General features: G+C 44.4%; 1 protein-coding gene across 1 annotated transcript; it reads right to left on the bottom strand.

Moving 5' to 3' along the window:
* Nucleotides 1-35,917: 35,917 nt before the first annotated feature.
* PLPPR4 (phospholipid phosphatase related 4) lies at nucleotides 35,918-118,652 on the bottom strand. Its single transcript, XM_006273570.3, has 7 exons — nucleotides 118,235-118,652; nucleotides 77,714-77,899; nucleotides 64,674-64,803; nucleotides 62,301-62,496; nucleotides 52,103-52,160; nucleotides 48,936-49,109; nucleotides 35,918-40,695 (listed from the first exon to the last, which is right to left on the bottom strand). The coding sequence occupies exons 1-7, from the start codon at nucleotides 118,310-118,312 to the stop codon at nucleotides 39,358-39,360; spliced, it is 2,160 nt and encodes a 719-aa protein (XP_006273632.1). The 5' UTR covers nucleotides 118,313-118,652; the 3' UTR covers nucleotides 35,918-39,357.
* Nucleotides 118,653-144,179: the final 25,527 nt, after the last annotated feature.

Genomic DNA, 144,179 nt, shown 5'->3' with positions numbered 1-144,179 from the left:
TCCAGATAAGCGCGGCCGTGTGGTATGTAGCACCACCGGTACATCTGCAGCACCACATACTGCCCATTCAGGTGTTCTCTGTGCTGCAAGGAAACAGCACAGGGGAGGGAGGGGGTTTGACCGTGGTTGATCCCAGGGTCAAAAAAACCCATACAAAAAAAAGGGGGGGAGGCCGTGGGGCACATGGCGATACTGTGCGCTACCCAAAACTAGCCTGGCTAGCTGGAGCCATGCTCCAGCTGCCCTCCAGGCTCTGAGCAGCAGGATTGCTGCTGCTGCAGCCCCAGGAGGCCCCCAGTACCCCAGGTAAGGCTGCTGGGACCAGCCCAATTCTGTCTGTCACAGAGCTAGTGCTGGGAGATAAGGATTTGCTGCTTTGGCTCTGCTTCCCTCCCCCAACCCCAAAAGACTTACCAGCTGAAGGTAGCTGTGTCAGCTGCCTATTTAGTATATGGCTGAATCACCAAATCTTTTTCCAAATTGATTTGGATACTTTGAAAAAATTAGGAGCTATTAATTGGTCTCCCAATTCAATTTGGATTAGGAGATCCAGTCCCCAAATTGGGCTGAATCTCCTCTGAATTGAACTGGCTACCAAAGTTTTGCACAGCCCTAATAGATATGACACAGTTCTGTAAGTTTGTGTCTTAATACTCTGGAACATCAGTGCTCTAGTGCACCTGTCTAGTCCTGCTGGAACATGATGATATGGACTTTGTGAATTCATTCAGTGTGACTTCCCATTTTTCATATCCTGCCTCTCTAAATGCAAAGTTGTGGCTTGTGGCACCAGTATCTAGAAACTTCAGCCAAGTAATTAATCAACAGCAGCTGTCAATGAGGCAAAAACTAAGTTGGTAAATAATTTGCTCAAGGACATTACTTTTTAGATGTGACAATAAACCAGGTGTATTTTTAAATCTGTTAACTGTTTACTATGCAGTTGACATTAATGGTCAAATCTTGTCCCTTTCTGTAGTAGATCCTTTGCAATGGAACTCCTGGGATGGAGCCAAAAAATAAATAAGGATCATTCGTAATTTTAATTCAGTTACTGGAGAAAAGTCGTCTCTGTAGATTCCCTCCACAGCTGCCTCACAGTCTGAAAGAGACTTACTCTCCTTGTGTTTTGTAAGCATGAGATCATGGTACAATACATCTACTCTTGTTGACCCTGCCTCCTGGGTTGCTCTTCCATTACTCAATTTCCCAATCTCTTTGCTGAACCCCACATGACCTACTGTGGAACCCCAGGGTTTTGCAGAACAGTTTGAAAACCATCGCAGCAGTGAGTCTCAATTGGGTGCTCTGGTACTACAGGGTGCTGCAAGTCACTTTGAAGGATGGTGCAGGGAGTGCGGAGGAAGCACAGGTCCATTTCTGCCTGCTCCTGCTCCCTCTCCTCCCTCACCATCCAGCCCCAAGGAGGGAAGTATAGGTTCATCTGGCTGCTTCTTCTCCCTGCCCCTACACACTCTGACCCCTGTGCAAGGATATAAACACTAGGGCTGTGTGAAATTTCACAGGGTGTTTCATTTCAAAGCTGTTTTGATGCATTTCAAGCTCAAAACAGTGAAATGGAAATGAAACAAAAGGCTTCGAAACAGCTTCAAAACAAAATGAGAGCACTCAAAACATTTTGAAAGTTTCAAAATGTTTTGAGTTTTGAAGCCGGGCTTGCTTGGTTTCAATGCTGGTCCCAGCCAGCAGCGGCAGCCTCCTGTCATCCTGCATGCAGATCTGGGGCCCGCACCCCACCCCAGAGGAGTCTGGCACAGCCCCACTGCCCTCCCTGGGGTGCAGGCCCCTAGATCTGCACACAGGATGATGGGAGGCTGTCACTGCTGCCCAGGGCTAGTGGCAGCACCAGTCTTCCTGGCACTGGGCACAGGCTGTGCCCAATGCCAGTCCCAGGTGGCAGGGGCAGCCTGCTGTCATCCCGCGTGCAGATCCAGGTGCTTGCACTCCCAGGAGGAGTCTGGCACAGCCCTGCAGGACCCCAGATCTGGGGGCAGGATGACAGGAGGCTGCTGTTTCTGGCAAGGGATATGAGTTTTCCTTTCAACTGTTTGAGGTGTGGTTTCCCAGAAATCTCTGCACCTATCTCCTTGAAACCTGGCAGGCTTCATGCCCTTGGAAGGGGCTACCATCCCCACAATTTTCATCCAAATCAGGCAAGCCGTGGTGACGCATAGGGGGTTCATCCCCTGACAGTGCTGGTGCACCCCTGACCAGCTGCACTCGCTGCTTAGGTGATGGGCAGGGGGGGCAGGCGGGAGTGTCGGTGCCCCCCCTGCAAGTGCTGGCCAGGGAGTGGAGTGCCACAGCCACTCCCAGAAGTGGCTGCAGCCACTCCCAGAAGCAGCTGCAGCAATTGGCTGCTGTGATCAGCTGTCTCATGATTGGCCGTGGGGGGACTCCCCTCCCTGGTCGGCAGGATCACTGTGGGGGGCACATGCCCTCCCTGGCTAAGGCGGTACCAGTCGCCCATGCAGGCAAGAAATGACAAAGTGATGAAATGAAACAGAACAGTGCTTCAAAATTAAATGAAATGACAAAACAAAACAAAACGCTGTTCCTTCAAAATGGCAATATGGAAGTTGAAATGAAATGGTGCTGTTTCGCTCAGCCCTAATAAACACACACTGGTCCCTGCTCAGTCATTCCTCCTTTGATCCCCACACCCAAGCTCTGTGCAGGAATGCAATAACAGTTAGTTTTTGAAATGGGGTGTCAGTCAATTCACAAAAGTTATGGAAGGGTGCCTGGAGTCTAAAATGGCATAGTGAGAGGCCAAAATCTGTTCTCATCAGTATGCCTCCATAAGCTATGTAAGCCTATTTCTTATTTCACCAGTGTAAGCCTATAGTAACTCCCTTGACCTGGTGTGTGACAGCTGAATTGGGCACTAAAACAATCCCTTCAGCTTTCTCTGTTTTGTACATTTGAAAGCTCTAAGTTTTATCTTGGAAATGAAAAATATTTTGAGAATTCAGTCCTTTGCCTGCTAGCTTCTCCAAGGTAGCCTGTTTAATGCACAGGTAGTATTGAAGTGATATGTTTTTAACAACCTCTGGTCTCTTATTTGTACCATCCATAAAGCATTTATGTCAATGGCTGTATCTGGAGATTCACTTGCAATGGCAAAATCTTCTTGCTGAAAGCCACAGTAAGGTAAAGATATACCTAAATCCAATAGGTATTGCAGAACACTAAGACATAGGGTTAGATGGGACCTCATGGATCATGAAGTCTAGTTCCCTGATAATTACACACAACCACATCAAATAATCCCATTCAAAAAACAAGAAGGCCCCTCTTAACTAATTATCTCCTCCCCATCACTTGTATTGGGTGGCTCCAGCACAACGTTATTACTGTGATGGTTAGAAACTCCTTTCTAATTTCCACCCTGTATTTACTCCCTGTCAATTTATATTCATTTGTTCTTGTGCCAACATTGTCCTTGAGTTTAATGAGCTCTTTAACCTCCTTGGTGTTTACCCCCACTGCTGTGTCTATGAACAGCAATTAGATCTGTTCTCAGCATTTGTTTTGCTAAAATCAAGCAAGCTCTTTTAGCCTCTTCTCATAAGATAAGATCTCTGATGTCCCAATAGACCTTCTGTGTACCTCTTTGAGTTTAAATTAATCCTTCTTGAAGATGAGGCTTTGCTGGTGCCATATACAATGGTACTCTATACCCACACAAACTCATGCCATATTTACTTGAATATAAGAAAAGGTCCTCCCCCCACCCTCAATTAGCACAGGGAAAAAAAAAACCTCTCGCCTTATAATAAGGGATGCGGGGTTTCCGTTTCCCACAGAAAAAAGGAGTAGGCCCCGGATTTTGCCTTTTACCAGAGGCAAATATGGATTTCTCATTTTACCAGAGAAACACGCAGATTTTCCATTTTGCAATGAGCTCCCTGCAGGCTGGCAGAGTTCCAGCCTGCAGAAAGCTGGGAGGGAGAGGGAGGAAGGTGGAAAAACATAGATAGACATGCACATGGCCCCAGGCAGCCAACAGAGAAGCTCCAGCAGGTGAGGGGGTGGAGGGGAATTATTGAGGCCCCTGTAGGGTGGCAATTAGGCAGGTCTGGGGCTGCTGCCCAGCTGGGTGGGGCTAGGGACTTGCTGCCCAGGGCCGTAATGCATGGCTGCAGGGCCCCAGTGGGGAGCAGGACAGGGCCCTGGTGTGGAGGGGGGTACCAGGAGTACACATACATACTGATCAGTGCTGAGCTGTGGGTTTACCATGGCTTGAAATTAACTGAACTGATCCAGCAGGGCTGCCTCCTGACCCCCATCCATTTCATCTGTGTGATGGGACCACTGGCCCAATGGCTCAGACAACACCCAAGGATCAGTGGGGTGAAGATCCCTCAGGGAAGTGGGGAAGAGATGAGAGTCCTGGACCCCCATGGATAACCTCAAGATCCTGTGCACAGATAAGTGTTTGGTAGACAGAGTGTTGCAACACACTGAAGTGTACAGAGTGGCATCAGGGGCCAAGCCCAATGTGGGCAAGAGCACCTGCCTGGCACTGGGAAAGCTCAGGGACCTGTCTGCCCTAGGGGTCTCCATCTTTTGTGAGGGGGTGTGATAAAAGTAAAGCCCCGGGGGGGAACTCACCTGGGGCTGAAGACTGGAGCCAGCGTGAGACTGTGCTGAGCCAACAGTGGGCGCAGAGCTGTGGCAAGTTAAACTACCACAGCAGAAGAAAAAACTTAAAAAGAACAGCGGAGCTGGGAGGAGCTGGGAGTGGCTCCCACATCGGCGTAGTCCCACTTTATGGCCATGTGCCGGTGCCGATTTGCCAGCTGGCCTGCGGAACCATGGATAAAAGCCTCAACAAGCAGGAAGCCTGGGGGACCAGAAGTGGGTTCCCCTGTGGGCACTCAGCATCCCAGGGCAGAGCAGAGCTCCACAGAGGTCAGATGGTGGCAGCCCCAAAAGGGGGATGAAAGAGAGAGTGAGAGCCCAGGGGGGTACCACTTACCAGAAGCTGATCCTTGGATTCCAGATATCTCCCAGGCAGACTGGGTGGTCCCAGAGCCTGTGGAGAGGAGAGACAGCTGTCCATGCTACAGCAATGATAAGTTAAAAGGATTGAGTCCGACACTGGGAAACCAGGTAACCCAGGGACGGAGAGAAGCTATATTGGTTCCTCTGAGGCCAATGCCGAATGAGGCTGACTGACACCCATACATGGCTTACAACCTTGGATAGTCAAGCCATGTACCCAGACTGTGACCCAAACCCAGAAGACTGGGATACGACATCAGTGGTTGGCGCTAGGTGGGGTGTAGGGGAGGTGGAGCCTCAAAATGGGAAGATTGATGAAAGGATGAAAGGAGGGGACCAGGCGGGATGGAATGTACATCTTCCTCCCTACTAAACATATTTATTTCAGCAAAGTCGTGGCAGGAGAGAACCACTGAGGACCCTCTGGAACCTGTCTTGATTATCAAATATCATTCCCGCTGACAATGGCAACACCCAATAGACCGGCACGTACCAAGTGCTCTGATGAACAGCATGGTTGTTTACAGGGGGTAAAGATCCTTGGGGTGGAGTTTGACCCTAAACTAACAACCAAAAAAGCATGGGAAAAGATTGAAGCCAAAGGCAATTAGAGTCTGGGACTATGGAATATACACTGCCTGTCAATGATGGGGTAGGTGGCACTCATGAGGGTGGTGTTGCTACTGGTGCTTCTGTACACTGCACCGGTCTTCCCTTCCTCAGAGCAAATTATCTGTAAAGTCCAGAGGGCCATGTGCATCTTCTTCTTGGGCTTCAGATGGGGAAAGGTCACCAGGAACACACTGTACAATACAGAACAGACCTGGGGGCCAAGGAATGCCAGACATCCTGCTGTTCCTTTGGGCCAAGTACATGAACCAGGTCTGCAAACTGGCAACCAGAGCAGATTCCAACACAGATTACTTTGTGTAGTTTTTTGCAGGACACCTTCTACAACACTGCATGGTGTAGGGTGTACACATCACCCAACATGCATCTGTAGATCTTGGAACCTCTGTGGTTCTACAAGGTCCTGGAGCAGTTCCAGAACAGATATGAGCTACAAAAAGAAGGTCCAATGATCCTGAAAAACCACAATAAGATTCAGGAGGGACAGACTGTCATTCCTTGGCAACAGCAGCAGGGCCATTTGGGAGCAAGCCTTCCAAAAGAACCTCCAGAAAGAACACAGAGATTTGAACTGGCAAATAGCCTACCACGTACTCCTGTGCACACACTGAGACACAGAGAGGGGCAGAGAGGTTCTCCAACTGGTACCAAGCAAACCCGATGGTGAAAGGAGATGATTGACCACCTCTGGAATGGCCCATATGCCAGGGAGGTGTGAAGGAGAGAAATCTTACTCCTCATGATGGTGACAGGGAGGTAGCACTGTTTGGACATGTAATCAAACAGCAAGGGACATGACAACCCGCTTCAATCAGTTCATGTTCTGCTTCAGAAATGCCTGGAGGAAGACCAGGAAACTGCTCATAGACAAGCACACAAACCTCTCATTCGAGGACTATGTCAAAATGAGACTGAGCGAGCTGCAGAGGTACTAAAGGAAAATGAATCTGATGAGAGGGACCATCAAAAAACTACATCCTATACTCAGAAAGGATCAGACCTTGAGAGAAATATTCCTTACCTCTCATCATGCCTGGCTTTCAGATAACCCCTTAACTTTGCTTAACTTGTGACCAGAAGCAAACTCCCTGCTGATCAACATACACCTAATGGAACACAACACTGCCTTAACAAGAAATGAAAAACCTGACAACTTATCTCTACTGCTACTACAATAAACACTCCCGATACTTAAATAATCAGAATTCACAGATCTTACACATGTCTATCCCAGAATGTGGTATGTCTCACCCAGTGCACAAATGCCTGCATGGAAATCATGTGAGTGAAACTGGTTAAAAACTACATGCAAGAATGAAAGAGCAGAGGAAAAAGATAAAAGGACAGAAACATACAAATGCAGGTAAGAGAACATTTTTCACAGGACTGCTTACTTTCTTACCTCACAATCTTTGTGCTCAAGGAAAATTTACAAAACACTTTCAAAAGATAGGCCCGAGAATAAAAATTAATGGCCCTACTAGACATGAAAAACCAGGGATTAAACATAGACATTGATTTGCTAATTTCTCTGCACTCCAGGACCTTCTTCCCTTGTGGATAGTCTTGCTTTTCCACTTATGTTATCCTTCCTATTGCATTTCTCTTGCCTTTCAACTTATCCTGATAATGCTGTTTTGTTCTTTTTTACAGTTCTTTTCCTTTCCTTTTAGCAGACTGTTTTTTTATTTACAGATGGAGTTTTTCACAGACAATTATTTTATTCCTGACTTAGCTCAGGCTGCATTTGTTTCTTTTTCAGACCTTAGGGGGAGAATCTTGTGCTCAAAAGATTGCCTAAAATCTCTCCCAACCATGAAAATCCTGCAATAAAAGCTGTCCCCCTCCCCAAAATATCTTTAACTCTTGCATATTTTATTTTCATCATGGCCAGAACATCACACCAACAGAAATATCTTCCTATTTTTACTCAAAATATCTTTCTTTATACATCCTTATTTCACACTTCACTTTTTCACAACTTCATCAGTTCAGCTCAGAGTGATCTTGTAACTGACTAACATGCCCATGTCATTCTGCTCTTTATTTCCATCTCATAAAATCACAACTTACAGGGGAATTCTTGTTAGTCTGTAGCAGGACACTAAGGTGCCTGCTACTGAGAGAGCGTGGAAGACTCCTCAGGTGCTGGTTCCCAAGGCAACGGGAGCCAGCAAACGACCCACACCTGCCAGCGGTCAGTTGGCTATAAGAGGCAAGACCTGGCTCGTATGAGGAGGAGGGGAGCTGAGACCAGAGGCAGTTGCTAACTGGCATCTAAGACAGTAAGAGTTCCCTACCAACAGGGAAGGATGAGGAAACTCCTGGCCAGAAGAGAGAGAACCTGAATGCCAAAGCAGCAGGGGTCACCGTGGTAGGAGAGAAAACCCGGTAGGCCTGACCCTAGTTATAGCTGGAGGCTTATGTTTCCGTTGTAGTCCAGGGGCTTGTGTTTATGTTGTTGTTTGTGTTTGCAGTTTGTTTAACACCGGTGGTTTGGGTGAGGCTATAAGGGGATGGAGGAGGCCTCATAGGGCACTCACAATAGAGTGAGGACCCCAGTCCCAGCGAGGGCACGGAGTTCGGTGGTACAGACCGCAGCTCCACAGAAGAGCCCGGTGAGAGGGGCAGCCTCGCAGAGGGAAGAGCCCCAGTGAGGGGGGGGGCAGCCTCGCAGAGGGAAGAGCCCCGGTGAGGGGGGGGCAGCCTCGCAGAGGGAAGAGCCCCGGTGAGGGGGGGGGGCAGCCTCGCAGAGGGAAGAGCCCCGGTGAGGGGGGGGGCAGCCTCGCAGAGGGAAGAGCCCCGGTGAGGGGGGGGGCAGCCTCGCAGAGGGAAGAGCCCCGGTGAGGGGGGGGGCAGCCTCGCAGAGGGAAGAGCCCCGGTGAGGGGGGGGGCAGCCTCGCAGAGGGAAGAGCCCCGGTGAGGGGGGGGGCAGCCTCGCAGAGGGAAGAGCCCCGGTGAGGGGGGGGGCAACCTCGCAGAGGGAAGAGCCCCGGTGAGGGGGGGGGCAGCCTCGCAGAGGGAAGAGCCCCGGTGAGGGGGGGGGCAGCCTCGCAGAGGGAAGAGCCCCGGTGAGGGGGGGCCGTATAGAGAAGGCCCGCAAGGCCTAGACATGCCGGACACCCGGAGCAGGAGAACTGTGGCCAAGTGGAGGAGAGGTAGCCTCCCTACAAAAGAAACATATCATCAAAGTCGTGGCGGGCGAGAATAGGAGGGTGCAAATCTGAAGCTTGGCACAGTAGCGGAGGTGGCGAGGGCTAGCATGGTGACCCTGCCGTCCCTCCTGTTACATAGTCTATTAATGACTTCCATTTGTATTATTGAATTACAGCCCATTTCTATTATTCCAGTCTCGAGGTCATCTAGTTCTTACTATATGACATTCTGATTATCCTCTTTGTTGATAATGCCACTTAACTTTGTTTTATTAGCAAATTTAATTAGCAGATGTGACGGGCTACCTGGTAGTGATTTAGCCCAGGGGTTTTGAACTGGACCTTTAAATACCCTGACTTGCGGACACCAGGTGGGAAGGTCGCCCCTCAAGAAGGAGCGAGACAATGGCTTAAATGGGCTCCCTGTGAAATAAAGCTCCACAGAGCTTTTTGGTCCCCGGTGGGACTCACGGTGTGAAGATGCCTTCCAGGAGGTGATCTGGCAGTTGACTCAGGCACGCGTGCTAGCATATGCTGACTCCAACCACCCTTTTATTTTGCACGTGGATGCTAGCCTGTCACGACTGGGGGCTATACTGTACCAGGAACATGATGGATACCGGCGACCAGTGGCTTTTGCCAGCAGGGGACTGTCACCCAGCGAGATGGGCTACCTGGTACATAAGCTTGAATTCCTGGCCCTCAAGTGGACTGTCACTGAGAAATTCCAGGACTATCTATATGGAACCACCTTCTAGGTGTGGACAGACAATAATCCCCTTATCTATGTGCTCACCAGTGCTAAGTTGGATGCGACTGGCCAATGTTGGATCGCAGCACTAGCCAACTACACCTTCAGCCTGCACTATTGAGCGGGACGAAAGAACGTGGATGCTGATGCCCTGTCTCAACAACTCCCCAGCAACCCTGGGAGTGTTTGGAGCCCCGAGACAGTGAAGACCATTTGCGACCTGCAGCTACAAGACCCTGTGGGGATGAGGGAAAGTACTGTTTGCATGGCTGAGGTGTTGGGGTTGCCCCCTAAGGGGATCCCACAGGTCTGGGTTCAGTACACCACGCTGACTCCCTCCTCATTGCCCCAGGTCACAGCCACGGAATGACGGACAGCACAAGAACAGGACCTGGATGTGCAAGAGATGCTGCATGCCTGGAGATCAGGGAATACCCGCCCCGTGACCCTTAGTAATCCTACTCCAGCAGGCCACCTCCTGTTGAGGGAGTGGGAAAGGCTTTGCTTGTTTGATGGAGTGCTACATCAGGAGGTGCAGGACCCAGAAGGACAGAAATATTGGCAGCTGGTCCTCCCTCAGAAGTATAAGACCCTTTCGTTATGGGACTTGCATAATGACTTTGGGCACATGGGGCTGGAGTGCACCCTGGCACTAGCCCGTGAGCAGTTCTTTTGGCCCAAAATGGCTGAAGACATAAGGACTAAATGCTCAAACTGTGATTGGCATGTGCGGAGGAAGACCCTGCCTGCTCGAACTGCCTATCTACACACCAACCAGAGCTCAAAACCCATGGAGCTCGTGTGCATGGATTTCCTAGCCATAGAAGGGGAGGTGCACTGAAAGGGGAATGTGCTGGTTGTGACAGACTACTTCACCCAATATGCCCAGGCCTTCCCTACGTGAGATCAAACAGCAAGAATGGTTGCCAAAGTACTGTGGGAAAAATACTTCTCCATGTTTGGGCTGCCCGCAAAAATCCACTCCGATCAAGGGTGAGATTTTGAGAGCCAGTTGTCGTGTGAAGCACTGACCGTGACTGGCATAAAGAAATCGAGGACTACACCCTACCAACCCCAAGGGGATCCCCAACCTGAGTGCTTCAATCGCACTCTTTGAACATGCTGGGTACCAGCAGGAATAGAAGGCTGCATGGAGCCAGCATATCGCATACCTGGTGCCTGCCTACAACTCCACTAGGAATGATGCAACAGGGGTCAGTCCGTATTTACTCATGTTTGGGAGGGAGCCCCAGTTACCCATAGATTTGTGCTTTGGGGTAGAACGAGTCTACCAACAACATTTGTCTCATGGTCAATATGCACAACAGCTTTGGGACCGTCTGTGCTGTGCATACTGACTGGCAGCCAAAACTGCTGGAAGAAACCAGCAACACCATAAGTGGCTTTATGATGCTCGAGTTCATGAGCAAGGGTTACAAGAAGGGGACTGGGTGCTGCTGTGAAACCTGGTGCTAACTGGGAGACACAAAATCGCTGATTGGTGATTGTCTGAACCCTATACAGTGGTGTGACAACTGGGAGACCTTCCAGTATACAAGATCTCCCCTGAGTCTGGACTGGGTCGAAGTTGCATGGTCCACCAGAACCTCCTGCTGCCTATTGGTGAATTGGTGGGGCCCCCTCAGCCTGAGATAGAGCTGTAAGAAGAGAGGCCTAGGTCTCCCTGTAGAAGGAGGCCTCATGCCACCCAGCTGTCAGTTGTACCTGCAGTTCCCTCAGAGGAATTGGACTCTGACTCTGACTAGTGGTACCCTAGTGACTTTCACCCGAGCTTAGGACCTGCCACTCCTCAGGGCGAAGGGAAGATGGGGACTGCTGCTCATCGGGCCCCACCTGGTGAGACCAAGGAGAAAACATCCCCATGCCTTTACCTGCCAGTGGGACAGACTCCTCGAGTGAGAGGGAACCCAAGTTGCCGGGGCCGCCGTGGAGTCCTGCCCCAGACCGCACCCCACGGCCAAGGCGGGAGCTTCAGTCAGTTTGCCACTTCACCTATGATGCCCCGAGGGTGCCGGGAAAGGTCCCCATTGCTGCCCCTTGGGTCCAGTAGTCCCCCAGGCTGAGGTCTGTGCTTCACCGGGGATGGTGAAGGGTTCCGCGGGGGAGGATGTGACGGGCTAGCTGGCAGTGATTTAGCCCAGGGGTTTTAAAAGGGTAAAAGATGATTGGAGGGCTTGGAATTTCCTTTCCTCACCAATTAGGCCCAGAGACTCACCCTCCATGTCCCCTGATTGGCCCCCTGGGTCACCTGGAGGGGGATAGAAGGGGCAGTGCAGCTGACTCGGAGACCAGTGAGGGACCGTGAGGAAGGAGTTTCAAAGAGCTGTCAAGAGCCGAGCCAGTGGGGCGGAGCAGTTGCCCCAGATGAACCTGAAGGAGTGGGACCTGCAGGCAGCAGTTAGACCCTCAGCAGCATGGCATGCAGTCGGCAGGAGAGGCTTCCCACTGTGCTCCAGGATCCCCTACAAGAGGCTGTGGCCAGCAGGAGAGGTTCCTCGGCTCCAGCAAGGATCTGAGCAGTGACCTGAGAAGTTCCCAGCTCTGCTTCCAGCTCCTCCAATAAGAAGCTAGGCAGCTCACCATGAGGCTGGGGCTCCTGGAAGGTCAAGACCTCTAGCAGATTAAAACAGCACCAGCATTGGTGGCTGTGGGGTCGAGTTTCTGCCTTTCGTGTGTGAGATCTGGGTTCAAGTCCCAGCTTGGCTGAATTGGGGTAAGTGAAGTGACAGGGGGAAGCTCTTCTTGCAATAGAAAGGGGTCATTATGTACCCCCCAGTACCTAGCCTCTATATTTCTTGTTATTTGACGTTTTGTATTTTGTGCCTTTTATATTTCACCAGCCAGTGTTGTTTGTTCTGCTGTTTGTGTTTTATATTTTGCTAACCCTGTCTTTTGTCAACTGGATGAATGTCTATGATTGTAAGTGTCTAACTGTTATTGAATCCTGCCCCCTCGGGGCATTGTAGTGTCCCCTATACCCCCTGGTTTATACCTGTTATGTTCCCACTAGTGTTCTCTCATTAAAAGGTATATGGTTAAGTCTCCATTGGTGATCTGTCTCTGCTCTATAGGGGGAGGAGGGTCCCTACACCTCCCACAGCACTTGTGCACTTGCCCTGATCCCTTCAATTGGAGAGGGGGTACCTCTTGGAGTACTGCCCGGGTTACACATATTTTTACTTTTTGTGACAAGCCATTAATGAAGACAGGTCCCAGACCAATGATTGAAGAATTCTGCTAGTAACCTCCCTCCTGCCCAAAAGTTCCCTGTTCATCACAACTCATTATCATCTGTCCTTTAGCTAGTTCCTTAGCCTTTTTTCCCCCAGTTTCCTACTAATTCCTGTCTTTTTCAGTATCAGGCATTTTTTGCTGAAGGCTATATCAGATCCAATGCATGCACAATCTCCTGCATAACATGATTCCTCCTTGCCTTCCGGCTATTGCCATTTCTCTTCTACTGGGACTAGCTTCTTATTCTTTCTCTCTCTGTTCCTTGTCTTCTTCCCTCTGTGTTCTTCATTGAAGCAAATCTGTTCTTCATCTCTCTTCTTCATCCTGTCTTGGCCTCAGGATTATGTTTTTCCATGGTTCACCCTCTTCATCTAGATCTTTTTGTTTGACAGGTGTCCTGCATATCTTGAGTTATGTGTGTTATTTCTGGCTCCCATCCTCCATCATGTCTTCAAATCCCTATCTATACTTTACTTTCAGCTTCTGCTGCATCTCTAGTCCTTGTACCTTCTCATCTATGAGCTCTATCAAGGAACACTTCAGGCATAAATGGCTTCCATCAGGTACTTGCTCAAGAGTAATACACAGTGGCTTTTCCATCCAATCAACTTTGTTATCTCTGCTACTCTGCAGGTTTCCTCCAGTGTTGCTTCAATAGCCATAATCAGCATCTTTTGCTTCCTAGTCATAAGGAAGAGGGGATGAAAATTCTCCCATATCCTTCTTACAAACTTTCCTCTTTGCTGCCCTCTCATCACTGTACAATATCTAAAATTACAATAACTAATGCAACCCTTTATTTTGGCTGTTACCAAATCATACATGATTTCAGTCCAAAGCCAGTAGATCATGTATGTGGAATATAGGCCAGTAGAACATGAAAGGAGCCTCTGGAGCATAGGTCACTTGTATACATGATGGGGGTTTAGTCCCCTAAATTGAAATGGTGGATTCTTAATTGCGACGATTAAAAACCCACTGTTTCAATTTAGGGGCTTCCATCACCATTATGGTGAGGGGCCTGATCCTCTTTTCCCCCTGCCTGCCTCTCCCTCAGCCAGGGGGTGAGCTGCTAGCAGGCTGAGCAGCCCCTGAGCTGTGGGTACCCCAGGCTTTCCTTCCACAGCAGTAGCACCCTCTGGAACTGCCTGGATGGGCTGCTTGTGGGCAGGTGCTGTCTGGGGGGTGCAACTGCTGTGGAGGGAAGGTCCAGGGCCCCCCTCAGCTCAGGGCCCACCAGAAGCTTCACCCCTGGCTGTAGGAGAGGTGGGAAGGCTCCACAGGAAAAAAAAAAAAAAGATCAGGCCCCTCACTGCTTTTTTTTTTTCCCCTCAGCAGAACCTGCCTGTGTGAGATGCTGCCAGGCCGTGAAGTCCCTGAGCTGTGGCGGGGTGCAGTCCTTCCCTCTGCGGCAGCAACACCCCCCCCCCCCCCCGGGCTCACCCAGGTGGGATGCTAGCAGGCAGGTGCTGCCCCAGCTTGCAAGCAGCACCTACTGGATCCAACTCTTTCCCGAGGCTATGCACTGGAAGTCTGGTGGCCACTGCTTTGTATGTGGGCTCAGGAAAGAGATGGATCCAGTGGGTGCTGTGTGTGAGCTGGGGCAACACCCACAGACCTAGTACTCCACCTGGGGGGCACTACCATTGCGGGGGAAAGGACTGGTCCCCTCTGCTCAAGGAGTGCATGGCTCAGTGGCAGCTTGTGTGGGCAGGTTCTGCTGAGGGGAAAAAAAACCCAAAAAACTTGAGGGACCTGATCCTTTTTTTCTGTTGTTCCTGCAGAGCCTGCCTGCGTCTCCCATGGCCAGGGGGTGGGCTGCTAATGGGCCATGAGCTGTAAAGGGCCCCAGATCTTGCCTCCACAGTGGCAGAACCCCTGGGGCCACCCAGGTGAGTGGCTAGTGGGTGGGTGCTGCTCCAGCTCTCGGGCAGCACCCAGCCTGGTCCGACTCCTCCCTGAGCCTGAGCTGAGATAGCACCCGCCTGCTAGCTGCCTGCCCAGGTGGCCCTGGGGGGCACCGCCACCATGGTAGGAAGGACTGGGACCCTCTGGGCCTCAGGGACCACTTGACTCCCCTCCCAGCTGTGGGAGACACAGGCAGGCTCCATGGGGGAAAAAAAAGGATCGGGTCTCTCACTGCTTCTGCCTTCAGCTTGCCTCTCTTGTGGTAGTAGGGAGGGCAAACTGTCAAAGGCTGCAACATTACAAATCACTACATGCAGATTTGGTTTTATTTGCAATGTAGCAAGCTCATTTAAATTGTAACCCTACCCCCCCGGAAATGTACAGTGTGACGCATTTAAACTGCAAAAATGGCCAATTTTCATCACATGTACAAGCACCCATAGATGTTTTTTCTTCATTTAGACTTGATCCTTCTCATCCTGCTCCCATGGACTTCAGTGGGTTTTGGAAGAGGTCTTCTGTCCTGTTGCTAGTTTTCTGTGCCATTCAGTTTCCCTAGTAACCCCTGTTTTTGTCAATATCCCTGCCTTCAGAGATCTGGCTTGGAACATTCATTGTGACTATTTTAATGATCATGACTTTATTTTAAAATTTAATTCCCAGGGCAAGGAAGCTAATAGTTACATTGTTCTGTGGGAGTCTGTGAATACCTCCAGAATATGAACATTTGACATGTTTTAAAACCTGCTATTTTTTAAGGATTAAATTTCATAGCCACCTGAAGATTTTCTGAGGGGCAGGTTGTTATGTGCCCATGAAATTTACATGAATATCAAACCCTGTGTTTTTAAACACCTTAACAAATAATTATCCCTCCCCATGTCATCTGTGCCTCAATCTGATTTCTCAGGGCTCTGCTAATGTAACAGTTAATAGCTAGCACACTATGAGTGGTCCACAGCACAGTGATTCTAAAGATAATTGATCTTACAGAAAAAAGAAAAAGGTTTCTCTATTCATCTTCTCCACCAACTCAAACTCACTTCCCCACAAATTTCAGGACAAAAGTAGAACTTCTATGAAAATTACATGTGTTCCCATTTTAGTCTCCACTTAATGACATACTTGTATGGCCATCTGAGTACTCTGCCTTTAAATGTCTGTAGTACCTGTTTCAGGCTAGCTGAAACTCTTTGTTTCATAGTTTCTCCAGAAGTCATTATATGGCAGTATTATAATAAGAGGCTGGGATCTTTTCTAGCTTTGCTCTTAATAGTTATCTACCTGTGTACAAGCCTATTCAAAGACAGCATAGGGGCTACGATGAAAGGACAAGTTGAGCAGAATTTAATTTTTCATCTGTGGAATTACTAATCTTTTCATCCATTTTAATTTTCACTTATAGCTAAGAGAGTGGCCAGGACATGTTTATTAAATATTTCACCCTCAATTGCATGGAATATATGATTTGCCAGATTTTACCTGTGGAGGAATAATAATTTTTGACAGTTTCTATTTACATAGTATTTGTCAATCATAGCTTCTTCCTTGTGCCTTGTCACATAATGTGTGTTTTGTGGTATATTGTAAGTCTCGCCTTATCTGGGATTAGTAATTTCCTTTTATGTGGAATTGTTGTCAAAATTAGGGACAAGCAACTAGAAAATTCTTAGGGCCTAATCTTATGGTCCTGCATTTGCTCAAACAGGTTCCTTGGTTACAAGCAGGTGCTTCTATTTTCAGTGGTGCTTGACCCTTTTTTCCCTTTTGCTATGGAAAGCTGGAAAGGAACTATTTTTTTTTCTCCACTGGGAAAATTATTCACTTATTTAATTATATGCCCTTTTAAAGTATTTCTTTGGCTTTCCAAAAATACTGGTTAAAAAAACTAATCTATGTTGTTCCTCTTAATTTTTATCTAAGAATAAGGATTTTCTAGGCCTAATGTGCTCAATGCTAGAACAAGAGACTGAGGTTAAGAGGAAATTGAGGAAAGGAGGAGATGTAGCCTAGAAGTTAGATCAGGAGTCCATAGGTAAGATTCTTGTATTTCTATCTATAGCGCTAGCACCTGAGAGGCAAACATGAGTTTTAGAGCACGGAAACTCCAAAAAGTTTGTCTCTTTTTTCCTCTTCTATTTCCAGAGAGTATAATTTACTAATGATTATTTTTTATTTCATGTAGAATTTATACAAATAATAGACAATCTTCCTTATCTGTAAATTCTAATAATTGTGGTTCACATAAAATCTTTTAAGGAAGTGATTATCAGGTTGCTTCCCAATTCGCTGTATTAGCTACACATCTATGCCAAATTCTGTCTTTATATTTTAGGGCTATGTGTGCTATCAGTTTTTAAGTAGAAATCCTTATTATGTTCACTGGGGATTCTCCTTAAGGGGAAACTGTCAACTTGAAAATAATATTTCCATCTGATTTTTTTTTGCTATGTTTCTGCAAGTAATCGATAAAGCTCTGGTTTTGCAGTGACTTTCATGTGGCTTAGCATTCATCTGAGTAATCTCAAAGAAAGAATTCACATGCTTTAACAGGGGCATCTTTATAAGATCAGGCACTAGGGCCATTATAACTGAAGCTTAGAAGCCATCCCCCACCTTTTACTTGGGCTAGGGACAGACATTACACATAAACCAGTTTAAGTGATCAGAAACTGGTTTAAACCAGTAACAGAACAGACATTCAGTACACATAAACCAGTTTGAAAAGGGCTGAAACTGGTTTGAGATAAACCTGGTTGAATGTAGTATCAGACTTAACTGATTTGGATCAAACTGATTTATGCAATGTCTGTCCAAGACCCCTTGCTGGTTTAAGTTAAACCAGACTCCCCCAGTATCCTGGCATGTTCTCTGGGCTGCGCAGGGCTCTCTACTCCACAGCAGGGCTGGCCCCTCCCCTCTGCTACCTGGCTGCAGCTCTGGCAGAGACTGCAGGCATTTGCTTAGCTTCTGCTTCCTCCCTTCCCTCTAAGCAGGGATTCCACCATCCCCTCTGCCTTACACAGACACACAGTATTAGCTAGGAGACCACATGCTGGCTACAGTTCATGCTGTGCCAGACTGGACCAAGGCAGAATCAACAGGTAGTTGGTAATGCCCCTTGGTTGTTTTCTTAATGGGGTGATAAACTCTGTGTTATCAATTCCCTGCTGGACTGGTCAGCAGGGGGGAATCCCTCTCTAATCAGAGCATCCTGGCTAAGCCCCCCTCAACTCAGCATTATGGAAGGGAAGGGAGGGCTGCTCTAGTGTCGTCCGCCCCCCGTCACCCCCCCCCCCCCGGCCACCTGGCTTCTAGCCTGAGCCACTACAGGCATGTGCCTGCATTTTTTTTTCAGTCCAGAGGGGATGTCTATACAGTTACAGGCTGGTTTATCCTAGCCAGGTTATACTAAATCAGGCTCAGGCTTTTTGAATGTCTGTCCCTAGCCTTGGTGTTTACTTTGAGCATCTCACAGCATTTTGAGAAGGGCCGGCAGAGCCATAACAAGCAGGTTCTGTGTCCTAGGTGTAGCAGCAGCAAGGGGAGGTGCAGTGGCTGGGCCAGCAGTGGGGTCTGGGTCAGCAGCAGTCATTGTTCTTGTGCTTCTTCTAAGTCAGCACCTGGGGCTGATGCTACAATTGGATACCCTATTTATGCTGCTAGGGACCAGTCCTACTGTTTTATTGATAGTCACTTATACTATCACAGCAGTAGCACTTTAATATGCTCCATTATTGGGAGCTTATATGCACATTTTCTCTAAGGTCCTGCAAGCAACACCAAACCTGTTCTTAGCAGCAACAGCCAAGATGAAGCCATGTGATAGCAAGCTGTTAATTCAAATGCAAAGCTGAGTTAACTCTTTAAAATGTCATTGGTAAATCACAATAAGTGAGTGAATACATGAGGCAAAGACAAGATTTGAGAGTCAAAAAATAGCATAGTATTTGTATGTATGAGAAAGAGATTGTAACAACTCTTTTCTACCTCTTAATTTTCTTTCCAAGTACAGCAAAATGGTGCTTATAAATTCTTTATTAAATAAGACTGCATGTATATTTTAGCAGTGATCAGAGAGAGATGCATTTTCCCACGTTCAGTTTGTGAGCTCACCCTTGTCTTACTTTTATGTTTGTGTCTGCACAAAACATAATTGTATCTTCCTGTATTTATGTACAAATGTACCCAGTTCACAAAATATCTATCTCCTTGAATTCATATCTGACTTTCAGGTATCTCTTCCTTTTTACTGAAGAAAAATGATTAAAACTTGAATTTCCATAAAGGTGCTTTATAAATGGTTATTTATAAGCAGACAACTCATAGAGTTGCTATGGAAACAGAAAATGCAGTGGCAGGAATCAATTAGGAGCCATAGATTTTCGACTCAGTTTCGACAAGAACATAAGAAATCAAAACAACAAACTTTATAACTCATTGAGGTTGAGAGACCCTAGGAATGTAGATTACTATGCACCCTTTCAGTTTTTCAGGGAAGGAACCTATGCTTATACAGACTTGAAGAACCTGGAAGGGATGTGTTCTGTTTTCTCTCCTTCCTGCACAGGGGGTGCACAGGGGTGCATGTGCACCCTCTGAGAGCACCAGTACAGCCTCTGGCCGGCCGTGCTTGCTGCTTAGGCAATGGGCAGGGAGGGCAGGCAGGAGTGCCTGTGCCTCCCCTGCAAGCGATGTTTGATCACTGCAATCGCTGCAGCCACTTCTGGGAGTGGCTGTGGGTGCTTCTGGGAGTGGCTTCAGCAATTGGCTGGTGCTTGCTCCAAGAAGTGGCCACAGCCACACCCAGAAGCAGCTGCAGTGATCGTAGCGATTGGTCACAGTGATCGGCTGTCATGAAATCACCTGGAGAGGGACTCCCCCCAGTCTGCAGGATCAGTCGTGGGTGACCCCCCCGCCCCAGTTGGTGGGACTGGTTGCAGGGGGGCATGTGCCCCCCCAACTAAAGCGGCATCAGTTACCCAAGCTCATGCCCTTCCTTTATCCATGCCACTTGCTCCATGTGAATTATCTGTAAACTTATGGGAGAAACTACAGCTTTCTCTGAGAAGAAACCAAGCCCTATTAACCCTTTTAGAAGGCAAATGAAGGAAATCCTATAAATGCAATTTTCTATATTCCTACCCATCTATGGAGGTCATTGCTAAAGATATTAAGCATTACTGCAACCAGGACAGGCCCCTGAGAAATCGTACTTGGTATATCCTCCAAGTTAGATGTTGAGCCCTTGGTAACTACTCTTCTAGCATAATGGTCCAACCAGTTATGCACCCATCTTAAAGTTGTTTTATCTAGACAGTGTTTCCTGGTTTTATGGTTTGACAGTATTAAATGAATAGTTGAATTTGTTCAGCTGACTGCAGTCAAGGCAAACTCACAATTTGAGATGTTAAAATGGAGTCTACTATGTTTGAGTCTCATTGTTTTCAGTCAGAAATTTGCCATTGTCTTCAACAGTTAAATACAAATTACTCAACTCAGTAGAGGTGTAATTTTGTGACATGAACATTTTCAGGTCATACTGAATGGTTTCCTTCTGCCCTTAACAGGAACAAGATCAGGTCCTCTATTAACGCACAGAAGTTGGGAGGACTACCCACTGTTAATATGAACTGAATATTCTGAAATAATATAGAATCTTTTGTGATTAGATAAAATAAATATGGTGAAACCAGTTAGTCATACAATGTACCAGTAGATTTTATACCTGGAACCAAATAGGCACTATTACACTGCAGTAACCTTCCATACTGTAAAAGGTTGCCTTAACTGGGAAAATTCAGCATGGTAAATTCCTGTTGATATCTTTTTTTATTTACAATAAATATGTAAACAGCAAAGCTGTTAGTCACAGTGCCCTGCATTATTAAAGAGGGAAAAAAAAGTAGAAGTAAGGGTAGAAAAAATACAGGCTGTGTTTTAACCTGGTGCACATTCATTGTATTATATAAGACACCACAAATTACACATAAATTATATTATTTAAAACACCCAAATTATACACAGCTGGCTTCTGGATTTGCAAACTGCACCATGTAGAGAAATCCAGAAGAACCCCATTGCCTTCAGTGGGAAGCCTCCGGGGGGCAACGGCCTATCTGCAAAAATCAGATACCAGGTCGTAGCTTTACTTTTTAACAGTTTCTCATGTGGTAGTAATGTTTTAAATGAAGAAGGTCATAGCAGGGGTGGGGGGGAAGGAGAGGGGAGGTCATCCAAAGCTACTGAATTCAGAGAAGGAGCATTGTTGGTCTGAATGGGCTTTTGATTAAACTGGAGGAACGCAAGTCATTTGTGTGAAACCCTGGTCCTGCTTAGGAGTGCATCTGGTGCATGAGGCACTTCCGCAAGCCATTTCTAGTATAACTGTGTCTGCATTCCCCCATCACAGGAGGCACAGGGACAGTTGGCTGTTGGTGGCAGCATGGGTTGAATCCAATACATTCCTCTTCCCTAGCCATTCTTGTGCTACCAACCACAATAAATACAGAATCTGTTGTAGCTGGGGCAGGAATGGATTCCTCTAATCTATGATGGGGATCAAACCTGCCCTTAGTAGCCATAAGGATCCACATTGTTTCCTGGAGTACAAAGCTCAGACTGGTGCAAGGCTGAATGAAGGTTCATAGATTCATAGATATTAGGGTCGGAAGGGACCTCAATAGATCATCGAGTCTGACCCCCTGCATAGGCAGGAAAGAACGCTGGGTCTAGATGAACCCAGCTAGATGCTTATCTAACCTCCTCTTGAAGACCCCCAGGGTAGGGGAGAGCACCACCTCCCTTGGGAGCCTGTTCCAGACCTTGGCCACTCAAACTGTGAAGAAGTTCTTCCTAATGTCCAGTCTAAATCTGCTCTCTGCTAGCTTGTGGCCATTATTTCTTGTAACCCCTGGGGGCGCCTTGGTGAATAAAAACTCACCAATTCCCTTCTGTGCCCCCGTGATGAACTTATAGGCAGCCACAAGGTCTCCTCTCAACCATCTCTTGTGGAGGCTGAAAAGGTCCAGTTTCTCTAGTCTCTTCTCATAGGGCTTGGTCTGCAGGCCCTTAACCATATGAGTGGCCCTTCTCTGGACCCTCTCCAGGTTATCCGCATCCCTCTTGAAGTGCGGTGCCCAGAATTGCATGCAGTACTCCAACTGTGGTCTGAGCAGCGCCCGATAGAGGGGAAGTATCACCTCCTTGGATCTATCCGTCATGCATCTGCTGACGCACGATAAAGTGCCATTGGCTTTTCTGATGGCTTCGTCACACTGCCGACTCATGTTCATCTTGGAGTCCACTAGGACTCCAAGATCCCTTTCCACTTACGTGCCAGCCAGCAGGTCATTCCCTAGGCTGTAGGTATGCTGGACATTTTTCCTCCCTAGGTGCAGCACTTTGCATTTCTCCTTTTGAACTGCATTCTGTTGTTTTCTGCCTACTTGTCCAACCTGTCCAGGTCTGCTTGCAGCTGTTCCCTGCCCTCCGGCGTGTCCACTTCTCCCCATAGCTTTGTGTCATCCGCAAACTTGGACAGAGTACATTTCACTCCCTCGTCCAAGTCACTGATGAAGACATTAAAGAGTATCGGTCCAAGGACCGAGCCCTGCGGGACCCCACTGCCCACACCCTTCCAGGTCGAAACCGACTCATCCACCATGACTCTCTGGGTGCAACCCTCTAGCCAATTCGCCACAGCCCGCGGTGCGAAAAAGGGCCTGGATCACTCCCGGCCCGCACAGGACCGAGCCCTGCGGGACCCCACTGCCCACACCCTTCCAGGTCGAAACTGACCCATCCACCACGACTCTCTGGGTGCAACCCTCTAGCCAATTCGCCACCCACCGGACTGTGTAGTCATCCAAGTCACAGCCTCTTAACTTGTTCACCAGTATGGGGTGGGATACCGTATCAAAGGCCTTCTTGAAGTCTAAGTATGCGACATCCACCCCTCCTCCTGTGTCCAGGCGTTTCGTAACCTGGTCATAAAAAGAGACTAGATTAGTCAGGCACGATCTGCTTGCTATGAACCCGTGCTGGTTTCCCCTCAGCATAATTTGTCCTGCTGGGCTCTCACAAATGTGAGCCTTGATAATTTTTTCAAAGACTTTGCCAAGGATGGAGGTGAGACTGACTGGCCTATAGTTGCCCGGGTCCTCCTTCCTCCCCTTCTTGAAGATGGGGACCACATTGGCCCTTTTCCAGTCCTCTGGGACTTTGCCCGTGTGCCACAAGCGTTCAAATATTCCCGCCAGTGGCTGTGCAATGACGTCGGCCAGTGCCTTCATCACCCTTGGATGGAGCTCATCCGGGCCTGCCGACTTAAAGGCATCCAGTTCTTCCAAGTGACTCTGCACCATCTCAGGGTCTATGCATGGTAGTCTGGCACCTTGCTGCTGCCTCTCTACAACCCCAGTGAGAGACTTGTCATGCCCCTCTCTTAGGAACACTGAGGCAAAGAACTCGTTGAGGAGTTCAGCCTTGTCCCCCCTGTCCGTCACCAATTGTTTCTACCCATTTATCAGGGGTCCTATTCCTCCCTGGGCCTTCCTTTTACTCCCTCTATATCTAAAAAACAATTTCTTGTTGTCCTTTACTTGGGATGCCATCCTCAGCTCCATGGTAGCTTTGGCCCGTCTAACTGCCTCCGTACAAGCACGAGCAGAGGAGGTATATTCGTCTTTGGTGATCTCTCCCTGTTTCCACTTTTTATGTGCTCCCCTTTTGGCCCTTAGGCTGCCCTGGATTTCTCTGGTTAGCCAAGGAAGCCTCCTGGCCCCTTTCACTCTTTTTCCTCGCATCGGGATCGTCTCGCTTTGTGCCTGAAGTATCGTTTCCTTAAGGCACAGCCACCCTTCTTGGGCTCCCATCACTTCAAAACTCCTACTCTGCAGTACGTCCTTGACTAATTGCCTGAGTTCATTGAAATCAGCTTTCCTAAAGTCTAGCATTTTCACCCTACTAGTTACCTTACCCACTCGACGTCTTATGGTGAATTCTATTATTAGGTGATCACTGTCCCCCAGATGGCTACCGATCTGTAGGTCCCCTACCATGTCATCCCCCGTTGCCAATACCAGATCCAGTATGGCATTCCTCCTAGTGGGACCGTGTACCTCCTGTGTCAGGTGGAGGTCCTGTACACAAGTAGGAAACCTGCGTGAACGGTGGGACTTTGCTGTCTGCATGTCCCAGCAGATGTCTGGGTAGTTTAGGTCCCCCATAACTACCACCTCTTTAGCTTTTATGATCTCCGAGAGCTGCCTCAGGAGCCCCGAATCTATTTCTTCCCCTTGGTGTGGGGGTTTGTAGCAGACCCCTACCACCAAATCCCTTTCTCCTTGCCCCCCATGTAGCCTAACCCACAATCCTTCTACTTCCTCATTCTTTGATTCTGTCTTGATGAGGGTCGATGTATATTGCTCATTGACATAGAGCGCAACCCCTCCCCCTTTTTCCCCCACCCTGTCCTTTCTGTACAATCTATAACCCTCAATATGTGCCGCCCAGTCGTGGGATGAATCCCACCAGGTTTCCGTTAGCCCTACTAAGTCGTAGGTGTTTTGTGCAAGCAGGAGCGCTAGTTCATCCTGCTTGTTCCCCATGCTCCTAGCATTAGTATATAGGCACTTGAGCCCTGCGACTGGTGCCTTTGCTGCTCCCCCGCTCCGAGTCCCAAGGGGCCCTTATTTCTTACCTTCTTGTTGCTTACCTGTGCTGTAGTGCTGGCTTCCCCATGGCTTGCAGGCTCCCAATGTTCTCCTTCTTCAGGCTGGGCTGTCCTTGTGGGTGCCACATGGTTTGGTGGTCCACAGCTTCCCCCGCCCTCATCTTCCCCTCCCCCCGACGAGCCTAGTTTAAAGCCCGCCGGTGGAGATCCGCCAACCTAGAAGAAAACACATGCTTACCTTTGGGGGACAGGTGAAGCCCATCCCAACTGAGCATGTCCCTCATCGTGATGTGCGGGTCGTTGTCCAGGAAGCCGAAGCCTGCCTCGAGACACCACTGCTGAAGCCGCCAGTTGGTCTCTCTAATGCAGTTCTCATGCTGTCTTCCGCGTCCGTTCACTGGTAGGATGGAAGAGAATTCCACCTGTGCACCGAACTCCATCAGCACACCGCCCAGAGCACTGTAGTCCGCTATCAGGTGATCGGGGGTTCTCCTGGCTGCATCATTAGTACCCACACGGACTAGGACCATGATGCTTCCTGCCCAAGGGTGTCCTCCTCCCCTTCCATCTCCTGCAGGGTCGCCAGGGCCTCGTACCTATTCTCCAGTCAGACTGGAGGAACTGGTACCTGTTCGCTGTGAGCAGCTCTGGTCCTGGATGTGACCGTCTGCCACTCTGCTGTGAAGGGCATTTGTAAGGCACTCTAAGGCACTCTAAGGACAGTTGTAGTCCTTAGAGTTCAGATATATAGATTTTACATAACAAAATAGAAACAGAATATTTTCTTACATAAGGAATATTAAATTAGAATCGTATTCTATGGGTCCTGGAGAAGACTTAGGGGCACAGTTGTGTAAGGACTTGAAATTGCAGTTTGTAAATGAGCAAAACCCATAAAATGTAATAGAACTTTGTTTATCTAAAAATGCAGGGTAAGACCCTACAGGCATATTTTTATTTCCTTCAAACCTTAAAGCACTTGGCATGCAAGATTTAATGGTCTTTGACTTATGTTTCAAGATTACTTTGTTGATTTTAATTTCTATCCAATTTTCAATATTTTTTTTAAGGCTTATGAGGAATAATGTCAAGTTTATAAAAGTTAATTGTAACTGTGATGGATTGGATTTATATTTTAAATTTAAAATTCTCATTGGAAAAGGCAAGTTAGATACTGTTCTTTGTATGCTGCTGGGCTGCATTTGTCTTAAATGAAGTAACAGTATCGTATATCTATCAGCCATCTCCATTGTGTTGCATTTGTTTCCATGGCAACAGATCTCTTTTCATGTCACAATAGCAACAGGTTACTATTTGTACCAGCAAACTGTTCTTGTAATCATAGAGTGCTCAGTGGTCGACTGCTATTAATGCCTAACATACCATTCTGGCTAATAAATCCACACTGAAAGCTTAATCCTGAAATAGCATCAGTGAACATAGACTTTGAAGTCAATGGGGTTTTGCAGGCATCTGCATTATTGGATCTCATTGCAGAACCAGGGCCTAACTATTGTAGCAAACAAAATGTGTTTGTATCCATACAGTTAAACACACACAGCCATAGAATAACGCTGATTTAAGCATGCCTTGTGGTGTACCTTGTGGTGTAGAGAAGAAGCAATCTGAGGACAAGGAGATTCCAAAACAGCAGGGAAGCATTTACCTGCAGCACTGCATGATCTGAAATATTGCACTGTAATTAGAGAATGGGAAATTGTATATAACAAAATAAAACTTACAATTTTAATCAATCTTTTTTTAATCAGTCTTTTTTTTTCAAGAAACAGTAAGATCCAATCTTTCTTTAACGTTAGTTTTAAAAATATTCTTTTAATTTTCCCGAGCAGCCTTGCCTGTTGCCTCAGTCAATACATAATGTTTTGCTGCATCTACTTTTCTATGCTCTTAATAGAAATTCAGTATGGTCACTCAGATTAATTCTTTTTTTGTCGTGTGCTGCAAAATTTTTTGAACCAGCTGTATTTGAGAACAGGACCATTTCAATTTCTGAAGGACAAGGTATATTTGATATATCCCCAGGATAAGCAGGGAAGAAACCACTTTTAGGTGTCAAGCTGTCCCCAGTGGAGCCCAGCTCCCACAAGGAGCTTCTTACAGGATAGGGGCCTTGTCCATCTTTTTGTATGTGCTTACCACAAGGGGGTTTGATCTTCCTTGTGGTCTCCAGGAACTGTTGCAGTGCAAATGTTTACTATGAAATAAGATTTCAGAGGGAATTTAGAAAAGCAGGATGAAGTTACTTCACATGCCTTGTGGCCAAGCTGCCAGAATTAAGAAAATGGTCTTGAAATTCCTAAAAGTAATCAGTATAAGCATCTTTTTTCTCCCTCTGTACTTCACTTGCTGGCAGTACCACAATACATTTTCCATGTGGTGAAGCACTCCCTGCCACTCTATATGTACCAAATGCTGGAATATGAGGCATTATAACTGCTTTAGAGCAGTCTTGAGAGTGTGACCTGGGCTACCCTAAGGCTCTGTGTCTTGGGTGTGCCTAGTGGTGCCCATTTTGAGGTGGCTACTTTGCTTCATTTGGGGGATTTGGCATGGGGGGAGTGGTAGCAGGAGGGCGGAATGTGTTTCATGGTAATTTCCCTGGGCATGACACAGACACCCTACAGCCGTAGGCTCAGTCAAGCTCCTTTGACTCAAGGGCACATCTGCATGAGATTTTTACTGCACAGTTGATCAATTAACTGCACCATAAATGGTATCTACATTTGTAGCTCTATCAAGGAGCACAAAATTAATAAACTCTGCCGTAGGGTAGTCTTATACAATACAAGTACTACCCTGCTGCAGATTTTTTTGTGCTCAGCAGCACATGTGTAGATGCTGCCCTGGCTGGGTGGGCCACAGAGTGCATCAGTGCAGGGCTAGCCAGCAGCAGGCAGGTGTACCCCAAGCTGAGGCACCCTGGGCCCCAGCCAGCCACTCCGCAGCATGTGGAGATGGGGGAGCAGTCAGCTCTGGGGTGGTTGTTTCCCTGTCTCCATGTGGCTCAGTGGGTGCTCTGCACATGCTGCAAAGCCCCCATGCTGAGGCACCCTGTGCCCTAGCCAGCCCCCTGCAGCACATGGAGTCTGGTCAAAGCCCTGGGCTAGTAGGCTGACACCCTGGATTGCCTGCCGGCCTGGACGGCTGGGACTAGGGTCCATGTGGTACACATGTTCAAACGGTGCACCTGGGAATAAAATCTTTGGAGCAATAAATTCTGGAGTTTATTGATCCACATTAATTGCATGTATAGACATGCCCAGTACTGGGAACATAATCATAGCCTTATGGGAAAGGTGCCGCCATCATAGTGATATGCTATCCGAAGTCTAAATAAATTGCTTTGCTTAGCTTGTAAAATGGGACGATCCCAGAGCCCAAGATGGAATGGCCGCTTTAACTAGGCACAATATTTGTTTCATTGCCATTTAAAAATAAAATATAACTCAGGTTGTGTGCAATTAAGGAGGAGAGAACACTAAATGCAGATACAAGCTACAGTAGACTTTCACTATAGGTATCCATCACATTGTTCCTCCTTGAAAAGGAATAAATGAGTATGCTCCCATAATTGATACTTACATAATTTAAATCTTGAACCTACGTATGTGTTCATGTTGTTTCTATTTCATTTCATAGACAAAAAGCAAATTCTCATTTGCAAAGCCAAGCCCCCTATGGTAAGAAATCTCAGGGTTATATACACTACACATATTGTTTATCTTAATTTGGGATTGATGTGATTAATTTTTCTCCTTTGCTTAAACTTCAGTCAAGTTGTGATCATTATCAGAGGAATTAAAAAAAAAAATCAGCACACACTAATTATCTGCCCACTAGGCCTGATAAATCTCATGTATACATTTGCTAAATTATTTTGTTTTTTGATACTGATGCTTAATGTTTTAACTCACTTAATTTTGGCTTCTCTGAAAATGCCAGTTCCAGGTATTGCTTTTGCCATAATTTGCCTGCTTAGTATATCTTTTACCAGTTATGTATCATAAGTAACAGTGGCAACAATAAGAATGTTAATTTCCTATACTCAGCAATTAGAGTTTTGCTTTTGATACTTAATTCCTAAAAATGCCCACTTCTTTTGTATCTCTGCATGTTAGCCCTTTCTGCCAGGTACCATATCTTAGTCATAGCAGGCTCGAGTTATCCTTTGTGTCACTAGAATATGGCACTTTCCCCCATTGGTTGTTAGAGTATTGTAAGTGTGTTACATAGCCCACCAGCTTCTGGAGGCAGGTTTTGCTCTTTTGCTTTTTAGCCAGTCCTCCTAATGAGAAGTATTCAAGCTTCCCTCAATTTTCTGAGAGCTTTTTAAAACTTCTAGGGTATAAACAGATGTCAGACAATGGCCCCAGGTGCTGTGCCTGGGGCACATGCCTATAAGCAGGGGAATGGCCATGGAAATTACCCTGCTTGCAGGCATGCAGCCTGAGTTAGGGTATGGCATCATGTCTGCCATGGGAATCCTCTACATGGGGATTTCTACGGTATACATTTGCAAGCACAGAGGAGGGATCCCCCATGGAGGTATGACAAAGGACATGGATGTTGGTTTGCTTGGGTTTTGTCCCAACATAAAAAATGTCATGGTGGCACAAGGGTGATGTCTGTTTGCAGAAGGACACTTGCTGATCCATAATGCTGCAACTGAGTTTTTTCAACAGGACTGACTGTTCTCTCTTAAAGGAGCACACTACACTGTTACAAATATCCAGCCACCTAGTGTGGAATTATCTGCTTTTCTTTCATTTATAGATTGATAAATGCTAGGGTCGGAAGGGACCTCAACAGATCATTGAGTCCTACCCCCTGCCTAGGCAGGAAAGTGTACTGGGGTCAGATGACCCCATAGATTCATAGATGTAGGGTTGGAAGGGACCTAAGTAGATCTTCAAGTCCAAACCCCTGCCCTGGGCAGGAGAGAATACTGGGCTCATATGACCCCAGATAGGTAACTATCCAGCTTCCTCTTAAAGACCTCCAAGATAGGAGCCAGCACCACTTCTCTTGGAAGTTGGTTCCAGATCCTAGTCACCCTGACTGGGAAGTAATGCCTTCTAATGTCCAGCCTGAACCTACTCTCAAACAGCTTATGGCCGTTATTCTTTGTTACTCCAGGAGGTGCTTGGGGGAACAGGGTCTCTCCCATTCCCTGCTGGTTCCCCTGGTAAGTTTATAGAATGCCACCAGGTTCCCTCTCAGCTTTCTCTTGTGAAGGCTGAACAGGTTAAGGTCCCGTAGCCTCTCCTCATAGGGTCTGCCCTGCTGTCCCCAGATCAGGCGAGTGGTGATCCCAGCCAGATGTCTATCCAGCCTTCTCTTAAAGACCCCCAAAGTAGGGGAGAGCACCACCTCCCTTGGAATCCCATTCCAAATTTTGGCCACCCTTACTGTGAAGAAGCTTTCCTGATGTCCAGCCTAAATCTGCTCTCTGTCAGTTTGTGACCATTGTTCCTTGTTACCCCAAGAGGTGCCCTGGGGAACAGAGCAGCTCTGATCCCTTGCTGTGCCTGCCTAATTAATTTGTAGGTGGCCACAAGATCACCTCTCAGCCTTCTCTTGCAGAGGCTGAAGAGGTCCAGGTCCCTCAGTCTCTCCTCATAGGGCTTGGCCTGTAAACCCTTAACCATATGAGTGGCTAAATTCTATTATAATCATAATAAATTCTAAATTATAAGTTTGTAGCCCCATCGGTCATTACTGATACCTAGGGACCTACTTAGTGCCAGAAATGCAGGCTGTTTATAGATGTGTTTGTTTGCATTCTAATTTGAATGTGATTAATTGTTCTAATTAGAACGCTCCGGTGTTGCCTCATCGTCATGTGTATTAAGTACCCCCCCACACATTTCAAAATGTCTGTGGGCATGCTTTAACTACACCTCAACAAATGAACTTTAATTAAAGTGCCCTGCAGCCATTTTGAAATGGGCAGGGAGTGGGGGTGGGTCATGACACAACACATTTTAATTTCAGCAGCTGTCCAGAAACCACTCTAATTAAAATGCCCTCCCCAACCTCTGAGCATGTGTATAGGCACCTGTAAATGGCAACAGTGGCAATGAATGGAAGAAATGGGGTGTTCCTAGCAGAAGAGGAAGACTGCTAGCATGGTCCAGTTATATGAAAACTCTCCTCTCTCAGATCCAAGTTGAAGATTTATTAGATATCACAGAAAAATAAAGAAAAATATACAAGACTGAGGATAGCAATTGATGCCTCTCAGAGGTCCAAGATACTATAATTTTTGTTCCAGGGAATAGACCTGTCAGGAACTAATAATGCTATCTATATTTAAAGCATAGCTGACATATTGCAGAGCAAAGTTGAGAGTGATATCACAGTCTAGGTTGGAAATATACATGAGATGAGATCTACAAACTATTGAGTTCTGGGCCCAATTTCCCAAATGTGATTTTGGGCAAGTCACACAGTACAAGCTGATAGAATACCAGAAAACTATGCATGGAATAGTAATTTGACAAATATAGGTGATTTTATTGAAAGATATCATGGATCAACAATATTCCCTTCATATAGAACTGAATGGATATCCATAAACTTCCTTAACTGACTAAAGACTAGATGACACAGGTGTTATTCTCCCTGCTGAATAACATATTAGTCTATTGGGATGTCTCCACTGCAGACAGCTGTGTAGTGTTTTGGCTTGTTATATCTAGACCCATGCTGCCTCACTTAAAGCTAGCTCAAGTATCTGAGCTGTACTCTACGCTGCAGCTTACAGTGTAAATGTGCCCTATCATCAATGAGCAGGGCTCCTCACAGTTCCAAAAATTTGGTGGTGGGGGATCAATGGCAATTAACACTGCTACCACTCCCCTGCTGCCAAATTTTAAAGCCAGATTACATGGTCCTACACATGAAGCCAAGGCTGCAGACTATATCTGGTGTGGGGCCCAATCTGGTGCATGAGACTGGGCCCAGGGCCTTATCTGGCATGTGGGGCTGGGGCCACGAACTGAACTGACCCCATGCACTGGATTGGGCCTTAGGCCAGCCCTGCTTGCCAGGTCAGGCTTATGGACTGGATCTGGGCCATGGATCAACACCACACTACTCATCCACCCCACAGGGCTGAAAGTTTGGGCAATAGAGCACTGAGTGATCATTGACAAAACTCATTTTAAGAGTCGATGGTGTCTTTGGTCTGTTTCTAATTCTTATGATGATATACAGAAACATCTGGATCACAGTGGGTTTCCTGCCTGCTGTGGCTTTTACCTCAAAGGGCACAACTGTTCCATACGCCTGGAGGTCATCAGTGGTCCAGTGCAGCTGATCAGAGAAACATTGCCCTTAGAATTAGTCACAGGAAATAGCTTAGTCCTGTGCAGTTGTTTGCTGCATTCTGTATACTTCCAGATACTTTGCAAACCCTCATCTTAGCAACCTAACTCTGGGTTCTAATACAATCCAGAGCATGTTTTAGAGTGAACTTAAGGTATTGCAGTGGTAGTGTTGGAGTGATGTATTATAATCAAATTACTATTTTTAATGTCCAAAAGGCTACATTTTGTGGTTAAGCAAAAAGCCTAGAGGACTAAATATTACTTTAAATTTTCTGACTCAAATAAGGCAGAGAAATAATAAAATAAAATCATTGAACTATACAAAAAAAATATTTTCAGCATGTATTATACTGTCTTGTTTTCTCCCCTAGAGAAATAGAAAATTGAATTATTTCTTTAAAAATGTACCTTATTCTCTTAGCAGAAATCATTAACCTGGAGTTACAAACACCTACAGACAGTTATTGTAATTATCGAATGATGTGCTCTTCAGCAATTACAAGAACAGGGGAAAAAATAATCTTCTACTGGGCACTCACTCCTCCCACACATGCGCCTATCAGTCACACTGCTGAGCATTTTGGTAAAAATGAAAACTGAGCTTTCAATTATGCAGCAGTTAGAAAGTGCAGCCATGTGACAGGTTTCAGATTCTCCAGATTTTTCCTGAAGTCTTTTTTCTCTGAGTACATGACAACCACATGAAGACTGGTAAAGTGTGAAAGAGGCCAGATGCCAATTATCCTTTCTAGATAATATCTATCCTTTCCCAGATTTTTTTAAAAGTAAAAGTTTATAGTTGATAATCCTTGCTTTTATTATATATATGAAATACAGCTCAATCCTGAGCTGGCTTTAAGTCATCTTTATGCTCACATCTACTTGACTATCTAACATGGCCCTGGAGGTAATTTAGAGAAGCCTAGTAGCTACTCTGAGTTGTTGCAGCCAGTTCTCTTTGATCATTTTGCAAGACCGTACTGAGTGCACTATATTCTTGGCCCACCTCCCCGCTCCATTTCTTTGATTTCTCAGCCTTCTTTATCTCCAACAGGTCCCCTTTGCTGAGATGAAGCATGATAAATTTTTGAACAGAGCAATACAACATAGTTGCCTGTACTAGCAGGAAACTGGACTCATTGACTCAGGAATTCAAGCTCCTTCAAGTCCTATTATCATATATGGAATGGGTGGTATAAAGTTATTTCTAACCATCCTACAGTGGTGGATTAGGTCCCTGATTGTTTAAAGCACAAAGGGCTCTTATGTAAGGGCATAGGCTCTGTCTCTATTGGTTAGGCAGATTTTCTGGAACCCTACAATAACTGTAAGAAACATCATTGGGCTAGGGTGAAAATGAAGGTACTGTAGTTGAGTAGATGCATGAAACAGGCCCTAGAGTAACGCTGTGATATTCTGAAATAAATGAACACTCCAACGTTGTGCTATTGTAATGTAAGAGCTCCTTTCACTTATCCCTTTTATTAACACAAACATGAGAGACAGCTTTACTAAACATCAGTTGATTTTCCTGTTTAGGTTTTAAATAACATTGCAACTGTGTTTTGCCAGTCCTGTAGAGAATAATTTATTTTTCTGCTCAATTGCACATAGCACCAGATTGTAGCTAGGCTATTGTAACTGTTAAGTGAATGCTCTAATTTTGCTTCTTTTTCTGATCCCAGTTTACAAATCTTGTTAAGACGCTACTTTTTTCTCCATTCTGTACACCGATTTGGAACAAATGACTGTAAGTACCTGATTGTCTAAGTCTGTGCTTTTTTAGTTAGTTCTGATTGGTTACGTAACTAGCATGGACTCTTGGCGGTTCTATATATAGCTGAATAAGTTGAATTCTGGGGAGGGTTTGAAGAAGAAAAGTAATTCTGAATCTGCAAGGCAGAGGTAGCAATTTAGGGGGAGAGAGCAGATTATTTGGAACTTTTCTCCTTGTGAGCCACAGACTTTGTTTAAAGCGAAATACTTCTAATAGTTACTCTAGGATTAATTGGCTGAGTGGAGATTTTATAACATTTTTCTTGTCAGAGGCTCACTAAAGAGTTACATGTGCTCACACAGTCCTTCTTCCAAAAGTAATTTATTGTTAAGACACGCTCTGGTTTGTTTAATTGCCTCTGTGCCACTCTGTGATGTATTTCAGATATCTTGTCCAAACTGTCCTATGTCAGTCATGTTTCATCCCATATAAAGGGCACAATTTCTGGAGTTACTCCTCAACCATGTGAGTTTAACTATCGCTTTCTACAGTATTCAAGTGCATGAGCTTGTAATAGATCTTACAAAATGAACAACTAGGAACATGAATATGGCTGAAGTGAATTAAAGTCAAGTAAATAACTGCAGGAAGCTGTTGTACTTCTTTTTTTTTAGCTCTAACCATGAAAGGCAAACCAGGTTGGGTAAATCCTTTCCCTCAAAACATTCTCAAGGTTTGTATCAACTTATTAAGCTTCCTTTATCACTGTTACTTCTACTCTTTTGGCCAGTAGTGTAACAATGGGCGGGCAACCAGGGCACCAGCCCTGGGGGCCCACTTACAGGGGCACAGGAATGGCAGCTATCACTGCTGCTGGCCCAGCTGCAACCACTGCCACTGCCAGCCTAACCCCTGCCACCACTGCCCAGGGCGCGAGCCTAGTAGCTATGCCTCTGCTTTTCATCTAATTTTCTCTTCCATGATGGCTCCTTCTTACTATCAGGCCAGACATTTGAGTCTCGTTTCTACTATAGGCTTCACCATTGATTCAAAATCCACTGAAGCCAATGAGAGTTTTCCATTGGCTCTCAGGGGCTTTAAACCAGGTTCTCAAACTTTTACCTTCTTGTTTCTCCCTATATTCATTACTATGTATGACTGATCTCTTAGTGCAATCTTTTGTTTTTTTTAAACTCCTGCTTTTATTTGGGGTCAAGCATATCTGGCTGAGTTCTGAAGTACTTCTCCCTTCCAGTTTCCCTATATTTTAGGGTTTTTTCCACTTCTAGATTAGAGTTAATGGCAAAGTCAATTATACTGTTATAGAATAAATTTGCTCCTCCAACTTGGTTGAGTATCACTGCTCTATAGTATGACTTGGAGGAGGCAATAGGTAAAAGGGGTGTGTGTGCATATGTAGTCAGGATGAAGAACTGTCTTATTTTCCTTTTCTATGTACAAACTAAAGCCACTTGCTAAAAAATCATCGTGATGCCTAATTCTTGGTTTTCTATAGAACTTCTCATTTTATTTACAGTTTCCATACTTATATATGTTTATTACTTCAAGCTACTTATGAACAATGTCTTGGAAATGCATTTAAAGTGTTCCTACCAAATCAGATGTGCACTGATCTGTTTATAAAAAAAGGTCTCAATAGATTTGTACTTATGTGACAACTGTACAACCACCTCATCTGGTGTCACATCCAGCATCTCTGCAGGGCCCTTTTCAAAGCCAGAACTGTGTATTTGTTTATCTATAAAAGCATTGAATATACCCCCTTGCATAATTAGAGACAATCAACATTTGCTATATAAGAAACACAGACATTTTATGGGAGATCAACTCCTGAGCTAAGGACAAATTCAAATAAAACTGGAAATACAGAGAAAGACGTTGGATCAACTGGTTCATTGCCTTGTACATCCTGTAGATATTTACCTCAGTACAAAATGGAGTAAACACACACACACAATAGATGGAAATGGAGACTGGTCTGCTCTATTTGACCAGAAATCAACCAGCCCATTATTGTAGTCATGTCATGTTGAAAGAAGCAGAGCAAAGCCATCTGCCTTTTGCTGTTAAGAACATACAAAAAACTGCACCGTCAGTTTTTCTGGACATGATATAATGTGTAGTCGTCAACTTGTTAATATCAATGGAAGTTTTCTTTTATCTGAATCTTAATAGCCTTTAGAGCAGGCTTTCAGTGTTCAGGTTTGCCATTATCCTCTTCACATGATTTTCTTACCATAGATCTAGGCTCTTCTGTACTTGGACATTTCCCTCTGAGTTTTTGTAATATAGTTTACCTGGCATGGATAATAATACCTGAAGTTTTCAATATTGGCAGATTTTGACTTTATTAAAAATATACACATTCATTGTAAAGGAGGAAGTGTTGGTTTCTGCTATACCACAGATGAAACAACTGAATGTCAATGAGGAATTTTATCTTTATTTTTATGATGTTAGCACAATAAACTCACACAGTAGCATTGATCTGTACTTATTTAACAAAATACATTTATAGCAATTTACAAATTTTTGTCCATTTGAAAACATTGCATAACATTTTATTAAACACAATACTTTATATATAGAATTCTCATTTAAAAACATATTGGTTTTTATCCAGTATTTTTTTCTCAGTAAAGCACAGCCTAACAAAGAAATTGGTGCTCCTGCTAGCAAGTAAGAAAAAGTAGAACACTAAGAAGATGTCACCTGTCAATTTATCTGATTATTTTAAATTAAGGTATCAGTGGAATGTAAACAAAGATTAATTTTACAAAAGGCTCCTTATCAAATATACATGCAGAGGTCTGAGTTCCAATGTATATATTATTACATTTCTGTTCTCTAATATAATTTGATATGCCATTATTAAAAAGAGTAGCCTTTGGCACTTTGAGTAAAAAACAATATATCAATATTTATGTAAAGAACACAATTTAAATGATTTCACAAGTGCTTTAAAATTTTTTTGTTAAGAAATAGGAAAGCTTAGATAGGAAAAATATCACACTGCACTTTAAATAATGCAGCAAATTTCAGAGTAACAAAAGCAACATACGATATAGGCCAATATACATCTGCCTAAAACAAAGGAATAAAGAGCAAACACTCCTGCCAGAATCCCTGCCGTTTCCAAAACAGACAAATTACCAGAGGGAACATTTTTTAATCCTTGTTTTATTGCCATTATTTGCCATTCCAGTTTTCCATTTTGTTCAGGTTCATCTACTTACGTTTCCTCCTCCTGCATTTACAGGCTAATGATTGTGTCTGACCTCCCTGCATTGATAGGCCAACAATGATTGCATTTCATCCATTCCTTTAAAGCTAATACCTGCTTTATTGTGTGCCTACACTAAACTAAAACCAACTACTTTTGTCCAAGACAATCCATGTGTTTGCCATCCCTAGGAAATATGTAAAAAAGATTTGATATTAAATACCAAGGAGCAAAGACTCATCTGTTTAAAAAACAAACCCTCAAACCTAACTTGTAAATACTATAATCTCTGAACATATTTTCTTTAAAAATTACTCCTTTTCTCACTGTTCCCAAGTTTCTGTGATTAAGTTCCCCAGCTTTTGTGCCTTATAGACCATTGGCAGCAGGTTGCAATAGCATTGGATAGTACATTAAATATAACCTGTACAGCATATTCCTTGCAACCTCAAAGGCATTGTGAAATCTTTGTCTAGAGCAGAAGGAAAAAGGGTAATGGTTTCTTTAAGGGATACTTGCAGAGTTGGGGAAGCACTGGAATTCAGGTAAGTTATTGGGCCCCAGGAACCTGGGGAAGGTATATAAATCCTGCTGCTCTGGCCAGCATCTTTTCTCATTCTCGTATTAACTGCTCCCATCGTCCCACCACAGGGATTAACATAGGACTGGGTTTTTTGGTCTGCTGTAGACATTGTGCTACTTGCCCCTCTTGGGACTGGGAAAGAGTTTTTGTTTCATTGCTAGATCGGCTGTGGCAGGATTGCGCCCCCCCCGCCCCTTTCTTCATAGCAGCTTAGGGACTCATTGTGGTAGTGTGGTAGGTCAGGGAACTAGCTCCCAGCTGTAGCGATTTTGTACATATTTCTTGTCCAGGCCATATTCTTCCTTAGGGGTCCCATTCCCTCATACCTAAAATTGGCATGGGACTTTGTGGAAGGCATTCTTTGAAGAAGCTGAGGAAAGTTGTTTGGGACTACAAATGTCTATCCAAACAACATCTTTCCTCAGCCCTCTAATCCTCATGTAGGAGAGGGAGAGGAATACACTGGGACTAAATGTTGAGGAATGGGAGCATGATGACAGCACTCCACCATGTAGAAACAATGAAAAAAGAATGATGACCTGCCCTGGACAAGTTATTGCCAGATAATTCCCAGATGAGTTAAGTTAATAAAGCTGGAGGTCTAACTAAACCACATCCCTTCCATGTTTTTATTTCCTGTGTATCTAGGAAAATGCAATGTTTGTTCCTTTTTGAGTTCACTCATTCAGAAACTCCTTCTAACACAGGCAATTTCATTTCTTGATAAGAACAATGCTCCTAAGAGTTAATTTATGTTCTCTCAGATACAAGGACTCCACCCCTTTAACTAAAAAGAAGTCATGCTTAAAGAAGGCTCCTACTGAGTTTGACTCAGGGAACTCAGTTATAGCTGTGGCACAATGTAACACTCTCTAATACTGTTAATACCAAGGCATTTCAAATTTAAAGCAAAGCATCATAAATAAGGACTCACATGACTGTGACTGGAGTGAAATGTATGGGCCACGTGTGCCAAACTAAGCAAGTGAAGTGACCGACTACTTCTAAGTGTAAGCTAGACCACTAATTACTCAGTAGCTGGCAGCTGATCAGGCAGTGGCAATTTCGAATTGTGTGGGTCACAATTTTTCATTGTTCAATTATCAGTGCCAAGCATTATCCAATAAAAAATTAACAGAAACATGTAAGATCTGAAGAGAGACAAAATGTGAGGTTGTAAGAATGTAGAATCAGAATTACTGTAAGTACTTTTAAAAGACCCCTTTAAAAACAATATTTAAAACAGTTCTACAAGTTAGCCCACTAAGAAGCAGCCTCTTCATTAGTAGCACCTGTACTTAAACAAATGTTGAGCAATAACAGCAGCAAAACTATTCAAAACAGATAGATATTCCATTCTAATGGAGCGTCACCCACATATTTTTTGTTGCAGTAGACATTTTAAAGAACTACACAAAACCTTTGCAATCTTTTAATGTGACAGATCCACTATAACAAAGCTGTGAATATTTCCTACTCTAAATGAATGCAGCCAGCATCATCATAGTATTATTGACATTACTTTTAAAGTAACTGCACACCAACACATCATGGGTCTGTAGAATTAAACAGGTATGTAAATTTTTCAAAATATGTAAAATTGTAATCAGCACCATCCTGTATTAAAGTTTTGGTGCAAACTCTGCAAAGGTGATTATACAACACTGATACAGCCTTTGCTGTGAAAAATTGATTTGTCCTCGGACGTAAATATAAATAAAATAAAAAAGTTGGCACATTCAGGAAATAAAGTGTCTGTTCAAGACTCTTATTTTTGATTGACATCATCACCCTCAGATAAATATTTTGAGTCTGAAGTTCTAAGAAAGCTCTTCACATTAGTTAGGTTCTTGCATTGTGCTTTTCCCCCCACTATATGATATGCACAGACTCATGCACACCACACATCAGCAACATTAAAAAAGAGTCAGGCTGATGATCAGTAATTTGGCACATCAAGGATATTTCTAACATCAGCTCAAAAACAAATAGAGCAGGAGCTTTATCAAAATGTATTTAATTCTTGATGGTACGGATCAGCCGATACTTCTGATTTCATTCTTTGTATGCTCTTGTGGGGGATGTTCCTTTATAGAAGATGTTTCTGGTGTTCTCTGGACTGCACCCTCTTTCAGGGATTAAAATGATGTTACCTTTTCTTCGAAGTGTAGAGTCCCGACTAGAGGAAATGGACAGTGTCTCAGAGCCAATTTCACTTCCTTCAACTGGTGTGACTCTAATAGTGGTAATTCCATGATGGTGATGCTCAGGGTTATCTATGTTACTTCTTTTCCTGTCACCTGACCCATAACTGTCTTTCAAGGAGTCACTGCTCTCAGAGTCCCTATTGAGATCATTGAGTTCATATGCTTGCCGAAGGCTGCCTTTCTCAGGACCTTTCCATTTCCATGATCCACTCCCTTCACCTTCTGATGGCATCTGAATCAGCGGTCTGTTATTTTCTGGATGGGCCTCAACTCTGACAATACCGGTTGGTTCATGATCTGTCAAGGTTTTATACCGGATGGCTCCAGTACAGGTAACTGTGCTACCCTCTGAATTCTTAGTACTGCTCTGAAGCACACCTTGCTGCTTTGACATGGCTATCACTTGCATGATTCTTGGCTGACTATTGCTTCTACATGCAACACTCTTCTCTGCAGCTTTCAGCCATTTTGCTCTAGCTGAACTACTTTTTGGAGATGTATTTATATTTTCGTGTGTCTCTTCAGGAATATGTACTAGCTGTGAAGACCCTGGGCGTGACTGAATAGAGACTCTGGGCCCACCTGAAAGACCAGTATTGTTACAGCCTGGTACACTACCAGGCTGAATTTTTAGGTACTGATTGGTGGGGCCATGATGATCCCCATTAACGCCCACTCTAGATGGCTCAGAGCTGGATCTTATTTCAATAGTTCTTGGTGGTGACTGTCCAGAGTCAGTCTCTATTACCTGTAAAGACAACTTTCGACTTTCATTCTTGTTCTTCCATTGAGAAAGAAGTTGCTTGGAACGGGCAGAGTCCATTGATGCATGAATTGTTGCATTTCGTCGAGCTGGATCTTCTAGTGATGGTGTATTAACTCTTGGCAAAGTGTTGCTAAAGGTAACCATATTTTCCTTTCCCATGGGGCTCCGTGGAGTTATGATCTCTACATCAGCATTTGCTCTCTTGATGTTAGTTAGGGATCCAGAATCTCTATGGTTTCTATTCAAGATACTCTCAGAATGGTGAGAAGAAATTCCATCACTGCTGCCACCATTTTTACCCGGTAAAATTCTGTTGGCATCTTGACTAAGGTCTGTTAAAGATCTTAACGGTTCTCTGTGCAGGTTCTGATGAAACACATTCTCTTCACTTGGTAGGAAATTCCCAACAGCATACAGGCCCTGATATTTTGGATAAAAGCAGTCAATTATGGATAAAGAAATATTTTTAGACACTTCAATTAAACTCTTATGGCTCAATGTAAAAAGGAAAATTGTAGAATTAATTCAGATTTGACAGGACTCATTCAGTTTCTGTTTGCCTGGTTTCTTCTCCATGAGTTAGCATCTTCACCAATAGAACTTTTATCTTGTAGCAATTCTGCTCACAGTTCTGTATGTCCAATTATGTACACAGTTATACCAGTAGGCTACCTAGTTACACCACTATTGCCCGAGTTAATATTTAGGGGAACTGGGGTACTTGGCTTCCTTCTGTTGTTCTCTCTCCTATAAAGCAGTGGTGCTCAACATTTCAGGCCAGAGCTATCACAGGGTCTGTGCCCTGGGTTGGGTACCATGTGCCTCTATCAGGCCCCATGTCCTTACAGACCCTCGTGTCCAATTTAGCCCTCAGGGCCATACTATCTAGCCCACCAGGCTTTGCACAGGTTCAGAAATTTGGCAGGGGACAGGCAATGCTGCCATCACTCCCCGTTACCAGATTTCTAGATGCATGGAGCCCAGTTCATCAAATGACACAGCACCACAGGCCAGACCTAGCCCATGAGCTGGGGGTTGAACTGGGGGTTGTGCTGAATATAAAACAATATTATAATAAAGCACAAGAGAGAACACGTGGCTTTCAAAATAATAAATTATTTTGCAATTCCTGGTCCTAACTGATGAGATTTTACAGTCATACAACTGTCTGCTCTGATTTATTGAAACTTGTTCAAGCCTGATTAGTTCTCTGTTCAGTAGTTCTGCCCTTTCGTGTTCATAATAACCATGTAATATAAGATCTACATGAAAGAACAATTCATCACCTGTGAATCAGTGGTTTCCAAGGCGGGCAGAACTTTAGCAAGGTTTAGTTTTACTACATTTTTCTATTCAGTGGATCAGTGGTAAAACAATGTCATTTCCAGAAACTCTGCTAAGAGAGAATATGCAAGAGGCAACAATTTCTTTGGGTGACATCTTTTATTGGACCAACTACATAGTTGGGATAAAATTAGATGAGCTTTTAAATGCTAGACATTCTTCATCAGGTTATGTCTAACTTTATTACAGCTGTATAGTTGGTCCAATAAAACAGTGGTTCCCCACCTGCGGGCTGGCACAGGAGCAGGATGGGGTGCAGCTGCCTCCTTCCCAGGGCTGCCCCGCCTCCCCAGCTTTAACCCTGCATGTCATTGCTGGCAGTGGAAGCTGCTCTGCTGGGTGGAAGGAAGGGAGTCCGAGCGGGGGGATTATGCTGTGACCCGGCAGCCAACCCTTCACAGCCCGGTGGTTGGGAACCTCTACAATAAAATATATTACCCTAAAAATTCTTGTGCCTAAAATAATTCTGGGTCATCATGGCTACAACATTACTTTTACTCCACCAAGAGCAAATATGTCATAAATAGTTAAACTATTTGAATTAATCACTCAGCTTAATTGTTCCTTGCACTCTGTCCAGAGCTACTTGTACTTGCACAGTATTATTTTCCCTTTCTCTTTCCCCATCAATTTTTAGCTTTCAGGACAGATTCATATGGTGCATAGTATGCAGAACAATGAACCTTCCAGTATGCAACTGTGCAACAGCATGTGGGCACCTGAGCCAAGAACATGGTTAAAAAATAAAATAAAACATATGCACAGCTCCTTTTTGTGACTTTAAAAAAATCACAGATTAGTCATTTTATGTGAAATTTGTTAATAAAGAATCAACTACTTTCAATATATAATATGATTTTCATGGTCTAGTTATGCTGATGGTCATTCTTCTGCTCTAAAAGCAGATGCCCTCAAAATCACCCACTATTGTAAACTCATTGTACCTTAGGTTGTCATGTGATGATCAAAAAGTGATGGACAGTCATATGTTTCAATGTTATACTGACAGACATGGGACTCATTTTGGTGTGTAAATAGCTGAACTGGATTCAGGGAAGTTTCTTCATTCACCTACCCACAGAAGACCCAGGTAAAATTTTGTCACCAGATCTTCCTGAGCACTAGGGCAGGGTGCCTGGGGCAGACACACCAGGCACCAAATTGGAGGGGTGGCCAGAGAAAAATAGCTGTTGCTGCAGCCGTGTGATGTGGCAGCAACTGGAATTTGCTGCTCCCCTGTGTGTGCCAGGTGTCCTGGGCAACTGGCTGCATCATTACATCTCTGCTTGTGTGCTGGTAGGTGATTAACCTGGCCATGCTGTGAAGATGTAAGAAGACACTGGAAGAATGGTTTCTTATCTTTTCACCAACTGGTGTAAGAAGTTATCCTGAGTATTCCTCAAAGCAGACCCTGAATTATTATACCTGCTTCTAACTGATACAGGTGGAATGCCTTGGAGCTTCCTGGCATAGAATCACAGAAAGGGTTGGAAGGGACCTCAGAAAGTCATCTAGTTCAACCCCTTGCTCAAAGCAGGACCATCCCCAACTAGATCATCCCAGCCAAAGCTTTGTCTAGCCAGGTTTTGAAAACCTCCAGTGATGGAGCTTCTACCACCTCTCTGCATAACCTGTTCCAGTATTTTACTACCCTTCTAGTGAGAAAATTCTTTCTAATATATAACCTAAACTTCCCTTGCTGCAACTTGAGACCACTGCTCCTTGTTTATGATCAGAACAACTTTGTGCAACCTCTATACCATTCTCCAAAGATCAATAAGGGCATCAGTTAGTTTCTTCCTGGCTTGGTAATTTACTGCATCTTGTAATATGTTAATTTTGGTATTAGTTTTTATTTGTGATAAAACTAACCCAGGTAGTATAAACTTAACGTGGCAGCAATTTTTTTCCTTTGTTTCCTTCCAAGTTGTGGCAGAGCACTAAGGTGCCCTGCTCCTAAAGAGGGGAAAACTGCTAGGGAAAGAGCCCTAGCAGTTAATAAGGAGCCCAGCTGTTGGTTGCCAGGGCAACTGGAGTCAGCAAGCAACCCACACCTGCCAACGGTCAGCTGACTGTAAGGGGCAGGGCCTGGCCCTTATAAGCCCCAGGGGCTGAGGCCAGAGGAGTTTTTCCCTATCAGCAGCCCAGGAGGAGAGAGCTCTCAGCCATGTTACAAAGGAGAGGCCTGAGGAAGGAACTGCATCTGATACTGAGGAGAGAGAAAGGATCCCTGGTAGGATTGAACATTGTTATGGCCGGGCAGCTTTTGTTTACGTTGTAGCCAAGAGGCTTGCATTTGTGTTTGCTATTTGTTACACCGGTGGTTTGGGTAAAGTTGTTAGGGGTTGGAGGAGGCCTCATAGGGGACTCACACTAGTGTGGGGACCTGAGCGCCAGTGAGGGTGCAGCATTTGGGGTACATAGACCCCAGCCCCAGAGAGAGGGGCAGTTGAGAAGCCCCAGAGAGGGGGGCATTGCTGAGAAGCCCCAGTGTGGGCGTGGTCAGTCCCGGAGAAGGGGGCAGCAGTGCGGTCAGTCCCGGAAAAGGGGGCAGCATTACTGAGGAGGCCCTGGAGAGAGGGCAGCACTGTAGAGGAGGCCCTGGAGAGAGGTCGGCATTACGGAGAAGGCCCTGAGAGAATGGCGTGGAAAGAGAGAGAGAGGGACAGGGCTGCCGAGAGCCCGAGTGCCAGAGAGGGAGTGGGGACAGAGAGAGACCAAACAATGTCTATTCCAGCTGCGAGGCTTGGGGCATGGTAAAAGGGGTGGTTGGAGCCACGCATAGTCCATAAGGCTAGGATGCCCCAAAGCACCCGTTTGCAGGACAAGACCCACGAGGGGTCCAGGAGTCCACGGGGCCAGAGGTTACAGCGGACCATGTCCAAGAAGACATAAGGCAGCCTCCCTAATATATTGGAACATCAAAGACGTGGCGGGCGAGAATCTGAGGGTGCCCTTGGGCCAACTTGTCACAGGAAGGGGGCCTTGAGGAGATCATGGCCCTCCTGCAGGACCCTGCCGTGACAAAGTGGTGCATTGACCGGGAAAGTAAGGCCGTGCATGGGGAAGGAACCCGTGTCTCCTAGGAAAGGAGAACAAACCTTAGGGCTAGAACAAATATAAAGAAAGGCGAGACAGTGAGATTGGGGCTTGAGAAGATAAGCCCAGATCAGAGACAAGACTGCCATTCGAAATCACAGAAGAGAAGACCTTGGGTCAGGTCTAGAAAAAAAAAAAAAAAAGAATCATGGCAGAAATTGCTCTAGGAAGCAGGTGGCAAGAAGCCTTCACCTGGCAGTTGCGGGTGGACAAGGTGGAGGAAAAAGCTGCCCATCTAGAGCTGGAGTTAGACATGATGAGGTCACAGAAGAAGCAAGCCGAGGCAAAAGTGGCCGCTTTAGAGCTGCGAGCACAACCTGGGAAGAAAGAAGGTGGGCCTAAGGAGATAAAGTGCCTGATTGCAGCAGAGGCAGAAAAGACCCGAGTGCTGGAACAGCTCATGGCAAAGGAAGCCAAAAAGAGTAGACAGCGAGAAGAGAAGTTGCAAGAGACGCAGAAGGAGATGGCTGAATGGAGGAGGAAGTCTCCTGAGCCCAGTATGGACCAAACGGGAGAACAAAAGGAGGTAATGCAAAAGCTAGAGATATTAAGGAGCCTCATAGGAGCCCTCCAGAAAGAAATCCATAGCTAAGTGGAACAGATAGAAAGCCTGCACAAGGACCTGGAGCACTGGCAAGAGCGGTGTGGCCGGGCTGAACACCTGGTTGGAGAGCTGAGGGAAAAGCTTAAGGAGAGCCATACCCAGGCAGAAGAGACCAGGAAAGTGATAACAAAAGAAATGGAGAAAGTGAAAGAATATATGGCAAATCACGAAGCGTTACAGGAGCAGAAGCAGTCCCTAGAGACAGAGGTAAGAGAGAACGAAGGAGTGCGTAGAGTTGCGGGCTCAGTGGCAAAAGGTGGAAAAAGAAAAGGACCAGCTGGGGGAAGAGGTGCAGTCCCTGAAGACCCTTTTAGAAGAGAGCACAGCCAGGGAGACTGCATTGCAAGTAGAGCTGGAGCAGCAGACGGTACAGGCTGCCAAAATCCAGAGAGAGAGCCTGACCACAATAGGCCTGCAATTGGAGGAACATGCAGCCAGGGCTAACACGGAGTACCAGAAGCAGCTGCGAGAGCTGGAAGCCTTGAAAGGATTTTTGATAGAGACCAAGAGATGGGTAGAGACAGCATGGATCATACACCTAAAGGCCCAGGAAGACCAGGAAACCCACCAGGATACTAAGCTAGGAAGCTCCAGGAAGGAGAAGGGAGTAGAGAAACAAGAAAAGAGTACAATGATGGAGGGACCTCCTGAGACAGATGCAGCAACAATGGGGGGAAGAGAGTATCCCCACAGTTACAAAGTACCTTGAGCAAAAATGGGGTCAGTGGATAAGCTAGTATGCAGAAGGACTGAACTGCTTGGGAGAGAAATTAGAAAAACTGGTCAGCAGGTATGATACTGGAGTATTGACAATACCAAAACAGGTACAACAGGTGGAGGTAGATAAAGGGGATATGGCAGCTGTGCAAGAGAGCGAGCAGGTCAGTGGGAGAAACAAGAATGGTGACCTAAGCTACCCTGGTCACACTCAAAAGGGGGGACAGCCAAAGCAAAAAGGCCAGATACCAAAGATGGCCCAGGAACTGGCACATGGTAGAGCAGATACAGCTTCCGGAGGAGAGAGAGTGGCAGAAGCCCTGAGAGAGAAGGGCACAAGGGCCTGAGATGGAAAGAAGGGGCCAAAACCCCAGTGGAGCTAGGGGCGAAATGCGAGGATGCCACAAGCTCCACCCTAAAGACGAGATACCCAGCCCTGCACAGAAGCAGAGACTGGACCGAACCCAGAGTGCAGGCCAAGCTAAGGAGGCAGAAGGACCCTCAACACCAAAGGTAATCCAGTCGGAGAAGGAACAAAGGGGAGGAAGGAGGCCATGTGTTTATGTTAGTAACCTCCCAGGGCAAGTCAAATGGTGGACCCTGAGAAAAGTGGTTGAAGCCAGAGTCGGGGGAGTAGCCTTTGTGAAGGTGTATACAGGGCCTGGCAGAAGATCCACGGGCCAAGGAAAGATAGAATTTTGGAGGGAGGAAAATGCCCAGCGAGCACTGAGGGTGCAGTGGGAGTTTTGAGGAAGCCTTATGGACTGGCAAGAAACCTCAGGGAGAAGGGACTCTTTGCAAGGGGCCCAAAGGAGAGGAGGCTCAGGGCACATGAAGAGTAAAAGGGAAAAGATGTCCCAAATAGTAGAAGGTAGTTCTCTCGGGAAGAGAGAGGAGGTTGTCTTGTCATGTTGATGGGGCTGTGGAAGAAGAGAGAAGATAGGCCTGAGTTGCACCCTACCAGGGATGGCTAATGTGGGGGGACTACCTGTGGCAGGGTAACTCCCGACAAATCCCACATGGTGCACCCTTGGGTAAAAGGCAAGGAGGAGGTGCCTGAAAACCTCCGCCTCCAGCATTTTGAGTTGCCGGGTGCCAGAAGAAAGGCTGAGAAAAGCCTCAGAGGGACGCAACACCTGACGAGGAGGAAGATCAGACTCACCGAGGCGGATCTTAAGGGGGGAGGTGTGTTGCAGAGCACTGAGAGGCTACGGGACCTGAACCTGTTCAGCCTTCACAAGAGAAGGCTGAGGGGGGACCTTGTGACAGTCTATAAACTCAGTAGGGGGGACCAGAAGGGTCTGGGGGAGACCTTGTTTCCCCTAGTGCCCCCCGGGATAACAAGAAATAACGGCCACAAGTTGTTGGAGAGTAGGTTTAGATTAGACATCTGTAAGAACTACTTCACAGTTAGGGCGGCCAGGATCTGGAACCACCTTCCAAGGGAAGTGGTGCTGGCTCCTACCCTGGGGGTCTTTAAGAAGCGGCTCGATGCCTACATGGCTGGGGTCACTTGAGCCCAGTTTCTCTCCTGCTCAGGCAGGGGGTTGGACTTGAAGATCTACAAGGTCCCTTCCAACCCTACTTCTATGATTCTATGAGGTGCCCTGCTCCTAAAGAGGGGAAAACTGCTAGGGAAAAAGCCCTAGCAATCAATAAGGAGCTCAGCTGTTGCTTGCCAGGGCAACTAGAGTCAGCAAGCGACCCACACCTGCCAGCGGTCAGCTGACTGTAAGGGGCAGGGCCTGGCCCTTATAAGCCCCAGGGGCTGAGGCCAGAGGAGTTTTTCCCTATCAGCAGCCTAGGAGGAGAGAGCTCTCGGCCATGTTACAAAGGAGAGGCCTGAGGAAGGAGCTGCATCTAATACTGAGGAGAGAGAAAGGATCCCTGGTAGGATTGAACGTTGTTATGGCCAGGCGGCTTCTGTTTACGTTGTAGCCAAGAGGCTTGCATTTGTGTTTGCTATTTGTTACGCCGGTGGTTTAGGTGAGGCTGTTAGGGGTTGGAGGAGGCCTCATAGGAGACTCACACTAGTGTGGGGACCCGAGTGCCAGTGAGGGCACAGCGTTCAGGGTGTGCAGCCCCCAGCCCCGGAGAGAGGGGCAGTTGAGAAACCCCAGAGGAGGGGACATTGCTGAGAAGCCCCAGTGTGGGTGCGGTGAGCCCCCAGAGGAGAGGGCGGCATTACGGAGAAGGCCCTGAGAGAAGGGCGTGGAAAGAGAGAGAGAGAAAGACAGGGCTGCCGAGAGTCCGAGCGCCAGAGATGGAGTGGAGACAGAGAGGCCGAACGTCTATTCCAGCTGCGAGGCTTGGGGTATGGTAAAAGGGGTGGTTGGAGCCATGCATAGTCCATAAGGCTAGGGTGCCCCGATGCACCCGTTTGCAGGAGAAGACCCACGAGGGGTCCAGGAGTCCACGGGGCCAGAGGCTACAGCAGACTGGGTCCAAGAAGACATAAGGTAGCCTCCCTAATATATTGAAACATCAAAGATGTGACGGGCAAGAATCTGAGGGTGCCCTTGGGCCAACTTGGCATGGGAAGGGGAGGAGGAGATCACGGCCCTCCTGCAGGACCCTGCCGTGACACAAGTGTTGAATAGAAAGGCCACAAGTGCCTCTCAAATAGTGTAACAATGCACATTTTTAGAGCGGTTTCCATGTTCAATGTTAGATCCCATTTCCCTTTAAAATCAATGTTGTACATTACTATACGCATTTTAGATGGCAACATCATTCCCCTTTAGAATGCTTATAGTTAATAAAAGTCTTCAAACCATTGCTGAATATATATGTTATCAATGGGGCAGAATATCTGTACATAATAACCATAAAGAATTTTTTCTACATATAAATATTCTTATGTACATTGCTTACTAAAACTTTCATATATATTTACCAAATAGAGAGCAATTCCTCCTCCTATTAGAAATCCACAATAAACATCAACTGGGTGATTCTTGTACTGTGTGATACGAGTCAGGCCGCATATAATTCCACAGATAATAAAAGCAAAGACCAGTAGAGGTTTTAGAAGTTTAGAGGAGTCCGTTAACGTGGAATTGAAGTACATCTTGGGGAAAAAAAAAGTGATTTAAAGAAGTTGCATTTAACTACAAGACGATACTTTCTTGTGTTCATTATTTCTTCAGTACAAAGTAAGCCTGTATATAATATTGTCACTTTGTATGAATTTTGCTGATTCTGTTTTTCAGACCTAGTAAAGTCTACTCATATGCTTTAGAAAAATATGCCCTCACACGGGACCCATTTCTGGAGAAATGTTCTAAGAAATGTCTTTGCTGTCATCAAAAACGAGAGAGCGAGCTTTGGTTGGGGACTTATTAGACCCTAACTAGTTGTGAGGGCCGAGGCACGTATAAACACAATTAGCTAAGGAGCTAGCACTTCCAGGAAGTAGGAATTGACATACCAGATAAGATCCAATACCTGTTTCCCAGTGGCCAGTCTTAGATGTGTGAACTTCCCACTTTTCTCAACTAGGGGGAAGAATGCCACCCCTCTGGCCCAGGGAGTCAGAAAAGGCAGTGGCGGGGGGTCATGACCTATTAAAAACTGCATTACAACCTAAGGGAAAGAAAATCTCATCTTCAGCGTAACCATACCCCTCAAGATCAAGTAGTCACTGTCAAATTCTCACCATATACATATTGATATTTTTATCATTGTTTTCATACATATGTTTTGCTCTTACTTCTATAGTAAGCATAAAGCAGTTAGTAATTTGAAAGGGTTGTGAAACACCGCTTCAAAGGAAAGTGAAGAGACCTCAAAAGAATCAGATGTAGAGTAATTCCTCCCCAGTGAAGGGTTTCTTTTAATCCCTAATAAAGCAATCATGGAAGACCAACAAGGCTGTGTGAAACAGCATCATTTTGCTTCCACATCTGTTTTGACAGAACAGCGTTTCATTTCAAGTTTAGTTTCCTTTTGAAAGCACTGTTCCATTTTGTTTCATCAAAACAGTTTCACCGTTTCAACACTGTTCTGAGTTTTGCCCACACCCCTGGAGGAGTCCGGCAGGGCTCTCCTGGGGGTGCGGGCGGGAGGTTGCCTCTGCCACTGGGAGCTGAGCCCAGTGGAAGGAGGCAGAGCGCAGGCCTAGCACTGCACTCCATTTCCCCCCACCAGGCTCAGTTCCACAGGGCTGGGAGTTGCTGTGCGCTGAGCCCAGTGGAGGGAGGTGGAGTGCAGCCCCAGTGCTGCATGCCACCTCCCTCCACCAGGCAGCAAGTCGCTAGGTGCTGAGGGCTGGCCAGCCCCCTCCACCGGGCTCGGCCCCTAGCAGCTTGCTGCTTGGTAGAGGGAGGCAGTGTGCACCACCACTGCTGTGTACCAGCCCACTCCACTGGGCTCAGCGCATAGCGGCTTACTGCCTGGTGGAGGGAGGCGGTATGCACTGCTGGCACTGCACACCACCCCCTCCACCAGGCTCAGTGCCTAGCAGCTTGCTGCCTGGTGGAGGAAGGTGGCATGCAGCCCCAGCATTGTGCTCCACCTCCCTCCACCAGGCTCAACTCCCAGTGGCTCCAGCCCTGTGGAACTCAGCCCAGTGGCAGGAAGCAGAGTGGAGTACTGGCTTTGCCTGCCTCCCACCACCAGGCTGGACTCCATGGGGCTGGTGGAGCTGATGGGCGTGCAGCCCGGTGTCAGGAGGTGGGCAGAGCCAGCGCTGTGCTCCCATTGGCTCCACCAGCCCCATGGAGTGCAGCCTGGCGGTGGGAGGCAGGGAGAGCCAGGACTGTGCTCCCCACCTGGCTGAGCCACATGGGGCTGCGGAGCCACTGGCAGCGCAGCCCTGGGTCTCCCCTGCCTCCCACTGCCTGGCTGCTGCTCTGAAACTTGAAACTATTTCAAACTTTTGAAATGTTTCAACTAGCCTCATTTCATTTCAAGGCTGTTTTGAAGCCCTACGTTTCATTTTGATTTAGTTGTTTCAAGCTCGAAATGAGTCAAAACAGCGTTGAAACAAAACAGCCAGCGAGATTTCACACAGCCGCAGAAGACGATCATCCTTGACTGCAAGGGATTGGCAATATATTGTGTGTATGGGTGTATATATGTATGTATGCATACATACAGGCTGCAGAACCTAGAGTCCAACTAATTTCAATATATGGTGTGATTTTCATAGTCTACTCATGATAATGGTCCTTCTGTTGTAAAAGCAGATGCCCTCAAAATCATGTATATGTATATAATATAATAGTTACATATATATAATAATTGTTGCTGTTATTTATTATTCATTTGTACTGCATTTTGCTGGCATTCCAGTCACAGATGAGGGACCCATTGTCAAAAACCCTATACAAACACACAACAACATGCCAGATCCTATAGAAACTGGTTTAAGCCCTGAAATCTGGGGTTTAATCTTCCTTCTCTTACTGTGTTTGCATTAACTATTGTAACTCCAGATATTCCTGTTCACATAAACAGTCTGACCTCCTTTGGACATTGCCAATTCTTGGCCTCTGACTTGTGCTCCTCCTAGATTGGAAAAATTTAAATTCAGTGCAGTTTACTATAAGTAGTACAATCCAACTGCTGTTTACAAGTAGAGCTATTCACACTGACCAAATTTACCCCTAGGGTAATTCTGCTGAAGCAATGAAGCTGCACCATGGATGGACTTGTCCTTTAATGTCTAGAGTTTGGGTGCTATATGTTGAGGAAAAACAGGAGGAGAGGAAAAGGGTGAACATGTTAAGATTTATTTTAATAGTAAACTTAAAAATCTATGCTTAAGGCAAGCAAACATCATATCTTATGTATACAAAATATGCAAACACTAAATAAGCTTTAATGCTACACTTCACTATGAAGGAAATGTTATTAGAGAACACAATAGATGGAACAACTTTAGCTCTTCCTTGATAGTACCAAGTTTATTTTAATTCTTTGTAATTTCCTCTTGCAGTCAGGTGCATTTATATCACTACTACATTAAGCAACAATTTAAACCTCGTCACTTTATGATGGGCAGCAAATGACATTCTGATTTTTCTCTACAAAATAAAATGAACAGTGTTGATTACTTACTGAAACGTACACAGCTGCGAAGGCTGCCAGGGTGGCATGTTGAGAAGGGAATGACTTTCTGCCAAGAAAGGACACCCAAATTATGCTTCTCAGTTGAAATACATTTTGATAATGTTCGTTTAAAAAAAACACCAGGTGGTACAAGCATTTTTATCTTACAAGCCACAAGCAAATGCCTAATTATTAACTTTTTTTTTTTTTTTACTCTTAAATTCCCTTTCTGTACTTTATTAACTTGTCCTTTCTCCATAATAATCACATTTTGGGTTAAATATTCAACATCTATTAAAATTAATTAGTGCAGTGAACACTAGATAATTTTAAAAGGGAGAAATGTATAATTACATTTCTAGGTATTTTCATTAAGGGCCCAGTCCTTGCAAACCTCTATCCATGGAAGAACCTGAAACATAAGATTACTCATGTTGTCTTCATGGGGGCTTGTCTGGGGGGAGTAAAAACTAATCATATAAATTTCCAGCTTTTTCTTTAAGTGACTGGTGAATGAAATGCATATTGAAGGAGAACTGCTATACATCTTCGCATTATTCTTTTCTATCTTTGCAGTTCTGATTCATGTCCAAAAATGGTGAATAATTCATTTGAAGAAAATAATTCAGCTCTCCACAGCACAAGTAAAATAGTAGCGTTTTTTATTTGTGGATAATGTATTTATCTTTTGATGAATAAACTTAATGTAACTATTCACATGAAAAATGTAATGAGTAATTAGAGCTGATCAAATAATATTTATCTGAAATGTGAACTCAATGAAGGTTAGCCTTCAGATGCCTGGCTGTGGCCTAGGAGCGCTTCTTGGTGCTCAGGAGGCTTCATACTCTTCCAAATCTTGGGCCACGTGTCAGTTCTGCAGGCAGCTATACTTTATGCCTGTTTCTAGCAAGCTGCTATAACAGACAGAGATCCCTGGGGCACAAGGGAGCACCAGCAATCTCCTACCCATGTCCCACATATCTCACATATGGAGAGCAGAGAGATACTTAACATCCAAAAACTCTACATAAAATTGTAGGTAAAGTTGGGACCATACAGTTCAGGCTTAATTGCTTCAGGTTGTTGGCACCCTCCAACCACACAGAAATACTGAAGCCCCCCATGTCTTCTGTTTCTTCCTTCTAATTATTGTGATGATGGGGAGATGAGATTGGAACCTTCTTGCCCTCAGGAGGCAGGCATATGCAAAGCTTTATTTGCTATCACCCAATTTTTTAAATTCAGCTTCCAGCACTTTCTAACATGGCAGGCTCACAGATGGCAGAAGAATGTGGAAAGGGTATTTTAGGAAAAAGTCATGTCTGCCGGAGGTCCCTGTCAGCCCTGTTTTTCTATGATTCTGTGCCTTTTCACACAGCAGCTTCAGGCAGAAACTGGCAGCCTGATCTTACAAAATGCCTTTTACTTTTACTAAAATCAATAGATGCTGAAAGCTCTTGGCACACTACAGGGTTGGACCCCAAATCAGGTGCTGCAATGAATGTGACAGTTACAATTGGTAGCTTAGCTTCAGAACATTCACAGCATGTAGCTTTCTGGAAATGCCACATCAGATACACTAATTTTCTTTCTATTCTCCCCCTTACTGTTACATTTTAGGACCTTCTTATCGCTTACCTTCTTTCCAGAGAAAAGGGAATTATGAAAAGTTTTATACATAAAGAAAAAAATTCAACTTAAACCACCTGGGTGTGATTTAGTGGGTGTGTACAGAAGTTGCTTTTTGTTGTTGTTGCCATTTTAATAAAACGCTTTATTGCCATGACTTAACAAAAGTGCATGGGTTTACAGCACTTTTTGAAATGGATACAGCACTTTAAATTTACCCTTAAATGAGGTATTAAACTTGAAGTGCTGTATTTTACAATGCTTTAGCAACTTACCGCTCTTTAAGTAACTTCTGTATCCTGGTCAAATTTCTGGCAATTCTGCCGGGGGGAGGGGGGAAGGGGTTAAAGGGACATGCTGCAGATGGGCTGCATGCATGCACACACACATGCATACATACATACCCTGAGACCCTGCATGTATGACTGGGGGGAACAGATGTTTGGACATGCTGTGGGTGGGACGCACACACATGTGCCCACAGACACATGCACGCACACCCACCCACAGAAATACACATATGCGCCCCTCATACTCTTACCTTCCCTTGCACCCTTCCTCCCCCCCCCCCCCCCCCGAGACCCATGGCTGGGGACCAAAGGCTTGGAGCAGGGCTGAGCAAGAGCTGCTGCCCAGTTTTGTGGCAGACACTGTGCAAACTCCCAGAGACAGGGGGACACTCTGCGGGTGTAGCGCACACACACACACACCTTGAAACCCTGTGTGGCTGGGGACTGGGCCGGGCTGTCAACCTGGGTAAGAGCTGTTGCCTGGCCCATGACAGAAGCAGTACTGGCTCCCAGTGCTGGTGGGAGGGGGGCAGGACAGAATGCAGGAGTAAGATGACATGCTAAGTGACAGCTGCTCATCCCAGCTCCACCTCTCTGCTGCTGTCTGCAGTCTCCTGCAGCTCCAGGAGGCTGTGGAGTGACCCTTGACTCCTAGCCTGGAAAATGCAGGGAGGTTCAGAGGTGTGCCCTGCTAAACACTGCACTTCTCTCATGTTTAAGAGCACTGTAATGTAAAATGTGCATGCAACACTTTTGTGTACACTCTGTTTACTGGAGAGCTAGAATCTTTGTTCAGGTCTTATGAATGATAAACAGAATTTGCACTCAGTATTCTCTTGAAAAGAAAGCACTGTAGATTAAAAATATGTGCTAATCTATTGTTGATATTATCTCCCCCCCTTATAGAATATAATTAATTGGAATAACATGTCTGAATGAATCAGTATATGTACATTGCAGTTACTGTAGCTAGCTCAAGTACTGCAGTTGTATGGAGCCCAACATGGTTGAACTCCAAACATTTAGGCAATATGAAGGTGGGGCACTTCTTAGCCCTGCCTGAACTTTGTGTTGCCTTAGCTGCAAGCTAGCTCTTCTGGAACTAACTTTGAATAAAGCTACTTTGGGTATGTCTACATGAGGGGCAGTTACAGCAGTGACTGAGGCATTTACAAACACTTAGGGCATATATACATATACATTTTCATGCCAGGCATGTTGGAGCAGACTTGATTAATTGAGTCTGCTCTGCATGTGAGTTGATACGCAGCTGCACACAATGCAGCACAGTGCGCAAACAGTGAAATGCGCATCAGCATGCAGAAAATGGCAGCAGTATGCTTTTGAACTAAAACATCTCTGATATGTTTTACTTCAAAAGCGTGCTGTTGCCATTTTCTCAGCGCTGATGCTCATTTTGATACTTATAGAATTGCATGTGTTGCAAGCACGTGTACAAATGCCTCTAGTTAAAGAAGGCGTCTTTCTACTAAGCAATATATCACATTTTTCTATTTATGCATTTTGCTTTCTTTGCTAAATAATTCTGCATAAGTGAGCTCTTTACCTAAATTTAGAACTAGTGTAAATCCAGTTACATTGATCTGAACTTGGATCTAAGAATTTCTCAGTTTTAACTGTGGCCAAATTGAAATCAGCATGATTTTTTACAGGGAAAGGGGGCTAGGGGAGAGGGAAGTGATCTAAATCTGACTCCTTTGAAACTGAAACTGTGAGCAAGATTTCCAAAAAGATATTGGTGAGGAGGGAAAATCTTCCCTCCTCTGGGCATGAGTTCTCCATAAATGACAATAGCATCTGTATACTGCCTCTACCCTCATCAGTGTTAGGGGCAAAGCATTAAAGTAATCTTCACATGGCTGTCAGGAAGACTCAACTGTGATGACATTGAAGGGTACTTGCTAGACAAAGGCCTGAGCACATCTCTCTTTATTTTAGCAACATTCATATCTGGACCTTAATTTGATTACTCTGATGTGGTGCAAGCTGCTGTTTTACTGTATGCTGGTTGATTTCCTCTAACTGCACTTAGAATCTTTGCATCCGTGCAAATGCAGCCTGTTACCGAGGAGACACACATGTTGAGCTCTCTAATGGAGACTTGACTTTTGTTCTTTTGACTTTGCTATCTCTTAATCTAAAATGAGCATACTGAAAGCCTGTGATCTTTGTGGATGGAAATCATGGCATCTAGTATGAATAAGGTAGAACAGGGCTGCCCAACTTCTAAGCAGATGAAGGCTACACTAGCAGGGGCCATGCCATTGAGAGCCATGGGCTTTTGGGTCCTCATATTACATGTCGTCTTTCTGCACTGCATGCCTGGACACCCTCCTCCCCCACCATTGTATTGTGTACCACCTGGCTGCACTGCATGGCTAGGAGCGGCTCTCCACCCTGTCTCCTCCCATGCCCAGGTGCACTGCTTCACTCTGAGCTCCCTGGCTGCAATCTCACCTTCTGAATTATGCCTCTCAGGTGCCCCAGGCTGCAGGTTTTCCCAGCACTGCTGCTGTGCTCTGCTGCACTGACCAACCCCGTACTCTGGGCCAGTGATGGAGAAGCTGGAAAGAGAAAGCACCTGGAGACTCTGGCTGCTTCTGCAGCTGGAACAATGTGGGGAGTGGTGGTTACTAGGGCTGTGCGAAACAGCACCCTTTCATTTCAACTTCCGTTTCACCATTTTGAAGGGACAGTGTTTCATTTCACTGTTTCAAAACACTGTCCCATTTTGTTTCGTCGAAACTGTTTCACTGTTTCGATGAGTTTTGATGTTTCACCCATAGGCTATAATGGGGAATCATGAAAATACCTATAACTCTGTCATTTATTGCCTGATTCAGATTACAAATGGAGGGATGCTAGCCCCTTCTGAGGGCATTAAGCCTGCCATGTTTCAAGGAGATAGGTGCAGGGGTTTCTGGGAAACTTCATCTCAAATTTTTAAAGCAAAACTTGTATCACTTGCCGGCAGCAGCAGCCTGCTGTCATCCTGTGTGCTATGAGGCTGTGCCGGAGTCCTCCTGGGGGGTGTGGGCCCCGAGATCTGTGCACAGGATGGCAGCAGACTGCCGCTGCCACCTGGGACCGGTGCTCAGCACAGCCCATGTTGAGCACTGGGACTACTGGTGCTGCTGCTGGCCCCAGCCAGCAGTGGCAGCCTGCTGTCATCCTGCATGCAGATCTGGGGGCTGTACTCCCTGGGAGGGCTGCAGTGCTACGCCAGACTCCTCCCCGGGGGCACGGGCTCCTGGATCTGTGTCCAGGATGACAGCAGGCTGCTGCTGCCAGCTGGGGTCAACGCCAGCATCCGAGTCTGCCCAGTGCAGCCTGCACCGAGCACCAGGAAGAACCCAGTGCTGGTGCTGACCCACCAGCAGCAGCAGCCTGCTGTCATCCTGTGTGCAGATCTGGGGGCCCACACCCCCTGGGAGGGCTGTGTGCCAGACTCTTCCCATGCACAGATTAGGGGCCTGTGCCCCCTGGGAAGAGCTGGGGAATTAATCAGACAGCTGGGGAATCGAACAGGGAGCTAGATGTCAATATCAGAGTGTCCTTCTCCCCTCTTCCCTCTTCCTCTCAGTTTCTGTTTAGCTGCAACAAGCCTGGCTTCAAAATCCAAAACTTTTAGAAACTTTCAAAATGTTTTGAGTGCCCTCATTTCATTTCAAAGCTGTTTTGAAGCCTTTTGTTTCCTTTTTGATTTCACTGTTTCGAGCTCGAAGCATGTCGAAACAGCTTAAAAATGAAACAACTGCTGAAATTTCACACAGCTGTAGCAGCCACATGGAAACCTTAGGGCTCCAATTGAACTCATACAGTCTGTGAGCTGCCAGTTGGACAGCCCTGAGGTAGAGAAATTGAGAGTTCTGAAATAAGGAATACTCTGATCTGAGGAAGTAGGACTATCACTCAGATCTATTAAGTGAGAGATAAGATTAAGGAAGCTAGTGGGGAAAAATACAGTAAAGTCTCTGTTATCCAGTACTTCACCAACTGGAATACTATATTAATTGGAGTTTCCAGCTGGCCAGCCAGATGTGGCGGGGGATGGGGAAAGCTTGCAGGTGACGGCAGCAACTGCTGCCACCTACCACCTCGTGCTGCCACCAGCCAGATGTGGGGGTGAGGGAAAGCTTGCACATAGTGGGCAATCACCCTGTGTTGCTGCTCCTCTGCGTGCAGCCGTCACCACCCTTCTGGCTCTGGATTGCCTGAAAACCCTGCTGGGTTATTTCAGATAACCAGAGTTTTACATAACCGGCAATCCCCTTAATTCACAAGACCTGGAAAACACACTGTATAAACTGGATACAGAAGATTATGAAGGAAGACTGAGAAATTATAAAACGGATTAAGAAAACCAAAACTGAAGAAAGGAGAGCTCATGAATGATATGAATACATGCAGTGGAAACCCTTTTTGAATATAAACAGGGAAAGAAATTGATGAGCGAAGCCACTGAACTGCTATGAGATGGTGGCAAAAATTAATTCACATCTCCATTTGAATAATTACACTACTTCTTCTCTTTACTGCTCACAGGAGAATCTGGAAGAAACTTGCCAGAATGAAAATAGTTTCTTGAGTATTATAAATTAAAAATGAAGGCCATTAGCAATCATATAAGAAAAAACCCATATACACTAAAATCATTATAGTCAGATTACGTTCCATGGTTGGCTATATTATATCATAAAACACTAATGGCTGAAGATGCCATTAGACCAGTAACAGGCATCTGATCACTATGACAAGTGAAGAAGAATTTGAGGGAAGCAAAAATAAACCATTCATCACCAGGGAGCCTAGGGAAGAGACAAAAAGTTAGAAATCATTGAATGTTATCTCTATGGGAGGAATAACTTAGAGATGTTATTTTGAGGTCATATTCCAGCTTTTCTGAAGAAATATGAGCTGATAAAAACTAGCCACTGGGTCTTCATAAAATTTTAACCTGATGTGACAAATTTGATTAATTTTTTAGAAGAGAGGACCTACAAAGCAAGAAGGAAAATATTTTTCTGAAATTTCTAAAAAACAGAGAGTGTAGAAACCCACCTAGAAAGGCTAAATAAATTACTTGGGTTCTTATACTGCAGTGCTCTGGGAGCACAGATCCCTGCACCCATGTAAAGGAAGCCCCATTGAATTCATGCAGATATGAGGGTGTGGCAGGGCACCTTTGGTGCCTGCTACTTTAAGAGGCTTGAGCAGGCTGTGGAGCAGCTGGCAGGTATGGTGTGGCCTAATGAGAAGTCCACATGAATGCAAGAGGGCTCCTGGATTAGAGAATTGGGCTGGGCAGCCTCAGTATAAACACAGGTCCCTTGAGGTGAGCTGGCAGTTGCTGCAGAGATGCTGCCAGAATACAATTACCCAGCTGGAACTGCTGCTCCCAGAACACCTGGTGGTTCAGGGTAAGAACTATGAGGATGGAGGAGTCCTGGGGAATGACCTAAAAGTGTACCCTGCTAGCGTTGGATGATGTGGTGGGGCTGTCTCTAGTGGGGTGGTCCCCAGGATATACCACACCAGTGCCTCCCTAATGAAGACGAGTATGGAGTGCCATATAGCCTCAGCCTCCATGACCTGGTGGGTTACCCCACAGAGGGATAGGCGAGGGGTCCAGGCATGTCATCAGGCTTGAGACCCAAGAGGCATAAGGCCTGAGAGCCCCAGTTAGGGGGGCGGCGTAGGGTCCCCAGTGAGGGGGAGTGTGAGAAGTGAGTAGGCCGTGTGGAATAGAGTAGGGTATGCATGAGTGGGCCTGAAGGACTGCGCATGTGCTGCATAAAGTAGGGTCTGTGTGGGCTGGCCTGAAGGACTGCACATAGGCTGGCCTTAGTGATGAGTGAACTGTGTTTGGAGGGGCCCAAGAAGGCAGACTGGTAGGGGAGAGTGATTGTGAGTGGTTCAATAACATAACTGGAGTAACCTCGACTGGTCAATGCTGGGGCCAGGATCAGAACGGTTGAAGTGCCTGAGCACCCCCCATGAGGGACAGCCAGAGCCAGGGGCCTGGAGTTCTGACTGGCCTAGAAGTGAGGCCTGGGCACATGTGGCCAAAGGTACTGAAGGGGGCCACTGCCAAATGGGAAAAGGGCTTAGGGAGCTTTGCAGCCCAGAATGAGGGTGGGGAGTTGCAAGCCTGAGGAAGAAGGATTCAGGTGGGGTCTGAACATCAGGCAGGCATAGATTGAGGTCCATTGTGGGGCCAGAGCCACATAGTGATGCCATCTATGAGGCATGGAACATGGTGTAGGGGCGGTACAGAGCTGTGTATTATGTCCTAGGCATCGGGCAGTACATGGGCAGCTTCCCACCTATAAACAACTTCTCTGAGTTACATCAAAGGTGTGGCAGAAGAGCTGTTAGACCAGCCACAAGACGGCCCCCTGTCACAAGGGGATACTTTGTCCACTTATTGACTCCGGGTCTTCTTAATATAATAAAAACTGATGGGAAAGAATAGAGCTCCAGTGGAGCTCCCAAATGAAACTATAGTGATTTACACCAGCTCATTATCTATCCCTTTATATGCAACATGAAACATAGCGGTATATTACTAGTGGTACTGTTGTACTAATGACATCAACTGTCAATGGTTACTTAGTAACTGTGCTCACTGGAAATGTCAGGCATATGTACCTAAACAACCAGAGATCTAGATTGAGAAAGTAAACTGGTCAGGTGATTCACCTGTGGTTCTTTAATGTTTGAATGGCTCTGTGATTAAAAAAACATTAGGGGGAAAAAAACAACAGGGAAGAAAAGAATCTAATCAAATAAACAGAAAAAGGATCAACACATTCTATGTGACACAGTGTCATGAAATTTGGAGCTAGATACAGAAGAATACATTACATGAAAACATCTCCCTGCTGCAAGGTACAGAAAAAGAAAAAAAGGGGAGTATTGGTGAAATGGACCACGTGAAGCAATCTCCCTCTGTATGTCCCTGGATTGGGACATTCCAGCTACTCCTCTGTTTTTCATTCTGGCTGCTTGGTTCAACCTGGTCACCTAGGTGACTGGACAGGATACATTCCTAAGTGAGGGGGAGCTTGCTCTCTTTCTCCGGTGGGCATTTTGGAAATGACATACAAGAAGAGTACCTCCAGGCTGCTGTCTGGATGAATCAGTGAGTAAACCTGTAAATTAGGTAGTAAATTAGAACTAAGTATTTCAGTCACATATTAAAAAGGGTCACCGAGGCCATATTTGTAAGACTCAATTTATTAGAACTTGCTCAAGGTGTTTTTATCTCAAATTCCTTTGTGTACCTGCCCCCCCCTCTCCCCCCCGCTTCCCCCTTCCTCTTCTCCCTGAACAATAAAAGTATCAGTAATAGCATGACTGGCTGTTTTCTCTGTGAATGCCTGAGGGGAGAGAGGACAGATACTTTTTCACTCCTAGCAAAGCTTGGCTGCTTATTGCCAAACTCAGTCATACCTGAGATTACCCTGGGAGGTTTTGTGTTAAAAGAATCACCCAGAAACTTCACCAGTGGGCAAAGCGCCCCCAAGGCTTTCAGGTTCTGTGTTCCCTGTACATAACCCTAACAGATACCAGTGCCCAGGTGATGGCAGAGATACCCCAGGCCTGTGGGTGTTCTCCAAAAAGGGGGACAGCCATATGTAGACTCCCCAGGGGAGACTCCTGAAGCGTGGTTTTGGGCCTGGCACAGTGATGTGGGTGGCTCTACATAGTCTGCCACAAACCACAACATGTCGTAATCTTTTCTGTAATAAAAGGACATCTGTCTCAACACATATTACTACTACAAGTTTACTACTTTTTTGTGACTGTTGTGCTTGATTACACTTATACAGTTACAAAACAGAAAATATAAGGGGACCTTAGGTAATATGTATATGTAGGCAAGATTTTCCAATGCAGAGCAGATAGTACTTCTGGTAGTGTGTCAAAAGTAGCAGCAGAAGCAAGTCCCGTTTGTAACTGAAGTAGACACTATACCTACTTCAAAGAAAGAAACACTGCTACTCCCAATGTTGGACCCCTAAGTCTTAGGAATGATCTCCGAAGCTTGCATTAGGCTAAAAAGGTTATTGCACATACTGAACATATGCAAAGAGCAGCTTATGCCCTGAACTTTGTTATAAACCTGGCAACAGTCACTCAAGAGTAGATGTAGTAATAGATTAAGTGCTGCAGGTGAGGTAGAAAATTAAAAATGTTTATCTTAAAAAAAAAAGTTGATTGTAAGGGAACATTAATGCACAATGAAGAATAAAACTAACCTTCCATCGTTGATGATTGTAGTATCAGATCCTGAGCAAATATCTTCCACAATGTATGAGTTTTCTGAGCAAGATACATTTAGGGATGTGTAGTTTGGCTTGCATACGGTCAGGAAATATGGTGCCTGATACCCTGTTGATAGCTGTATTATGTCAGTAATGAGAGCAGTAGAACAAAGGCCAAACACATGAACACCTGCAAGATAAAGCAAAATAACTTCTTGAGCCTTGTTACGATGTTTAAAAATACATGAGCTCCTTGTCCTCTTAATAAACTTCAATTATGATTAACTGTAATAAACAATATCATACCCATATGCTGATAAAGAAATTGAGATAATTTACTCCAGAAAATATATTCTACATTGATGTTTTTCCTTTTCAATGGACTGTCTTTAACTTTGATAACCTCATAGTCTAGTATATCTCTTCATACATTTATACTACAAAGTAGCCACAAATAGATATTCTTATCCAGCTGAAAATTAATGGTAACTGAAGTGCCCAACCATTTGAGCCTGAGGTGACCCCAGGGTGGATTACCTACTGCAGGATGAGAATATTCAAGCCCTTGATCTTTTTACTGGGCTGGCCAACTGCAGTGCCAAATAATGCAAGTTGGGGTGGGTTTTTTGTTATATGGACACCTTTCCATTAATACCTGTTATAAGAGCACTAGCTCATGTTGTATATATCAGCAAACACTAGTCATTGGGTAAAGACTTTTGGTCATTGTGGTTATTGGCTATCTTCCAACCAGTGATTTATCTCTAGAGTCACTGGGATCTTGTCCCTCCTTGTCAGTTCACTAGAAAATTAAATTTGATTAAACTGCCCCTCTTGTTCAGCCTTTACCCATTAAAAATTGAGTCATTTTGTCCATTTTCCCTTTATCTTTTGTCAATAACATTAGGGGCCTTAGGATACCAAATGTGGCTCAGAATACACATTACTTATGTTGTTGTAGGGTTGGAGTATTGTTGTAGTCATGATAGTCCAAAAATGTACAAGAGGCAAGGGTTTTTTGTGACATCTTTTATTGGATCAACTGCATGAGAGAGCTGTTGGACAAGCTTTTGAACATCAAATACCCTTCCTCCAGCCTAACCCCTTATACAGCTGGTCCAATAAAAGAGATCACAAAACCAACTCACCTTTTGCTATCTTTCTAAGCATTTTTTCCAAAACCTGGTTTGTGTAGAGGTGGAATGGGACATTATTCTGTAGAGTCCTGCAGTGCATCAGGCAGCTTAACTACCTTGCTTGGCTGTTGTTAAGTCTTTGCCATAGCCTCTGTTCCCCCAGGTCATTGATAGGAGGCATTTCTGGCTACTGTATCTGTGTGTGGGTCCAAAACCTCCCCTTTACTGACCCCAGCATTCTCCTGAACACCAGCCAACGTGAAGCTTTCCTCTCTGGCTCATAAACTGCTGCCTGTGCATCTCTTTTGCCAATGTCATATTCTCTCACTCACGGTTTCTGGAACATGGAATACTTTGCCTCAAGCCCCTTATAGACAATGGGACCTCATTCAAAGCCTAAATTGACAGGTCAAATCCAGTGAAGGTCAGTAATACTTTTTAAAGAAAAGATCCTTGTACCTTGTTATCGATGGCTTTCATGATATAATTTTAGCAAAGGGAGGGTAGCTTTGCAGCTTTATAGATTAACTAAATCAGAAATGTATAAGGTAAAATTTCATAAGCAGAGGGCTTGCTTCATCAGACAGCATTTGATGCAGAAAGCCCTTTGTGAAAGCTTATGCTATACATCTCTGATTTAGTTAGTTTATAAAGGTACAAATCTACTCTGCCTCTGCCTGACTTCAGACTAACATGGCTATTTACCTCTCTGCTAATAAATTTAGCGGCCTCTATTTATTTTGCTTGGGGCCACATCTCAGACATGGAATGTCAAATCCACTGATATTTTTAACAAGTTGTTAAAAGTTAACAACTTTTATCCACTGATAATTTTAACAAGTTGTGTTGCTTATAAACACTACACTGATTGCTTTGATTTTTTTCCAAGGGAAAAGATAGCACATTTTAATGAAACACCATACTGCTAACCATATGAATGGACTTTGATATCAGATTTTAGTGTGTTGAGGGAAAATAAACAAAATTATTGACTTAGCAGCACTGATAATCATGCAGTAGATGAAAGAGAATCCTTGAAAGTAAAAGTGTTGCATTATTGAATGGACATGTTTAATTTTCAATCCCACTTGACAGCTGCTTTTTGCCCTTCTTGGCATGAAACAATGTGCCCTCCACTGTTCTAGAGACCATTAAAAAAATGAAAAACTGCATGATTAAAATCATAAGTGTTTCACAGAAGTGCCTTAAGTTATTAAGATCTGAAACCCACCAACGAATCTGACAGCTCTTCTAAGGAAAGAGTTGAAGTTGCAGCCTCCTGCATTAATATTGGCCTCCGTTCCAATCCCATTTCTTCTTTTTGACAGGCAACAGTAGAGAATTCCTTCTCCTACCATTATCTGCAATGACAAAGGAAAAGCTCAGGGTAAATGTAGCAATTATGCAGCAGTTAGCAATTGAATTCAAAGGGAGGCAATAAAATAATAGGAAGAATGTCATACACTGACTTGTATTTGCCTTTAAAGGATTTATATCAATATGTAAACATTCACTAATATACTTTTCCCTGCCTTGAGGAAAAACAAGAAGGGCACTGAAATTAAACATAAGCAACAGAGGCTCAAAGAGAAAGAGATCATCTTTTTATTAGGTGTGTAAAAAGTGGCTAATGCGATGCTTGAGACCTCTAGGTGCTACTGGGTGTGTCTACATATGCGCCTGACTGTGCAGTTGTTACTGTGCAATCATTTAGTACTTGCTAAAGCAAGTGCTAAATGACTGCATAATAACCACTGGTACTGTGCAGCCTCAGCACTGCACGGGTCATTACTGACCCTATTGCACAGTAGCAATGAGCTACGTGCAGTAGCGGCATTGTCATGGTTCGTGCCTGCCGATGCTATGTCACTGTAGTGATAAGCTATGTTGCTGTAGCTCATCACTGTGGCAATGTAGCATCTCCTGTAGACACACCCACTGTAATATAAAACTGAGCAATTAGAGTATGTTGCATCATAAATGGTTAAAAGCCATATAATAACTTAGCAATTATGAGGTGGTTGTCATGTTCAGCCTTTGGCCTCATGCCTAGTAATTGCTAGCAGACTAAAATTACATGGCAACCTGCTTTTTTCTAATTGTGTAATTGGCTTGGTTTTTACCAGATTTACTGCAGCAACTGGGGTTTTGTCCTTATGGCCATGTAAACCAACAGTGTGCAAGAGGCATTAAATTAGATGAAGTAAGCAGAAGACGGGGTATTACTGAATGGAAATCTTGGCTATGGCCCTACATTCACAGTCTCAGATTTGTTTGATGTTTCTGCTAGAATTATCAGCAGTGAAAGAGTTAAGTCTTTCCTGGGCAAGAAAGAGCGCTGGGGTCAGGTGACCCTGATTCTGGTAACCCTTATTGTAAACCAGTTCTTCCCAATGTTTAATCCAAATCTGCTCTCTGTCAGTTTGTGGCTGTTGTTTCTAGTTACTCCAAAAGGTGCCCTGGTAAACAGAGCATCTCCTATTCCTTGCTGTCTCCCCTTGATGAATTTGTAGCTGGCCACTAGATCCCCTCTCAGCCTTCTGTTGTAGATGCTGAAGAGATCCAGGTCCCTCAGTCTCTCCTCATGGTGCCTTACCTGCAGGCTCCTAACCGTCTGAGTAGCCCTCCTCTGGACCCTCTCAAGGTTATCCACATCTGTCTTGAAGTGCAGCACCCAAAACTAAATGCAGTACTCCATCTGCAGCCTTACCAATGCCACATAGAGGGGAAGTATTACCTCCCTAGACCTGTTCATGATGCACCTGCTACTGCATGATAGAGTGCAGTTAGCTTTACTGATCACTTTGTCACAGCGATGTTTCATGTTCACCTTGGAGTCAACTATGACTCCAAGATCCCTTTCTGCTGCTATGCTGTTTAGGAAGTCATCTCCCAGTTTGTATGGGTGCTGGCAATTCTTTCTTCCTAGGTGCAGTACTTTGTACTTATCTTTGTTAAGCGGCATCCTAATCTGTTCTGCCCACTTTTCCAACCTGTCCAAATCTGCCTGAATCCATTCCCTGCCCACTAGTGTGTTTACTTTGCCCCATAATTTGGTGTTGTTCATGAATTTGGACAGACTGCTCTCCAAGCCCTCATCCAGGTCACTGATGAAGATAATGAACAGCACTCATCCAAGGACTGAACCTTGGGGGACCCTACTGCCCACATCTTTCCAGGTTGATACCCACATGTCCACCACCACTCTGGTTGCATCCCTTAAGCCAATTTGACACCCACATGACTGTGTAATCATCTATGTCAGAGCCGTTTACTTTATTTATGAGAATGGGATGAGACACTGTATCAAAGGCCTTTTTAAAATGACATCAACCTTGACTCCTGCACCTAGCATTTTGTGACCTGGCTGTAAAAGGAAGCAAGATTAGTTAGGCAGAATATACTTGCTATGAACCTGTGTTGGTTGCCCTTCAGCATTATTTTTCTTGCTGTACTCCCACAAATATAATCCTTAATAATTTTTCAAGGGTTTTCCTAAGGTTAGAGAAGAGAGTAACTGGCCTATAGTTACCTGGATTCTCCTTCCTTCCCTTCTTGAAAATAGGGACTACACTGGCCCTTTTCCAGTCTTCTGGGACCTGTCCTGAATGCCACAAGTGCTCTCACAGTCATTCCAGTGGTTCTGCTATGACATTGGCCAATTCTCTCAGCACCCTTGGATGAAGATCATCTGGGCCAGCTGCCTTAAACACATCCAGCTCCTCCAAGTATCCTTTCACTAGGTCAGCGCTAACTGTTGGTGGGTTGGCGGCCCTCCAGTGCCTGCCTTTAGTCCAAAGATGAATTCAGGTTCAAAGATGAATGAGGCCATTTGCACCTTTAAGAGCAGATTTGGTTTGCCTTTCCCCAGATTCAGAAAAATGGTACTGATCAGGTATAATTCTAAAGGCTTGCTAAAACCTCTCTTTTTATATGAAGCCTAAATTATGCAGAATTGGATGGAACACAGGGAAATGTTGATACAAGGCATTATCTCAGAAATACCTCTGTTCCTGGGAGAAGAGAAATAAAAAGGGCCATTTTAGCTGCTTGACCACTGACCCTCCTCCTAGGAATGTACTTTCTTTTTCTTCAGCAAAAGAAATCCATTGAAAGATACAGAAAAGCCAGTGATACAAAAGATTTAGAAAGTTTCATTAGCTAAGAACTCCTGTTACAAAGAAGCTACAACACTATTGTCTGTTTCTGTATAGACATCATGGTTCTGAGACTTTGTTCAAGGGAAACCAGGGAGACTAAATTAAACATTTTCAAAATCTTAAATTGCTTTTTGGTAGGCACCATAGGTGGGTTGGCATGAGGAGCAAGCCTGGAGAGATAGACCACCTTGTGTGATAGCAGAGCAAACAGGGAAACAAAATGAACTGCAGAGGTGGTAAATCCAGTGTATAATGCAAAAAGAACAAGGCCTTTCCTCTTTTTGTTTACTAGTGTCGAACAAACTTTCAAGTGAGCAAACATTTCATTAGCAATACTATGTGATCTAACATTTGGTTAACCTCTGTGATAAAAAAAGATTGTTGTTTTCAGGTAGCATGCTTATCACTGGCTAATGAAGGTTTTAACATGCTGATAAGGCTAAATGAACAGGCTACATGACATCTGAATAATTAATAATGCTTCAGTTGGGAACAATCTGGAGAAGCTTTTGGGTACAAGGCACCTTTCTTCAAGTCTGAGCTCAGACTGACCATGGAGTCTGTCCAATAAAACATAACACCCACAAAAATCCTTGCTTCTTGCATATTTCCTTGACCATCACAGCTATAATATCACTCTAACACTACCATAATAATGCTCGTATTTTCCTTAGAAAAGAAAAACATTATTAAGAGTTTGATTCAAAATGCATTGATATGAATAAGAGTCAGGCTATAAGTCAGACTATGCTAGTAATGCAATACCATTCTGAGACTTTAGTAATGCTGTGTTGAACTGTCATTGACAGATACTGAAAAAGAAGCCTCTTGGTGTAAATTATATATATTTATCTTTACACCACAAGTAGTCTTTTTAGGAGGCACATCAAAACTGCAAATAATTTGAGTTAAAAAACTACTGTTTAATAGGGCTGTGTGAAAGCTTTGGGTGGTGATTCGACTCAGAGGAGATTCAGCCCAATTCTGTGGCCGAATCTCTGAATCCAAATCAAATCAGAGGACCAATAAAAAGGTCCAAATTGATTTAAAACTCTCTGAATCTTCAGAAAAGATTCAGAGAGCTTCAATGCAGTCAGATTCAGACAGGCAGCTGTAGTCGGACTTGGAGCTGGTAAGTAGGAGTGGGGGTGGGGGCAGGGGACCATGGTGGGGGAGCCTGCCAGGCCCCATCCCTTGCCTGCTCCCCCAGTCCTTCCTGCCCCCTGACCCGGCTCTCTGCCCATGGCTGCCCCACCAGCCCCAGCTCCTGGTGCTTTAAAAAAAGCCCCACTCACTGGATGCTGCCGGGTGGGGGGGGGGGGTGACCCCTGCTGCCCCCCACTACCCCATGCTACATGGGGGGCTCTGCATGAGCCCCCAACCCCCCCTCAGTACCTCAGTTCTCCCATGGCTGCCCTGCCCACCCCAGCTCTAGCCCTTTAAGAAAAAAAAACCTGAGAAAAACCCCAGGCCTCACGGGCTCCTGCAGTGGCCTTGGTGCTTTGGGGGGCCAGTGCAGAGCCCCTCACATGGCATGGGGCAGTGGGGGGCAGCAGGGATGGCTCCCTGCTTGAAGGAACTGGTGAGTTTGGGGGTTTTCTTGTTTTTTTTTTCCCTTAAAGGGCCAGAGCCATGGTGGGTGGGGCAACCATGAGGGGGGCTGGAACAGTAGGGGGGTGGGGGGCTTGTTCAGAGCCCCCCATGCAGCGTGGGCCAGTGCAGGGCAGCAGGGATCGTGCCCCCACCTGGCAACCCGGTGAGCTGGGGCTTTTTTTTTCCCCAAGTGCCAGGAGATGGTGCAGGCAGGGCAGCCATTGCTGGGCTGGAAGAGTGGGCAGGGGATGGGCCTGGGTGATTCAGAGATTCAGCTGAATCAATTTGGGACAGTGATTTGAATCACCGAATCAAATCACTGTCCCCCAAATTGGCCAAATCTGAATCAAATACTAGCTGCTTTGCACCTACTGTTTAATGGAATGGATTTAAAAAAACCCACATAAAACAAAAACCCAATTCTGTTGACATTGGACAACACAGATTCGCTTACAGTAAAGCTTTGGAAAAGTAATTTACTGGATACAACAACTGTTGTAAAATCTATTTCCTGTAAGGGACACAGACCTCAGGAGTACTTCAAGCATAGGAAAAAGCTAGTGATTGCTGTACCAAATAACAAAGACAAAACTAAGTTCTGTTTTAATAGCTTTTTCTGAGACCTATAAGTGTGGTCTGAGGTTGGTTTCTTTTCCCTGTTTTCCTTGTTATTTGCATTCTTTGATTATCCTTGGGGTTTGTGCCTTACTCATGCTTTTTTATATGCAACCATTTTATTTGATCTTCATGTCCCATTGTTTCCATAATGTAATAAGTTCCATTTGGATGTCTTCAGGTCAGCGTATATCACATTATCAGAGCTCCTTGCAAGCTTTTCTTTGCTTTGTTTTATATATTGCATCTTTTATATGAATTACAATTGTGTCATTTCTTGAAATTAATAATTAAATTATAAAATGTGCAACTTGAAGTTTGCATAAATGCACCTATAGCACATTTAGTTTAGAGCATTTTTTAAAGGAAAGAGAAGGGAAAAAATGTTAAATAATTAACTGGTTACATTTTCATAAGTCACAGCCACCAACTGGTAACTATCACTGTCTATTATCAGTATTTATTAGTAACACAGGTTAAGTATGCATTACACAGGTTAAGTATGCTATTGTTATGCCAGGGCATGTATTGACTTATACTCTTATCAATATGTATGAACTAAGGCATTTTTGGAGCTTGCTGATTTTAACTAGTTATAAATTGAAGCTGCAGGATTTATTTTATTCAAACTTGGCTCTGTACTTAAGTCTCAGATGACTAAATGGTGACAGATGATTATAGAAACCAAATTTAGAGAAAGTAACAGTAATTTCAATGATTCTAAAGTTAATAAGACAGTTTTAGAAAGTTCATACTTAAGTAACTGTGATGTGGACACAATGTATTTCTTTGTAGGGTCTCAATCCTGTTTTAACTTGTTTTAAACACACCTACTTCATAGTTTCATAGCTGGTAGGGTCAGAAGGGACCTGAGCAGATCATTAAGTCCGATCCCCTGACATGGCAGGTAAGAGTACTGGGGTCAAACGACCCCAGCAAGGTGTTCATCCAGCCTCCTTTTAAAGACCCCCAGGGTAGGAGTGAGCACCACTTCTCTTGGAAGTTGGTTCCAGATCCTAGCCACCTGACTGTGAAGTAGCGCCTCCTGATGTCTAGTCTGAATCTACCCCCTGCCAGCTTGTGACCATTATTTCTTGTCACTCCTGGTAGTGCTTGGGGGAACAGGGACTCTCCCAATGCCTGCTGGTCCCCTCTGACTAGTTTTTAAATGGCTACTAGATCCCCCCTCAGCCTTCTCTTGTGGAGGCTGAACAGGTTCAGGTCCCTTAGCCTCTCCTTGTAGGGCCTGCCCTGCTGCCCCCTGATCATGTGGGTGGGCCTCCTCTGGACCCTCTCAATGCTGTCCACATCTCTCTTGAAGTGCGGTGCCCAGAACTGGACACAGTACTCCAACTGCGGCCTGACCAGTATCGCGCAGAGGGGGAAGATCACCTCCTTGGACCTACTTGAGATGCATCTGTGGATGCATGACAAGGTACGGTTGGTTTTCCTGACTGTGTCCCCACACTGTTGGTCCATGTTCATTTTGGCATCAATAATGACTCCAAGATCCTTTTCTGCCTCTGCACTGATGAGAAGGGAGTTCCCCAGCCTGTAGGTGTGCTGCTGGTTCTTCCTCCCCAGGTGCAGTACCCTGCACTTGTCAGTGTTGAAACCCATCCTGTTTTCATCCACCCACCCTTGTAACCTATCCAGGTCCAATTGTAGCCTATTCCTCCCTTCAGGCATGCCCACTTCTCCCCACATTTTAGTGTCATCTGCGAATTTGAACAGGGTGCTTTTTACCCCCTCGTCCAAGTCACCGATGAAGATGTTGAATAGTGCGGGCCTGAGGACCGAGCCCTGCAGAACCCCACTGCCCACATCCCTCCCTCCAATAAGACCCTTCCACCACCACCCTCTGGGTGCAGCCTTCCAGCCAATTAGTGACCCATCTGACTGTGTGGTTCACGACTTAACTCTAGGCAAGTGAGCAGTCTCACTGAGTGCAGTGGGGCCAGTCATGCTTAAGACTTGGCTTAAGACTTAAGTGCTTGGGTAGACCTTGGAAAGATCAGGGCTCAAGTATGTACTGACTGATAGCAACAATTTCTTCTGGCTAAGTTTGTGGAATATTAAAGTAGCCATAACTCTGGCAAATCAAAAACATTTTTTTTTTCTAAGCAAAAAGTATACTCCTTATCAGTAAGAATTATTTTCTGCATAGCTTTCAATTTCCAGTCTTTATTTTTACATTTAGTCTTATCTAAAATCATTGTGATTACAACAGTTTTTAAACATAAGGAAGTTTATTTTTGCTTCCTCCTAAACTGAAACTAAGTTCAAGCATTTTGCTTAGATTTAGAAAAGAAAATATTCTTTAGGCATATACAAAGTGTGGAACAGTTCCTTTCAAAAGATGACTGTTTGTTTCAGTAAATTAAGAACATGTGAAATCAAGAAGTTAAAACAGAAATTGTTTTGCAGTCCTAGAGTATTCCAGTTGGCTGGCACTATAGATCCTATCTCAGTGAAGACATGAAAAATTCCTAATACGACATGGCTTTTCAAGGCTAGATATGCTTCTAGGGTAGAGATTCTCCACTGCAATTAACTTTAACATTCAACCTTACTATATATCCACTGAAGTCAATGAATTTCAGAGCTCTTACACCCAGATTCAGTCTGGCACATGGTCCCTGAGTCCATTTAATTTGCATTCAACTAATGCATTCATCACTGTAGATGTCAGTGTACATTTCCACTTGGATAGATTTAGTAAAACAGTTGCCCAGCCAGTCTGTTCTCAAGGGTCAAAACTTTGGATCCAGTTTATGCAATAATATGCAGCGTGTCAGCCAGAGAGTGCCACATAAATTGTAGCATTGCCAACTCTTTGTTTTTATAATAAATATTGTAATATTTGATGATTTCCTAAAAGTCCCTGCTGCCAGAACCATGGTGTTACTTACGGATATTCGTTTTCATTTTTAAAAAGTAACCTTTAACACAGATGCTTATGATAGAACATGTCATCTCTAAAGCCTCTTGCACCAAAGACAAAAAATGAACCGAATTTAGGGAAAAAAATCTCACAATTCTTAAGTAAATTTATATTTTTGGAGCCTTGTTCATGGCTTGTGAGTTGTAAATGCTTGGGGTAGGCAATACTGAAGTTGGTGGCTTGTAAAGCACAATGATCCAGAAAAATTTGCTTAGTGAGTAAGAGGACCAGGAAACGGTCTCACCCATTTAAACAGGGATAAAGCCCATAAGTGAGCTTTCTACCGAAAATAATTTCAGTGAATGGACAGGGTTTTACCTAAAAGGTTCTTCCAGTTTAGGTAGAATTCAAGGGTCATTTGCAATGAAACATTTTTTACTGTGTGGTGTTTAAGAAAACAATTTTTAAAACAGAAATGCTAACACAGATTTAACCCAGGCCCTATTGACTGCCTATTGGTGAAATCCTAGCCCCCTTAAATTTTATGGGAGGTCTTCTGTTTAGGGGAGGATTTCAGCTTTGTGCCTTCATATGTGTTTTTATATGTGCTTTGCATTTTAGAGACTTCAATTTTCCAAATGAACTTGAAATTAAGTACATTCTGCAGAGTTAGTACCAAGAATAAAACATGTCAGTTGATCTGTCTGTTCTTCTACATGATGCACTGAAAAGTGTCCACCAACATGCTATCTAAGTGAACAGTCAAATATGAAAATAGTTAGCAAAATGAATGTAATGTAGAAAGAGATATAAGGCTAGGGACAGAAGTTACACAAAAAACGGTTTAAGTAATCAGAGACTGCTTTAAACCTGTAAAAGAACAGAAGTTCATTGCGTGTAAACCAGATTCAAAATGGCTGAAACTGGTTTACAATAAGCCTGGTTGAATGTAGCTTCAGACTTAACTGATTTGGGTGAAACCAGTTTATGAAACTGCTGTCCCAGATCCCTTTCTGGTTCAAATTAAATCACAGTCCCCCAGCATCCTAGCATGCTTTCCATCCCTAGGCTGGGGGGAGGCAGGGACTTCCCCCCTCCCTCCCCTCACCCCGGGCAAACCCTGGCTGAGGTTTGGGGGCAAGGAGAGGGGTTAAACTTCCTTTCCCCTGAGTAAAGAGCTTCCCAGGCATTTTCTTTCACCTACTCCACATGGGTGCTTGGACATGTGACAAAATTGGCCTTTGAAGTGGTTTAATTGCCCTTTTGTACCACTTTAATGAACTCACTGTTTACACATGTGGAGGTGTATTTTAATTTCATCATGTTGTACACGTGTGGTGGCGTATTTCACTTTAAATTACCTTGTTATGCAGCAAAGTAAAACACATTCGATATATTTTAGTTTGCTATGTAACAAATTGCAATGGTGCACAGGGTGCTGGAAGCCCAGGTATGCTTGGGAAACCTTGGGCTTGGCAGGCTTCTAGTGCCCCATGCATTGTCCCTGCTCCCTTCTCTGGCCATCAGCACACCCAACTGCCCTCCTGCCACCTTGTTGCAATGCTCCAGGGTCAAGCCAGCCCATTCCCAGGCAGTCCCAGGTGGTGGGAAGGCAGCAGGGATGGTGCACAGTGTGCTGGAAACCCACCAAGCCCAAGCTTCCCAAAGCACGCCTGGGCTTTCAGTACTCCGTGCACTGTTGGATTGGGTCATGTTCTGCCTGTGACTTGGGGCAGCACCTGCCTGCTAGCACCCTGCCTGGGCAGCCCAGGGGGGTGTCACCACCATGGATGAAAGCACCAGACCCCTGCAGCTCAGGGGCTGCATGGCCCAGCTGCAGCTCATGTGGGTAGGCTCTGCTGAGAAAAAAAATAAATGGTGAGGGGAAGCCTTTTTTTTTCTGGAGCCTATGTGCCTCTCCCATGGTCAGGGGGTGAGTTGCTGGTGTGCTGAGCAGCCCCTGAACTCCAGGGGATCCCAGACCTTCCCTCCACAATGGTAGCACCCCTCAGGCAACACCCACCTGCCAGCACACCGCCCAGGGAGTCCCAGGGAGTGCCACCACTGCAGAGGGAAGCACTGGGCCCTGTGCAGCTCAGGGGCTGCATGACCTGCTGGCAGCTCATGTAGGCAGACTCCAAAAAAAAAAAAAAAAAAAAAGTGTGGAAAGGACTGATTTTTTTTTTTTTTTTTCCCACCTGGAGCCTGCCCACTTTTCCTATGGCCAAGGGGTGAGCTTCCAGCAGGCCCTAAACTGTGTGTGTGTCTGTGTGTGTGTGGAGGGGGGGCAGGGGACAGTCCTTCCCTCCACTATGGCGGAGTCCCCTGGTAGGCCCTGCCTGCTTCCAGGGCATGCTACCACCACAGAGGGAAGAACCAGGGCACACCTGCAGCTCAGGGGCCACTTGCCCCACTGGCAGCCATGGGAGGCTAAAGCAGGCTGTGGGAAAGAGAAAAAGGAACCAGCCTCTCACCACTTTTTTTATGGCATAGCTTGCTCACAGCAGCAGGGGTGGGGTGGGAAGAGCAGGGTGAGCTGATAGGGGGCCTTCACTGTTCTGTCACAGTGATGGAAGCCCCTAAATTGAAACAATGGGTTTTTAATTGACACAATTAAAAACCCACCAAATAAAAACCCACCGTGTCAATTCAGGGAGAACGAAACCCCCATCACATATACAAGCAGTCCATGATAATAAAAGACCTGCTCAGGCATGGAAAGAAAGTTTCTATTTGTTAAAAATGTAGTTTTGGATGTTCTGTCATACCACCTGCTGTTTCCCTGTTCATTGGCAAACTTAAGGATTTTTTGGGGTGATATCTTTATTGGACCAAATATACACTTAGGATAAAGTCAGACAAGCTTCTGAATGCAACATAAAGACTGTCTTGCAATCAAAAGCTTGTCTAGCTTTATCCAAACTATGCAGTTGGTTCAATAAAACATATTACTCCAAAGCATCCTTGCCTCTTGTGTAATCCCTGGACCATCACAGCTACAAAATCAAGCCAACACTACCAAAACTTAAATTAGATATTTTAGGACAGGTTGGCAAAGTGTAACAGATAACCCCATTATCAAGACCAGTATTTCTTCACTGAAGTAAACTGATTCTAATACAAAAAGTGGCATGTAAGCTACAGCTGAGTGTAAACTGGAGGTTCAGTTGATAATAAAATCCCGCGCTTGGGGTTATGTCATTATTTGGAAATACCCTGACACTGAAAAGTGCTTATTCTTTCAACACTTTAATGCCACGATTGACAAAGGGTGAAGTTCACCTAGAGCCCTCTGTAGTACTAATGCCCATATTAAGGAGAGTATGAGTTGAAGGCACATGCTAACTATTTTGCAGTAGGAAAGTCTATGATGGCTGTGATTAGGCCATCATTAAAGAGGCATTTGATTTGTCAGGAATGGTAAATAGGATCTGAATTTAAGTCATTTGCCTGGCCAAAAAACACTCTAGAGGAGACTAAGGGTGCAGACAGAAGTTACATTTTTTTGTGTGATTGGCCCCCTGAAAGCACTCTACAGCCATGTGGTGACACACATGCATGGCTTGAGAGAGCTTTACAAGTGGCCAATTGTGCAACAAATTAACTCTTATCAAGTGAGGGACCAGATGAAAGTGCTCCATTTAGGGAACTTCTCTTCCCTAGTGTCAATCTGTTGTAAAATCAGGGCTAGGCTGCATCAGCTCAGCCCCACACCCCAGTGCTGTCTGCAAGAAGAGAGGGGGAGTGAGCAGTGGACTGGGGTTGCCCAGCCTGAGCTGGAGGGTGGGTCAGTGAATTGGAGTCTCCTTACCCTGTAGTCCCCCTCTAACCCTCCCCTCCAGCTCAGGCCAGGCAAACCCCAGTCCACACCCTGCTCTTCCTCCCTTCTCATCCCTTCCTTCTTGTAGACAGCACCAGAGCTAGGGGCGGAGGGGGGAGACGCTGGGGGCAGGGGAGAGAGGCTTCAGGCTCCTCTTCTTAATTGGCTCCAAAGTGGAGCTGATTCCCCCCCTCCTCCACCCCTTAACCCAGTAGATGAATCTCTTTTGGGTTACAGGGGCTGCTGTAACTCATGGTGCTTTATGTAAAGTGCCATGAGTTAGAGCAGTGGCTTGCACTTCTGTCAGCACCCTAATTGAGAGAATACATAGAACCTGATTTTCTTTCCATTCCTCTGGTATATATTTCATTCCACACTTCTTTGTTCTCTACACAAAGCCCAGTCATTCCAGGAGGGGTGACTCTCAACCATAACTAAACAGTTTGTTGTCAGTAGTCAATAAGACTGTTTTTTGCTGCTTTCACATTAAATGGAAATTTCCTGCTGTTTCTTGCTGTCAGAAAAAATGTAGTATTCTATGGACTTATATCCATGAAACGTCAGTGACCTCACTGATACATCAGAATGGGGGAATGTAACTGGGAACAGAATTTCTCATTCTCTATAACCCTAGGAACATTTTCTTGAGGAAAAAACAAACAAACAAAATATGGTACATGTGAAAGAATATTTGAATGTATTGAGTGTAAAAGACTAAATAAAGTGACTCTTCATTTAAAGGTGTCTCCCAAAATTACTTTGTTCTGGCTTTCCAATTCCCAATGTAATTTCAGTATAAATTATTACCAGGGAAACTTTCCTATGATTTCAATATACATTCCATATTAAGATATATGTGCACATATCTATGTGAAATTTTGTTACAAAACCCACTTCATTGGAATTACCATTGTACTGTTTAGAGTTAATAAGTATTTTCTAATGAGATCTACAAGGCCAAATTCCATTGAAAACCAATATACACTTAAAATATCTTCCTACTTTTAGCTATAAAGTTTGGACTTATCATCACCTTTTGTTATAGAAAAGTAAAAATTACATGTTAAAACCTACAATCAGGATATCAGTGAGCATGATTCAGAGAAGCTTCAGTAAGGTCAATGTGGCTAAAGTGTTTTACACCGACTGGATATCTGTGCCAAAATCTTGGATTAGAAATGAAAGCATCTATTACTCACTGTAATTGAAGGCCCAGCAAAAACCAAACTAAGCAGCATCAGGAAAGGAACAGCCTCTTGTGTAGGTTCAATATATGGCATGCTCAGACTTTTGTCATAGCAGTTGAATCCAGAGTGAACTGGCTTGAAAACATCAGTGAGTTCAAGAAAATAGAGGCTAACAACTGAAGATGCCAATATGGGCAACTGGGAAGGAAGAAAATGCAATGAATTATTATTTTGTAATATATATTTATGCATTATTACATGCGTTTTTGCAAAAACAAGAAAGTCTGTTAGCAAATCATTTCAATATTGCACAAATTTCAGCCAGCAAGCTAGAAAGTAAATTAGTAAACTATTTTAATTAACCAATTATTGCACAATTTGTGTCAAATACAATTGTATACAGGCAACTTCATTACTCGCATTGAAATGTTTCTCAGTTAAATGAATCATTAAATTACAACATGTGATAGATGAATCCCCAGTATTTTGGAGCTTCAGTTTGTGCAGCCATTTTTCAGATTCATCTAATCAGACCGTGACCCTGCTGTAAGAGAGGCACTGTAGGAACCCCTTTTCTTCTACCCATCAGGTGTAGACAGGCTACTAGGTTGATCAAGTGAATGGAGAGCCTATCTTATGAAAGGAGACTTAGCTTGACTTTGTTCATCTCAGGAAAACAAAGAATGAGCAGGATATGATTCTCCCCCCCCCCCCCCCACTCCCCCTCCAAAAAAAAAAAAAAAAAGAAAAAGAAAAGAGAAGTCAGGGGCATATGTGAATGTAGGCACCAGAACAAATGACTGTAAACTGATTTTGAATAAATTTGAGCACAAAATTAGACCAAAAAAGCCCCCCTCTCTCTTGAATTATACTAGTAGGTCAAAGGGGCCACATACTTCCACAGCAAACTTTCCTGTGACAAACACATTGCAGGTCCTTATTTACTGCTCATAGCTATTTGACAATAAGTTTGAAAACCAGTTTACAAAAATATTTGCCAACACGTATTATTCTCATATTTTCTTGATTCTAAGACAAGGTTGTTTTCCCTGCACAACATGGGGATCTTGCTTATAAGGCTATATTTTATAAGATTTTTAATCAGTCAGGACTTACTATCTACCCCAGAGGCACACCAAAAGCCATTTCTCATTGCTGTCCTGTTTATCATTGCCCTTTGTTAAGGATCTTTCAACCTGCTTTTGATCAACGTGACAGTGTCTATGCCCAAGCCAATTTGAATTCAATCTCAAAAGAGGCCTTAATGAAAAACTATATGAAAAGCTTTCCTGGAATCCAAATAATCCAAATACATGATATATATATATAGTGCATTTCCTTCAACCATTCAATTTGTAATTCTATCAAAGAAAGCAATTAATTTTGGTTGGCAAGATTCATTCTGCATAAGCTCCTGAGGATTATAGTCTGTGGTTGCTTTATCCTCTAGCTATGTTGTGATTGTTATCCTTCACAAATTATTTCCATTAATTTATTGGGGATAGTGGGTAGACTTCTGTAGGTAAATTCACCCAGTTTCTCCATCAGCTTCTAGAATAAAAAATGAGTCTAATAGAAGTTGTTCTCCAGCAGAAAGCCTTTCATGGGAGACTGTCACAATGATGACCAGTTGCAAGCACCCAAATGGTAGGAAGCATACACTGGTCAGCATAGTCTCCAACTAGTAGGGAATGTAGAGACTTCTGCCTAGGTAAAAAAAAATCAGACTTGGAAAAGAAATTTGCTTAAATCTACAACCATGCAGTCAAGACATTTCATAGCATCAAGCAGATGAATCATTCCATTTCTCTTGAGAAAAAATCTATTCAGTGTGCAAAAATGTATAAATGTTCTGCCACAATTTAAAGCAGGGGCGGGCAATTATTGCAGCTGGAAGGCCGCTTACCAAGTTTTGGCAAGCTGTCAAGGGCCGCATGGGTAGCCCCTCCCCTTGACATGTGCCCTGCCCCCGGTCACCATCTTATGACCCGAAGTCCTGCTCCCTAACCCCTGATCTTTGCAACCAGGAGTCCCTCCCCTTGCCCCCAGAATTACTCCTTTCAGCAAGAGGTTCTGCCATCTCAGAACCAGAAAAATACCAAATTGTACTCTAAAAAGCAAACATCTACAGCATTCATTAATTGATTTAAAAAATATTTTTGATCTGGTTTACATATATTTGTGTAATGTGCATAGAGGTGATTGTATATAATAGCTTATAATGAAGTCTCACTCTTGTATATTTGTGGGGAGGGGTGGGGGCATAGGAGGTATGTATAAGGTTGTGGGGGGCTGTGGGGTGTGGGGGAAGGTGTGAATGTGTCTGAGGGGAGTGGATAGGTGTGGAGGGTGGGTGTGGGTTGAGGGAGTATGTGGGTCTGTGTGTGGATGAGTATGGGGTTTGTGGGGGAGAGGGTGGCTGGGATGTGTAAGGGGGTGGGGGATGGGGGTGTATGGCAGTGCAAGGGGGTGTGGGTACATGTGTATGGTGGGGTGTGCATGTGGGACACCCTACAAACACATGTGCACATGCACGTGCGCACGCACGCACGCGCACACACACACACACACACACACACACACACACACACACACACACACACACACACCCTGGGGTACCGACATGGCCCTGTGCTGCTGCAGTCCCAAAATGCAGCCAGGAGCCACCTAGTGCTGGAGCAGCATGGGGGCAGGAAGGCAGGGAAGTGGCTGGGGGTATGATGGGGTGGAGCTAGGTTGCTTGGTCCTACTGCCCCTGGATCCTATCATCTTTGAGAGGCAGCCAGGAACAAATAAATATTAACTTACTAAACTTTTTAGGGGCCCCATGAGCCAGATAGAATGGCTTGGCAGGCTGCATTCGGCCTGCAGGCTGTATTTTGCCCATCCCTGACTTAAAGGTTTACATGACTTTTAAAATCTTAATAAAATAGAAAATCAAGTTTAAACATCCTAATGATTTCTGTTCCATTGTAAAACAAGAGGACAATCTTGAAGCTAGGTACACTATATATGTCAGATGAAGATGACAGTGTGTGATTGAGGTTCTGTATGACAAGAGAAAACTGACGGTATCTAGTAACTGGTCATTTTCAAACTTGTAAACACATACTTGTTAAGTGCAAGTTTTGGGGAAAGAAAATGTAATTTTGGGTTGGGGGGAAGGAGTATTAGCTGGGCTCCACTGCAAAATGCTTTTTAATGGGGAGGGGGGTGTTTTGCTTGAAAATAACAGCCTTGCTTTGAGGTGACACAGGACAGGAGTTTACCTTGTATTTTGAAAAGTGTTGCTTAGTGTCGGGGCCGAGGGGCTGTGGCCAGCAGCCTGGGCACGTGGGCCAGGGAAAAGGTCGGCATGGCGAACTAGAATTAGGTACCGATGCGTAGAGGTTGATTAAAGATTGTTTTACTTACACCGTAGGTGGTTGCGGTGCAGGCAGGAAAAACTTTCTTGAGTTGCAGTTACAGACAAACACAAGCGGAGTTTGCTAGGCTCCACCGAAGACACACGAGCGGAGTTTGCTAGGCTCCACTAAACGAACACGAACAGAGCTCTGGATACCACTCATGGAGTTTGCTAGGCTCCGTGGAACGACCGAAATGAGAGTCGGAAAGGTGTCTCTCCACGAGCGCGCAGGGTAGGGTACGTCGAGGGATCGTGCGGTGACAGGGAGAGGCTAGAGGTTGATCAGGCCCCTGTATCCTCCTCTAAGGCACACGCGAAGTTTGTTAGGCTCCACAGCGCGCTTAGAGTTCTTCACGAGATGGATGTGAAGTCCTCCAACTTGGGCAGAAACTGCTCAAGCCTCTTATACGGCTAGCAAGCCAATCGCTAGCCGCCACGTGGGAATAATTTAGAAACAGCCAATAGTGGGAAACAAATTTACATACGGGTGGCGGGAACTCCTTTGCACCGGGGTTTTCTCTATGCAACTGAGAATTGCACCGTGCAAAGAAAGCTCCTTGTGGTGGGAAATAATTCTGCAGTGCCGAAGCACACACAAAATCATACCCTTTGGGTCATGACATCCCCCCTTGCTGAAGGCACAGCTGAATTATACCACATGCTCGTCACTCGGGTTGCCAGTAGCTCTTATAACGGGTCATTGAACTAAACGGGTAAACACAAAATCAGCTAACATAAGAAGTTCGTCCTCCAGGGATAGAATTAAATAATAGCCGGCACAAATACATACACATATAACCAGATTCATAACAAAAAATTGCACGATCAGGGCTTCAGTGGGCGTCATGGCGAAGTCGCACGTCAAGCCCTCACTTCTGCCGATGATGTTATCCTTTTGTTTCTCAGGGCTTCTCTCTGCCATGCACTCTGAATTCTGAACCTGTGAAAAGAATTCTCTTAAAACAGTTATTTCACTAATATTTACAAAATTCACATAGAACCGCACTATCATTTCTAAAACATATAATACAGGTGTTTGAACACAACTCTACTCTGGACAACCGTCTCTTGCACACTCAACTAGATGAAATCATCGAGGATTTGTCATCCAGTTCTTCCAGATAATGAAAACCTAACTCATAGGCCAGTTGCCATTGGCCTGCGTCCCCTAAAATCCGAAGTTGCCGCTTATTGAGTCCAGAACGCTGTAGGAGAAATCCAAACATGTATCGCTCCTCTGGTGTTCTCTGTGGCAACGATGGAAGATTAGATTCGTGATGTCTTGCGCCTTGAGCCTCGGTCGGGTGTTGACGTTCCCGATCGCTGGATATTCTTGGCTCCATCAGGATACGCAGTCGTGACAATTGACGAAGAAGATTACTCACAGGTTGGTTAACCATTGGGTTAAGCAGAATCCGGAGGACAACGATGTTCTTTCGCCCATAAACCTCAAGACAACTATCTATGCTGTGAATGGTCACTGGAACGGTTCCAGGATTTCGTAGATGACGGTGAGGCCATGGTCTTATTCGCTGGAGTGATGTCAGTCCTAGTGCACATGCTCTGGGGTTCCAGGCACAGTACGAGACTACGATAATCACTAGCATGAGTTGCTCTGCGCCGGTATGTTCTGGCCGTCCATCATTCCATGCGTGGGCATTTTGACCGATCAGTCCTGCAACAAGCGCTGGCAGTGGAATAGGCCAGTGAATGTTAAATGCCACAATGTTGATGTGAGTGACATGTCCTCTACTCCACGAAGCTTGTCTGACCAAGAAGCTTGCTTCTTCTTGGTTCAGCAGGTCGGACCCAAGTTCCACGACCAAACATCCCAACCATACAGCTAAAGTTTCTTCAGGTTGGATTCTTGATTCTCTGCACAAATCCTGCAGTTCAGTTCTGGTGTGAGCGTAATAGGTAGTAGCAACTCGACTGGTTGTTGCTACAGGTTGAACTGCTGCTGTGGGAGTCATCGCTGCTGTTATTGTTTCAGGCAGGAGGTGCGGATGCACTCCTCCGCTCGATTCTCCCTTCCGTCAGCAAGAAGGCGTGGTCGCCGGAAGCGCCGCTGCATCTGTGGGCGGGGTCGCCGGCCGAACTCTCGCGAGTTCCTCTGAAGCTCCACCCTTCTCTTCCGGTTCTTCCACGCGGTCTCCCATTTGCTCAGCGCCATCTTGGCATGGCGTCTCAAGATTTTCTTTCGCAGCCGCCTCTTTGACTGCTTGAACGGCCATACGCAGCTGGGTTTTCAAACTTAAATTTTTCTGCATTAGATCAGTTACTATACAGAAAGTGGCAGTTAACATTCCCCCCTTGTCATATCTTGGGGCTACCCTCTCATCTGCGGCGTGTTCCTCCGTCTCCAGATCTTCGCGGAGCTCGGATGGAAGCTTGCGACCCCTCAATCTAGATGCCATCATAAAGGGGGCGAACCGGTCGATCGGCACCGGTTCTTCTCTCTCCCGAGCACATCTTAGGCAACGGGCACACTCCCGGGTGAGGGTCGGGTTTACTGCGCCTGCCGGGCTGACTCTGGTGAGGGACACAGTGTCGAGGGGCCTAAACAGGATCCGCTCATCATTCATTATTCACCCGAATGCTGCGGGGTGAAGATACACTTCCCTCTCTCTGGGGGCTCTGTCTTCGGAAGTTCCCTCTTCTCCCTTCAGCGAAAGGCATCCACTGATAAACCTTTCACCCATTCTAGTTCTCAACTAATTCTAGTTCTATCGTGCTTTCCCTGTATCCCATCCTCGTCGCCATGTTGGGGCTGAGGGGCTGTGGCCAGCAGCCCGGGCACATGGGCCGGGGAAAAGGTCGGCATGGTGAACTAGAATTAGGCACTGACACGTAGAGGTTGATTAAAGATTGTTTTACTTACACCGTAGGTGGTCGCGGTGCAGGCAGGAAAAACTTTCTTGAGTTGCAGTTACAGACAAACACAAGCGGAGTTTGCTAGGCTCCACCGAAGACACACGAGCGGAGTTTGCTAGGCTCTGCTAAACGAACACGAACAGAGCTTTGGATACCACTCACGGAGTTTGCTAGGCTCCATGGAACAACCGAAATGAGAGTCCGAAAGGTGACTCTCCACGAGCGTGCAGGGTAGGGTACGTTGAGGGATCGTGCGGCGACAGGGAGAGGCTAGAGGTTGATCAGGCCCCTGTATCCTCCTCTAAGGCACATGCAAAGTTTGTTAGGCTCCACAGCGCGCTTAGAGTTCTTCACGAGATGGATGTGAAGTCCTCCAACTTGGGCGGAAGCTGCACAAGCCTCTTATATGGCTAGCAAGCCAATCGCTAGCCGCCACGTGGGAATAATTTAGAAACAGCCAATAGTGGGAAACAAATTTACATACGGGTGGCGGGAACTCCTTTGCACCGGGGTTTTCTCTATGCAACTGAGAATTGCACCGTGCAAAGAAAGCTCCTTGTGGCGGGAAATAATTCTGCAGTGCCGAAGCACACACAAAATCATACCCTTTGGGTCATGACACTTAGAACAACAATACTGAAGGTAGTTAAAAGAATGATTGTGTCTGCCTCACTCCCAGTATTCAGGGTGATTGCACTGCACCATACCTCTGTTTACTAGGCTGATTGTGATTGTATAAGAAAGGAATATGAAATGTCATTCTGAATGAAGCAAAGTGCTGTAATTCTCAGGAGTGTCATGAGAATAAGACTAGGCCTCTAGCAAATTTTCTTTAATAAACAGTAAATAATGTATTTGATTTGAATTTCTGATTTGTACTAGAAATACCAGAAAAAATAAGGTTCTTTAGCTGGATGTATTATTTAATACTATTTCTCATCTTCCATGAGCAACACCACATAGAAATCACCATTGATGACTTTTTTGCATGCCTAGTAAACTACTATGAACCTTTGTATAGATGTACAGAGAATGGGGAATATTCATTTTTTATTCTTCTCCATCAAGATGAAGGGACAAACAAAATCCCTGAGCTCAGGGAATCTTCATGACTACTTCCTCCTTGGGGGTACAAATAACTCCAAAGGGGATACAATGTAGGTAAAGAAATAGTCCTGTTAATAGTGTTGCCTGTCTTCCTTTGGGGCGCTGAACCAGAGAGCTGCTCAGGTTTCATAGATTCATAGATGTTAGGGTTGGAAGGGACCTCAATAGATCATTGAGTCCGACCCCCTGCATAGGCAGGAAAGAGTGCTGGGTTTAGATGATCCCAGCTAGATGCCTATCTAACCTCCTCTTGAAGACCCCAGGGTAGGGGAGAGCACCACTTCCCTTGGGAGCCCATTCCAGACCTTGGCCGCTCTAACTGAGGTATTAGGGCTGTGAGAAGCTTTGCCAGCTGTTTCATTTCAACACTGGCTCAACTCATTTTGAGCTCAAAGTAGTGAAATCGAAATGAAATGGAGGGCTTTGAAACCAGCCTCAAAATGAAACAAGACCAGTTTTGAAGCAGCAGCCAGGGCTGCATGCTGCTTCCCTCCACAGGGATCAGCACCCAGAGGCTTGCAGCCCGGTGGAGGGAGGCGGCATGCAGTGCCGGGGCTGCATTCCACCTCCCTCCACTTGGCTCAGCACTCAGCGTCTCCCAGCCCCATGGAACTGAGCCCGGTGGGGGGAAGTGGAGCACAGTACTGGGGCTGCACTCCACCTCCCTCCACCGGGCTCAGCTCCCAGTGCCAGGCCCAGGCGGCAGTGGCAGCCTCCCGCCCACACCCCTGGGAGGGCTGCGGTGCTCTGCCAGACTTCTCTGGGGGTGAGGCCCCTGATCTGCCTGCGATCACAGGAGGCTGTTCTTCCAGTTTTGTGCTTCCGCATTATAGCCTATGGGTGAAACATTGTAACAATTTTGAAATGAAACAGAACAGTGCTTTTGAAAGCAAACTAAACTTGAAATGAAACACTGTTCCATCGAAACATCAAAACAGATGACAAAGCAGAACGGTGCTGTTTCGCACAGCCCTATCAGGTATGCTGCAGGTTGCAGAAACCCAATGCAAAGAGATGCAATGGGCACTCTATACCAAAGAATTAAGGGAGAATTTGTGGTACAATCTTATGCAGGGTGTATAGGGGGGAGTGAAGCGCCATACTAGCTAAACATGCTAGTTATCATCATCTGGGTCTATGTACTGTGTGATTTCACTGGGATGCCACTTATCATTGTTTAGGCATTCATGAGACCTGATATCACCATTATTATTTATGCTGGAACAGTGCCTAGATCATTCAACAAAGACATGGACCCCATTGGGTTAGGAAATGCAGAAACATATAATGAAAGACATTCCATGCCCCAAGCTGCTAAAACACACAAGACAAACAAAAGGAACTATAATTCTCCATTTTTCAGATGTGCCCGATGCCACAGGAATGGAGCTCATATCTCCTGAGTTTCAGGCAAATACTTTATCACAAACTTACTCTTTTAAGAGTTTCCCGGTTTGTAAAATTGTTTTAAATAATGAACTAATGAACTATTATTCACTGTGTAATATCAACATTAATATTTGTTGATCGGGCCACAGGCCATAGACTGCTGACCTCAGTATTATTCCTAAGAAACCGCTGAAAAGATTGTCTCCACTGTGCTATGAACTTCTAGGATCCCTATATTATTTCTACCTATTCTTAAGAAAGAAAAAAATTTTATTCTAAAGGTCTAAGTAGCCCGCCATAAGTCCATAGCATCCCCAATGAAAAGGTCTATAAATAACTTGCAATCTATATACCAAGTGTTAAATCTTATAAAAAATAAAAATATTGAATGTATCTGCAAAAATATTGAAGAAAAATAAGTGTTTATTCAGTATTCTAAAAATTCTAAGTAGTTATTTAAAATATGAATATTTATTAAGTATTCTTACAGTAGCATCAGCACTGTAATTAGAAGCGGTAACTTCCAACACCTCGAATGTGTCAAACTTAATTAGATGGTATTATGTGCATTGTTTCAATTACAAAATAGAAATTTCCTTTTTTGTTCCTAATTGGAATAAAGAAAGAATAAACCCATCAACTTAAGCGAACAGGTCTTTATATTTTTGCTTACTCAGTTGATGGAAAAATATTTGACTTCTAATTCTTTTCTTTGTATTTTATATCTGGAAATATACAATCTGATCTAAGTTCAGCAAAATCAGTGGAAAGATTCCTATTGGCTCCAAAGGACTTTGCATCAGGAACATAATAAGCAAAGTGAAGAAAAGAGTTGGTTAAAATTTGAATAGTGACTTAAAAAAAATTAGCACATTTTCATTAAGAAATAATTCCCATTTTGACCTCTAAAGAGGAGTCTTTATTATTTATATTCCAGGGGACCCACTGTATCAGGTTAGGCATGCAAGAAAATAAAGAAATAGTTCTTACACAAAGATGTTAACAATGTGTGAGCTTAGCTAAAAGCTTAGTCAGGAACAGAGTAAAAGGGACAGTGCAGTGCAATATGAAGGAGCCTTAATTAGTCAATAGGGTCTGAACATTGAGGAATGTACCCCTAGACCAGTGGTGGCACTCCCATGAGATGTCTGTTTTCAGTGCCTTTGAATATGAGAGGTGAATGAGTTGGACAGCAGCTTTTCTACTCATCATAGTTTTGTCTTAAATCAAAAGACAGGCAAATGATTACCCTGATAGCCTAAGCCTTCCTAGAAACAGCATTAGTTACCGTTTGCTGCAAGTATTATACAGCTATTGGTAGTAATACTCCTGGGAACTGAGTAATGGTGAAGAATCCCTATTGTCAAAAAGGAAGGGACCTTAGAGAGGAAAAGGACTATGTCCCCCCTCTGGTAGCAGAATTGGAGGGACTGACCTCTTTGCCATACTCCTTGGCCTCAAATCCCTTCTTTTTGACTAGAGTGCTATACACATGCTCTTGAGTTATAACTTTTGACCTTCAGCTTTAACTTGCCCAAGATCCTCTGCAATAGTCATTATATTTGTATCTATTCTTACTTGTAAACCATGACCTTCATTTCATGATGGTAACATATGAATTGTTATTTTCTTGAGGAGTGTTGGTGGCTGCCATCTGGCATATCTTTGATATATAGGCTATGAAGAATAATAGGCATTCTAGCTATCTTTCATTTGGTCTACATGAGAAAGCAATTCAGTGTCCCTTTGAATGTGTTAATGATACCTTAATTACTAGAAGCCACTACCCAAGGCCTGAGCCAGCATGTCAAGGTCTGAGTAGAAGCTGACTCATATAGCTTGAGGAATTTTACTGGAAATTTGTTGCAAATGCAAGGACTATGACATTGATTTCAATGCAACTGTGTGTCTGAGCATAGGAGCAAGAAATCAGCAGACAGTGAGAATCAGTACGAGTGTGGTATTTGGAGGAAAACAAGGGACTGTTTATAGAGTAAGCAGGTGTGATGAGGTGAAAAGGCCCTGTGCTCATTAGGATGGGATTAATGAGAGGCTTTAAACCAAATCACCTCTGCCCTAAGCTGGGGATATCCAGAAATCAGGCAGTTTGCCAGCTAGGTGATTCTCCCGGTAGATACAGCTGGGCCCTGAGAAACTCAAACTCAAACTGTCTGTTTGTTTGAAGACTGTACCTGAGCAGAAGATTTGGTCCTGTTGAAAATTGCTGGATGGATCTATGGAGTTCTTTATTTTCAGACTTGGGTGGAGTGCTAAGGCACTGGACCTTATGAGAGGTAGTGGACACCACAGTGTTGAACGAGCAGTGCCATTTAGGTCACTGGGGATTTATACAGATGTGAAACAGATTTTCAGGAGACCTGAAAATCATCAGAAAGTAAACTTCCTCTGGTCAGTTGTTCCTCCTGTGGTCAGGGGAATGGGACTTTGTGTGCATTCTTTGTAAGTAAACAAGACTGTGCCCAAGAAATATCTGCCTGAATATCATTCCTTTCTCCAAACATAAACAATTTGAGAAGGTCCCAGAGAGGACTTATATAACATTATATTTAATATTTATAGTGTGGTAGCAGATGAAGACTACAATACTGTGTAAGGGTCTGCAAAGATATCTGATAAAAGTCAGTCTTTAGCCAATGGATCTCTCAATTTAAAAAGCTCAGCTGATAAATGAAACAAACAAGAGGGCCATGTAGATTTGGGAAAGACAGGATAACAAATATACTAGAATGGATACTGTTCTCCGTGAGTCACAACTAGTGAGCATAGCTTTCCACCTGCCTAGTATAATCAGGTCTCAATTTATTATAGGATTTTTGGGGAGAAAGGAATGGAGACTTGAGGACTGTTCTTCCTTTTAGTCTACCAGGCTTTAATACTGTGGACATTGCTATGCCATCTGAATGCCTAGGCACTGATTTTATAAAGCAAAGATCTTTCATGTGTGATTCCATTCCTCTCTTGGGGGCAGAAGTGGGAGGTGGAGTACAGATGTTTTTCTTATACATAAACATTGCCGTACATATTTTCTCTTGCTATGACCAGGGGTGCTCAATACCCAGCTCACAGGCCAAATTCAGCCCATGGAGTTATGTCATCTAGTGCATTGGGCTCCCTATGGATCTGAAAAATTGATAGCGAGGGAGAGGTAACAGTGTTCATTGCCACTCTCCTACTGCCAAATTTCCAGATTCAAGAAGAGCCTGGCAGGATGGATAGTGTGGTCCTGAACACTAGATTGGGTGCACAGGGACAGGTCAAGACAATTTGGGACATGATCTGGGCACATGGGGCCAGGGCAGACTAGGGCCTAATCTGAGCACATGGGGCCCAACCCTGTATGTCAGTTCTGCAAAGGATCCAGCTCATGTGTCATACTCACTCATCTTGCCCATGGGGCTGAGAGGTTGAGCACCACTGGTTAAGACTAAAGATGTTCCACTGAACTCAAAAGCAAAAGTCACATGGACTTTAACGGGGCTATGATTTCATCTTAAGTCCTTTCAGTAATACTAAATACTCCTGAGGGTATGTGATCAAAAGACACTGAAAAATCAAATATGGCCAGAAGTTTAGACTGTAGATTCTCCTTACTCTTCTTGGTATCTCAACAACAGAGTCAAAACAAATCTGTTGATTACTTTAAAAATACATTTAATACAGTGTAACACATTTCTTTCATGCTTTATTTTTGTCAGATATAGGGCCTGATTCTGAACTCTCACATAGGGGAATGGAATCAGTTCTCTGGAATAGTTTCATAGTTGGTAGGGTTCGAAGGGACCTGAGCAGATCATCAAGTCCGACCCCCTGCCATGGCAAGAAAGAATGCTGGGGTCAAACGACCTCAGCTAGGTGATTATCTAGCCTCCTTTTGAAGAACCCCAGGGTAGGAGTGAGCACCACTTCCCTTGGAAGTTGGTTCCAGCTCCTAGCCACCCTGACTGTGAAGTAGTGCTTCCTGATGTCCAGCCTGAATCTACTCTCACTTATGGCCATTATTCCTAGTTACTCCTGGTAGTGTTTGGGGGAACAGGGTCTCTTGCATTCCCCACTGGTCCCCCCTGGTAAGTTTATAGACAGCCACCAGATCCCCTCTCAGCCTTCTCTTGTGGAGGCTGAACAGGTTCAGGTCCCATAGACTCTCCTCGTAGGGCCTTCCCTGCTGCCCCCTGACCATGAGAGTGGCCCTCCTTTGGACCCTCTCAATGCTGTCCACATCCCTCCTGAAGTGTGGCACCCAGAACTGGACACAGTACTCCAACTGCAGCCTGACCAATGTTGCATAGAGGGGGAGGTCCACCTCCTTGGACCTGCTCGTGATGCATCTGTGGATGCTTGACAAGGTGTGGTTAGCTTTACTGACCACGTTCTCACATTGGCGGCTCATGTTCATCTTGGAATCAATAATGACTCCAAGATCCTTTTCTGCCTCTGTGCTGGTGAGATAGGTATGCTGCTGGTTCTTTCTCCCTAGGTGCAGTGCCTTGCACTTGCCAGTATTGAATCCCATCCTATTCTCATCCACCTAGCACTGTAACCTGTCCAGATCTAGTCGTAGCCTGTCCTTCCTTTCTAGCATGCCCACCTCTCCCCACATCTTAGTGTCATCTGCAAATTTGAACAAGGTGTTTTTCACCCCCTCGTCCAAGTCGCTGATGAAGATATTAAACAGTGTGGGCCCGAGGACCGAGTCCTGAGGGACCCCATGGCCCACATCCCTCCAGGTCAAAAATGACCCATCCACCACCACTCTCTGGGTGTGGCCCTCCAGCCAATTTGCGACCCATCTGACTGTGTAGGCACCAACGCCACATTTAAAATAACTTCAAAATGATGGGTTTGATTATTATAATCACACACAAGGAGCTTTCCTCCAAGATTGGCAACCCTCTGCACAAAAAAGCAGCAACGTGCTGCTTATTGACTGATTCAAGAACTGCAGCTGCTGCAAATTAAGACTTGATCCCACGGTCTTTTTACAATCAATGGGAATTTTGGTACTGAGTTAGGCCCTGATCCTGCAAACTGTTCCATGTGGGTGCACATGAATGCTATTGAAGACTGGTCTTATAGGATCATAGGAGAGTAGGGCTGGAAGGTACCTCACAAGGTCATCTAGTCCAGCCCCCTGCTCGAGGCAGGAGCGTCCCTGACTAAACCATCCCAGCCAAGTGTCTGTCTAACCTGCTTTTGAAAGTTTCCAAACATGGAGATTCCACAACTTCTCTAGGTAGCCTATTCCAATGCCTGACCATTTTCAGTCAGAAAATTCCTCCTCAATTTCCAGTCTCAGTTTGCCCTGTAGCATCTTGAAGCCATTGCTTCTAGTCCTGTCCTTTAGAGCCAGAGAGAAAAAAAGCCGATCTCTCTATAATCCCTCTTCAGGTATTTGATGACTGTTATCAAGTCCCCACTCAGTCTTCTCTTCTTCAAGTTAAATAACCCCTAAACTCTTTCAGGCTTCCCTGATATGTCTTGCCTCTAAGGCCCTGATTATTTTTGTTGCCCGGTGCTAGAATCTTTACAAACTGCCCATCTCTCTCCTAAAGTATGGGGCCCAAAACTAGATCCAGTACTTCAGGTAAGGCCTTAGCAGTGCTGAATAGAGAAAGATTTACTTTCTTTGATTTGCAAGGATCACTTCCTTTGATGTTATCTGCCAATTTGCTAAGTGTGCACACAATCTCATCATGGAACTCATTGAAGATGTTGAACTGGATCCAGGACAGACCCATGGGGAACCCCACTTGACACCTCGATCATACTAAACATTAAACCATTGAGTACTATTCTCTGGGTGTGCCTATACCACATAACGCTACATCACTGTAGCAATGTGCTATGGCAATGTAGCATCTGCGGGTGTCTACACATGACCAGCAACTACTTTGCCATAGTGATGCACTCCCCCAGTATAGCAAGCTGCTACATGAAGTAGATGCTAAAAATAACAATGCACCATGTGTATGGTTCAATAGGGACTGTTACTGCACCGTGATTTAGTACCTCCAAAAGGAAGTACTAAATCATGGCACAGTAACAATGTCACCAAAGCAACACATGTAGATGAGCCCTCTGAGTACAATGATCCAACCACTTACATATCCACCTTACACTACATTCATTTAGTTTGTATTTTCTTGGTTTGTTAATGATGATATCATGACAGACAGTATCAAAAGCCTTGCTAAAGTCAAAGTAGATTATGTCCGCTCTTCTCCCCTCATCCACAGAGCTTGTCATTTTATCATAGAAGGAAATCAGATTGGTCAGGCATGGCTTGGTCTCGATGAATCCATGCCGATTGTTCTGAATCACCTTGTTGTCTTCTAGGTGCTTAATGGTTTTATACTAGACCCTCCAAATCTGATCATAGAATCATAGAAAATTAGGGTTGGAAGGGACCTCAGGAGGTCATCTAGTCCAGTCCCTGCTCAAAGCAGGACCATCCCAAACTAGATCATCCTAGCCAAAGCTTTGTTTAGCCAGGCCTTAAAAAAGCTTAAAAAGCTCCAAGAATGAAGATTCCATGACCTATCTGGGTAACCTGTTCCAGCAATTTACTACCCTCCTAGTAAGAAAATCCTCTCTACTTTCTAATCTAAACTTCCCTTGCTGCAACTTGAGACTGTTGCTTCTCGTTCTGCCATCTGCTACCACTGAGAACAGTTTAGCTCCATCCTCTTTGGAACCACTCTTCAGGTAGTTAAAGGCTGCTATTAAATCCCCTCTCAGTCTTCTCAACTCTAAACTAAATAAGCCCAGTTCCCTCATCCTCTCCTCAGAAGTCATGTCCTTGAGCCCCTGAATGATTTTTGTTGCATTCTGCTGGACTCTTTCCCACTTGTCCACATCCTTTCTGTAGTGGGGGGCCCAAACCTGAACACAGTACTCCAGATGTGGCCTCACCAGTGCTCAAAAGAGGGGAATAATCAGTTCCCTGGAACTACTGGCAACACACCTACCAATGCAGCCCAGTATGCTGTTAGCCCTCTTGGCAACAAGGGCACACTGCTGTCTCATATTCAGCTTATTGTCCACGGTAACCCCAGGTCCTTTTCTGCAGAGCTGTTACCCAGCCAGTCAGTCCCCAGCCTGTAGTGGTGTATGGGATTGTTCTGTCCTAAATGCAGGACTTTGCACTTGTCCTTGTTGAACCTCATGATATTTTTTTGGCCCAATCCTCCAGTTTGTCTAGGTCACTCTGAATCCTAGCCCTACCCTCCAGCATATCTACTAATCCCTACAGTTTCGTGTTATCTGCACATTTTCTGAGCATTCACTGTATGCCATCTTCCAGGTCACTGATGAAGACACTGAAGAAAATTGGCCCCAGGACTGACCCCTGGGGCATGGAAATGGCAGGACAAAATATTATTTGGGCGGCTGAGGGCCATTGCGGGGCCAGTGTGCACTGGCGGTGGAGGAGTGTGCAGCGGGGGCGCACTGGGCATGGTGCTGCAGTGGCGGGGTGTGGCAGTGGCCCTGAGCAGCACTGGGCTCTGCAGGATGATGGTGCCATGGTGCTGCTGCTGTCACTGGTCACCACAAAATTAGTTTGGGGTCTAAGCCCCATTAGCCCCAGCCTTCTGCCACCTATGCTGGGGCACTGCACTTGATACCAGCTGCTAACTATTCATCAAGTCATTGATTACTACTCTCTGAGCCTGATCCTCCAGCCAGTTTTCTATCCACCTTACAGTCCATTCATCCAGCCCATACTTCCTTAGCTTTCCTGCAAGAGTGTTGTGGGAGACTGTATCAAAAGCCTTGCTAAAATTGAGGTATACCACATACACTGGACTCCCCGCATCCACAGAACCAGTCATTTCATCATAGAAAGCAATCAGGATGGTCAGGCATGATTTGCCCCTGGTGAATCCATGCTGACTGTTCCTAATTACCTTCTTCTCCTCCTCCTCAACAAATATTTCTGTATCATTACTAAGGTCACAGGAGCTTACTTTCGTAGCTACACAAAGCACATGGAAGGAAGCAGAAAGGACAGGCATATTAGTTCTGAATCTTTTCACCTGTGCCTTAGCTTTTTTCTGTGGTGGTAGGGTTGGTTTAACTGCTCTGTTTGCCTCTGTGTTCATTGCATACAGCTCCTTTAATAGCCTTCCCTTGGTGCAAGTCTCTTAGAATCTCCATTTCATGCTTCAGTTTCTGTTTCTTTTATGATCGTTGGCCTCTCTGCTAAACAAAAATTGGACAGTGCAGCAAGATAAAGGGGCACCTTCTGCATTCCCATGCAAATTTATGAAACTTCTAGAGTTGAGATGTTTTGATTCCTATTAACCTGTTAGCATGCCAAAATTGACTCCCCTCCCTCCCTGACAACCTAAAAGAGTATCCTGCAAACTCTAGTTAACTGGGTTCCTTCTTGCACCCTTGCAGTGTTGTGTGGGTTTTTTTTCCTTCCCAGAAGTCAGGTTCACTTAGCCCATGTTTTTAATAAGCTTGTCTTTTCACCATGGCTAGGTACAGACATTCAAAAAGCTGAGCCTGAATTGATTAAATCTTTGCAGGCTAGTCTAAACTATGAAGATTGAACTGATTTGCAAGTGAATAGATATTCACTTTTGATTCCAGAAATGCAGCCACATGTTTGCAGTGGCTCAGGCTAGAAGCCAGGGGGTGCTGGAGCAAGCCCTACCTTCCCTTCAGGCTGGAGGGAAACTGAGCTGAGATGGGGGGTGGGTGGGGCTGTTTCCAGGCCCTGGTAGGCTGAGTATGACTGGGGAGGGGTTTGACCTGCAGGGTCTGCCCAACTGTACCTCCCTGCTTGTGGCTCAGCACTGTAGTCAAAAATAGGTTAGACTCCATGATTTTGTAATAATGCTTAAGCAGCAGCTATATAATAGAAGTGTCTGATGACCGTCTTATGACCCCTTGAGTAAGATCATGAGGCCTACAACTGAGTTATGGTCTGCTTTTCTTTCTGCTTGCCTGGCATCCTGAAGTCATCTGTGTCTAGTGTTCTAAAATTACACCCAGACACCTGGAGTTACTAAAAGATTACTAAACTTTGCCGTAGTTCCTCTTTTCCTCTGTGCATGCGACAGAAGGTTTCTGCTGCAGTTCTGCTTTTTGAATGCGCATGCACCAACCCTGATAAGTCACACTAACCAATAACAAGTTAAGTTCAGCCTACAAGATAAGACGTAACAACTAGAAAATTATAATGCTGCCAATGAGTGCCTAATACGTTAAGACTATGTTTATGTAAGCTATAAATACGTAATTCCGGGCCGGACTCGCGTTCGGCTCTGCTTTGGCATTAGCCTCTTAGCCGAACCTGTTTACGTAAACAATAAACATGTGATGGACCTAGCCTGTATGTGTGTGTGACTCTCTCCTTGAGGACAATTGGACAAGCCTCCAGGGGAATGAAACTAGCTATTTGGGCAACAATTTGGCGAGCCAGGCAGGAGACCCTCTGGACCACCCTGGGGCCACGATGAGATCGGCGAAGGGGGCTTGTGAAGTGGCACCACCAGACCGCTCTTGGAGTCTGTCACGGCCCCCGGATACGTGAGTCGGGGCACCCAGAAGGTTAAAGGCTCTCCTTTGAATGAGTCACCCAGGCTGAGTGGGTCCGAAGAGACGGCGCCAGGGGCTCAGCAGAGTGAGTATTCGCTTTCCTTGTGTCATTTGAATGGTCCCTAAGGGAATTTGGAGAACCCTGAGGATTGTTGGTTTTGGTGTCCAGCATATTGGTTCTGGATTTTGGATCCGGGGATTCCCTTTAGAAAAATGAGCCGCTGACCAGGTCTGAGACTAAAAGCTGAGCCTAGCCGCCCTGATTCTGCCTAACAAGGTAGTGTTGAACGCAAGGGGGCTCAGCTGGAACCTCATGACCCAGCGGACAGGGGCCTGAGTGCATTGGTATATTGGTTGACACAATGGGTTCAGGTAGCTCCCGGGAAGAAGACTCTGCTTCCCCATTAGGATGCATGCTTAGGAATTTTGGCAAATTTCAGGGAGATTACGGAATGGAAATGACAAAGGATGACTTGATTATATTCTGTCAGAGGGAATGGCCCACTTTCGGGGTTGGGTGGCTGGAAGTTGGTTCTTTCAATGTAAAATTAGCTAATGCAGTGTCGAATGTGGTGACTAGGGACAGTCACTGGGATCAATATCCGTATATAGATTGTTGGATAAGTGCTATAATGAATCCTGTTTCCCCATGGGTCCGGAAGTGTAAGGGAAAAATGTGTAAGATGCTATTGGCAAAAGACACTGGGAGAACAGCCCAAGTCCTTCCTGATTCTGGTAGTGAGGGAGATCTGACTCAGGGACTGAGGCGCAGGGTTAGAGCACGGCCGCCTGCCAGCCCCAGCTCCAGGAGCCAGGAGTCATCATCATCATCCCAGACGGACTCTGGCCCCAGCACCAGGAGCCAGGGATCATTGTCATCATCCCGAGAGGATCCTGACTCTTCGGGAAGGGAGAGGTCAGAAAGTACCTCAGTAACACCCATGACTGGCCCCAGTGTTTCAGGAAGGAAGAGAGAAGAAGGCCCAGAGAATCCCCCGGTGACAGCCCCCCTCTACGAGTATGAAGAGAGAGGTAGCTTCCCGGAGGGACTGGCTCAGCTCCTCTCAGCAATAGAACTCGCGGGATATTGGCACAATAAAACCCCCCGGGGGACCCGTCACCCGAACTCCAATTACAATTGTCCCATGAGACAAGTAGCGACCCCAGGAGAAGGGGAGGGGGGGACAACCTTCGTTTACGTGCCCTTCCACACATCAGATTTGTTTAATTGGAAGAATCAAAATCCTTCTTTTAGAGAAGACCCAGAGAAGATTCAAAATTTGTTTTGGTCAGTAGGGCAAACCCACCGCCCTACCTGGGCTGATGTTCAGATGATGCTGCATACTCTCCTAACCTCTGAGGAAAGACGGTCGCTACAGGGAGTAGCGGATAAGATAGCTGAGGAGCAGGTAGTAGCCCCTGGAGGGGATCTGCGTGCTGTATGTCCGGTTGAGAGTCCAAACTGGGACAATAACTCAGAGGAAGGAAGAGAGCTGAATTGTCAATATCTGGGGATTATAGTAGAAGCTCTGGGTAAGGCAGTACCACGAGTGTCAAACCTCTCCAAAATATGTGAGATCCGTCAAGGAAAGGATGAGTCTCCCTCAGCCTTCCTCGAGCGACTGTATAATGCCTTTAAGAAATTTAGTGACATAAACCCTGAGGCTCCAGAAAATCACCTCATGGTGAATATGCTGTTTATTGGACAGGCAGCTCCAGACATCAGGAAGAAGTTGCAAAAGATTGAAGGAGGGCCGGGGAAACCCCTTTCAGAATTAGTGGAGATTGCGTACAAACTCTATGGGAACCGGGATCAAATAGCAGAAAAGGAGGAGGAGAAGCGTGGACAGAAGCAAATGGCCATGCTAGCGGCTGCCTTGGGCAAGAGTGCTAATGGCAGTGAAGGATGGAAAGGGCAACCAGAGGGGGGGCAGAAGAAAGGAAGAGGTCGGTTGCAGCCAGATGAATGTGCATATTGTTGGGAGAAAGGACATTGGAAAAGGGATTGTCCTAAGCTAAAGGACAGAAAGAGGGAAACCCAATGAGGGGACCGCCAGATGCAAGCGGAATCCTCAGGAGAGGACTCTAGCTGAAGAGACCAGGGATTTAAGGCCACCGCCCTGTGGGCGAGTGCCCGGAAGGATCCCATGGTACAGATAAGGGTAGGTGGCAGAGATTATGAGGTCCTGGTGGATACTGGGGCCACCTTTTTGATGATTCCTGTGAAACCCCCTTTGGCTACAGAAAGCGGAAAGCATATGACTGTAGAAGGGATAGAGGGAAGACGGATCAGATTGCCTGTATGTAAGCCCCTCCTCACGAAGATTGAGAATAATAGGTTGGAACATGCATTTGTAGTATCCTCTGCCTGCCCAGTAGCACTCTTGGGGCGGGATTTGCTAACAAAACTTCTTCCATGAGGATCAGATTGTAGTGTGATTGCCGGTAAAGCAAGGCTCGAACTACCAGATGGCCCTATGGACAGCTGAGACAAGATCAGAACCCGAAGGAATTGAGGTTTTAGAAAATGTGGATCCATGTGTATGGACAGACGGAACTCCTGCCCGAGCAAGATACGTAAATCCTGTAAAAATTCCCCTGAGGGAAGGAGAGGGTCCTGTGTGTGTAAAGCAATATCCTCTGAAGAAAGCCACTTGAATAGGCCTGAAGCCACTGATTGAAAAATTTAAGAAATATGGGTGGCTAATAGAGGGAATCATCCCCCTTTAACACCCTAATCTTGGGTGTGCCTAAAGCAGATGGAACTTCTCTTAGGTTGGTACAAGACTTGAGGGCCGTGAACAAAAAGATTTTAGTGGACCACCACACAGTTCCAAATCCCCATACCATCTTAACCCAGGTTCCAGCAGATGCTAAGGTATTCTCTGTGCTAGATTTAAAAGATGCTTTCTTCTCTATCCCGCTACATGAAGATAGTCAGAAATTGTTTGCCTTTGAATGGGAAGATCCAGACACATACTATAAGATCCAATTGTTGTGGATGGTATTACCTCAGGGATTTGTCTCATCTCCTCATTTTCAGAACTGCTTTGCAAAAAGATTTGGAGCACTGGAAAGAGAGACACCACGAGGTGGCGCTGTTGCAATATGTTGATGATTTATTGATAGCAAGTCCTGACCTACAGACAGGGAAAAGAGTGACAGAATCCTTGCTGAATACCCTGGGAAAGAAAGGGTATAAGGTGTCATGGGAAAAGGCTCAAATTTGCCAACCAAAGGTTACCTTTTTAGGATATGAGATTAAAAAGGGGATTCGGGCTCTGAGCAGGGATCGAATTCAAGCAATACAGGATATGCCTGCCCCCAAAAATCCTAAAGAGCTTCGAGCGATTCCTGATTATGGGGGAAAAGCCAAACCCCTATATGAGTCCCTCATGAAAGAGGGCCTCACAAATTGGAAATGGACTAAGGAGAAACAACATGCATTTGAATTACTGAAAGCTGCCCTCTTGCAACCCCCAGCATTGATGATTCCAAACGGGCGCAAGCCCTATAGACTATATGTGCATGAGAATAAAGGGGTAGCTTCAGGGGTTTTAACTCAACCAGTTGGTCCAACTTGGAAACCTGTGGGATACTACTCCAAGGTCTTAGACCTGGTGGCAAAGGGGTGGCCTGCGTGTTTGAGGGCTGTCGCTGCCACAGCTACCCTTGTGGAGGAGGCCCAAAAGATTGTTATGGGAGCTGATATGGAGATACACATACCACATGGGGTTCCCCAGATTCTCGGAGGAGGAGGAGGGAAATTTCTGAACCCCTCCAGACAATCAAGATATGAAATCTTTCTTTTATCTAATTCAGGTCTTACCTTCAAGCACACCACTGCCTTAAATCCAGCGACTCTACTGCCAGAGCCGGGCCCTCCGGGTCATGACTGTTTAGAAGTATTGACACAGACAGTAATAATTCGTCCTGATTTGACCGATGACCCAATTGAGGACCCAGAGGAGAAGTTCTTTGTGGCTGGTTCGAGCAGTGTGATACATGGCGTGCGATATACGGGGTGTGCTGTGGTAACATTGACAGAAACGGTGTGGAAAGAAAAACTCCCTGCAACATGGTCAGCGCAGGCAGCGGAGCTTGTTGCCCTGACCCGTGCACTAGAATTGGGAAAAGACAAAAGGGTGAACATTTTTACAGACTCACGTTATGCCTTTGCCACTGTTCATGCCCATGAGTTGTTATGGAAAGAGAGGGGATTCATCACAGCTTCTGGACAAAAGATTGTCAATGGTCCACAGATAGTAACGTTATTAGAAGCCCTCCGGCTACCAAAGGAGGTGGCCGTGGTACATGTAAAAGCCCATGGCAAAGCTGCAAATGAACGCCCGAAAAGGGGAAATGCAAAGGCTGACGTGGCAGCCAAAGAGGCAGCACAAACAGGAGGAGAGGCAGTGTTTCAGGGCACGGCCCATGAAGTGTCTTCCTATTTAGAAGATTGTAAAGTAAAGTATGGTCCAGGGTCAGATAAGCTAGCCGCTGAGCTCAAGGCTAGTAAGAACTCACAGGGATGGTGGATCGTACCAGGAGGGAAAGTGTTAATACCTCGAGCCCTGCTGGGAGAGAGACTCCAACGGTTGCATTCTTCCACTCACATGGGGAGCACAGCGATGGGAGACTTGTTGACTCGTCAGATGGTAGCCTCAGGACTTTATTTGGATGCCCAGAGAGTAGTCTGTCAGTGCCCGACCTGCTAGAAGGTGAATCCAAAATCTGCCAGACCACCAGCCCCCATGGGAGGGAGACCGTGGGCCCAGTACCCTGGACAAGCTTGGCAGATTGACTTTGCTGAACTTCGTAGATCCGGTCGATACCATTACCTGCTGGTAGTAGTTGACCAGTTAACTGGATGGGTGGAAGCATACCCCACAAGAACGGCTACCACATCCACAGTGGCACGGGTGCTACTCCACGAGATAATACCCAGATTTCTGTTGCCTGAGTCTATTGAGTCAGATCAAGGTAGTCACTTCGTGGGGAAAATAGTGCAGGAAGTGTCCCAAGCTTTAGATATCAAGTGGAAACTCCATGCTCCATGGAGACCCCAGAGTTCAGGCCAGGTGGAGCGCATGAATAGAACACTGAAGGCTATGTTGACAAAAATCTGTATTGAGACTCATTTGAAATGGCCGCAGGCACTCCCACTGGCTTTAACTCGTATTCGTAGCACTCCACGTAGAGGGATTAAATTGTCACCTTTTGAATTGATGTTTGGTATGCCTCCCAGGGTCTTGCCAGCAGGATGGAGGGAACAAGTTACTGTAGAACTGGGTAAATCTGAAATTTCGAAACATGTTACTGCCTTGCAGTCTGTTTTGTCTTCTCTACACAGGTTTGCTGCATCCTTCCAGAGATTCCCGCTCGACGCACCGATCCACAACTTCAAACCGGGTGACCAAGTCCTGGTACAGAAGTGGAAGAAAGATCCTCTTGCGGAGAAGTGGGAAGGACCCTACCAGGTGCTGCTGACTACACACACAGCTGTCCGCCTATCAAACAGCGATAAGTGGACCCACTGTTCGAGGGTAAAGCCTTATCATCTGGAGGACACCAACTCCCAGGGTGTAATCACTCCGGAAGCTGATAACACCCGGGAACAAGAAGCTGACCAGTGGACAAGTAAACCAATAGGAGATCTGAAGCTGTGCTTGCAACGATGTGGGCTTTAATCTATTTGCTGGGACTCTTATCCCTTTTCGGGGTATCAACTCCAGATTGTTGTAAATGTACTTTAGACATGCGTGAAAACCTCACAATGACCGTTTATGAAAAGGTTAAGTATGCAATGTCTGATGCCTATCTATTTCCCATTTCCGCATGCTGTTCACGCCAAGAAATTATAGTGGGGTTTGTATTCAAGGGCGCCAAAGGTAAATTGATAAGGTGCATAGAGCCGAAACCACAACTCTGGTCAGCTATACTTAAGGCTTGGCCTTCCAGCCTTCAACCTCTGGAGTTCCGAACCGAGCCCAACACTGTTGGTATTATTAGTAACCCCTCACCCATTGATATCTGGGGACCTAGGGGCCCATTTGCGAATCCATGGGTAGGAAATTCCTGGGTGGCCCTTCTCAAAGACTCTGCCCGGGCATTGACTAATCACAGTTGCCTTTTGTGTGTGCTCACCCCAGTCTCTAGCGATGAGGGGGTCCCTTTCCTGCCTATTCCCCTCAATAGGACAGGTATAATTTCGGATTTGGGTTTTAATCGTGATTTTAATTTCTCTTCACGATACACTGGTTCTGGGAGACTCATGGTGGCAAAAATTAGGGGCTCTATTTGCATTTCCCAACAGGGAGGTGGGTTTAAGGTAGGACAGTCAAGATGCCAGGAGACATGGATTTCTAAGGAAGTCGCCCCTCAGGAAGGTGCATGGACATGCTCAAATGTCTTATACGACAATTTTGATAATTGTAGCTGTCTATTAGGTAACTCACTGACCCTAGATTTAATGAGATCCCGCACCACCATTACAACGGAAGCCTGTGGGCTATGGTGGATTTGTGGATGATGGGCATATAGGCAGCTTCCCTTGAATTGGACTGGGACTTGTTACCTAGGAGCTTTGATTCCTGGTGTTTGGATAACTCAGCCAATGCCCCCTGAAATTCAAACAATCCAACCCGGGCTTTATCGTGCTAAACGTAGTACTGATAACTTCCTTGAAAAGATAGCCGCGGGAGGGAGTCAACGGTGGGGTAATGATGAATGGCCGGCAGAAAGAATCATTCAATATTATGACCCAGCGACTTGGGAACCAAACGTGGTTGGAAGAGAGCCCACCTATCTAACTAACCGTATTATTAGACTCCAGGCCGTAGTAGAGATAGTCACTAACAAGACTGCCGCAGCCCTGTGTCTAATTGGAAATCAGCTTACCCAGCTACGCACTACGGTACTACAGAATCGCTTAGCTCTTGTCTACTTACTTGCCAGTGAAGGAGGGGTGTGTAAGAAGTTAAATCTGTCCAATTGTTGTGTTGAGATTGATGATAATGGTGAATTGACAAAGACCCTAGCAGATGATATGGAAAAGATAGCACATGTCCCAGTCCAGACATGGAACGGGTGGAACTTTGATTGGCTTACATCCTGGCTTCCTTAGCCAGGATGGTTAAAGGGTGTGTTGATGGCCTTATGCTTGTTAGTGTCAACCCTTTGCTTGCTTCCTTGTATGCTACCGTGCATCATGACCCTTCTGAGATGGACTGTTCGCTCAGTTGTTAACCGTGAAATGCTTGTACACTATCAGAAATTGGCTATTGCTGACACTTATTAAAATTTTTAGAGTAGGAAAGCATCTGAGGGGGGAGGTTTTGTAGTCAAAAATAGGTTAGACTCCATGATTTTGTAATAATGCTTAAGCAGCAACTATATAATAGAAGTGTCTGATGACCGTCTTATGACCCCTTGAGTAAGATCATGAGGCCTACGACTGAGTTATGGTCTGCTTTTCTTTCTGCTTGCCTGGCATCCTGAAGTCATCTGTGTCTAGTGTTCTAAAATTACACCCAGACACCCGGAGTTACTAACTAAACTTTGCCGTAGTTCCTCTTTTCCTCTGCACATGCGACAGAAGATTTCTGCCGCAGTTCTGCTTTTTGAATGCGCATGCACCAACCCTGATAAGTCACACTAACCAATAACAAGTTAAGTTCAGCCTACAAGATAAGATGTAACAACTAGGAAATTATAATGCTGCCAATGAGTGCCTAATACGTTAAGACTATGTTTATGTAAGCTATAAATACGTAATTCCGGGCCGGACTCGCGTTCGGCTCTGCTTTGGCATTAGCCTCTTAGCCGAACCTGTTTACGTAAACAATAAACATGTGATGGACCTAGCCTGTATGTGTGTGTGACTCTCTCCTTGAGGACAATTGGACAAGCCTCCAGGGGAACGAAACTAGCCATTTGGGCAACAGCACGGCCCGGGGCCCTCTGAGCTCCCTTCCCAGCCAGGTGGTGATCCTGCCATGCCTTCCCAGCCAATGGGGCTGGGGTTTTGCTTGGCGCAGCCCAGGAGCAAAGGCCAGATGTGGGGGGCAAGGAGGGGAGTGAAACGGCCCCAAACCCAGGTGGGAACATGCACAGAGGGATCACAGTGGCAACGGTTTCATCCTGGACATAAGCCCTGCTGAGCAGAGTGATGCACTCCTGCCCTGCCATGTGTGTCCACAGAGTGCACAGGGGCAACATGTGGGGACTCCTGGAGCACAGCACAAGGTACCACAAGTCCTGCTCAGAGCCCCACGCTGCCCCTGGGGCAGGGGCTGAGGCTGGTCCTGGGACACCACCAGTGCAAGGTGCTTCACTTGCATAGGCTCCACTGCCGCTGCTGGTCCTTAGGGCTGAGTGCATGTGGCGGCACTGCAGGAAAGTAGAAGCAGAGTGGGCTAGGGTGCTTGGAGGCTCAGGCAGAGCCAGGCCCATGGGGAAGAACTTCAACAGGCAGCAGGGGCCAGCTATTCTGGCTCTGAGCCAGCTCTTGCCCTGACAGAGCTGCAGCTGCCCAAGTTCACCAGCACCATTGGGCCTCTCCCACAAGGCTGTGGCTCCAGTATCCTCCCCTCGACCCTCCTGTGCTGCCCTGCAGGACCCAAGCCTTCCTCACAGCCATGAGCTCCATCTCTGGCCTGAGCAGTGGCTGGAGCAGCACACGCTGCCCTCCAGGCTCAGGGCAGGAGCTGTGGCTGCCCCCACTTGCAGGTCCATGTTGGATAGTGGCTGGGCGGGGACCTGGCTGCACTGGGGATGCCCCACTTCTGGCAGGTCCTGGCCACACACTGCAAACAATTCCACTCCCTACCACTGTCAGCTCCGGCAGCTCCCAGGACTTCAGCACGGTTCTGCCCCACACTCCACCCAGTACATGGGAGACACATCCTGCCATCTTGCATGCCTGGCCTGGCCCAGCCTGGCTGCCAGTTTTCTCCCCACCTAGCTGTCCTCTTATCCCCACCCCCGGGGTTGGGGTTTTGCTGGGGCAGCCCAGGAGGAAAGGCCAGATGCGAGGAGCAAGGAGGGGAGTGAAACACAGATGGGTTATATTTTATTTTTACACACACACACACACACACACACACACACACACACACACACACACTCTCTCTCTCTCTCTCTTTCTCTCTCTCTCTCTCTCTATATATATATATATATATATAATATCATGTCAGAACAGCCAGCAGGAAGGGGGAGGCAGCAGGGAGGGAGGGGAATGGGGAGGGGAGGCAGGCGGATGCAGGCTAGGCAGAGCAAGCCGGGCAGATGCAGTGCAGGGCAGGGTGGTGTGCAGGGCTGAATGCAGAGTGGTGTGGGGGGTGCATAGCTAGATGCAGAATGGCTTCAGCGCAGGGTGGTGGGTGGTGAAACTCCGTACCTGCCCCCCCATTTTTGACGTGCAATTTGCTTGTGTGTGTGTGTGTGTGTGTGTGTAAGCAAACTTCATGTTAAGAGTGGTGGGGGGGGGCAAGTACGGAGCTTTGCCACTCATCACACCGCATGGCCGCCGCCACCCACCACCCTGTGCTGAAGCTATTCAGCATCTGGCTGCGCCTCCCATACCCTGTACCCTCCTTCTGCTCTGTGTCTGGCCCCATACACATATATATAAAAGAAAGAACTAAGTTTTTTTCACATTCCCAAAGTGTAGACTTTAAGAAGAATGCCAAAAATCATGACAGTTGGCAATACTGGATACGACATTCAACCAGGTTTATCTTAAACCAGTTTCAGCCATTTTGAAACTGTTTTATGTGCACTGAACTTCTGTTCTGTTACAGGTTTAAATCAATTTCTGATCACTTAAAGTAGTTTATATGTAACTTCTGTTCCTAGCCCATGTGTCCCTTTGCAGGAACTAGTTATACAGACTGGATGTGAAGGGAATAAATTTTTCTTTCTACTTGAGTCAGTACTAACCCACAATTCACAAGATCAGGTGCCACAGAAACATATTCCCATCACCATTTTACAGACCAAGCTATCCCCATATCTAGGTTTGATTGTAGACAGGTAATTGACCTACTCTGCTAGTCCAATTAGTATTACTTTAGAAGCAAATATTTTTCAGTACTGACATAACTTTTTGTATTATTTATGAAGACTCTAGCTTTGTCTAAAATATTAATTCTAAAGCCTCTCCTATGAGCAAGACAGAGAAACAATTCGATACACAAATAATGAAATTCTTATTTACTTAAAAAATCTCAGAGGAATTTCAGTTGCTCAGTAATTTTATGAGAGCATGAATAAAAATATTTAATTCTGGCATCATTATAAGAGGCATCTAGCACATAAAGAAGACACAGAAAGTGAAAATTATTTAAGCTAATAGTTTGAGGTGGAATAGTCAAAATACTTTGAAAGCTGACTTAAAAAGAGGTTCTGGAGTTAGAAACAGATCAAATCTCTAACTGAAAAATCTATAATATGCTAAACAATATTAGAAGAAAATGAATTCTGTGTATGGCTTCAAATATAACACTTGTTTTAAAACAACTCCTCACATCCACCAAAGAATGGGGCTTAGTAATTTTCTTTTCCATTGCTCGTATGGCTTCCTTTATATCAAGTGCTGAAAGGTTACAGTTAATCAAGCATACCGACATTTGAAAAGGCTGGTTGGTTTGGGGTCAGCGTGTTGCCAAATTTCAGTGAGACTTCCTCAAAATAAATCATGTTTCAGTTAGTGTTGCAAGTGTCATTCTTTGAATAAAATATTCTTCTGATTAGTTAACCATTCAAAATCGCATAGATTCCCTAAACCTCTTCAAACAGTTCTTAGTTCCCTGCTTTCTCTTCAGTCCATAATCCCCACCCTAATACTTGCACTCCTCCCCACCATCCTGCCCACTCCCGCATAAGCCAAATTCTGGAGTGTTCAGCCCCTTCAATTGTTAGAGGAGCTCAGTGCAACTCCCATAAGAGACCTATATAAGGTCCAGTTTATAAAGTGGCCGTGAATTCATTTAGGCTGGAAAGTAAAAGGCTTTTATCAATCAGAGGCATGATGTTCTGCAGTGGGAGTGAGTCCCTTCTGGTACTAAGCTGGGAAATAGATCCATTTCCTTTCTTTTGATACTAAGGCCAGACTTCCTCTGACTACTTATATACATGCTTGATTATCACACAGATTCCCTTGTGATAGATGGAAGGGAGTAGGACACCTTGTATTACCAGCTATTCAGGCTCTGGAATGAGCAGGGGTGAAAATTGCAGATTGGGCATTTTGCAGTTATCTCAGTACCCTCGTTTACTCTCATGGGCTGCTAGAGAGGCTGGCAGGATGAAGGCTCTATATCAGAGTTGGGCAAAATGGTGGATCTGGCTGGCAGCTGGACTTCATTTCCCAGTAGCCCCTGCCCACGTTGCTGCAGCCAGTTTCTATGGAGACCCCAGCAACCTGGCATTGTGACAGCGTGAGCCCAGGTTTCCATGGAGACTAGCCCTAGCAGGACTGGCAGGGTGCACAGCTGGATGGGGAGCTGCTCTGGGACCGGGGCTGGGGGCAGGGTGGTGACCATCTTCTAGTGGTGACAGTGTAGTCTGGAGAAGGGGTATAGCTGCTGCAATCTGCTGCCTGCATACCCCTGCCCAGGGTGTGCAGGCAGCAGATCATAGGTTTACTCTTGCGCCAGACCATGCTGTCATCGTCACAAGTTCCTAAGCTCCCTGCTCAGCCATGCACCCTGCCAGAGCTCTGGGGCCTGTCTCTGTGGAAACCTGGGCCCATGCTGTAAGGGTGCTGCTGCTGCTGAGGTCTCCATGGAAACCGGCTGCAGCAACGCAGACAGGAAATGGAGTCCACTGCAGGCCTGATCCAGCCTGTGGGTAGGACTTTGTCCACCACTGCTCTACATGGTGCATCCATCATGCACTCCTTTAGTGCTGGTGAGATGCAAGAAGGCCTGGTTGCTTGTTGTGACAAGTTCAACCCTTGGTAGTTGCTTCCTGAATGAACAGCAGCTGCCTCTCTCTGTCTCAATAGTTTCTTACATGGAGAGTAGCTGCCTTGGTCTCCATCTGAGAAGGGTCTGAAAGTATTAAGAAGCTGACTTCTCTGCATCTTCTCTCTTCTTTGTAGAGGGAGAAAAATACAAGATGGCAGGCCATCATTTGTAAAGGAAGAGAAATGTAAGGTGGGCTGGTCATTAACATAATTTCAGAAACAAAACTAACTCCTGCCTAGCAAGACCACACCGGAGAGTCAGCCACAGAATTTTGGTGGCGCTTAGCGGGCTGGTTCACTTGGATACATCTCTAACTTAACTGGCACTTTTCACATAAAAAGATGTGTGTGAGGAGTGAGTCTCCAGTATCTTCTACCTCCTCATCCTCTTGTTGAAGATGCTTGTTCATTTCATTTCTCAGAGTTGGTCTCCATACCTAGCCTGGAAAGTGTCAATTGGCACCACAGTTTCCACTACTAGGAAAAACAAGATTCTCTCCCTTAGGACCAAATTAACAAAATGATTGTGTGAGCCTCTGCAGCTCACCAGTGTTTCAGAATTTCTTGGTAGTGAGACTGAATTTACGCTACGAAGAAGAAACTATACTGAATGAAAGGAATCCCCTCCATTGTGTCTCCCAAAGACATTAATCTTTGATTCTTAAAATAGTATATAGCAAATGTCCTGTCCCTAAGACTAAAGATTCAAACCTATAATCGTCACACAAATTAACCACCAGACTCCAACAGAAAATACATATACCTCCAAGTCAAGCCAACATAAGGCTTGCAGGGTTCCCTGCATATAATTTTAATGTAGGTGTAACATGCATGGCTGAATATTTTTTTTAAATCCATATCTGACTGAAAGATAGTGCTATACACACATCTGACATTTCAAACAGTTCTGTCAGTATACATTAGAAGTGAGTGAAATTAAGGTGTCTGGTCCTAAAATAGTCTGAAAATCCCCAATATATTAATTTAAATGGGACCTGATGATACTCAGCACTTTACAGAACTGAGATCTAATAGTTTATGTGTCTTCTACAAGACCAACTACAACAGACACTCTGATAAGGAACAGAAGTGGATCAATACTCAAATAAATGATCTAAAATATAATTCTGACTGTGTCATATACTGTTTGTATTTTAGGAATGACTACCAAAAGAAGCCCCCTAGATACATATGGAGGTTCCCACTTGCACACTACAAAAGATAAGAAACAAATATTATGTTGTAATTATGTTCCCTGAGATGGTTTCCTTTCTCAGCCCACCCACAGTTAAGCAACTGATATATGAAATATTCTGCCACTAGATCTAAAGCAACACAAAATGGAGAGGCTAGATTTTCAGATGCTGCTTAAACCTATGGAACTATTTGGATTTATGGCAACTCCGGATCTAGTCTAACAGTGGGTGAAATCTTGCCCCTTGGAATTCAATCTCAAAACTTCTATGAATTCTTTGTAATAGGAATTTACCTTCTGGGCTTGATACTCCTTTCCCTTATACCACTTTTCACTGGTGTAACTCACTGGCTTCAGTGGTGCTACATTTTATATGTGTAAATGAGTGGAAAACTGAACTCACAGTATTTGATCTTGTACATGCTAATCTAACAAACAAAAGTCTAAGACTGAATGCCTTCGTTTAAGTCAACAGCAAAATTCGCATGGCTCCATGGAGTGAGGATCACTCAACTTTTTGATGTTGGAGTGTATGGGTGAAGAAAAATCATCTAGAATCATTGCAAAATAGGTCTGGAAGGGCCCTCAGGGTATCAACTCTTCCATCCCCTGCTTAAGATTTGATCACACCTACCTAAACATTTCCAGATAAGTGTTTGTCTAACCCAGAGATTCTCAATCTTTTTAGACTCAAGGCAGTCTTCCCTAAATTACATGAATTCCATTTCAAAAAACAAAGTTATTCATTACAGTGCTTACCACCTTGCAGAGGGGCTGGGTAGTGGGGTCGAGGGGCCAGTGAGGGATGAGCCTGCACTTCTGCTTATTTCCTCATACATTCCTTATTCACACACAACTCAGAGAATCCTTCAGAGGATTTTACAGCTACAGCACCCTGGTTGAGAGTTGTTGGTTTAACATATTAAAGTCTTCCAAGTGTAGAGATTCTACAACCTCTCTAAGTAATCTGTTGAAGTGCTCTGTTGGATAGACTAGAAGCCCTCTGTTAACCTGGCACCCTTTAATTAGATCCTTAAGCATTTTGCTTCTGGCAGTGCCATTCGTAATTGTTATTTTAATAGGAATGTGCATACAACACCATAAAAACCAAATTCAAAGATTCATCAGAAGGGAATTGACTTTTGCCATGATAAACCCAAGAGCAATGAATATTGTAGTCTTGCATTTCACAACTTCATTCTTTATATTTATAGTCTTTATAACCTAACATTTTATATTTTATATGTTAAAATTGGCTTATAATATTAACTATTTTTATAAATGCATATATTCCCTATATATTCATATAAGTATATTTATATTTAATGTTAGTCCACACAAACAACATTATCACAGAAAGAAGAAAATTGGTAGGATGTTGAATAGGTTAGAGGACGTGTGCCCCCAACATTGTCTTGCTAAAGCTTCAACAAAACTTTGGTTTAACGAGACCTCAGCTTCTAGCAGGCATCCTTCCCCCTTTACTCACCCTTCTTAGTTTAACAAGGTGTCTGCTTCTAATCAAGCTCTCCCCTTCCTTTTCAGGCTTAGTTTGGTTGCCGAATATATAATGAACAAGGAGTTTCAAAGCTCTTACAAATAGTACCTGGAAGATGGTAAGTTAAGTGACATATCTTCCAGGAAGATAGAGAAGTTTGAAGGAAAGTTTAACAACAAATTTGTGTACTTACCAAAGTAGTGAAATAGCATACACTTGCATGGGTATCTGTGTGGTAACTGGCAACTGGTTTTCTTATGCAGTCATTAGAATCTGATTGTTTTCTATAGTTATTTAATGTATAACAATGGTATAAAAGATGTAATTGTTCTACCACACTTCAGATGTGTAACCCCTGTGTACTTCCCCTCTGCTAGCTGGTCTAATTAGCCAGCCAACAGCAATTAAAGGCTTCTAGTTATAGTCACTCTGTTGTTTCTTTAAGTTTAAAAAGTACTATGTGGAATAAACCAGGGACAAAAATGAACCATGCAGGGCTAGGGCACAGCCAATTCATCTACTTGCAATATGTTTATCACCCTCATGGTGAGAAAGTGCTTCCTAACATGCAACCTAAAGCTCCTCTGTCACAATTTAAGCCTGTTGCCTCTTGTCCTGTTGACTGATATAATTGATAACAGTCAGTTGCTATCCTTTTTATAACCACCCTTTATGCATTTGAAGACTATTATCAAATTCTGTCTTCAGTCTTCTCTTCTCCAGACTAAGTAATCCTAGTTCTTCCAAATAAATCATGTTTCCTAGACCTCTAAAAATTGTATTGCTCTCCACTGGAATCTTCCCAATGTCTCTATATCTTTCTTGAAGTGCAGTGAATAAAACTAGACATAGTACTGCATGTAAGTCTTCACCAGTGGAAGAATTTCTTCCCTTGACTTACAGGTGATATTCTTATTAATAAAACCCAGTATGCTATTGGCTGTTTTTTTCTTTTTTGCAAACAGAACACTGATAATTCATATTCAACTTTAGACCCTAGGTTCTTTTCCTGAAGTGCTGCAACCTAGCCAGTTGTTCCCCAGTTTGTATTTGTGAATTTGATAGTTTGGTGCTAAATGCATGACTCTGAATTTGTCCTTATTGAATTTCATTCAATTAATTTTGGACCGTTTTTTCATTGTGTGAAGGTCATTCTGAATTCCAGACCTATCCTCCAAAGTGTTTGCATATCCATCCAGTTTGATGCCATCTGAGCATTTGCTAATTGTCCCATCCTCCAGGTCATTTATGACCAACCTCTGGGCAACCCTACTCAATATCTCCTCTAAATTAGACATCGAGTCATTGGTAACTACTCTTTGGGTATGTACATGTCGCTGTATGGTGATGTTGCTATGGTATCATGCTTTAGTACTTCCTTTTGGAAGTTAAATTTTACCACTATGTCACCATAGCGGCATGTTATACCTGGGGAGTGTGCCATTATGTTGATGTGTAGCTGGTGATCATGTGTAGACACACGTGATTGCTACGTTGTCATAGTACATCATACAATGACATAGTGTGCCACTACATCACTGTAAGGTGATGTGTAGATGCACCCTTTGAGTACAATGGTCCAACCAGTTATGTATCCACTTTAGTTTAGTAATGAGAATGTCATGGGAGGAAGTGTTGAAAACTTGCTAAGGCTGAGGTATATATTTTCTTGAAACAATTCTAATAATTTCATCATGAGTAAATACATTTGTCAATGCAGTTTCCACAGATATCAGCACTACCAGACAACCCACTCTGCCTTGTATCTTAATTATGCCAACACTCTGAGGAACAGGGAGTCTATAACCCTGGAAGTTTTCCAGATTCGTCCTAAAAATGTGAGATGCCAAACAGGATCCCCCTAACTGTTTCATTGTTATTGAATATATTCATAATGCTAAAGAGATACCATCAGCTAAGTAGAGAGCGGAACTTATCCCAGGAATCATCACAAACAGTTTCAATGGCTAATCTTCCTGAAGCTGATAGAGCCTTCATTATAGAAATAACCTTCCACTAAAGCAGATACAAGCTTAATTTTTCCCAGTTGTCTTGTTTCCATCAGAAATGAAAAGGAGATTCTAATTATCCACTCTATAGAACTGTGAAATGCCATAAGCAGAATTAAGAAATAAGGCAGACCAGATTGCCTGGTAGTGCTGATTACTACAGACTTCCGGTTAGTACTGATGCATAAGGCAAAACTAAATTTATCCAACTCGTGTGCTTTGATCAGTGTTTCTTCAAAGTGTAAATCTTAATGCCACAAAATACTTATTTTAGAAAGTTTTAAAATATGCTTGAAAACATTCGTATGACCTGGGCAACAATCCATCAAAGACTTATTTATGAATAATGAAAATTGTAAGCATTCGTTAATGCTGTAGTTAATGGTAATTCATGAATGATAGAATTTTGTATTGATATTGTAGTTTTACACTGTATTTAACACATGCCCTGTGTTTGCTCTCCTGGTATTTTCTCTCTGTGGCCTATACACCATTGCTGATACTCTTACTCTTTCCCCTATTTTTAGATTTCCTTCTCTTCTACCACTTCTAACCCATGGGCTTGATTTTCCCTTTGGTTACACCTGTGTACATTTGGAATAGCTCCAGTGAAGGGAATGGACTTGCACTGGTGTAAAATGGATGCAAGAGGAGAAGCTGGATCTCTACCACTAGCAAATGAAGCTAAATATAATTTGAGCTCATGGCTAGGGACAGAAGTTACACATAAACCAGTTTAAGTGATCAGAAAGGCTAGGGACAGACATTCAAAAACCCTGAGCCTGAATTGATTCAATCTTTGCAGGTTAGTCTAACCTGACTAGGCTGAACCAATTTGTCACTAGACAGACATTCTCTATGGACTGAAGAAGTTCAGGCATATGCCTGCAGTGCCTCAGGCTAGAAGCTGGGGTGTGTGTGTGTGTGTGTGTGTGTGTGTGTGTGTGTGTGTGTGTGTGTGCTAGTGCAGCCCTCCCTTCCCTTCCAGAGTGCTGAGTTGCAGGGGGGGGGGCAGGGTGGAGCTTGGCTAGCAGGACCTTTAATTAGGGAGGTCTGGCTGCACCATCCCAGGCTTTTCCCCACTGGCTGCTCAAGGGGCAGGAGTGTTGCCAGCTCCCTGCTAGCACTCTGAGGCAAGGGGTGGTGGGGGAAAGCATGAATCAGTTGATGATACAGAGTTTTTCAGTGTCCCTCTCCCTGCTTCTTTATACTGCCTGCAGCAAACTGAAAGGCAAGCAATCCAGCAGGGAGCTGATAACAGCTTTTATCATCCCATCAGCAAAACAATAGCCTCTCTCCATTAGTTGAAACTTTTCTTAAACAGCTTACCAGCTGACCTGTTGATTAGCTCCAAAATGCCCTAAGCAGCCACTGTTCTGTCTGCCTGTCCTAGCAAAATTGGAGACATGCACACAGACACCTCTTGGCTTAGCTAGCATGCCACATGCCCAGGGTCCGTGGGGCTGGGGTCCATGCTGTGGGAGATAGGAGGGAGGGAGGAGGAGATCCCTACTTCAGTAGCAAGTAGAGAGCCCCACACAGCCCAGAGAGCATGCTGGGATGCTGGAGGAGTCTGGTTTGTCTTAAACCAGCAAGGGGTCTGGGACAGACATTGCATAAACCGGTAGGGCTGTGTGAAATTTTGCCAGGTGTTTCATTTTGAAGCTGTTTTGACATGTTTTGAGCTCAAAAGAGCCAAATCAAAATGAAACAACAGGCTTTGAAACACCTTTGAAACAAAGTGAGTGCACTTGAAATGTTTTGAAAGTTTTGAAACATTTTGAGTTTTGGAGCCGGGCTTACTTGGCTTCACTGCCGGTCCCAGGCAACAGTGGCAGCCTCCTGTCATCCGACGTGCAGATCTGGAGGCCTGGCCCCCTGGGACAAATCTGGCACAGCCCCACAGCTCTCCTGGAGGTGCAGGCCTCCATATCTGCATGCTGGATGACAGGAGGCTGCCGCTGCTGGCAAGTGTCACGAGTTTTGCTTTCACCAGTTTGAGGTGCCATTTCCCAGAAGCCTGCACACCTATCTCCTTGAAAATTGGCAGGCTTCATGCCCTCAGAAGGGGCTATCATTCCTACAATTTTTATCCAAATCAGGCAAGCAGTGACAAAGTTTTAGGTATTCTCATGATTCCCCATTATGGCCTACGGGTGAAATGTCGAAATGTCAAAACAGTGAAACAGGTTTGGTTAAATGAAATGGAACAGTGCTTCAAAACAAAATGAAAAAACAAAACAACACTATCCCTTCAAAATGGTGAAATGGACATTGAAATGAAACAGTGCTGTTTTGCACAGCCTTCTAAACCAGTTTGGGCCAAATCAGTTAATTCTGATACTACATTCAACCACCTTTATCTCAAACTGATTTCAGCCATTTTTTAAACTGGTTTATGTTCACTGAGCATCTGTTCTGTTACAGGTTTAAACAAGTTTTTGATCACTTAAATTGGTTTAGGTGTAATGTCTGTCCCTAGCCAAATTGGTTTAAACCTGTAACAGACCGGAAGTTCAGTGCACATAAACCAGTTTCAAAATGGCTGAAACTGGTTTAAGATAAACCTGATTGAATGTAGTACCAGACTTACCTGAGTTGGATCAAACTGGTTTGTGAAAGTTCTGTCCCAGACCCCTTCCTGGTTCAAGTTAAATCAGAGTTCTCCAATATCCCAGCATTCTTTGCAGCCCAGGGCTGGGCTGAACTGTCTGCTCCAGAGAGCAGGGCTGGCCCTGCCCCTCTTTTCCCTAGCTGGAGCAGTGAGCATTGGCTGAAAAGAGGGTGGGGGAGGGCAAGCCCAGCTGGGGATGCAGCCCAGTCTGCAGGGGCAGAGGGAGGGTGGAGACTGCAGGCAAATCCTGGCTGGGGTCTGGGGGGGTTAAACACCCCTTCCTCTGCTCATGCTTACTGCCAGCTGTGACTGTAGACTACAAATCCCAGAGGCACTCTGAGCAACCCCGCAGAGTCCTGCTGTTGTAATTCTGGGCTGCAAATCCCAGAGACCTTGGGGGTAGCAGGAAAAGGAAGCAAACATACAGCCCATGCTGGATACGTGCCAGAGAGTTGTTCTCTAGCACCCCTGGCTTCTGGTCTGAGCTACTATAGGCAATGTGACTTCATTTCCTGAATCAAAGGTAAATGTCGGTTCACTTCCGTTTCAATTTATTCTCTGTATTTTAGACAAACCTGCAAAGACTGGATCAATTCAGCCTCAGGCTTTTTGGCTGTCTGTATTTGGCCATAATGGGTTTATGTGGTGTGTAACATCACACATTGCCTTGATTAACACTGATTATCTGAGATCAAAATCAGGCCCATAATTATTTCCTTCAAATGAACCATAAATAAACATGCACCCTAGCTTCCCAAATTCTTGTGTAAATCCTGCTGGGTAAAATTCTAGAGGTAAAGACTCTATTTTTAGTTGTTCTGTGGCCTATCAATGAACATAAGTTATCTTGTTCTTCTTTGTCTCTATGGATTACTCTTTAGGTTTTTGGATTTCTATTTCCTTCCTTTTCCTAGACACTTTTCTGGACCCCTCCCCCCTCCTTTTTCCTAGTTTCTCTGATAAGAACCTTTCTCGGTGATCAGATTAGAGGCGCTGAATGCATGATGCACTATAGCACAATCTAGGTTTTCCTCCACCTATCTCACCTGTAGAACATACTTGCTGGCTTGGGGCTATCCAAAACATAGAAGGAAGTACCATCCTGTATCCATTAGCTGAACTTAAGCCCCCTTTATAGAATGAACTCTGACTGACTTGCTTAGGGTTTCATACAGAGTCTGCACTAGTGTTAGAAATGTACTTTTTCCTGTGGGAACTGTATGATGTCCTCTGTCTTAGGCTAATGCCTTAATCACAAGCAATCCTTGTGAAGCATTGAAGTAATTATGTGGAGAGTGGGCCCAGCAGAAGCCTTTTCTCAGTGGGTGAATTTCACAAAGTAGGCCTAACTCACAAGAAGACATGTCTAACTTATTTTTATATAATGTTCCCATCTAATATTTTTTTTTCTATTCAACTAGCATGGTATTGTTTTGTTTCCCTGACCCAGGCAACTACTGGGAGTTTTTATGGAAAGTGACTTTACCACAATGTACAAGTGTCTCTCTTCCTATGCTTTCCTGTCTTCCCAAAAAAACCTTAGCAGCTCTCTAAATCCTTCTGAACAAAATAAGATATTTGCTTTAATATATTTTGGCAAGATTTTTAATAGTGCTATTCAGGCTAACAGTTATAATTAACTCTTACACCCCCCTGCCATATTTTAGCTTCTACACATACAGTATCTTCACAACACCTCTGTTGGACAAGTGCCCTCCTCCTTTTACAGATAGGGAAACTAAGGCACAGAGGCTGAGTGACTCAATTACTGCCCTGCTGTGAATGGCACCATCAAAAGCATGTTGTGTTAGCATCTGTGTGCAACACGCATGAGTGAGAGATGTCACTGCTCTTTTATCAAATACATAAAAAAATACTAATTTCTTGAAGCTGAAACCCTGTTTGCTCTTGCTCAGCTACAGACACTTACAAGTGAATGTCACCACTGTCAAAAGCAATATGCCAGTTCTGAAGCAGTCAGTGCCTGTGAAATTGTAACTTCACCTGACATCAACAGAGCAGCCATAACATGTTTCAGTCTTTAAATATAAAACCTAATGGGAACCATTTGCTTTTTCAAAATATAAGCATGCATTTCTAGGTAAACATCTGTTAATGCAAAATGATTATCCAGGCAGGTTCCTGGAAACTGATGAAGGCAAAGGACTGTTTTTAAAATTTAAAATCATTTTAATTTTTCAGAGTAATTCTTTAGCAACATAATTTCTGTGTCATCAAGATAATACTCGCAATGTGCTTACACATACACTCCTTTCTGAAACATGTCTTCCTGTGTCTTCCTGTTGAGATCATGCTGTGTATATGATATGATTTCTATTAGTTGCTGCTCTATTTGCAAAAAAACATTATTCTGGAAGGAAGAGGTTAATTTCACATCAGTTATTATCCTGTCCTAATATGGATTTTATTTAGGCAAAGCATCACCTACACATTTTATATTAAACAATTTTGAAAGGCTTCCACATAGAATGAACTCTAGCTTTAGAGATGAAAAGAACATATTTTCCCATGAATTCTCAGATGATGCAGAGCTGGTTTCAAGAGCAGCCATAAACTGCACATATATTTATTACAAGCAAAGCTTAATTTTAACCCTTTGGAATCTACAGGCTCCTAGATATCAGAGACATACACTGATCTTCACAGAGGTATGAAACATAGTAACATAAACACATACATAATACACACAGATTCAATATTTCCTCAGTTAGGCTCAGTATACAATGACAATGTACTATTCATTCTCTGCCTATTAACCTGGGCAGTGATTAATACAGGAATAGGGAAGCGAACAAACAGGCTGGCTAAGAACATGAGTTGTTCTAAAATGCATCTGCATTATGCTAAAACGGAAGGGAGACAAGCTCAGGCTCTTCACTCACCTCCACAAAATAGAAGCAAGGCAATAGGGTGACGCTGTCCTTGGTTACTTTGCTTTTTTGCCTCTCTTTTGCAGACATGCTTGCTCAGGAGGCGAGCTGGGCTCTTCTTTCAGGATACGCGAGTGTTTTTTCCTCTCCCGCAGCCCTGGCTCCTGGTGCTGATGTCACATTCCCCAGAGGCACCTCTGGCATGTGCAGCAGGAAGCTTCCCCCTTCGCAGCAATTCCCCTTGTGCCAGGCGCAGGCAGCCCAAAGCCTCTTCTCTGCGAGAGATTTTCTTTCCTCTCCCAACGCTGCTACAATGGCTTCCCTGCTTAGCACACAGTCCTGCTTTCTATGCATTAGCAGACCCACTGCACTTACAATCCTGAAGCTTCTTACAATATTCATAGGCTTGACGTCAAGAAACCTACTCCATGGAAAGAGGGAAGGGGCCCTGTTTTCCCACAGGAGGAGGGGAGAGTGCTCCTGCCACCTTAACCCCTTCATTCCTGAATTCATTATTTTGGAGCTTTCAGGAAGGAAGGGGGAGGTCAGCTGGGTAACAGGACAAAGGACTATATGTTGGTGTTGGCAGAGTTTAGTGAAGAGGGGCAGGAGCAGGGTGTGAAGCAAGAAGAGCAGGGTGCAGTAGCTAAGGGCCAATGAGATTTCTGGGAAGCCAGTAGTGGAAGGTCTGTAGGAGGTACTGAAAGGGAATAGACAGGTGTGATGGAGATAGTGGCTTTTCCCCTCTCTCAGGTAGGCACAGCAGTGGTTCTCCAGCCCTCCCTGCTGTAGAGCTGAAAGTAGATACAGCAGTTCCCTCCTCTCCTGTGGCCCATGGGGACAAAGGCACTTCATGTATGGGTGAACCATGAGGCTGCATTATTCCTCCCTTCCTCCTGGAAGCAGGAGCCTGAAAGGGTCCATGTGTCAAAAACTCACTCAAAGCCAAGGAGTCTGAGAGCAGTGCATTTCATTCAGGGCAGGAGTGCTACATGACCAGCAGTGTGTAACTTGAGCCACTGCACAGCACAACAGTCAGGTGCAGCTGGCTTTTGAGTGCACCCCACACTGATAATTCAGCTGGTGACAGATCTGAACATCATTGCCTGGGAGGAGTTGAGTGTGCAGTGCAGATAATGAATGGGACGGAGCTGCAGAAATAGTTATTTTTCCAAGAGGAAGCTTGTATACACAAAGTAATAGCCTGAAATAAGTATTCTCATACTCCCAGGTGGACACTTCTATTCCACAGAGTGCATTGTGGCAGGTTAGCTAAGGGCCTTGTTATACCTTATAGTGTGAGCTGCATGAATGTTGATTGGTGTTAGTGCTAACTCGAGTTTGAAGCAGTCCCACTACAGGCCACCAGGGGCCTGGAGGACTGAAAGGTAAGAATCCCCCCCTCCCATTCTGAGCTTCCCTCCTGCCCCCTAGGGTCCTCTAGTTCCTTCCTGCCACTGTGATTCCCCCCCTCTATCCCTTGGGGTTTCCGCCTGCCCACCCTGTCCCCAGGGCTCTCCCCTCCTGTTACTTGTGACAGCCCATGCTGTCTGTTCCATGGTAGGAGGCAGGGAAGGGTTAAGGCTGCCAAACTACTGCTCTTCTCCATGGTAAGCCTGTCCAGACAGCAGTAGCAGTGGCTGGGCAAGCAAGGTAACCTTTCCCTGCCTGCTCCCCTGGGACAGACAGTGCAGGCAGCCACAAGTCGGGAAGTGGGGGTGAGGTCAGAGGGGCAGTGAGCTGGGATCTGGGGTGCTGGGGAGGGCAGGGGGGACAATGGACCCAATCTGGGTAAGTGCAAGACAGGGGGTGGAGGGATCGGGTATTTACATGGCTACAACTTAGTGTTATGTGAGCTGGGTAACACGGATCAAAGATAATCCTGTCCTGGAGTGGCATAACTTTGAGCCGCCTAAAGAGTGCTTAAAACTAGTTTTAGGTGTTAACGTGCTAACAGTCCAGGTGTTAAGAGCCCCAGAAGCTGCCCAAAATTATTGTGTTAGTTAGTCTCTTAGTTTGCTTTGTAAGTTAATTAAGCACTAACGTAAAATAGCGAATAGCAAGTGCACATTCCACAGGGACCTTGCAAAGAATGGCGATTGTGCTTTACATTCACACCCTACCTTATTTTAACAAAGCATCCCTTGTGGCAACAAGCTGTTAGAAAAAGGGGTAGCAGTCCTCTAGAAGCACTACGCATCTTTGGGTGTCTGGCCCTGATGGGTTTGAATTTACTTTGTGTTAGATGGAACAGCACAAATCAGTCTTTGCCTACAAGGGGCTTCACAAGAGTATTAAGAAATTCCAAGAGGCCGAGACTAGGGCCGGCCCTAATTAATTCCATAGCCCCAGTTTCACGATTTGCAGTAGTTTTCCAGTTTACTCAAGAAAGCCAACTATGGGATCTTTAGCTGCAGTGGTTTTGACATATATTACTGGATTGTGTGAATCTCTGTGGCTCTTGGCACCACATTGACCCTCAATAAATCTTTTTTCAAGGGATTAAATATTAACTTGTTCTTAGTACAGGGAGTCAGTCATTTGTATGCCTGTTACCTTTCTGGTGGTTATTTCTAAGGCTTCCTTTCTAGAACAGAACTATAGTTCTTGGTTACTTCTAATAGGAACAAAAAGTATCATTAAAAGTGGATAGAGCAGACAGTTGAATCAGTTGTTGCCAAGGGGACATATGTTAGTTTTTGAGTGATAAATGCATGTGTTCCCTAAGCTAATGCTTATTGGAATATGTATTCCCTATAAAATGGCCAGTTAGCCAGGTCATGGCTGGATTGTCCAAATAAATCATAACTGATTTATTTAATAAACCTTACTCTGTACCAGATATATGTATTTACTGAGGTTTTAAGCAGAACAGACTTTTAGATTGTCTGATGATAGTGGCCTATAAGGACCGAGAAAGAAACACTTATATTAGATAATACTGGGAGGATCACTCAGGCATTAACTGTTTTAAAATGGAACATGAGTCATGCTGAGCTTCCCCAACTGATAGAAGAAAGAACACCCCACACTTGTATTTGGATCTCACCTTGCAAATGGGAACAGTGTCTCAAGGTGATGTAGTACCCTGGGACAAAAGACCTAGAATTTATGACTATATTAGGAGGTAGAAATGGTGCTGGTGGTTAGAAATATCTCTTAGGTCATCCCATATATGCTTTAGTCTTCTAGAGAAGAGAATAAGCACTCTGGTCACGTAAATACGTGAGTAATCTCAGTAGAAGTTGGGAAGTGGTGGAAGTGCCTAGGAATTTTTTTTGCAGGCAGCGGTGACTATATTCATGGGATGGGGGGGATTAATTTTAACTATCAAAACAAACTAGCTCCCATTCCCAAAGGGTTCCTAGTGAAACAAGTTGTGCCATCTAGAAGGGAAAAAGATGGCATGGCCATGGCAAGGATCCAACAGGATACACAATCAGTCTAGTTATGTTTACCAATGAGGGAGGATCATACATCAAAAATACTTCCCACTTTCTAAAGTGGGAACGTTGAAAAAAATGATGGGGTTGCTGCACAAGGGATCACACCAACAGCTGACAGTAGCTATTTTTACCATAAGGATCAAGAATTCATGATTCCTGTCTTTTCTTTAATCAATTGTCTCAATTTTTTACTACAAAACATTGGGCTCCAGCTAGTCTCTATCAAATATGCAGATACATGTCCCAAAAAATCTGAAGGATATGCCTGCAGATGTGGTAAGAAAGACAATGGAGAGAATTGGTATAAGTTTTTTTTCTCCCCAGGTTTGAGGAATTGTTTGTATAATATATAATAGTATCCTGGCACTGAGTGTGGTATTCTCAAATTTAGCATGTTGTCCAAAGAACCTATTCTTTCTCAGATTGACTTGCTAGTGAAGACTCCATACTGCTCTCCGCTACAGCTGGTGGGAGTTGCATCACTGTAACTGAACACAGTATTGAGCTCTTATTTGCCATATGCAAGAATGATGTACATGAGTTTCACACTCACTAAAGGATGCTGCGCAATTTCTGCCAATATCTTGAAAGGAGCTGAGTTACCATGAGCAATTGTTCCCATAGTGAAACGTGTTGTTTTGAGATGCTATTTATGGATCAAATCCTACAGTCTTTTCTCTGGAAAACTCCCATTGATGCCAATGAGGATTTTACTTATGGACAGTGGAAGATATATAATGCATATACTTTGGCATATGATATTATTTTATAATGCATGTAAAATGTCTACAGCTGCCTGAAAACTCAGTTTTGTGTAAGGGTGGCTGCAGCATTCTTGGAGAGGCAGTCAAAGTTCATCTCTTGTTCTTCCTTTTTTCTAGGGAGAAATACTGGCAGTATGCTATTAGTTTGAGGAGTGATTCTCAACCTTAAAATCCTTTCAAGGCTGCTTCATGGTACCACACAATATTAGCACTGTTAGGTGTGCAATATGATTTACAAAATAAACCCAGAGATTTCAAAGAGGAATCCATAGTGTTAAAAGCATTCTGACCTGTTGAGGTCTTTCTGAGTTCTTTGCAGTAGACAAAATTATTCAGTATTTTTCCATAGTAAAAAACAGTGAAAACTAAGATGTAGTTGATAGATTTTTGATAGGTTGATAGTTCCCCACCCCCATGCCCCAGCCCCGATAGCAATACTGAACCTTTTGGAAAAGGGTAAAATGAGTTCTGTTGGTTTCCTTAGGCAGGTGTCTCATCACACATGTATACATTGGAGACAAGAATGGATCTCTGGGATGTGGTCTTAGTGGTCTTCAAGGACAAGCAGTGTGTAATACCAGTGCTTGGAAAAGAAGGTTTGAGCTGATCTTTGCTATCTTACTGTTAATAAGATGTTGGGGGGGGGGGGGGGGGATACTGAATGCGCCTTGCACAAAACACAAGCAGGTTGTTTATACAGTAGGTCAGGAGTGATACTTGCCTACAAGACAGCTGGCATTTTAATACACATATTTTAACTTGGCTACTAAATTCATGAAAACTCCAGCTTAATCTAGACACCAATAATCAGCAAATAGTTAAGAGACAGAACGGCTAAGAGAAAAATAGCCACATTAGCCTAAAGACAAGTAGAAGACAAGGGTGGCTTACAGCCTAACCAAAGTGTGCGTGTGTGGCTTTTGTGAGCGGTAGCTTGCTCCATCGGATGCTGTGAAAAGACGCGCGTGAAGCAAGGTATAAGGAGAGAGAAATTTGAAAACAAAAGGCAGAATGGAGGGAGAGAGAGGGAGGGAAGGGGGACCATGCTGGGAGAGGCAAACAATCAAGCAGTAAACCTATAGAAACCAAGAAGTCACCAAAGCTAATGGTGACAAAAGTGTGTGTGTGTGTGTGTGTGTGTGTGTGTGTGTGTGGCACAAGCTTTTGTGAGATGGGCTATGGATTCTTATTCCATCCATTACTTGCATTAGCTTTGGTGACTTCTTGGTTTCTATAGGTTTACTGCTTGATTGTTTGCCTCTCCCAGCATGGTCCCCCTTCCCTCCCTCTCTCTCCCTCCATTCTGCCTTTTGTTTTCAAATTTCTCTCTCCTTATACCTTGCTTCATGTGTGTCTTTTCACAGCATCCGATGGAGCAAGCTACCGCTCGCAAAAGCCACGCACGCACGCACGCATGCACGCACGTTAGTCTACAGGGTGGAAATCTGCCCTGCCTTCTGCTAAGTGAATGCCAGTTAGAGCCAAACCTCCTGGACCAGTAGCGCCAGCTGCAAGTGCTCATAAACCATGATAAACCATGAGACTGGTTTACAGATCCTGAGATTTCTAACAGTGATGAATGTCACATACATTTTCCTTCTGATTTCTGAGCTATTATAGGTCACACAGGTCACTTTTTCATGCTTTTCTCTGGTATCATGTTAGAAGCTTCATTTTCATAACACATTAAGATTCTAACAATGATATAATTCAAGGAATTGGGACTTTAGGAAAAATACAAAATTCTGGGAAACTTGTAATATAATCATGCAATTTTGCCAACTCATGATATTTATTATTCATCCTTCTTATTAAGATTCTGCCTAAAGGCCAGTTAACAATGGGGGCCCTATGTCACTGGCACTGTACAGACACAGAACAGGACACAGTTTCTGTTCCAAACAGCTCATAATCTAACTAGAAACTTTTGATGCAGGGTAGGGGAAAAATGGTACACAAACAAGCTGACTGAACAGTGTGACATCAGGAACCAGCATGTTAGTTCCCCAATTTATGCATGTGGTGGGGTATATTATAGGTGGGGAATAAGCAAAATGGAAAGGGTCGAGAGGACAGGACAGGACAGGAGTAGGGCCAGGTATAGAATGAGCATGAGGTGAAGAGGCTCTGAAGGGGTGGAGTGAATGGCCAGTCAGTTCAGGTGAAAGAAATGCAGCTGAAGTAGCTGAATGTCCCTCTTTGGTAGATTCTGAAGCTTTTCCTTTGGACTAGCTGGTTATCCTCTGAAGATTTTTGCAAAGAGAGGCAGGGGCAGGAAGCACAACCTGGTATCTAGCACTCTTAGGGCATATTAAAAGTACCATGAACATGTAGGAAAGCAGAAAATTAGCTTCCTTATCTGGAGAAAACACATTTCCCTGACAGGTGTGGAACAAGCTATACAGAAGGGTGACATTTGGGTCTGCATAGTTTGGGTCCTGAAGATTACTAAGGGAAGCCACAGCTCTCACTGGACTGAATCCTTTTTCTGCTCCCTATCAGTGCAGCTCCTGTCTCGGGTGCTTTTTCACTGGTACCCAGATGTAACAACCGCTCCCCCAAGAACAGCCTGTCACTGTTGCCAAGATGTTATGGCACCACTTCCTGGCACTTGGCAGTCAGGTTATGGGACACTTTGAGTTCCTTGAACCCTGTCCCTACCCTAGACCATGTATGCAGGACATCAATCATTTGTCCCTACTAAACCAAAATAAAGGAATAGCAGTCCCTCTTTCCTTTCCCCACAAGATCCAATATGAGGATTCTGAGTTTTCTATCTTAAGCACCAACAAAACAAATGGAAATTGTTTCTGAGAGTGTAGTGACAATATATGTAAGCAGTGCAGTCTTCTGGAAATATGTCAGACCTCTGAATTCTGTACATATCCTGTTATAGTCAAGATAAAAGATAAGACATCTCTCATCCAGCCCTCTGACAAATGTCAGTTTTGAGATCTGTAGAGCCTGATTCCCACATAGACTGCTCTATAAAAATAAAACAGTCTTTAAGTGGGCATAAGTTACATTTATCCTCACATTAAGGCCAATTCAACTGCTGGAACTATGTAAAATGGAATTAATGTAAATGAGCATCAGATGTTTATATTTTCTTTAAGGAAAATAAGTTGGCTGCTACAAAGAGTCAGAAGATCTGTGCTTTCCGTTCTTCTGATAGTGTCTGGATCCTTTCAGCCTAGTATGGTGAGATACCATGGTGATAGACGCCTTATGAATGCTTATTATCTATGTACAGTACAGCTACATGTACAATATTGGCATTACTGCTGACAGCTTTTGTACTGAATCTCAACCAACCTTTGTAACTGTGAAGTAATATGGAAACATGCCAGTAAAGCTGTTTGTGTTCTGCTCCAGTAAAAGCAATCAATTAAGTTGATAGAATTATTAAAATACCATGAACATATAGGGAAGCAGAAAATAAGCTTCCCTATCTGAAGAAAACACATTTCCTTGATAGGTGTGGAACAAATAATACAGAAGGGTGAATCCCATTGAGTTCAGTAGAAAGAGTGTCTGGCTAATGTTAGATGCTCCTGAAAATCCTGTGTTTAATCTTTCAAACTCCTCCAGAGCCAAATCATGAGTACGTGCCTATAATCTAGGAAAATCAGCTTTGTGCAGGAGGCAACAGTAGTGTTGAAGGGAAATCACTCCCACTTCCAGCCTCATGTTGAGTGTAGAACAAGTGCATATCCCCAGCTGTGCTATTTGCTATGGGAAATAGAGTTTGAAATGATTTCCCATTTTAGGCGGTCAGGCTGATAAGCATGTATCTCATGATCAATTAATAGAGGTTCCTTTTCTCTAGCTAAACAAGTCTATTTGGGGTAATATTCAGCCTTCCCTCATGGAGATGTGGTAGATCCTGAATGAAACAGTTGAAGCAGTTTCACCACTTTTGAAAGGGAAGACTACATGGACACTACCAGTAGGTCTGGAAGGCCTCAGCACTCTGAGGGAAGTCTTGATAGCATCAGGGCTGGTGCAGCTTCAGAGGACCCATGACAGTGCAGATCCTCTGGTCAAACCTCTCCAGAGGGTGGATGGCAGTTGCCAATCACTCCTGAGGCTTCAGTAACAAATACAGGGACTCTCCTACTGCTTCACGGACTGGGGAAGGGTTCTTCCTCTAGCCACCGGAGAAGTCCTGCACAACAGCCATTTGCTTGGGCTGTGTAATAGGTCTAGAGCTAATGCTTTAGCATGAATAGATTTTCCTTTTTGTTGGGGCTGGGGTTGGATATAGATGAACCTATCATATTAAGACAGTAATCCATGCTTGAGGGAGAGCAATGTACGGGAGTTGGCCTCTGTGCAGGACTGACAGCTGATTTTGACTCTGCTTGTCATGTTAAAATTGTGCTACAATATATTATTTCTCAGTCCCTCAGGAAGATGGTTGGTCTCTGGATTTTGTTCTGTGTAGAATTTGCATATTGCTCCTGCAGAAATAAAATCCATGCTTTTATTTCACACACAGTCACTTATGAAATATTGGAGTCCATAAGACATTGGACGTCACATTTTAAAAATATATATATTCCTTCGAGATGTTTTCCAATCTGTGGTGCAACTCTTTCAATGCAATATGTAACAGTCTCACAGGAAAAAATGGTGCCTTGCAGAACAATGCTCTCTGGAAAGATAATCCCAAAATATTTTGCAGTGTACTTGAGGAACAATAAAGCCAGCAAATAAAAGAAGAGGAAATAATAATAGACATCTATATGAAAAGTGAATTTTTGAATGATATGAAAAGCAGTTGGTCATTTAATTATTAACAGCTACATTTGCTTATAGTGACTGCATAGATAATTTTTCCCCCATAGTTTCTTTTGTTAGGACAAAATTCCCTTTGATCCACATGCAGATCCCTTGTGAGCAGCATGAAACTATGTGAATAGATGGCATGTGACAGCAGTGGGAATTCCATAATGGAGCAAGTTCAATATATGCAATATAGAGATCCCCTGTGTATATGGTAGAGTGAAGTTCTGCTTTAAAATCACAGTTTTATAATGCAATTGTTTATCTACCATATTTAATAATCTCTTGTTGCTATAAAGCTATGTCCTCTAATATCCTTTTTTCATTGTGGCTATGTATAGGTCAATGCTTGAAAGAAGCAGAGAAAAGCAGCTGATAGCTATCTTTCATGTTTTTTATTAATCTGTAATCTTTGCTCTAAATTCTTGAGATCTATACCTTTTTAATGATCTGTGACTCATTCAGTAAATCTCTTCTGAATGTATGGTTTTAAATAACCTGTAAAATACAATTAAAATTAAGTAAGCCTTTGCAATTTTAGTGGTTAATACAGGATAATATCATAAAAAGGCAAGTGTGGTTATGAAAGAAGATAGAAAATATGTGGTGACTGAGATATCTCTGAGATCCTCTGTTAAGGATTCCTAAAACTGCACAGAAAACTCAGGAATCCTAATTTTGTCTATAATGCAAGGAATGAAAGTAATAATGTGGGGATGAAAAAAGGATAGGAAAGAAAAGGCTGAGAATAACATGATCAGATTGTCAGTTTTAGCATATATCTTGAAGTTCCATTAATTTTGGGTGGGTCTTTTTCCCTGCTTTTCTTTAGGTTTAGGCTTAACTGATTTTATATCAATGGCATTACTCATATGCTTAAGTTAAACACATACTTAAATGCTTTGCTGGATCAGGGCCTAGAGAAGGAAACAAATGTTCTGAAATATGGTAGGCAGATAACAATAGATGCTTATGCTTTTGTGTTTTAAGTTGGAGGCTCCAAATGAATCTAGATAGGCTCCATTCCTAAGTGCTGTGCTCTACTGTGTATAGTACTGAAATACGAGCACTTTGTTTTACAGAGTGGTCTTTTCCCTTCTCCATTTCCACCCGCAGCATAGGTACTGCATCCTAAGGGCTGAATATAATATCAATGTTATCTAAAGGACCTAAAACATGGGATGGATTCAGCACCGGGCAATATCTTACTCCTCATATAACCTGATTCATTTTAGTGTTACTGCTTGTAGGGTAAAATTCTACTCGGGGGCATGTTTACAAAGTTGTTACTGTGCAGGCCCAGTGGTGCATGCATCATTTCTGACCCCACTGTGCAGTAGCATTTGGATCATGGTTTATGCCTGCTGATGCTACATTGCCACAGTGATGAGCTATGTCACTGCTTACAGCGACGTAGCATCTTATGTAGATACACCCAGGTGCAGAAACGTGATACGTTTACTGTGGAGCAAACTGACTTTTGCTCTGTAGCAAATATGAAGCAGACACCCAATGCACAGATGTACATCAGTGTAAATTAATCCGTTCCAGGGTAAAGCTAGCCCTCAGAAATTGAGGAGCCTAATACAGTGGTGTAAATTGCACTGTTGAACTGGGCTTATGTAATTGGGTTTATTCTGTGGTAATCCTTTGCTCAGTACAAATGTGATTCCAAATGGCCAGACACTCTAATAGCTCCATCCACGGACAGTCAGTTTGGGAGACTTGATCATGTGTCTGTTTGTAATTGCAGAGAGAAGTATGCAGTAAACTACTCCACAGATAGTGTCATGTGTTTGCACCCTCAGACTGAGTGACCCTCAGGTTGTTCGAGTCTGGCCCTGAGTGATTTTGAGTGACAGAAGGGGCACAATCTGAATGAATTACAGGTAAATGCATTTGGGAGATATACAAGAGCATGGAGTCACACAGCAGCCAGGAGATATTTGAAAGAGTATATGGGCTGGAGATTTGGGCAGAGCTGCTACATGGAGTGATGAGAATCATAACTTTTTGTAGACAAGGTTCCTTGGGTGAATCTGATATCTTTTATTAGACCAACCCAAATAGTTGGAAAATAGTTATTAAGAAAGCTTTTGGGTTCAAAAACCCATCATCAGGCTAAGAAAGTTTCATCAGTTGGTGTGTGCTCTTCCTGGATGGAATGAAAAGTAAAGAAGCCAGCGGCTGGGCTGGCATGCATACAGGATAGGCAGTCAATGAAAATGTAGACTGAGGAGTCAATGGGTGAGAGGCAGACTGGGGGGGGGGGGGGGGGGGGGGGGCAAAGAGAGAGAAGGGGGATGAAAGTGGAGAGGTACCTGGGGAGTCAGATGTCAGGCAGGTTATAATGTGTCATCCAATGTCTATATTTAGTCCATGATTTTTAGTATCCAGGAGGTTGATGAAATGGAGTTCATAGGTTTGTCTCTGGGAAGTGTTTTGTAAGTTTCCTTTGAGGATCAGGACTGAGAGATTGGAGAGAGAGTGGTTTTCTTGTGAGAAATGTGCCCCCACAGGTAATTGAGTATTCCTGTCTTTGATAGATTTCCAGCCTGCATTCATTCTGGTGCGCAGTTGTTGTTTGGTCTCTCCTACGTATTTTCCATCAGGGCATTTGGTGCATTGGATGAGGTATATTACATTCCTGGAGGTGCAGCTGTAAGATCCTGGGATGCTGATGGCTCTGTTGTGGGGTGTAGTAATAGTGGAGGTGGTGGAGATGTGTTGGCAGGTTTTGCATTTCTTGTCATGGCACGGTCTGGATCCTTTTGGTGTGTTCTGGGCTTGAGGAAGTTTGCTTCTGGTGATGAGGGTAGTGAGGTTTGGTGCTTGTTTGAAGCTAGGATGGGTGGCTCTGGGAAGATCTTTTTAAGAATAGGGTCTCTTTCTATTATGGGTTGCAATTGTTTGAGGATTTTCCATACAGGTTCAAAGGAGGGGTGATATGTCATAACCAGCGGTGTGCGATTTGTGGGGGGTTTTCCTCTGTACTGCAGCAGTTCTTCACGTGGTATCTGGGTAATCCAGGGCACGCATTAGCACTTGAAGATGGGGCCACTTATATATCAAAATATAAATTCAAGACCCAAAGCTTAGCTCAGTAACAGTTGGTATTTTAAACTCTTATCGCAGAGTTTTTAGATGATGCTGGGCAAATCACTTTGGCCTGACCACTTTATGCATTAACTGATACAAAGGTCTGGTCAAAAAGATAGAATGTGATCAGGTAATTAAGGTTCACATCATGATGAGTATACATAAGTGCACAGTGCACACACACAACACAGGCAACCATAATTTTTATATTTCCTACTTCTGAGTGCTAGATTTTACAAGCTTAATAAGGGAGATTCTGTGTTTGTAATATATGTACCTGCATGCATTTTCATGAAAAATGCATGTTACAAATTCTGTAAACAGAAAAAGTGGACTGGGAATGTAGATTTGAGAGACAAATTCAGCAGTTGAACAGAAAAAGCATAAAACAGTAACTTAATCATAGTTGGTAAAAAGAAAAAGTGTTAAAACACCGATATGCCTACTTTTGCAAAATGCCCCAAGAGGTTTTGAATCTCTTTCCTCCCCTACATTAAAATTCAAAACCCAGTTTTACATGAGAATTTAAATTGTTTGGAGTTAGAGTACCACTGACTGGCAATGGAACATCCCTTTATCTATTAACACAATCTCAGTATTGAATAAAACATTTATATTCTCAGTATTGAATAAAACCCAAACCTTTAAACGGTGATTTTTCATTTTCTATCAGTTATCATATCCACATGTTCTGAAGAGATTTTCCACCTTTGATTTCCTAAAGCACAAATGCTAAGCAACCAGGGGTTAAAGCAGCATGTGTTGACTTTCCCTTGCCTCTTTTTTTAACATTTCAGACTATTATGCCTGTGAAATAACACTGAAACATGCCTCAGTGTCACCCATTAGTACTATACAGCATCAAAAAACGCTGTTGCCAAGTAGTGGAGGAAAGGAAGCCACTGATTTTCTATTTTCGTATTTCTAAAACATGTGTGACAGCAAAACAATTCTACTACATCAGGCAGCTGAAAAATCTCACTATTAATACCTGGCATGCAAAAGGGATACATAATGAGAGAAAAGCTTGCTGCCACTATTTTAAAGCCAACCCATCAAACAGTTAGAGCAAGAGTGGGAAAGCAGATTGTGCAGACTGACAAACATGGCCACGTTTTACAGTGGTGGGCCAGGGTGACCACAGGCTCAGGTTGGAAGCAGGCCAGTATTAGGAACTGACCACCTTGCTGTCCAGCCACAGCATGGGGAAAGCCCCTCATCACAGATTATTAATGAAGCCCCCCAGATCTGCAGGCCTCACCCAGACCATGGACTGTAGGTTGCCAGCCCCTTCACTAGACTGATCTTATTTCGTACATTTGCCACATGAATTAGTCATACGTCTTTCTGGGACATTGCTTATTTTATAGTGGAGCTAGGATAAAAATATAAACCGTTCTAAATGTTCCTTCTGTACTTTAATTTTGTCAAATGTAGGCCAGAGAGCAATCAGCTGGCTCTTAGCCATTTTATGATCATGCACAGAAATGCTCTAAGGCTCATCCATAAGAACCACTACATGGAGAAAAGAATGTTAGGAGAGTGAATGCTGGTGTATGCAATCAACATGTTTTCACCATAAAAAATGATCAGGTAGGGAGTAAACTGTTCATGGCAGTACACAGGGATTTAGCCACAGATTTGCCATTGACATTAATGTGGATAACAAGGGATTGCACCCTCCCCCATTTTTTTTGGTCCTTATAACATAATATGTAGCAATACATATGTTTACTAGATGTATACAAATATGTGAGGCCTAGCTTGTTAACTATATATACTACAGTTCTGGCTGTTTTCCAGCATGGTGCACAGTGAGTGCATCTATATGAGACACTAACTGTGCAGTAGCCTAATAACATGGCGCAGTAGCATGTCAGGCAAAACCCCTGCTATTACACTACTGCGCAGTAGTATTAGGTTACTGCATAGTTAGCATCTGGAAAAACCTGTGCACTGAACATTGATTTAGTACTTGGTTATACAAGTACTAAACTTAATGCACTGTAACTACAGCACATTAATGAATGTGTAGATGCACCCAGTGAATGTAATCAGAGATTCCACCAATGATACTATTCCATTTCTATACACTATGCATGAATAACTCCCTACATAACTAGTTTAAAATGAAATCCTTAATACATACTGGTAAGAAACATTTTGGTCTTAGCAAAAATAAAACTAGGTCCTATTTTACTACTGATTTATTTATTTTCAAAGGTCAGCATTTGCTTTAATTGCAGAAAATAAATTTTGTCATGAAGTCAAGGACTTAAAATAAGGCAGGATCTGCATATACTAAACCAAAGAGGCATTGATCACTGTACATTTGTAAATAGAAACCCTTTTCATGAACTTTTTGAAATCTGATCTTTTGAAATCTGATATTTGACATGCGTAGTGGTCAGGGAATGGAGTATTCAGTGAGGCATTCAGAATTACTTCTAAGCTACAGTGGATTCTTAAATTGCCTTTGTGAAAACATAGCTGCTTATTTCCATGCATACTGCATAGACTAGGGTACTGTCATGCATCCTTTTTCAGTGTAACCCACAGTAATTAGTTCTCTCCAGAACACATCTCCCTGTCCCTCCCTTCAGTAAGACAGAAAGGTTATAGATGATGTAAATTGGCCCTGCAGACTTGAGTTTCCCAATTACTTGAAGTGATTGAAAATGGCCTTTTGGTTATCTGGATCCATCATACAAATCAACTCATGCGAATCATGTTTAGTTTCACACCCAGTGCTGTTCAAGCCTACATTCTACATAGGCGACGGTAGCAAGGGATAAGGGATTTCACCAAACATGATGATTATGCTCAGCTCCCATTGAAGTTGATGGGACTTGAGGGTGTTCTGTACCTTGAAGTATAGGCTTGATTCTGCTTAACAAAGGCAGAAACTGTAGGGACTGCTCAATGTAGAAACTAGCTATAGACAAATCTTTCTGGTTATCATTCTAAGGTACTTCTGTGGTCTATCATACTGTATAAGCCCCTGATAATCTTTATTGTATTTATCATGACAATATCTCTGTTTTCCCTATTGTACAGATGGAGAACTGTGCATACTGACTAAGCTATTAATAAGACTTAAGTTTTGACAGCATTGCTGTGCTTGGTAGGGAAATCATTTATTTTTTTGCCAGCATAGCTATGGCAGCAACCCCCCTGGTGTAGACTCTATTACTAACAAAACAGTCCTTTTTGCCATTATAGGTTATTTTACTTGCAGAACTGGTGTAAGCTATACCAGCAAAATAACTTTTTTCTGGTATAAAATGAACCTACATTAGGAGCTTTCACTAGCAAAGTTCTCACACCTATAACCAATAAATCTGGAAAGCATACATCATGACAAAGTGACTTGCCCTCAGCGATGACAGGAATTGAACTGAAGCTCCCTATGCCCAAGGCTTGTACCCCTAACCACTGAGTAATCCTTCCTTTCTTTATTCTGCCAATAACTTGGCACAAATTATAAAATACAAGTAGAATTAAAAATCTTAATAACCAAAGGGGAAAAATGATCATAAATAATAATGATGGCAATAATGAGAAAATATCCATCATGCCAGAAGGAGGTGATTCATCTTGCAGCACTTCTCTTATTTCCCTAGAGTAGGAATATCTTTAACACATTGATGCCATTTTAGCTTTTTAATGGGTTTTATGTCATGCAAGTAGTAGTGCAAGTAGTGAAGTTTAGGTTGGTTAGGAAGTGGAGGAGTGCATTTGTAGCTTAAGTAATATGGACCATATTCTGCTCACAGTGGGTGCATCTACATGTGCTGTTAATGTGACACAAACTCCAGTGCAGTTTGTGCTGGAGCTTATTGCTCCCAGGCACAGCATTTACATGTATGCCTGGAACTACAGCATGCTGAACCAGGGCAGCACAGCCCCAGGTGGCAGCTGGCTTGGAGGATCAGCATGCCAGCCCAGAGGTGCTCTGTCCCAGCTTGACGTGCTGCAGAGGGACTGGCTGGGGCATGAGGGTACTCCAGTGCAGAGCTAGCCAACAGGTCACCATCTATACAAGTATTACAGTGAAGTAAATAACTCTGCTGTAGGATAGTACTTGTGTCAGGCAGTACTATCCTATAAAGGAGTTAATTAGTTTACTCTGGCCTAACAGCCCTGCATGTGTAGATGGTGATGCTTTACTGCAGAGCTAATTAGTCAACTCCACAGTAAAGTGCATAGGTAGATGCCACCAGTTATACTTCTGTAACACCCACATGGCCCAAAGCTAAATTAACCCCATCAACTGTAAACACATGCATTCAGTCTATTTAAACTGCATTTAAACTGTTGAGGTACTGGCAACTAATATATAATTATGTTACATTTTATTACATATGCATTTATTGCTACAAATACAGAAAGGTGCACAAAATAATTTGCATGTATTAGAGCTGGAATTTTTTTTATCTGGACTTCTGATCATGTAAGCTTAAAGCTCAGTCTTGTAGTTAGGAAAAGCTCCCATTGGTGCTGATTCTTTAGATAAAGCATTAAGGTTTATGCTGTTTGTGCTAATAGTCTATGTTCGGTCCTCACTGGGTGCATTTACATGAGCATTAATGTGCTTTAGTTAATGCATATTAAATCTAGTACCTCTGGGCACCTATATACAAGTGTGGAGGCTGCCCTGACTCTGTAATTCCAGCGCTTTGGAGCAGACTCAATTGATTGAGTCTGCTGGAGCATGACAATTGCTGTGCTTCAGCAAGAGCACTTTATCTAAAGCTCATCAAACAAGCTTTAGTTCAAGCACTCCCACTGCCATTTTTAAGCACGGGGGTGCTGATACATGAGATGCAAAGGCACTTTAATTAGAGTGGCTCTCGAAGTGGCTCTCGGAGCCACTCTAATTAAAGCGCCCCTCCAATCCCCGGAGCATGTGTAAAAGTGCCCTCAATTGTGAGGTACTAGGAAAAAGCACATTAGCCTGTCTTAATACTTATTAACTAAAGAGCATAGTTCTTAAGTGATGTTTGATGCACATTAGCCTATTTTAATGTGCTTTAACTAAATAGCACAGGTTTTTTAGGGCATCTATACACATACGTTTTCATTTAGTGACACGCCGGAGATCCACTGCTTCTGAGAAGAGTCGATTAATCAAGTCTGCTCTGCACACAAACTGATGCACACTGCATTGCAGGCAGTTGTATAAGAGGCAAAATGCATGTCAGTGTGAAGAAAATAGTGACAGTGTGCTTTTGAATTAAAGCACCTCTGAGGTGTTTTAGTTCAAAAGCACACTGCCACCCTTTTTTCAGCGCTAATGTACCTTATACAACTGTAAGTGTAGTAGTGCCAGGTGCTTAATATAAAAATGGAGTTGGTGATGCTTTAATGCACATTAAAATAGGCTAATGTGCATTATAGCATATGTGTAGATGTACCCACTGGGCACATCTACATGTGACACTACATTGCTGTAGCAATGTGCTATGGCAACATAGCATCCGTGGGGAAGAACCATGATGCAGCAGCTACTTCGCCATAGTGACACACTCCCCTAGTATAGCATGCCGCTACTGTGAAGTAGCTGCTAAGAATAACCATGTGCCATGCATATGGTGCAGTTCTTCCAAAAGGAAGTACTAAATCATGGCTCAGTAATAATGCACTGATGACCATGCTTCTATAGTCTGTTATGCTTGCACAGTTTGACGAAAGATGTGCCAGGTTGTGGTGCTATAGCACATAGGGTAGGAAGGTGGAGGCTGTCTCTGAGAGCTAGGTACTAGGGCTTTGTGAAGCTTCTGGCGCTGATTTGAGTAGGAGGAGATTTGGCTCTATTTGGTGGTTGAACCTCCAAATCTGAATCGAATTAGGGGACCAATAAAAAGGTCTCAATCAATTTGAAGCTCTATAAATCAATTCAGAAAAGATTAGGAGAGGTTTGATGATTTGGGTGTTCCTTGCCCACTGCAGCAGGGAGCTGGAGCTGGACTCAGAGCTGGTAAGTAGGGGGCGGGGGTGCGGGGGCTGGAGAAGGGAGAAGGGGACCATGGGAGGGACCTCCGCCAGGCCTTATCCCCTGCCTGCTCTCCCAGAACCCCCTGACCCCCACCTGCTCCCCCAGCCCCGCTGCTATGGCTGCCCTACCTGCCCCAAATCCTGTGGCTTTAAAAAACAGCCCCTACTCACCAGGTGCTGCCCGGCAAGAAGGGATGAGCTCTGCTGCCCCCACTGTCCCATGCTGCGTGGGGGGCTCTGCATGAGCCTCGCAACCCCTGCCGCCTCTCCCAGCCCAACCCATGGCTGCCCCATCCACCCCAGCTCTGGCCCTTTAAAAAAAACCAACTCAAAAGACCCCCAGACTCATGCAGAGCCCCACACACAGTGCAGGGCAGTGGGGGCAGGGCAGCAGGGATCACCCCTGCTGTTGAGCAGGAACCGGTGAGTTCGGGGTTTTTTTGTTTTTTTTCCTTAAAAGGCTGGTGCTGGGATGGGCAGGGCAGCCGGGGGGGGGGGGGTTGGAGGGCTCATACACAGTTTGGGGTAGTGGGGGGCAGCAGGGATCACCCCCCCACCCTGCAGCACCCAGTGAGTGCAGGCTTTTTTTTCAAAGAGCTGGGAGGTGGGGCAGCCATTGCTGGGTGGGGAGAGTGGGCAGGGGATGGGCATATGTGATTCAGAAATTCGGCCGAATCAATTTGGGACAGTGATTTGAATCACTGAATCGAATCACTGTCCTCTGAACTGGCTGAACCCGAAGCAAATACTCGCCACTTCACACAGGCCTACTAGATATAGCTTGCTCCAGTGTTCATCAATATATAAGAATGGACATGGTATTTTGTAGGGAGGGATAGGCTTGTCTAGGGAAAAATAATGGCTTTAGGTTACATATTCTCTTCCAAAGACCCTCTTTGGGATGCTCTGTCTTGAATTTGATATAGCCCAGAAGAGGAAAAGGCAAAAGTAATTAAATGTCATTTGTGCATCCCCTGTATTGTGTAGGGCTGTAAGAAGCTTTGGTTCCCGATTTGATGGAGATTCGGCCTGATTCAGTGGCCAAATCTCCAAATCTGAATCAAATCAGAAGACCCTTTAATCTCTCTGAATTGAATTGGAGCCCTCCGAATTGATTCAGAGAGATTCAGAAAGATTCAGACAGAGAGACAGCTTTAAATGTTTTTCTACATACCTCTAGGTAGCAGGGGCTCATGAATGCTGTGATGCCAAGGTGCATGGAGTGTCCCACAGAAGCACAGGGGGCTCCCCAGCACGCTCAGCAGCAGACCCAGAAGTGGATCAGAAGCACTTCCAGTCCACTTCCAAGTCTGCTGGGGAGCTCGCTGGGGGTCCCCCTGAACCTCCCCAGCTCAGTGCATGCACCCCAACATCACAGTGACCACAAGCTATCTCTGCTACCTCAAGGTATGTAGAAAAAAAAAAAAAACTTTTAAAGCTGTGTCTATGTCCAAATAACTGATTTTCCAAATCAGCATCAAATTTTCAGATTTGGATTCAATCAAATCGAATCAGGGACAGTGATCCAAATCAACGAATGGAATCACTGTCCCCAATTCGGGCCGAATCCGAATCAAATAGGGCCCGCTTCATGCACCCCTAGTATTCTGAGAGCATCTGGGCATCCAGCAATGTTTCTTGGCATAAAAAGTAGCTCTCCCCCCCCACCCACAACACACAAAATATACAGAGTTCCACTGTATGTTGCCATCCAGGAACCTAGAGTAGCTGAAGTGCAGTATATTCTACTCCCACTGTTCCCAGTCGTACTTCTATAAAATCCTCTTCTGGGGTCTGTGACAAGATTGGTGGAAGGCTGTTGTTCTGATGACCTCATTTCACTGCAGAATTTCTATTATAATTGGAATATTTTCTCCAAGGGATAGGTCTACCGTTTTCTGGTTTCCATACACACAGAACTTCAAGAGAGCCCCAAAATGTGCCCCAAAATGAGCCCCAAGATAGAGGACAGATAGACCTTTATCTTGCTACTGAAAAGGAATAACTTTTTGTTCTGTTCAGCACTATTACGCTTATACACGCACAATTCAGCATCTGTGCTGCATAAAGTGAATCCCAGTAAGCTGAGTAGTAAATTTTGCATAAATCGAAGGACACATGTCCCTTATGGACAGATTCCATTCTTTATGCATCATATTTATTGCCATAAGAATGACTGATTTTATTTTGTATGAGCATGATAGAATCTCTGCCCCCTTGCCCGGGCTAGATTTTAGTTACTATATTTCTTTATTATCACACAATGATTTTTCTTAACCATGCTAATTTGACTGCAGTGTCTGGAATGAATAGTGTGTGCATGCACAACATAATACATAAACAAGTATAAATTAGAGTCCATATGTATGTACAAATCCACCCTGACTTGAAGGCCATCTAGGTTAAAATGGTGTGTTTTTTTGTTTTTTTTTTTTTTTAAAAGGTGATAGGCAAAAAAAGTAATTTTTTTTGAACTGAGAGATCTCTGAATGCCCAAATGTGAACAGAAGTCCAACTGTACAGATGTAAAGTTGGATATTCTATAGTTCTTTCAAGCAAATACAAGTCTCTCATCAGCTCTTAAGTATTCAGCTTCATAACCATTCAATAAATTCTCTCTTTTATGAATGGTTTAATAATTTAGCAATATAAACTTCTGATATTCTGCACATTTTGAGGTTGAAAAAGCTGTTTTATGGATTATCTTTTTTATTAATGTTTTATCCACAAATTCCTCAATGATGTAGTAATTTAGATGGGCCTGAAATTTACACACAATTTGTTCAACAGCTGAAGCGTAGCAGCCAAGGAGTTTAATGCCCCTACAACAATGAGTAAATTAAACTTTACCAAAGTTGCTGTGGTGTAATGATTAAAGAAAGCTTAAAAGTGCATTAATTCAGGCCAAATAACTGCTTCTCAACTGGCTAGTGAAGCTCAAAATGTCTATGAAATTTTCCAGTTAAAATTATTTTCTGACTTCTATCCATGGAGAAAGGTCCAAGCAGGATAGGATAAGACTCTGGAAAATCTGACCCAGTGCCCTCTGGAGATGGGAATAGGAATCTATTTCCATTGAAGCCATTAGAAAGATTTAGCCTCGAATGTATTTGATTACATGCTAGGCAGCCAGCAGTATTTCATGATTCCTCAGTGAAAATGAGATGCAATGTGCTACCAAGTACGCAAAATAAGCAAACTAGAAATAATTTAACTGGAAACTGCTGTTGTCCCTCTAAGAAAATAAGGGTTTTCTGTTGTTTTCACTGGAAGCAAAGTCAAGCCTACTGTTTCCACTTATTTCATTTACTGATGGCAGTGAGGATACCAATGATCATCATTTATCTTTGCAGGGGCACACCATTTGATGAACTGATGTGCCCCAAGGCCAGCTGATGGCTTGATTCTGAAAGGTCTGAGCACCTTGAAATACTTAACGCTTTCACCTCACACTGTCTTTAGTGGGATTTGAGGGCAAAAAGCAACTCCTAAAACTTATGGACAAGACTAGACAAAAATATATTAGAAGTTGATAAGATGCTACAGGTCTTTTTATAAAGGGAGTGTGACAGGGGGCCTCCTCGGGGCCGATCTCCATGGCCCGCCCACCTGTTTCTGGGGGCAACCGCCCGCCTTCTCACCCGCCATGCCTTGGTGTTAATTGATTCATTAATAGATGTCAATTAGGCGGGAGGCTACCCATTCTAGTGCCCCGATGCTAGGGGGCGCTCTCTGCGGCTCCTATCCTCCCCAATACCACAGCCCAAGCCTCACAGATGGCATCTTGGTGTTCACATAGTCACCAGCCCCCACGCTGGGCCCCAGAATCATCCTACAGGACCCCTCCATGATCCCTCCAATCAGGCAGCCTCTCTGCCTTCATCCTGGCTACCTAGCCCCCCAAAGCCATTTTCCCCTCTTGGGCGTGGTCCCCCCAGGACCTTCAGCTACTAGCCCTGGCCCACCTCCAGGCCAGTCGGGACCCCAGGCCCCCAGCTCTTGGGCGTCCCTCACGGTGGGCCCCCGGCCCTTTTGACCCTCCTGGTCCTGGCCCCAGCATGGGCCAGTTGAGGGTACTCTCATCTGGGTCGGGTCTCAAGCCCCTCCCTCTCTCCCTTGGTCCGCCCTCTGGGTCCCTCACAAACACAGGGGTTACCCATCTGGTGGTGGGAGCTAGGGGTTAAGGCACCCCAACCGACCTTTCACTGGGGTGGTAACTGGCCTGGCATTTCCTGGGGGTTCCCACGCCACTGAGAGCCCCACCAGGCCACCCACTCCCAGCAGGGTGTAGTTTTAGGTCATGCCCAGGACCAGGAGCCTCCTGACCATCCCCTACAGCTCCTCCCTTACCTCCAGATTGTTCTCAGCAGCCCTCTAGCCAGGCAATATTGCTGCCTAGCCTCCCACAGCCAAACTGCCCTGTTTATATAGGCAGCCCTTGCCTCCAAAATGGCTGCCCTCATCAGGCACCTGGAGGCTGCCAGCTCCAGGCCCTTAAAGTGGCAGGCACACACAGTGCCCTGCCACAGGGAGGTAAGATATATGTCTCTCTAGCCATCTTTACCAGACATGCAACATCATCTGCAAGAGGAAGGCAAGAATTTAGAAAGAAACATTTGAACCCTGTTGATCTGGAACCCAACACAATACGGAGATCCTCCAGCCCCTCCTTGGCAGGGACATTTAGTTGCAAAGAACTACAAAGGGAAGAAAGCCATTTGGAACAGCTCTGTCCAATACAAAAGAAGAAAATGGCTTCCTCAAGCAGCCAGACCTTTCTACCAAGTCAGCTATCAGCTTCCTTCAGACCAAAGACCCATGACTCTGTTCAGTACCCAAGGTTTTGTAAAAACTAGCAGCGAGGTAAATATTAAACCTGTACTGGGTTGAACTGTTTCCTCCAGATACTGAAAGAGCTAGCTACTATTAAATCCTATTAAATCCTATACTATTAAATACAAGAGGCAGCTAGTTTTTCATTTGAATCTTGTACTTAGCAAAAGCCAGTACTTAGTATACTGTTGTCCCAAATGCATATGTAGTTAATTTGGTCCTACCTAAATATTGCTTATAATCTACTTACTCTTCTGTGGACATACAGATTTCAGCCTTTCCTAATTTTCGAATGTATCTCTGGGTTTCATTGAAAGAAATCTGTTTTCTCTCAAGTTGTTATTACTTTTTTCATGACTCATTAGAAAGCAAAGTATCAGATTTTGAAATAAGTAAAAGCATTATAAAAGAGATTTCTTAATTCCAATCCAAAATATATAACAGCATAATTTGTGAGGCTGATTTTTTTCAGGGGTCCATTGATACTGATTGAGGGATTTATTTGTTGGGATTTAAAAGGCTTTGATCATAAAATATCAATATTAGCATTCATTTAGAATTGTGTAAGTGTTAGGAGATACTTTTTTATTTGCCTTCTACAAATTACATTATCTGAAAAGAAGAAAAAAGTGCATGTCTTTCCATAGACAAGATATTTTTTTCTTATTAGTTTATATTTTATGGGTGTACCAAATGGACTTGTTTACATTATATCTCACTACACAAAGGATATAATTTAAAAATGAAATTAGATACCAATATAATTCAGTTCAAATAGGATGTGATCCAAACCCTATTAATGTCCTATGGAAATCTTTCCATTTAGGAACTAGGCTCAGCTAGGCTAATTAACTTCTGGAAGCTCTAATGCAAGCTACAGCTTTATATAAGAAAAGAAGTAGAGTAGTTTCTCTGCTAATGGGTGACAACTTTCTTATTTACATGTATGACAACGAATATGCAGAAGAGCATATCATCATCTTGTAGCCCAGATGGAAGCTGTTTCTGACTCTTAACTATGCTCAACCAATTTATTTATAGTGCAATGGCAAAACAAAAAAAGCAGTGACAATTTCTCAGCATAATGAGCATTTGAGAGAATTATAAAATAAAATAAATCATAGCTGTGAAAAGGGAGATTACAGACATTAAGATGAATGAAAAAAACAATACTTTCACACAGTTTTTAATGTGAATATTCTCTCAAACTGGTAAAAATCAAAGAGACCAGCCCGTGACAAGGCCATTGTATGTGGAACAGCACCAGACCAGGTCTGCAGGAAGGAGCTTACAAGAGGAAGGGAATGTCTCACAGGTAGCTGCAAAAGGTTCATAACTATCTCTGTAACCAACACAAAAATACCTTTCCCTTATTACATGTTTCCATTCAGTCTTCTTTCTTTCTCTTTTTGTTTTCCTAACACAGCTGCTTTTCTTTTTCTTAATCTCTCCCTCATCCCTTCGTCCCTGTTTCCCCATGAATTTTCCATTTCTCTCCGCTCCACTTTCTGTCTTTCGTCCATTCTTCTATTATTTTCTCCTCTTCTTGTCTTTTCCTTTACTCACATTTTCAGCATACTCCACAAATACTTTCTTTCCTACTTCTTGACTCATCTATCCACTCGCCTTTATTTATCTTCTGCCTACTTTAGACCAAACTCCTCTCTGTGCTTTTCTCCCCATTTCTCCAATTCCCTGCTTTTGCATGGCATGCAGATTTAAGGATACAGAGAGCAAACCTTGCTTAGAGCAATTAGTTAATTGAGACAGTAAGGAGAAACCAAATGACCCAGCTCTGAAAGGTGAGGAATAATATAACACTCCTCCCCCACCCTAGAGTTTATAGTGTGCTTGTCTGAGCCCTTTAAATATTAACTGTGTCATGGTTGTCATCTGCTAACATAACATTTGTTTTACACTTTGCAGAAGGAAGTGGAGCCGAAGGAGCTGTCCAAGGTAGGGAACTCTGTTGCACCATCTTTCTGTTTGTTTCTTTCCCTTTCTCTATGTTTCTGTTCTAAGTTCTTCAGGAAACCAGTTGTAAAATCACTCTTACTTCTTCCTAGCTACTCTACCCTAGTAACTCCATTACAGTCTGTCAGGGCAGAAGCCGAGCTTTGACCATGTGTTAGAAACAATGATCTGAGGACAATGGAAGCATTAGGGCAGCAGCAGGCAGGGGAGTCAGTGGCCTTTTTTAGATGAAGATGATAAGAAGCGAGCCTCACAAGCTCTTGTTAAATCCAGTGTCTTTGTTTCCTGTGATAAAAAAAAAACTGGCCAGAAAGAATATGAGGTTTCCAAATGGAGGTAGAATTTCACACGGATTACTGTGTATCTCATTCCCTGAACTCATTACCTAGGGAGATATTTAATATGCAAGCTTAAGTAGGTTGAGTCTGCATATGCATATGCATGATGTTAATAATTCCAAGTATTTGGGAAAATGTACTTTAAAATCTATTTCAGTGTGTTACGAATAGAAATTATTAATGTTATGTAATAATTGATATACAGGCTTCATTACTAGTCTGTTGCTCCAGCTGTTCATTTAAAAATGCACACTTGGTTTTGGTAAGACAAGGTCAAAAGGCATTGTCAAGGATGGATTTTTTTTTTCCTTTCCCCAAAAGACATTTTATATTTGATTATAATTGTGTTTGGAGTCATTTGATCTCTTATTTTTATAAATAACATCCTTGTCTGAAAGACAATAGGGAAAAAAATCTCCTTTTCAGGTTATTTAATTAGTACATTTGTATGTAATCAGTTTGTTTATTTCTCCTGTGAATGGATTTGTCCCAGAGCAACAAGGAAGAAAGTTTCTTTAAAAGAAAGAAAAAAAGAAAGAAATGTGATTGTAAAACCACAAAACTATAAAACCACAAAGAAGACAAGTGCTTCAGAAGTTCACACGTTACCAGAAACTACTTTTAAAATAATGCGATTGATTTCAGCTTAGCAGTGCCTTTTCAAAAATCTCCCTTGATAAAACCAGCCTGCTAGTTCCTTCAGAAATAAAAGCTGCAT

Source organism: Alligator mississippiensis, chromosome 5 (genome assembly GCF_030867095.1).
Source record: "Alligator mississippiensis isolate rAllMis1 chromosome 5, rAllMis1, whole genome shotgun sequence".
Taxonomy (NCBI): domain Eukaryota; kingdom Metazoa; phylum Chordata; order Crocodylia; family Alligatoridae; genus Alligator; species Alligator mississippiensis.
This window is presented reverse-complemented; position numbering and strand designations above follow the sequence as displayed.

What these genes read in the sequence shown, in the direction of transcription:
- PLPPR4 (XM_006273570.3), bottom strand. Translation starts at nt 118,312, where the DNA reads ATGTCTGCAAAAGAGAGGCAAAAAAGCAAAGTAACCAAGGACAGCGTC. An exon ending in ACAATCATCAACGATGGAAG is followed by an intron (nt 52,161 to 62,300) that starts GTTAGTTTTATT and finishes CTTTCTTGGCAG; the next exon opens with AAAGTCATTCCCTTCTCAAC. An exon ending in GAGGAATTGCTCTCTATTTG is followed by an intron (nt 40,696 to 48,935) that starts GTAAATATATAT and finishes CCAAAATATCAG; the next exon opens with GGCCTGTATGCTGTTGGGAA.